Genomic DNA, 142,702 nt, shown 5'->3' on the forward strand with positions numbered 1-142,702 from the left:
AATTCCTCTTGTAACTTGACAATATAATTGACCTTTGATGTACGATAGGTAAATAATGACATTTATAACTGAATTACTGTTGAAATATTGCAAGAAATACCATACAATGTAAGTAGTTCCAGTTCAACCAGTGCCTACAGAAATCATTCAAAAATTATTCTGCCTTCTGCAAAAGTCACCACTTGCCAATAAAAAACATCAGTGACACATTGGCCCGACTTTACAAAGGTGGTTTAAACCTAGACTATGGTATAAAATAAGCATGAAATACATCGTAGGCGTACCTTTGACAGTGGCGGATCCAGGAATTCCGGAAAAGAAGGAGGGTGCAAAATAAAAAGAATAAAGGGGGCGCACGCACCCCTTTCATTTTTAAAAATCTCCTTTAGTTTATCAAAAAAACTAAGGGGGCGGGGAGGAGAGGGTGGCACATGCCCGGTGAGCCCCCTCTTGGATCTGCCACTGTTTGACATGCCCGTACCAATGCGCATTTGTTACTGGACGTCTGTTGGTGTACGCAATCTGTCAATTGTATTTACGCAGAAGAAATCTGCGTAAACCATGATCTAGATTTGTACCACCTTTGTGAATTCGGGCCTTTCTGTCGTACCGACAGGAGAATGACAAAGAGATGAGTACTGAGTATCGCCACCTGTTGTGCTTTAGATCCTGCCCCCTTTCAGACTAGAAAGTTCTCGTATGGACATACAATGTTTGGATGTAAGATGTATGGAACTAGTATTAAATCCTCTGATATTTATATGGCATACTTGTATATCTATATGATGTTTATATGTGTCTGAACACTCCCATAACCATGCATTGAATGAGCAGGCTGGGCTTATTCATGGAAAAATTGTAGGCTTAGCACCAACTCTACCGATGCATGCACTGCGAGGTACAAACACAATGTCCAAAGTCTCTGCGAAGTGTTTACTGCACAAGGGAGAGATTTTTACGCATCTATGAGCTTCCCATGAAACATGACGGTGCACACGGTCTGAAGCTGCCGTACGATTAACGTCTATCTGGACATCGTGTCTGTACTCATATCAGTACGTTGTATATCCGTACGATGAGTGGGTATACGATAACTCGGTGTGTCTTAAAGCAGCCTAAATTGTGGGAAGGATGCCTTGTCTTTTTTCTCTGAATCCCTCGTACCACTCTTGTATCTCTCTCCTGTCAAAAAGAAAAAAAGGAAAGAAAGATGAAACATTCCTGGTGTCTTGACAAGACACAATTCATAGCTGCCTCAAGAATTCAAATTTGTGTCTGACACTCGCGTATTCCAGCACCCGTCTTTCCAGAGCATGAATTGCCTCTTGATTATGTACAGATCGAACTGAATTGACTTGTACCATAAGATATTTAAAAATAGTATAATGTTTGGAAGGTATTATGCATAGGGATGGCTTAATGTTGGCCATCTGTACTGCTAAAGAATATATGCACGCAGTCACTTAAATGGTGGATAAATTTTTCTGCAGTGGGAGAAGTGTGTCTCATATTTGCCTACATATTTAGTAAGATTAGAGTCATTGTGTTTTACAGTTGTGATACATGTACATGTATTATGCAGATGCTGGTGTGCTCTGTAATATCACTGCATAGTGATTATTTTTGAATATATGCATGTTAAGGAGCTTATCATCCAAATTTTATTAGCTGAGCACCTCAAGAAGATTGTTGGGGTATATCAGTATGGAAGATTATCTCTTGGAAGGAGAATCATGTAATAACCTATTTGAAAACCTTATTAAGTTTAAAAAAAGATGAATTGTAGAAATGTGTGGTGCATGCCAGTAAAATTGTGAGAATTGTCTAGATGTATACTCGTACAGATATTTCCTTTTTAGAGGTATGTTATAAGACTTGACATCTTCATGAGAGTGATATTTGCCAAATTGATGATGTTTTATAAAAATGTTGTCTCAAAACTGCAGAAACTAGAAAAGCACTTGGAGAGCGCAGACCTCCGCCAAGCCAGCAACTCATTTCCACCCATACACGCGTGCAATTTCCCAATATAGAAGCCTTTTGTTTACGTCATCAGCTTCCACCTGCGCGGCACCTTGCCTGAGCAGAGCATGAAGAAGAATAAAAAAAGTGGTCACAAAAGCTGTGTTGTATAGCAAGTATTATGATGAAGCACAACAGATTAAAGTTGATATAATTTTGATGGTTCCTGGCCCTGTGACCTTGCCTGCTTCTCTTCATTGTGGCATCTGTATTCATTTATGCATTGTTCAATGCTGCTAGGTCCGGCAAGCCAAAGACCGCTCTGGTACAAGTAACAGGGTTGCTGAATATATCAAACACTTCCAAAGATATCCAAAGCTGGCATGTGTTTAACTTGGATGCATGATTAATATGAATTACAAATGTATGTGTGATCATACATGTATGACAGTGGCAATTTTATGAATTCTCCCGTTTACTATTAAAGGTATAAAAATCTGTAGACATCTGTCCCTCTGCCAAACGAACTTTGAAGGGGGTTTATGTAGCAATCAGTGTGTGGACTGTTGGCTGGTTTGGTGGGCATAAGCACTCAGTCAAGTCTGTTGCAAATGTTGCGAATCAAACTACTACTCCAGTTAGCAAGTGATTCTAGTGTAAAAGTTGTGAAAGACTCATTCTTATTGAGCAGAGGGGTGAAGATGCAGGGTATAATTTTTTTTTTTTTTTTTTTTTTTTTAAATCAATTTGTCTCCCTGTTTACAAATGATATTTGTAAGATCACAACTGCTGAGCTACATTTTTAACAAACATGTTGGACAAAAGGAACCAGTGTACAAAATAATGTCAGAATTTCAGAGCTTGGGTATTTGTTCCAAGTTCAATGTGTCACTGCCAGAAACCAGGGACAGCCTGGTGGTAGTGTCTCTGCCCGGAAAGCAGTGGATGACGGGTTCGAATCCCACAGTTCCTTTTTTCCCGACATGTTTGTTAAAAATGTGGATCAGCAGCTGTGATCTTACAAATTTCATTTGTTCAGAAGGAGACAAATTGAAGAAAAAAAAAATCACACCCCAGAATTAACATTTGTTTATGTCCATCCGGGGTAGAATTTTTTTTTTCTTTGATCTAGACGATTTTTAAACTCTTGCCAGGTAGGCTCAGGCAAGGTTGAAAGTACATGTATTAATAGTAAACTGGTCTGATGTTGATGATATGTCTTTGATGTGTCTTTTCTTGAAAAATGTGCAAACTTTTAATGTCTTTGTGTCTTGTAGATCATGAGAAAAACATAAAAACACTTCATATGTGATTGTCACATATTCTTTATAGTCCAAGATAGAGGAATATTCTATTTTCATATGTTCTAGCCAATCCTGTACCACACTGATATTTACACTAAGATTCTAGAATATCAGATGATTGTTTATAGCATTCACTTATTCCACAGTTTAGAGGTATTTTTGTATGATTGTATGTAGATCTGTGTTGTAGAGGCAGTATTTGTATAGATGCAATGTGTAATCAGAGACTTGGGATATATGCAAATATATATTAAAAAAAATGACAAGAGGCTAGTCTAACAATGCTGGTCTGTTTGGGATTGTTAGATCTTTAGAGGTTGCATCTGTAGCAGCATTATGAGTTGTCTTTTTAGAAGAATATTGCTTGTAATTAGACATAAAGATGGAATCAGGTAATTGTCCTTTGTAATGATCCAAATCTGTATACTGTGGATCCAGCAGAGGTGCATGTGATGTGTTACAAACTTCCTCATTTGTAAGAGAGCTTTCTTCTAGTGGTCTAATATTGTGCAATCACACTTTTTGCTTTCATTTTCTTTGCGAAGCAAGCATTATACACATGTGCTGCTTTTAAAGTCGTTCATGTCGTGAGTCACTTTGACATATGCAATGTCACTAGCATCTGTAGAGGCTTGAGTGCATTTCTTTTCTATTTATCAGCAGCAGTCACACTGACGAAATTTCTGGAAGTTCTCAAATTTTGTCAGCATGACCGTACACTTCCTCAAAACTTCTCACCAAACTTCGTGAAACTTTCCACTTTGAACTAGGGAAATTTCCCGACCGATCTCCCCCCCCCCCCCCACAAGTCTTCTCCAAGTTTGTGCAGTCTGACCGCATGCAGCTAAAACATCTCAAAGTTTGTCACATTCTCAAAGTTTGTCACACGACCAGTCCTCTTCCTGTTTACGATGCCTCCAAAGCTGTCAGACCGTGCATGCTTATGTCTTTGTTGTGCATGCACATCAGTGATCCAAACTGAGAATGGGAGTACTGAAATCTGAGAAGTTTGCCTGCCAGTGTGAACGGACGAGCAAACTCTGCGAAGTGTTCTCGAAGTTATGCCAGTGTGACCTCGGCTATTGTTATGCAAACGCTGCCTTGTTGTGATAGAAATTGCAAAGTTTACTCAAGTTCCAGACTCAGTAAGCCATTGTGCTAAATGACTGCCACTTTCCGCCGTGAGTTTCTATTTGTGGCTTGAATGTAGAATGTGGAATATTGATGTACATCAAAATATGTTTGCACAACACGTCAATGATGTCACAAAAGTGGAATATGTCCCTTTCAGAAATTATTGGACTGGCCCTTTTGTATCTCATGAACTTGTGAGAGAACCCGTAATTTGGTCACAATTTTGCACATGTGTCACATGTTCAACGTTTTTGATGTTTGTATACCAAAGATACACAGGGTAAATTTGACAGGAGAAAATGACTATTGCTTGAGTGTTATCTATGCTTGCTATTTGTTCACTGTTTATCACAGCTGTGTGGCTGTAGTAATTGTAAGCAAAGAGGGGGTAGGAAGAAGCAGAGCCATTACCAACTCGCCGAGTATGATGAGAATCATAATAGATGGTGACTAGTAGTAGTTATAGTAACAATGAATAATGATAACGAAAGCGATAATAGTAATGATGTATCAATTTATAGAGCTCTGCAAGAACTCCCGATAAGCATAAAGGATAGATCAGTTGCAATATAAACAACTTGATGCAAAATTAATTAATTTGGGTAAAAGCTGTAACATGTTCAGTGGTTGGACCTTTAAACTGCCAGATTTTTGGTCTCGAATTCCATTAATTGTGCACATCACCAATAATTTGCTATGCATATCTGTTTCGGGTTATTTTATGTTAAAAAGAGCCCACAAAATATACCAGCTATATTACCATCATTATCTAGATTAAATGTGAATTTTCATGTAGAATATTTTTATATTACTTTTGCAATATCAATGAAAATGCCATTGTGGACTTAACTGTCACTTTGGGTGACTCTTTTTTTGTTGCTCTGAATACATTTACTCATGTAAATCAAAAGTGATGTCATGAGCTTCCATATACAGTGTAAAATTAGACTTATTAACCTTTTATATCAGGAAATGAAAACTCTTGTACAGTTCTTCTAAACACACAACCATTGTTACACTTCATTTGATTTCCAAAAAGAAAGGTGGTAGTTGTTTTATGCCTTGAATACATAAATGAATAAGAACAAATCGTCGGTTGAGAATGATAAGGGCGTTAAGTTGCCACTAAACCCATAGTGTTCAAGACCACTTAACACCCTTCTCATTCTCAACAGACGAAATATTAAAATGAAATGAAAATACCTGTAAATTAAAAAAAAAAGTGATGAATCTCAGGTTTATATTGGCTTACGCAAAATTACTGTTCATTCCACACAAAAAAGATAATGAATTTTTATTTTGAAACTTTTACTTGAAGTGATCGTTCTGTTATAAAGGTGCTGATGGAATATAACTAGGTTCTAATTTGAATAAAACTTCGTTGGCAAGTTTACATTATTTCCAAACTAACTTCCTTTTTTTTTGTGTGATAAACACACATTTAAACCAATGCACAAATAGAGAGGAATTTTAAGTGTTTCCTTTTGTTTGAATGTTTTAATTTATGCTCAATTATTGTGGGTTTTTTTTCTTACTTGTTTAATGTATTAGCTCAGTGTTTCATATTTAGGTAATATAATTTGTTTTTCTTCCAATATAGCCTGTATTTTAAGATACTTTTTTCATCTGGACTCCATGTAAGAACAGGTGTGCTACTGAGCCACTGCTGATTATGTGATGTTCAGCAGTTGTATTTGTTTTGTTGTGTTTGTCTTATAGAAAATAGATATTCAAGCACAAGTACATGCCAGATCGTGATTGGTTGAAAATAGATGTTACATGATAAATTTTGCAATTCATTCCAAGCATAACTGTTTGCCCAGATAGGAGTTTTGTGTTTTTGACTTCTATGGAAAAACGTTGCACACGTTCAAAATCCCTTGTGGACCAATCTTGAATACTTGAAATGTTATCAAGTATAGGTGTGCACAGTTACAAAAACAGATTCAGTTGCCTCAGTAATGTTGGGTACCCAAGTTTACATGTGTGAAGAGCGTAATAACGTGAATAATCTGTTTTATGAAAGATCGTAAAATGTGTTATTGGTTCTCATTGAATGCATTATTGATTCTTTTGGGACGATCTGTATTTATGTGTAACCCAGTACTTGTATTAGCATATACATTTGCTTACTCAGAAATATTTATTTAGGTTTATGTGTACATAGTATGTGGTAGATATATTACTATGTATCATCTAAAATGTGAATTCAGTGTGAAATGTGTCGTTGAATGACGAGAAAGATGACTCCTTTCAAGGTTTTAGAAATAAAGTATATATTGCTTTCATCATAAACCGACATATCAACTTAGTCTTCACCTAATCATGATAACTTTGATAAAATGGAGAAGTACAAGTGCATGAAACAGAGATGAGTGTAAACACACCCAAACCAGGTACGTTCACACTGCTAATCATTCTTATTCTCTCGAAGCTGCATCAGCTGTGGATCGGTATGGCAGTATAGCATCCAGTACGAGCAGTTTTTTCCTACCTAAATCTAACTCAGTGCTTACAGCAACATATTATAACTATTCTTCAGAATGGTACCTAGGCACTACATGGGCTTTTGTAATGTATATATAAATAAATAAATAAATAAATAAATAAATAAATAAATGAATATATATATATATATATATATATATATATATATATATATATATATATATATATTAATGATGATAATAAAAGCATTTATATAGGGATTTTACGTTTCAAAGTGCATTAAGAAACAAGTTATATATATACTGTACATGTATATAACGTAGGCCTATTGACATAAAAGTGCTGATCACCACTCGTTATTCACTTTCATCTCACTCTTTTCATTCCTTATCCTGTTCTAATCATAATAATGATAACAATAACAATAAAATGATGATATTATCATTGTTATTGTTGTAATAATTGTTCATCAAGTTTTCTCTCAACCTTCCTCTTCTCCTCATCCTCTTCCTCCTGCTAAGGCAGGGCCTATTATCTAAAAAGTCATACAAAGTCTCGCAATTAGTATAAATATCAGTTTATTTGCCATTATAACGTAGAATTTATGAATCTGCCACAGGAATCACTTCACTGTATTATTACGTGATTACAACTCATTATTAGTATTACGAAATTTCGTTAATCCAAAGGTTCGTTCAAACCCGATCATCAAAGGCACAAAAGCGCCTGTGGAGTAATTTTCTCCATCCACAGAAAACTGATAGCTGCTTCGAATACAGCCATTTGGAATTCGCAGCTCTTGAAGGTTGTTAGTGAAATAAACCACGAGGGATTCCTCTTAAAGGCATAATTTACCATTTGCAGATGAAACAAAAACCTGGCATTAGTGTTTTAAAATATTTATAAAATGTGAGCTAGGGACAGAAACAACCACCGTACAAATCAGAGTCCGTATAATTGATGTTAAATATTGTTAAGTACACAAAATGTGAACAATAGTTATAATATAAATACTTCCAGACTAAACCGTCTACAGTTATGGTTAATTGAGAAAAATACTGATATCTCCTTATATTTTAGGCTTTGTTGTGAAAATTGTATATGGTAGGATGTTTTGTGATACAACAGACCTACACATATGGATCAAATGAGATATCTTGAACATTTTTAAAATCACTGCTCCCAAAGGTAAACTGGACCTTTAATAGCTAGCTCACAGACTGTCGTCGTGAGCACTGACTCTCGGGGGCAGTTTTTTTTTTTTTTCCAGTATAAATATGCCCATTCATTCATAAGAAATGTTTTCAGGTGACAGAAGTTTTTGAAGTCGGACAACATTTTTTTTTTCAAATAATGATAACAAACCATGGGGACCGCCGAACTGAGGGACTGCGGTGGAGCTGTACTTTCGGGTCTTAAAACAAGGACCCGAAATAAACAAAATCATCGTCAACAACAACAACAACAACAACAAACGCAAGAAAACACAATGATTCCGCGGGAGGTGCTCTCCCTTCCCTGTCGGAAGCCCACAAACGTTCCGAGGCCCCTGAGCTGTTGGAACAATTTGGAACAATTTCACTGTTTACCTATAGAAACCCTTGAACAACGGTGAGCCCTAAAAGGAACAGGCATGCGAAACCAACCAAACAAACATAACAAGAGCAAGTCACTTAGAAGAATCTTTCTGAACAAGAAAACTACCAAACCGACCACCCTTCTACCAACGGCCTCCCTCATTAGCAGTTCAAAACGATATCAAAGAGCTATAAAATCTTCCGAATAACTAATATCCCCCTCCCGGAAAAAAAAAAAAGTTTTGTGAAATATGCGATAGAAGGGAAATGGTGCAATCAACTTTGTCTTTTTATTTCTTAAATACAGAATAAACAACCTGTCAAACTGAACTCAAGAAATAGAGCTCACAGGGCAGAACAAGTCAAGGTTAAACTTATCGTTAGCCTGGTAAAGAGAGTGTCGATGTAATTGGTCCATCAAATCAAATCACAGAAAAATAATTACAAGTTGTAAAATGTTCTAGCAGTGCTTTGGTCTCTGCATCAAGGCCCCTGGGGAATATCGTTATGTGTCTCGTCTTTTCCACCCACGAATCCTTCGATCATTTTTTTCTAAAACAACCTTATTTTTCTTGAATTACATAGTATGTGTGTAAGATGAACTCTTCATAATCACATGATTTCAGCATCTCAAAGGATAAAGTTAGTGCATAACACTCTCTCTCTCTCTCATTTAATACATTGTTATTCATAATTGATAATCGGATGACCTTCGTTAAATATTCCGAAAGGTTCTCTTATCAACAACAACAAAAAAAGATAGAGAAACTATATAATAAGATTCTTTATTGTAAATGTTTGTTATTCCGAAACACATAAATTTCCTCCACCCAGATATTCGTTAATCCGAGTATGAAATAGGGTTCATTAATTGGAACATTTGTGGCGTTATTCCGAATGTTCGACAATCCTAAAATTAAATAAGGTTCGTTAATCAGAAAATGTAAAAAAACAGAAACAAAACAAAACAAAGATGCGAGGTTTTTTTTTTTCAGTTTTGGTGGGCCAACGGACCTTCGGAATAGTAAACCTGATTGAATTTTCGTATAAACGAACCATCGGAATAGCGAACATTATTTCATTGTCGGATTTATGAACCTAGTTTGGAATAACGAACCTTGTATTGCATTTTCGAATCAACGAACCTTCGAAATAACGAACCTTACGTTTACTCACTGATTGTTAGTCAATGGTTATAGCGGATAATCATGATGTTTACATAAAGCTAGATAAAGTTCAATTGAAAATGAATTTTGTCTGTGCTGTCTCCGTGCATTCATAATAGGAGAAAGATTGGTGAATTCAACTATTTCATCACATTGAAACACACACACGCACACACACACACACACATAAATATGTGAAAATATCATTTTCATGTTGATTTGGTCAAAGGTAGGGGTGCTGTTCGTTATTCCGAAGGTTCGCTATTCCGAAGGTTCGTTATTCCGAAGGGTCGTTAATCCGAAACACACAAATTCCCTATACCTAGATGTTCGTTAATCCGAAAATGAAAAAGGGTTCGTTAATCCGAACATTTGTGGCGTTATTCCGAAGGTTTGTTATTCCGAAGATTCGTTAATCTGAAAATGAAATTCGGAACAATGAACCTTCGGAATAACCCTAACCCTAAACTCCTATTAGCTCAAAAATCAATTCGGCATAACGGGCCTGATATTTGGAATTCACTCCCTCTCCACATAAAACAGTGCACATCTCTCTATTCCTTTAAGGCAAATACAAAGAAATATTTCTTGGCACAATATCATACGGTACAGTAATCATTAAACATGTACCTCTTATACTCAACAACAAGGCAATATTTGGTCCACCCCCTTTTCCTTTTCTTTTACTTTGCTGCTTGACCCTTCGCCCACATTATAACATATCCAATCATTTTCTTAGAAGTGCTGACCATCAACACTTTCGCGCTTCATCACCTGCACACGCACTCACAGGCACCACTCCTGTTTACCAAGTAATTGTATAAAACTGGATTTACACGCACTTTAACATGGCCTATCTGTATCAGTGTTCAAGTACTACGATAAAAAATGGTAATTTAACTCTGGCTGTCCGTCTGTTCAAGCACGGCTTATAACGGCGGCCCTCTGCATCATATGTATATATTATATATTGTACTGTGAATTAAGTCATTATTGGCCATATAAACATTTTGTATGTTATTTAACGTTTCATTTGTCTTTACATACAAAATATGACTTACTATGTAATATGTCAATAATTTTCAGAATTGTATTTGTGTAATTGAACCTGCCTTTGTTATTTTTGTTATTCTGAAAGAAAATATGAAATGCAGAAAATAAAATCTTTTCAAAAAAAAAAAAATAACGAATCTTCGGACTAAAGAGCCTTCGGAATACGAACCTTCGGAATAACGAGTTGTAACCAAAGGTAGGGGGTAACGTGGTAAAGCTTTGTTAACTTGACACTTGAACGAACAACTGAGGACGTTTAGTCAGACGGGACAAAAAATAAATTTTTACACTCTATTGTGAAACCGAAGGCTTTTAAAATATGAAAATGATGACCCACAGACGGCAACATCGGATCTGCTCTCTGTCCTACATAGACAATGCATCTCATGCATTGATGCTGTCTATTCTAAATACCAAAGATTAATCGTTTTGAGAACATCCGTTTTTGCACTGCTACCCGTGACACCGTTGACATGCACGACGTAAATGTCCTCCCTCTCAGTACCTGCACTATTGTTCTGGTATCCCTTGACATTCGTAAATGCGCTTTGGTCTAGGATACCCACCTTCAGAGAGGGGAAATATTTGCTTGTGAGAATTCGATTTAGAATCACTTGAGTCTGCATCGTCGGGTTCGAGCGCATGCGTATGATCCATTCTTCCAGGAGTTTTATCGTCTGCTCCGTAGCCACGTAGTACGCGAATCCGACACAAGCGAGCATCTGATTTGCCTTCGAATAATAAACGTCGTATTCGGGCGGTGTGAACACCGGTAAAGGGTCCTTCAACCATACGACATCCGCGTCGGAGAACAAAACGTCGACCCCGCGGCGTAATAAGCGCAGGATATAGATAGCTCTCTTGCTGACGAAGTCGCGATAGCTCTGTTCGCCCCACGTCATAGCCTTACGCTGCGATCGTCCAAGTTCCGTGTACTCAACGGTCAAGTTCGGCCTGCGGATGGCCCGGAGTTCGCTGTGCGAGGCCTTGTCCTCTGCGATTATGACCACACGTTCTTGGACTCCGCTGTTTCGCAGGCTCTTTAGCCAGTTCTTGGTCATGTTGACGAAGCCGTAATTGGACGTCGTCAGTATCACGCGTCTGCCCTGTGGGGTCTCCGCCGACGAGGTCTCCGACTGGGTCTCTCGGCAGGCAGTCGGCGGGGTGTGTTGGTCCAGGACCAGTTGAAGGGTCTGAAGAATGGACTTGGGCTCGTCTGGTTGAGAGGACTGGGGCACGGACCGCCAAGACCTGCCTTCAGTGTCTTAGGCAATGATATGGGCAATGGATAAGGAGAAGGAAAAAAGAAAGAAGACGAAGAAGTCAATAAATGCGCGATCGGAATGGGTGGTATTCTAAACTTACCACTTTCTACGTCAATCATAGGCACAGTCAATCTTTATTCCAAGAAGTCCGTCATAACAATTTCTTTCCCCCTAAATAACGAAAATGGGCGTTTGTCCGTTTATATGATCATAGGTTAAGGGTTGTTTCTTGATATTGCTTGAAGTCTTTGGTTTTGTCATTTAAACCTATTAGATTTTGTTCTTATGAAAATTAATTTGTATATGTGCTGAGTCCCGAGACTGGCAACTGAATGTTCCCATCTCTGATATTAGCTTTAGATTTGCGACGCGAACGCTAAGACGACGCTCATGTTAGGCCCCAAATAGTGTTTTTTCTGCACGTGCGAGTGGCAGCTGTTTCCATTGTCCAACCCGGGAGGCTGCGTCGTGCAGATCTAAACCCCACTAATATCACAACGCCACTTCACTACTGCTTCTGCTACCATCACTACACTGTAGATAGTAGAAGTAGTAGTAGTAGTAGTGGTAGTAGTAGTAGTAGTAGTAGTAGTAGTAGGTCTAGAAATAGTAGCTGTAGTAGTAGTAGCACTACTACCACTACTAGGCTACTACTGGTATTATTATTACTACTATACTGCTACTATTGCTACTACTTGATACTACTATACCTGTATACATGTATGTATAGTATGTGTACGTATATAGGCCTATTGTTTGTTGGTTTATTGTCTTATTATTTTTGTGATACTGTTGTAACGTGACACAATATGTACTCTGTTCTATAGCGCCTTGAGTATCCTTTTTTAGGTAGAAATGTGCGCTTTATAAGAGTCTCACTATTATCATTATTATTATTATCACAACTTTTACATCTACTATTACTAGACTATACGCCTACTGCTGCCACTACTGCTGCTGCTTCTACCTCTACTACTACTTCTATAGTTAGGCCTACCCTACTACTTTTATATTACGAACATCCGTGTCTCTTATATGCTATACGCATGACTTATCGCATTCTATTGGGCAGCGAAAATGCGTGTTTTGCTACCAAACCGAGAAGCCTGTAAGAAGCATCCCAGGAACATACTCGTATACGACCAAGTTTCATTTCCATGGACAAAGTTTCATGAGACATTTTATTCTTTGCTACCAAATTTCCCTGCAATTTGATTTCCATATTTCAAATTCTTTAGAGCTACTATTCAGTGTTCTGCTGTTGTAAGTCGAATGAGGTACTTACTGCCGTATTGAAAATCCCATGCCAGCAAAAATCCGCCTATGAATCCGAGGCAGAAAACAGGGGCAAGATAGAAGAGCTGTACGGAGAGAAGGAGAATGTGGATAGGAGAAAGCAAATTCATTAAAACTTCTGATTATAGAACATCAGTATATTCAAAACAACTTCATGTTCGGCCGTATAATGAAAATTGATGAGTTGACTGATTGAGGCAACTTTATGACATTTATTCGGAAAAGAGAACACGAAAGTGAAAGTACTAAATCACATGGCCTTCCGTTTACAAAAACAGCCGGGCAATATTGAACGCATCTTGTGCTAGTATTAGATTGCCCATAAAAGAAAAAGAAAAGTATACATGATATTATATTATATAAATATATATATATATATATATATATATATATATATATATATATATATATATGTATATATATATATACATACAATGTATATATATGTATATATATATATACATACAATGTATATATATATATATATATATATATATATATATATATATATTATGCCGTAGTTTACAATATAATCTTGAAATATGGTACAATGGTTTTATGTGAAGTCAAATTACATAAACTAAACATGAGCACGCATACACTATCAGATATACACAGAGCAGACTTACAACTCACACACACAGACACACACACACACACATGCAGCATTACTAGAGAAAGGGATAGAGAAAGAGAGTATGTATAACGAGAGAAAGTAATAACTGGCGAAACTGGCTACCAATGACTTCCATGAAGCCGGAGTTATCGACGGAGAAAAAATGGGAAAAAAAAAACAAAAACAGGACCTATTCGTATATAGGTCTTGCATGCAGTCGCTAATGTAAAACAACACGCAAATGTATTATATGCATATATCTATATATATATATATATATATATATATATATATATATATATATATATATATAATACAGAAAGAAACAAACTGCAATGCATTTTCTTCCACAACGAAGTAAAGAACATTTGCTAGCAATTAAATCATAGGATGACTGTCTCATCCATATGCGTATAGCCATGCCATGTTAATTGTTCATTTTGTGACAGCAGCAAAACTAGAGTTATAGCTAATTGCGTTGTCAAACTATTCACCTGTACTAAAACGGATATATTGAACGGTGCAGCTAGAACTTGTTGATTAGGAATAAATTGACAATGAATGTATGGGTGCAACTTTAGTCTCGTTACGTAACTAAACTCTGATTCACTCCTCCTTCCCTATTTGAACCCAACATGAGTGTGAAGGCAAACATCAAAAGAACTACAGCGATGAGGAAGAAATAGCGAAGAAAAGAGAGGGAGAGAGAGAGACATCTAGAAAGGCAAACCTAGACTTAGCCGATGGCTTTGTTTGCTTTGTTTCTTTGGTTGTGGGGATGGGGGTGACACGCATTCAAATCTTTTCTCTCCTTTGCCTCATTAACCCTTTCTATGTCAAAGACTTTAGAAGATGTGTACAATACTATGGGGTCTTCTGAGCCAATCGGCGCACAAACGTTTAAAGGGAAGATAAACCCCAAGAGCAATGTGGATTGAGTGAAAGCAGCAACATTAGTAGACCACATCAGTGAAAGTTTGAGGAAAATCGGACAATCGATGCAAAAGTTATGAATTTTTAAAGTTTTGGTGTTGGAACCGCTGGATGAGGAGACTACTAGAGGATATGACGTATGAGTGGACAACAATACAAAGAAAATATAAAGGAAATTCAACAAAAATTCACTTTTCTAGAATCATGAAAGAGCAATGGACCAACCTCTTTCAGAAAGCAGGGGGAATAATACATTGCTACCCTTAACATATGTCAATATCAAGTTGATGGAATTTGTAATTTTCATGAAAAATGGATTTTTGTAGAATTTTCTTTATATTTTCTTGGTTTTGTCGTCCACTCATACGTCATAACCTCTAGTAGTCTCCTCATCCAGCGGTTCCAACACCAAAACTTTAAAAATTCATAACTTTTGCATCGATTGTCCGATTTTCTTCAAACTTTCACTGATGTGTTCTACTACTGTTGCTGCTTTCACTCAATCCACATTGCTCTTGGGGTTTATCTTCCCTTTAAGGGGACAAAAGCAAAAGATGATCTAACAATTGACATGGATCACTGTCACTAATCTAACTCTCTCACTTTGATAGCAGACAGTTTTAAATTCGATATGTAAAGAGTTGTCCTCTCTCCCGCTCCTAGTCGCTCTCCTTGCGAATTCCTACTACACTCCAATTCCTTTGCCATCGAAGCTCAAATACTCCGCCTGATAGCAATATTGGTGGAAGGGAGAGAAGAAACCCTAAGCCGTTGATGATTTTTTTATTTGATTGGATTGGATTTTTGCATTCCTTTTTCATACAAGAATAATGTCAATTGAACATTTATCGAGTGATATTTGAACAGTAAATTATATAGAAACAGTTTAATGGTTGGCTTAAATGTACAGCACTGTTGTTTTTTTTTTCTTGATAACGAGCAGGTGTCTTTTACGCATGGTGGGTCCAACATTTTATCAGAGCCACTTTTTTGACATTTTAGTCATTTCAAACCGATTTTCATATCAAATGAATTTTGAATTCCTCTTAGAATTGTACATTTTTTCATATTTTGTAAGTAGTTTATTACAGACACCAGTTTTGAAATGGTTGAGATATCCCTAATCAAAGTAGTCCTTATGAAAAGGTGGGTTCCATCTTCTATTAGGACCACTTTATTTTTGGATATCTCAGCCATTTCAAAACCGATTTTATTCAAGTAAACTTTGAATTCGGCCATTATTGCGCACTTTATCATATTTGTAAGTAGCTTCTCATTGTCTCATCAAAGAAATGAATAGATCGATAAGTAAATAAATGAATGAATAAATGAATAGATGTGTAAATAAATGAATAAATAAACAAATAAATGAAATTATAAATGGATAAATTAATAAACAAATAAACATATACATAGATAAATGAATAAATATCTGATGCCCGATCTCGATCAAAACGATAACATCCTCTTAGAGAGCAACCTAACAAACCACTAAATAGCTTCCTTGAATACCGATATTCGTAAATTCAACTAAATTAAAGGTGAAAGAGTGCAGATCGAATAATCTTCAATCCCTCCTCCAGTCATTCAGTTTTAACGAGATCGAAATGTCGAATGAACTGACGCATCAGAAGCATGTGTTAAAATCATTAAATCTGAGAAGATAATCTTTCAACTACGAGCTCAAATGTACTTACAAAGAAGATTGATTTATGATAATGGTAGGGGAAGATATATTATAAAGATAGAAATAGATACAAAGATAGAGGTATAGATATAATTGAGAGACATAAGGTGGATATATCATATCATATGCTTTATGAGAGTTTTACAAATCAGTGCTTATCATAAAACTAACTGCCCTCAAAAAAAGAATGGAATATAATGGTGATTTACGTCCAAATTCGTATTCATCTATCACAAATCGCGGTTCCTCTATCAGGAAGATGTTTTCAAAAACAAAGCAAAACAAAACAACTCTATCAATCATTCCACTGCTGGTATGGCGACTTTTCAACGGCACAAGTACGATTCAGAATTGTCAAGTAATTCTCACAAGTTTACCTGCATATGCCTTGTTGCTATCCTCATAGTTGATTCTTCATCATTCTTCATATTTCGGATGAAGCAGACATCCTCAGCTCCAAGCAAATCTATTTCACATTTTACGCACGATATAACTTTCTCTCATTTATTTTCTTCCGTAGAGGGATGCAGATTCCATGGGAAGTTTGAATGACTTTTTTATGCTTGCCGAGGCTACTTGGCAAAGTTACATGCAAGTGCGGGCCATATAGCTGTTTATACCGTGGCTTTTCACTCTCGGCGTGTGAAGAAAAAAAACAAAAACGCACTAACTATGAAAATCTGGCTTCCATTTTTCTACGACTGTCCGTGTTTCGGTGTCATCATTGCCGGAGGCACCTGGAACGAATTCTGTTGAAGATTCAGTTTGAAAAGACAGCGGAATGTTTTTAAGGTTCTCCGTGGTTGTTGAAATGCTAATTCGTACATCACATCTCTATGCGAGTACACGGATATAAGTAAGGCCGTCTCTCTGGTGGCGACATCTCGTGAACTTTCGCTAATCTTTCATCCCGCTGTATGCAGAGTCAGTCAGCAATGTTTACCGTCGTGTTTGAATTGTTGGTTCTGATTCAAGCCAAGCCTCGTCGTGGTGGCGTTTATTTTGTGGGGCGTCTACGATTTGCATCGAGCAAACATCATCAGTTCACAGTTTTTACTGTATAGGCTACTTCTCTTTCAAATTCCTTTGATATTGTGTGTGTGTGTGTGTGTGTGTGTGTGTATATATATATATATATATATATGTGTGTGTGTGTGTGTGTGTGTGTGTGTGTGCGTGTGTGAGTTAACACCATGCGCACGCATGTATCGGTACAAGGTGGGCGGGCAGGTGTATCGTTAGCACACATGCATGACATGTAAAACAAGAACAAAAAGACTGATGCACAGTCATTTGAAAAGGGTCCAAAGCAATTTTCGTTTGGTCGAGGATATACTGGACGAGTACCTTATTGATTTGGTGGTGCCTGTTTAGATTTACCGCCGAACCAGAAAGTGCCAAAGAAAATATCCTGAAATCGAATGTTTTCGGAAGCCGCTAAAACAGACCTCGCAATGCTCGAACGATAATGTCTTATGTTTTTTTCACAATAGGCAGGTAACAGAGCAAAAAGGAGCAAAAGTACATGAGTACTATTTGCAATTTAGAAATAGGGCACGTAGGGATAGCTAGCCTATAAACAGGTTGATACAGATTCAGGAACATAGACGAGAAGAAGGTAATAGAAGGAGGAGAGGGGGAGAGAGAAGAGGAATGTGAGACTGTGCTGTAGACTGATAAAACGTCATCGGGAAATGCGGAAGGAGAGGAAACTGAAGAAGAGCAATGCAAATATAGACAGAAACAGGGGCGGATCCAGGAATTCCGTAAAGGGGAGGTGCCTTTACAAAAGTAAAGGGGGTGCACGCCCCCATTTTTTACTTTTTATTTCTTTTGTTTTAACAAAGAAAAAAGTTAAAGAGGGGCGCGCGCCCGGTGCGCCCCTCCCCCCCCCCCCCCCGTATCCACGCCCGGTGCACCCCCCCCCCCCCCCCGGATCTGCCACTGCAGAAAGGAATGGAGTTTCAGTTAATGGAGGAATTAATGCAAAAGGGAAAAACTGGGATTAAAAAATGTCAGAATATACTGTATATGTGGCGTTTGTTGTTGAGCAGACTCAATCATGACATCAATGGTATAATTAACCTGATACTTAACTGGATTGAATGTTTTCGCTACTTTTAACTCATGGCTGATAAATATAAAAGGATAATTTTGTTTCTTATTTAAATGTACTTCTATCCTTTGGCTCTCTCAAACACGTGCGCGCTCTCGCACACACACACACACATACACGCACAGCACACACACACACACATACACACATAGGACACCCAATCGCATTCGACGGCAAGGCGAACTGGAAGGATCTGCAAGAGCGTGGGATGAGGATTAATGATGAAATGTATTCTACATTATGTGGTATAATATCAGTTGTATATATATCATAATGCTATATCTTAATGAGATACATGCACATTACAATTTAACAACATTAGCAAGTCATACTAAGTATGTATTTGTCTCTATATTAAAATCATAATATACGAGTAAACTTTCATTTACTCAAAGAGATTTTGTAGATTTAAAAGACTTTACCCGAACTTTCCGAAATTTGCAGTGAATTAAAACAAAAAAGAAATCCTCAGATGAAGAACTATCGTGCGAGAACAGACTATGACAATAAATTCAAATTAGACAAAATCAATCATTTCTACTGATTGAATGTATCACAGAAGAAGAATTGAAAGTAAGTAGTGTGTTTGTTGTTTGTTTGTTTGTTTTTCATTGAGCAATAAAACAAAAATCACTTGCGTTCGACATTTTAACACATCACATTATCATGAAAGCAAGGGATCATTAAGGGGAAGGGTGAAGATATGAGGCAGTGAGGTATGAGGTTTTTCGTCAAATTGTCTGTCCTCTGTACAAATAAATATTTGTGGGATCTCAGCTGTTGATCTCAATTTTTAACAAATATGTCGGAAAAAAGAATGAACCAGGAGGAATAGAAGCAGTAGTGGCAGGTTTGATTCCCGATGTGTGTGTGTTTTTTCCCCTGACGTATTTGTAAAAAAAAAATGTAGATCAGCAGTTGCGATCTTACAAATGTTAATTTGTAGGACAGATATATTGAAGAAAGCTCATACATCACATTATAACTGGGTTTTTTTTTCTTCTTCAAATGTTCAGGAAAAGCATGAACAATCTTTTGAAAGCTTTTAGCAATTTAGCCCACCTGATATATTAGTCTTTGGGATGATGAAGAATGTCGATAGCAATTCGCAGACAGAGGATTTCAGACACAGGTTTTCTGGCCTGTTGTTTGTATATTTTCTCAGATTGATGTAGTGTTTCTCAGATTAGTCGTACCTAAAAGTACGACTAATAAAATGTAAAAAAAAAAAGTTTTAGATGAATTTAGTAATTTGTAGTTAATAAATGTATAGTTAATGAACCTAAAATGGATGAATATGAGGTTTCTTAAGATGGTAGGCTTGCCCATACTCATGGCCCGTACGTGAGTACATACCTTACGACGAAAACTGGGGGTGTTCTTGCCTGTACCCTGCATGTTGCGTCAGTTGTTGTGCGGCTTGTTAGTCAGAGATCTCCTGCAACTATACCCACAGTGGCCGACAGTGTTTTTCTTTCTTTGTTTCAAACTATGTTTGTCGAGGCGCTTGAGGATTGATTGTGGAGATTCCCTTTGAGTTTCCGTCCCGCTGACATAGTTACACCGTCTTTTATCAGGTGTGTTGGAATGGAAGTCGCATATGAATAGAGTAAATGGGACATAGGGCCTAGAATACGCTTAGTTTGAGGATGGAGCTACTTGCATAACTCCATGGTTTGAAAGCAGCGCACCAGAAATCGGTTCAGCGGCTCTTCACTGACAGTAGTGTCAAACGACACTCCATAGATCATAGTATGGTAAATGACATGACATGAGTGAAGACAAGAGGATGAAACTAGGCCATAAAAGCCATAAAGGCGTAACAAACATACTTTGAAATATGATTATGTTGACACTTCTTTTTCGTCAACAATTATATATGTTTCATTTTGTGACTTACTGGGGTTTTGCGCCCTTCCTCAGCCTAACCATGTACATCATATCCAGGGGTCGCGGCCCGCGGGGGGGGGGGGGGGGGGTGGGGGAGGGGGGTGCAGCCCCTGGCTCACTTTTTTTTTCTTTTATCTGTAAAGAAGGAAAAATCAAAAAGAAAAAATCGAAAAGAAAAAAGCATCATCCATGAGTGCCCCACCCTTTTCCCCGCCCTTAATTATGATTTGGGGACATTTAATGAAGCGTTTGGTCTGACAAATTTGTCGGACAAATTGGGGGGTGCAGCCCCTGGCACACTTTATATATAATATATATATTGTATTTGCTCCGCGTATTGGCAGTACTAAAAATAGCAATAATAATGTCACAATAGAGGAATGCATTAAAGGCCAATTGCCTTGATTATAATTAAAAATCCGAATTTTCGGGGGCCTCCAACTTCGTCAGGGATGAAAGTGCTAATTATAATGGGGAGTTTTCGATTTATGGACGCGGACGACACGCTCAATTTACGTCCGCATCCATAAATCGGAAGGGCTTATTTTTGTATTACCAACACGCGAAAATATCGTCACATGCTGGCGTATGGAGTATACTTGTGCACTGATACAAGAACCTCAGTGTCAAACGCGAATATAACATCTCGCGAAAATGTATGTGATCTCCTCATTTGCAGAAATAGCAGCTCGTGCAGGAAATGTTGCGACATTACCCCTCTCCGTATAGTATTCAGTGTCTGAAATATGTAAACGTATCACGGTCCTGGGGCAATTACCCCCTGGGTTATTACCCCAGACCCTTCCCCTGACCCTTCCCTTAAGCCTGAAGCTAAGCCTAACCAAAATTATAACCCTAAACCTAAACCTAATCCTAATCTTTACTCTTACATTACCACTAACCAGTATTTAGCCGGGGGGGGGGGGGGGGAGGGGGGAGGGGTAATCCCCCCTAATACGTTCACGGCCGGTAATGCTGCCCCCAACGCAGTTGTAGGAGGTAGCTTTCCGACTTCATCACAATTCAAACGAGATAAAATGGACAAGAGTATTTTCTTCCCTTCTATCTTGTCTGCTCCTTTCGTCTCTTCTATTATCATCGTTCTCATTCCCTCTCCTCTGGATTTTTCCATCTCCTCATCATCTCTCCTACATAGTCTCTCCTTCTTCTTTTTTTTCTATACTTTGTATCACAGCCATGTCTTAACACGTTTTTCTTCTTGTGCAAATATTGAAGCCATTTCTTTCTCTCTTGATTCATATTTGGTAAACATTACACTAGAGGTCCAAACTACAGTTTATGCTTACTGGGAATTCTCCTGCATTGTACGCAACTTACCATTTATATTTTTTTTTTCTTTATGTAACAATGACAGTTCATTTGTGTGTGTGTGTGTGTGTGTTCAATTTGATGTGCAACTATATGTATCAATAATTATTGTACAAATTTTACCCCCCCCCCCCCCCCGGGTGGTGTCATCTGTACTGCATGTGCATCCCCGATTTTTATTTATTTATTTATTTTTTTATTTTTTATTTTTTTTTTTGGGGGGGGGGGACGGGGAATATACATTGTGTTTTGGGATCTCAATTCAAGAAAAAAAATCTGGAAAATAATCAAAATAGGGAATCTTTTAGTATTTTATCCTAAAATATTGCTAAATTAGGGTGTTTTCCAAATCTTTCAAAAACAATCATGAAATAGGGTCCCCATTACGGTTAATTTCAACCCCCCTTAAAAATTCCCAAATATGCCTTGTATATACGTGATGCTGCTTGTTTAGCTTCCCTTCCTAAAATTTGTACTCGGGGATAATTTTACTGCCTTCCCTTCCAACAGTCTGTGATGGGGGGGGGGGGATTTTGATTGTCTCCCTTCCAAAATCTTTAATAGGGGGTCCAATTCCTAACCCATTTTTATCTCTAGGAATCTGGAACACACATATGTGTATGATTGACTTCTTGATAAGGGGGGGGGGGATTTCAACATGCAGAAAAAATATGTTCATAAACAGAAAGAATCTAAATTAAGGGTATGCAAAGAAGGTCCATGTGAACAAAAAGAAAAGTGTAAGATTCCTAGAGTACATGTGTACATTTGATTTGTACAGCATGGCAATCACTGAAAACAAAATTTCAATCTTAACTTAAAAAAGAAAAAAAAAATATTGCCAATCTCACACACTACCCCTTGCATATTAGGGGTACTCACATCAGCTACTGTATGATAAACACAAGGCAATCAGAAAGAGTGACTCGGAAGTGAATTTGTTACAAAAACACACTAGATTTCCAGATTTTTAATCTGTTCTCTCTACTTTATTATAATAACCTTTCAAAAGATAAAGAACCTACATGCATACATCTCGTTCATCATCATTACGCCATACAAAACCTGTATTACAAAACTCCGTAAGTTCTTCACTCTGAACAAGCAAACCTCTAACTAGGTACCAAAACAAAACAAAAAACAAGCTATTACATCTCTCGAACCTTAACTGCACTTTTAAGAGCATTGCTTTAGTTTTCTACAGCAGAAGAAACAAAGTGAGCGCCAACTAATTCAGAAAGAGAAGAGGAGGAAGAGGATCAAGATTGCAAGACATGTGGTATAATGTCGACGGATTGGCAAGCATTCGCCATCACTTACTCATCTTACAAATTATTACATGTATGTAACAAAGTAACCTAATGGAACATTGTTATAACAAAGTAATCTAATGGAACATTGTTATAACATACGTTACACGTAGCTACCAACATTTGTGCATCAAAATTAGAGAGTTCTAATGAGAAAACAGAGGCTTTAAATTGCCTATCAAGACATGAAGATAAAGTGTAAATCTAATTTTCATAGAACCTCAAGACATGAGGATACAGTGTATATTCAATTCTTCATAGAACCTCCTGCAAAATAAGAGATGTTTGACAGCTATGAGTCCATCTAAGATGAACAAGGTGGACCATAATCTCATTGATCTAGGATGATTCAACATACAAAACTTCTTGAAAAAAAAAAGAAATGTAAAGGAAAATTTGAAGATCTTGCCTCATACTTTACTGGATATGTATGAGCTAGAAATGAGCTAAAAGCCCAATGCTTACACTATTGCAGCATTATCCGTATTTACATTGTGCCTGAAGTCTGCATACAACTTTTCGACTTGCCCGTCAACCTTGCATGCATCAAATCAACATGGACTGAGTATATCAAATCTTTAAAAAAAAAAATAATCACATCAGCTTCTTGTATGTTTTCTACACAAAACGGTGAAGTCAGATTCTTCTACAAGCATCAATTTATACAGGCTTGGCACATGAACAATAATGGCTATGTTTGCACTGCAGGATAACATTGACTTAACATTTTGGTTAATCTTACATCCAAATGACTCCATTTGCACAATCATTGTAACAATAGGAGTATAACAAGATGAAAATACATGAACATTTTTTTTTTCTACTAGGACACAGTACACAAAGAGAACATATCACAATCTAATAAAGGAACATACACTACACAGCTAACTATCCCAACTAGCACAAGAAAGACAAATTTATGAGTGAAGGAACTACATGCAATGAACTATGCAAAATAAAGACAGAGGTTATGTGGATATTTACATGATACAACATGGAAGGTGTACAAAGTGTATCATGAATACTGTAGTTTAAAGGTAAAACATAGTTCACATATACATATTGTAAGAGTGCCGAAACTGTCAATTTTTGCTTTAAAATAGACATACGGATGCAAAACATGCAAAATAATATTGTGCTAATGTAATTTCAGTTGGGTTATGACAAAAATGTGAAAAATTAGCCAAAAAGGTTTGCGGACAGCATTGTACTCTGAGATTATCCAATTGTGGTTGCTACATCACATTTCATAAACGATTATTGATAATCGGCAAATCAGGCCATGGTGGCATTCATTGATCTTTCGCGCAAGAGTGAACTGCATGCAGCTTGTTAGGAAATACCACTGGTAGGGCATGGGTGATCATTAAGTAACGTCTATCTACCCACTATTGAACGAGTAGGGCCCTTTGTTTAGGAATTAAGTCAAGTACATACTCTTAAAATCATTTTTACTCTTTTGATCTCACACAACTCCAAAACAACTCATTATCATTGCAAATTGCATCAGTCAGACAAGTTTCTTGGTAGACTTTTTTGACACATTATTGGAAGCATATTCCAAATGGTGGAAGATGACTTTTGAGCCCTTGTGTTTTAGCTTTAAAGGGAAGATAAACCCCAAGAGCAATGTGGATTGAGTGAAAGCAGCAACATTAGTAGAACACATCAGTGAAAGTTTGAAGAAAATCGGACAATCGATGCAAAAGTTATGAATTTTTAAAGTTTTGGTGATGGAACCGCTGGATGAGGAGACTACTAGAGGTTATGACGTATGAGTGGACAACAATACCAAGAAAACATTTAAGAAAATTCTACAAAAATCCATTTTTCATGAAAATTACAAATTCCATCAACTTGATATTGACATATGTTAAGGGTAGCACTTATTCCCCCTGCTTTCTGAAAGAGGTAGGTCCATTGCTCTTTCATAATTCTAGAAAAGTGAATTTTTGTTGAATTTCCTTTATATTTTCTTTGTATTGTTGTCCACTCATACGTCATATCCTCTAGTAGTCTCCTCATCCAGCGGTTCCAACACCAAAACTTTAAAAATTCATAACTTTTGCATCGATTGTTCGATTTTCCTCAAACTTTCACTGATGTTTTCTACCAATGTTGCTGCTTTCGCTCAATCCACATTGCTCTTTGGGTTTACCTTCCCTTTAATACTCAGTCAAGTTCTCATGAGGCCAACTATCATGACAATCTTGCAAGCCGGCAAGTTTCACATGCTTAATGTCATTTGTTATGGTCTGCACCCTACGTGATACAGAAGAACCTGTGAAGAGGTCAGATACTACAAAAATCTCTTACACAAAGTGATTTTGTAGGTCCAAACTCTCTAGGTTTTTTATGCTTCCATATCCTGATATAGTGAAAAACCTGATATTAACAAGGTAATACACCATTTTTGTAATGTATTGCAATTCATGTATGTTTCTTTTCCTACAGTCTAGTAACAAACCATCTTATTCTCTTGCTCCCTTCAATGAAGTTCCTTAGGCAGGAATTTACTTCTATGTTGCCATTGGTGGGCAAGCTTCCAGGAAGCTTTGTGGTTGTTAACCCATTGAAGGACGAGTCCCGAGTATACTCGGGCCAGTGTCTATGGAAAATGGGTGTTGTAGCAAAATCAGCCCGTCCTCAATGGGATAAGGGCAACTTTTGTGAACAAAGCATGCACAGAACTTGAATACATTACCAAAATGGTCTATCGTCATGGATCATATGGGTCCCTGTTTTTAGCAAATTTTCCCTGCACACACAAACCTCTATTGGCAATCGTATGAAACGACACACACACAAAAAAAGTGCCTTTAATTTTTAATTTTGCACAAGAATGACATGCTTTGTTTATAACATAAATCACTTCCATCAAGCTACTACACAGATCATAATTTTAATAAGCCTACTATACTAGTATATGCATCGACTCTACAATGATACTATTCATAAGAGTCTACTAATGAGATTACAAGGTAATTAAAGGAAAACTTTGGCACTATTTTGATAGTCATATTGCTCTCTCCTTAGCCAGAAGCTAAACACAATTAGGAAAGACAGACAAATGAAGGTATGCACGATCAGACACAATGGAATGAATACAAGAATGTAAAACTCTTCTACTGCTACAAAGACATGAGAGACCTGGGCCCCGTTTCATAAAAGATGCTAGAATGGCAACTCTTGCTGGAATGACAACTTCCCATAGCAACAGCCAATCTGGGGGGCGTTTCATCAACGAGTTCGTCGGAGATTTCACCGACAAATTTGCTATCAGCCAATCAGACCAAGGATTTCATTAGCTTTTAACAGTTGTCAGTGTAAATCCTTGCGTCTGATTGGCTGATAGCAAATTCGTCGGTGAAAACCTCCGACGAACTCGTTGATGAAACGCCCCCCTGGAAGCTGCATTCTTGTTGTTACCACGACAATTGCCATTCCAGCAAAAGTTGTTTTCCCATCAACTTTTAATGAAATGGAGCCCTGATGAATGGCGATGGTCTCAGAGTATCACATGCGACACATTTTGTGCAAAAAATGATAGAAGCTCTTGTAGCACATTCTTCGGCAGGAAGAGCAGCAGAGCTACGGCAAAGTAGGGAGAAGGATAAATAAAATGTAGCTCTGCAAGAAGAACAGAAAACACATTTTTAATTAACCTACAAATATTTACATGGTAGGTCAAACGCAGCAGCTGCTCTGGGACTAAAGGAAAAAAGTATCTTCAAACAATCACTATCATAACATGAGCCGAACTGCTGATACATGCTTAGCATACAACGTTGAATGAATGAATAAACGATACAGATTAACAATGAATCCAGCTGCATGTTCATCAGGAGTACTTATCTCTTCAAAATCTTCTGTCTCTAGAAAAACAAAATATCATATCAAGATCTCATTAAGAAGTTGTGTGGGCTAGAGTCCAAAATATCCCACTTTGTCAAGAACAAGTTTAGGCACTTTCTCGGCACCGCAATGCCACCACCACCATCTAAAGTTACAGGCAGAGTGAAATACAGTGTATCATATCTGAGATATTGTTTGAACGAGTCATGAGTTCTAGAACAAAAAAAAAAAGGTATATCAAGATGCTATTGGGAACACATTATGGTGAATAGGGAAACTGTCACTGCTTAAAATGGTATTCATTTACAGCAAGCCCCCTATTTTAGAAAGATACCATGGCACTGCGCGACATGGGCATAAGACTTTTGACTGCAATCGTTAACCAGAGGTATCCTTCATTTTTTAACCAAAAATGTGACGGGAGTGTTCTGGTCGCCAAAGTGGGTTAATGCTGGCTTGGTGTGACATCCATGTGTTTGACAGAGCATGGCACTTTGTTTTACGACTACAATTATTCCCTGATCAATTCTTCAGAGCTAAAGAGAGATGTTATAAACCTTGCAAAAAAAAAAAAAAACCAAAGGCTGATTTCATCAATCACACTTTCATTTGCAAGACAGAATTTGCCGAGCCACTTGGATCAAAACCTTAGAGATTTGATGTTCTGATGTCAGTCACTGTCTATGAACTGTTTGAAAAAAAAAAACAAAACAAAACAAAACAAACAAACAAATGAGGGGGTGAATGAAGAAGAATGGAATGGAGATCTACAAGGGCAAGAATGAAAAAAAAAAAAGTAATTTGTGAAACTATTGTAACTTTTCATTCAACAAAAGGTCCACAACGTTCACTGAACTCAGTGGTTCTACATACATGTAACTGAACAAGGATGAAAATGAGCAAGGAATATCAATCGGTGAGTCTCATACATACAATGTAACAGCTTTGAACTACCAATTTCGTTCCTTTCATTTCTCTTTCATTTATGCCCACACTTGGGATTCTACGAGGTCTCGTTAAATTCAAACGTTTGACCGTGTACTAACGATGTCTAATGCAGATTAAACAATCCGACGATAACACTACGGCTGGTTACCAATTGTAAAATGGTGACAGGTCCGAAAAAATTACTCCTTATTCACACATCTCTATGTCTATCTACAGTTCATAAATGTGTGTATATGTACGTAAGGGGACACATGCAAAGATCAATCTGAGCAAAAAAAAAAAAAAGATGTGCAAATAACAATAACTACAGAAATAACTTTTCATCTCCTTTGTTGAGAAGACAAATACACAGACACACAAACACACACTGACACAAAATCTAATGAAGAACAATAAAAGTGTATCTCAATCTAACTACATGTACATGCTAAAGCATGCTGTTTTCCTTGGTATATAAATAATTACTGCGATATTCACAGCTGGAATGCACAAAAACTTAACAATTTACACAAAGTTGAGCAAGAATTTATATGGCAAACATTTCGTTGTTTTTTCTTTCTTCTTCTTCTTACATCTGTAGATGTACAAAAAGCAGAATATTGCTAGCATGCACTGCCAGCATTATCTTACAAAATTATGATCAGTACCTATACCATAAAAGATCTTAGTATCAAATCCTTAGTATTAAATCCTTGCAAGAATCCACATTTGCCCCTGCCCAGCAAACACACACACCCAATTCATTCAACTATAAAAATAAAATAAAGAAAGATGATCTGATAGCCTGTGCACAAACAACCACATAAATATGAATATACAGAAAACCGATCTTTACCTGCCTCTTGTGTAGTGGAATGCATTTGAAAGACGAAACTGTTTGTTTTTCGTTTATGTAGTGTAACTCCTTGCTCGAATATGCAAAATGTCAAATTCTACCCCCATCATTCTGAAGATTACTTTGTCTCAAATTCTGACAAAAATAAAAATCATAGCCCCATATGATGTCAAATGATGTTTGTTTGTTTTGAAGGGGGAGGTTACCACGACAAAAGACATTTTTATATTGCGACTAAAACAACTGAATTTACAACATACAGACGTGAATCTGGTACCCAAGTTAAGTGACCCTTCTGAGAATTAATCACTTCTGGAATAGTTTCGTTATTCATCAAAAAAAAGTACAGCTACGATGAGGTTTTTAATCTGGAATATATACTTTGAAGTGGAGAGAAGAGAATTACGCAATGAAGATGTTGATTCATTGTGATTGTCTAAAAAAAAAATATATAAGATGCAGAAGCCAGCAGATATCAAAACTATAATTCATGTACAAAAATATAAATGCATGAGAAACAATGAAAATAAACAAAACTTTATGTAGCATGAGACCCTACATGAAACATCTGTCCACATTTGGTATTAATTTGGTGTATCTGCTTGTTGTTTTAGACATTGCCAGATGTACGGTAATTACATGTATCATATGATACCACAGTAAACACATAAAGTCACTAACATGTGAAATGTTACAAGGGTCCTACGGACAACTACACACACACAAAAAAAAAAAAATAACACAACAATATATGTAAATCTTTCACACATGATATATAAATGCAAAGTGTGCTACATTGTGGTCAAAATAAAAATAAGTACATAAATAACTGACGTATTACACAATTTCCTAACAATTTCCCAACAAGATTATGCTTGTGGCAAACGCCCAGCAGAATCTGCACAGAATAGTGAATTCAATGCTACAAACAACAACACACCCAAGGGAACTATGCAAGTGATGCACACATAATAACAATATACCTACACTCTCAATAAACATACACTTACATATGATTTTACCTACGAATTACTTATTATCATGGCAGCAGTAATACCACTATGTTAAAACCTGACAGACATAATTGCTGTAGTAACCCATGTCACTTCTTTAACTAAACAACACTTACAATCTCAGAAACAAACAAAAATGAATGAAGTACTCTCCTTCACTCAAGAGCCAATATAGCCACAACAGCACAGAGCACAAGATGTGAAATCAGTTTTGTGCTCATATTAGCTCTGTATCTCAGCACACTGCTTTGCGCGGAAATGGGGGTCTGCTCCTAAAGTGGTCCCATAGTCTCCCTTCTGTCAAACCCCCCTCCTTAGCTCCGAAATGGGGGGAAATTTCGGGCCTCCATCACGCAGTCCTGGTCTTGGTACTTCTTGAGGAGTTCCCTCCACTTGTGGTGGGTCTCCAAGAGGTGCTGGTTACCTGCAGGGCGGAGTCAAAGATGGTGGAGGGGGAAGCTGTTAGGTGGGACCAAGAGTGGTAGAAATGGTAACAAGGAGTATAAAAATGAGGCAGACTTGTGTGTTTGTGTGTGTGTGTGTTTTGTACAGTTATACCAAACTGAATTGCTGCATATGTGTATGTACGCGCTTTGTACAATAATACTTAAATTGAATTGCTGTTTTAGGTAAAATTTGAAAGGAAGTGAAAATTAAAATACTGGGGGATAAAAGTATGCCTCTGTGTATGCAAGGAAGAGGGCTTAAAGAGGGTAAAAGCCGAGGTGGGAATAATTTCCTGGGGAAAGGTATTGGCAGTAGGCAGTGCACCAGTATGGAGGCTGGGGTCAAGGTTACGGGTGGGGGTTAATAGGGTGATGATGTTAGTAGCGTATAGGAATGAGAGAGAGGTAAAGCAGAGTGCTGGTAGAAGGCTATAGAGTGGGGAAGCAGATGGGGAGGAACATGTTTGGGTAAGTTGGAGTGGAAGTGGTAGGAGTAGAGGACTGGTGGAATTGTCAGAGAATGGTTGGAGCTGAGGTGGGGCATGTGGTTAAGAGGGGAAGTGGGTGGTTGTTGTGACTGCAGGGTAAGCAAGGTGCTGGCAGTATGCCCCATCTGCTCGCATGCAAAGAGGGGAAGCTGATGAACTAGAACATTGGGGGGGGGGGGGGGGCAAAGGGGGCAATGGTTGTGGAGGAAAGCATGGTAAGCAGTAGGAAAGGCAGACCAGTATGCCTGCCAACTAGGAAATGGAGAACAGCATAGGTTCACAAAGGAAAATCATTCATACAGCACCAAAATGGATGTGCATGTCCAATATGCCTTCCTCCCCCCCCCCCCCCCCCCCCCCCACCGCTTCACCGACGGACACAAATACGGCTCCAGTACAGGCTGGTCACTCACCGATGATGATGAGCCCTCGCTTGGCGCGGGTCAGCGCGACGTTCATCTGGTTCTCGTCGATGATGAAGCCAAGGTGTTTGCGTTGCCACCCCTTGCCCGGCTTGTCGTCGATCTCAATGCGGGGCTTGGAGCGGACAGTGGACAGGACGACGTAGTCCCACTCACTCCCTGGTGTGTGGTGGAGGAGAAGAAGACAGTTAATACAGGAGAAGAAAAAAAAAATAGAGGACAGCATATAGACAGAGGGATATATTAGAGGCTGGGATCAAAGATCGCAACAGATTTCAAGAAATATACCAGTATTACATTAGCAAACAAAAACACATAGAGCTGTTTTTGCCTGCTTTAACATTTTTCCTTTTGTTTCCAACATGCTTATGAAGGAAATCATTTTTCAGGTCGCAGAGCTGTATGCTGTGTGAAAAGATGTGATTTTGCTCTTTGACAACTAAAAGGTTGATAATGATTTAAGAAAAGTCCTGGTCAACAACATCAACCAAAAAATAGAACAGTACTTAATTTGGTGACAAGGTTGAGAGGAGAAAATGAAACACATGAGGTTTTGGGAAGTAAAACTGTCATTCCACGACAGAAGGAAGCAACTCCGTGGAATGAGCTTTTTAGTAAAGGAAGAAAAATGTCATTGTTATATAAGGAAAACTAAAGAGTTCATTCCTTATGACATGTCTGTATTTTGGAAATTCGGGGTCTTTTGTCCTCAATTTTTTCACTATCATGTAGAGCATATACCCCCCCCCCCCCCCAAATCAAGAAAAAAAAATGATTTGATATAATTCAGAGTTGCTTCCTTTTGTCATGGGACGGCAGAAATGCCTACAAGATATGATGGACAAACAAAGAGGAAAAGGTGACTGGTAGGACAACCAGGGGGGCTTGCTTGGAGATGTGATATATATGGGTGTAGGGCACAGACAGTTGACCAGTGATTTGTAACGATGATTTGGCCTTAACATGAAAGTTGCCCAGGGCTGACCACCCACACAGCCAGTCAGTGTCCCTCACCTTGACTGGTGACCACCGTGCTGACTTTGACGCCGGGGATCCCCCTCTCCTTGAGACGTTGCTCTATCTGGGTGCACTGCAGCTTGTACTGCGACAGGACCACAATGTCCCGAGGCATCGCCCCCTTCTTCAGCAACTGAGCGACTATCCTGGTCTGTGGAGGCAAGAAAGAAAGAAATGTTGCGATGATGTATGGTTCTAAAGCATGTGGCCATCAAAATTCTCAAACCTTAAAGGACAAGTTCACCTTCATTAACATAAGGATTGAGAGAATGTAGCAATATTAGTAGAACACATCATTGAAAGTTTGAGGAAAATCGGACAATCCGTTCAAAAGTTATGAATTTTTGAAGTTTTTGTGCCGTCACCGCTGGATGAGAAGACTACTGCAGTGTATGATGTCACATGAGTACAACAATATAAGGAAAATATAAAGAGAATTTCACAAAATTTCATCTTTTGAAAAAAGTGCACATTCCCTTGACTTGTTACTGACATATGTTATGGGTAATATTATTCCCATTGCCTTTAGAAAGAGGCATGTCAAGTGCTCTTTTATTATGCGAAAAAAGTGAAAATATGTTGAATTTTCTTTATATTTTCTTTATACTGTTGTACTCAAATGACATTATGAGCCTTAGTAGTCTCCTCATCCAGCGGTTCCAACACAAAAATTTTAAAAATTCATAACTTTTGCATCGATTGTCTAATTTTCCTCAAACTTTCACTGATGTGTTCTACTAATATTGCTGCATTCTCTCAATCCTTATGTTAATGAAGGTGAACTTGTCCTTTAAGCTTCCATTATGAGGTCTTGGAAGGGAATGGGGAAGGTGTTCATCACACCTGCTAGAGGAGCACACTGCAGACACCTCTGACAGTTCCCTTATGTTTCTTTAAAAGAAAATCTTCCGGCTAGACTTTTAATCTAACATCTGACGGCACAACAGCAAACACATTACCAGTTGGCATTCATCCAGCACCTAGCACAAGCATCCTGGAGCTAACTGACAGTAAGTAGGCATGACATTATCATTTTAATCTTCATCACTGAATCACACTGGCCTTTCTGTATAACTGTTGAAGAATCACTCTTTCTGGGTTGCCAATATGGGATTAATGTAAAGTGGGGGGGGGGGGGGGGTGGAGGGCAGTGATTAATCAAACACTAGTAAGGTGTCTCAGCAAAATTGCAGCTCAGTGCAGAGGCACATTTTGCGATAACCAAGCAACACTCATCATGCAAGAGCTGGAAAATTATTGCTGGTTGAAAGAAAAACAAAAGGAAAACACACGCACACACAAACACCAAACCTGTCCTTCACAAGATGTAGTCATCTCTCAAAAGGAACACTCGCTACTCACCGCGTGCATGACCTCCGCCATGTTGCTCTTCGACATCTCGTTCCCTTCCTCCGACTTGACTGTCAGGGTCTCCTCCTTGCCATACACGTGGCAGAAGACCGTCGGGGTGCGGCCCTTGTTGGGCCAGATGGCCCGCAGTGGGTCCGGGCTGCGACTCTTCACCGTCTGGTCCGTCTCCAGCTTGTCGTCGTAAAAATTCTGCGAGGGGAAGGCACAGATTGCCTCGTGCTGTGGATGGAAAGCAAGAAGAAAAACATTCAAAACGTTTAACCATCAATGTGCCCACTGAGTTGTTTGCTAGTGGCAAGGTGGTAATGCCTTCCAACACCAGATTTACTTTAGGACCCAGGAAAGTAGATGACAAGAGAATAATGTAGAAATGCACAAACACATAAAACTCTTGGGGCTTTAACTGAATTGCAGTATCAGTCATGCACACAAAACAATTTGCCAGGATCACATGGGCCTTGGAAATGACTATATATGCTATTTTCATCATACAGCATTTATAACAATTGACCTAAAATTATTTGAATATTTCTTTTCATAATATCATGTTGTGTTTATGACTGTATAAAATTTTGTTGGAAAAGAAAAATAGATGAAATGAAACAAAAGGCCAATTGCATGAAGACATATAAGGGGCAGTCTGCTGATTAATAGGAGAGAAGACTCCGACATGTAAAGGCTTCCTGGCAACCCCATTCCTTTGACAGAACTAGCTACCCATGATGAGGACATCGACTTGGGAGATTGAAGACCTGCTCAAACAGGGTAGCAGTGTTCTCAGCAAATTTTCAGACATGACTGAACATCAAACAGAGCCTGTGGGTGGAGCAGTGTGTGACAACCTTGCTAATATTGTCCACAAACTCCTTTGGGCAAAGCTTAAAGAGAAAACACTGAAATCCAAGCAGGTGGCATACCTGAGACCAGGAAATTGCGACAATCTGTCAATCTGCAGAGTCAACCCAAAGGTGCGGCATGTGCTAAAGACAGAAGCATGCATCCTAGGCTAAAACTGCAGAAGGTACAATCCCTCTTCTTAATGGCCATCATGCCTCTTGCTAGAGCATCTGCCGAGCTGCTCTCAAAAAGGACAACCAACTTTCCTCAGACATCAAAACTCATTCTCTATGCAATTGCTGTAATCGGAGCCGCTAACATCAAGCTAAGCAGGCAGGGGAGACATGACTTCTAAAAATTAGGCTAATCACTTCATAGGATTGTGATTAAACTTTAACATCATATTGAATTCAAATCTTGTTTAATCTTGTTGTAATGTGAACCTATTATTGCCTTGGTGTGCATGGTTGCCCTCTACACGTATGTATTACAGTTACTGTATAAGCTGCTTTTTTTCGCAAATATCGAGAATCACAGTTGGACCGCGAATTTAACAACAGGCGAAAATGTCACTATACGCTATATTAAGGCAGTAGTGTGCTTACGAAGGCCTCTGTGTCAATTTGCGAACACAACATCTCGCGTAAATGTCCATGACCTCCTCATTTGCGAACATATCTGTACGCAAAAATAACAGCGCATACAGTAACTTGAATATGGAGTGAGGTTCCTCCTAAAAGCCAAGATCTACCATCCTCCACCTACCATCCGGTACTGAATTGTCAGCATCTTTGCCTTCTTCTGGTACTTCTCTAGGAGCGACTCCTCCATGCCGAGGTCTCTGGCATTGTTCTCCGTGATGATCGGTCTGTATATAGACAAGGAAACGGTGTGAGAGGATGTTCAGCAAACAGCAGTCATCGTTACATCAACATTGACCTAATCTTAGCATCATGATGCTGAAGATAAGCACATTAAATAATCGATCACATTTGCTATTATTTCAGTATCATCATCATCATCATCATCACTTTCACTATCACTTTCATCATCACCATCATAATCATCATCACCAAAATCATCATCCTCTTTACCATCATCGCCATCATCACTATTATCATCACCGTTTCTATTTCTGGCATCTTCATCATAAGCCATCATCAAGCATGCACCAAAACAACCAAGTAGACAGTAGTTTCATCACAGCAATCAGAAACTGGCATACAAAACCAGTCTGGGAAGGCATCAAAATTCCCAAACACACCACAGTACCACAAGATAACGGACTAGTGATGAGCAGTATCTTGCAGCCCGTACTCCATAGCGGCATGCCAAACACGACCACACCCACCCAGCCAGCGCTAACCATAACCATGCTCAGGTCAGCCACTCACCCAGCCGGTGCCAACCATGACCACATCCAGGTCAACCACTCCCAACCAGCCAGCATCAACCATAATCGCGCCAATGCCCGCCACCCACCCAGTGTCAAACACGACCACACCTATGTCATTTACACCCACCCAGTGTCAAACACGACCACACCCATGTCATTTACACCCATCCAGCCAGTGCCAACTATGACCACACCCAGATCCAACCACCCACCCAGGTCAACCACTCCCAACCAGCCAGCATCAACCACAATCACACCCAGGTCCGCAATCCACCCAGCTAGTGCCAACCATGGCCAAACCCAAGTCAACCACTCCCAACCAGCCAGCATCAACCACAACCACGCCCAGGTCCGCCACCCACCCAGCCAGTGCCAACCATGGCCAAACCCAGATCAACCACTCCCAACCAGCCAGCATCAACCACAACCACGCCCAGGTCCGCCATCCACCCAGCCAGTGTCAAACATGACCACACCCATGTCATTCACGCCCATCCAGCCAGTGCCAACAACGACCACACTCACTTCCAACCACCTACCAAGCCCACACCAACCACCACCACACCCGGGTCAACAACAACCACACCCATGTCAACCACTCCAAACCATTCAGCATCAACCGTAACCACGCCCACATCAACCAACCAACTGGCCAGTGTCACCATTCAACGAACATACTGTGATAAAGAATAAATGGAAGTTATGGTGATGCAAGCACCCATCAACCAAAACGAGGCGACATACCTCAGCTGCTTGTGATCTCCAATCAGTACGATCTGGTGCGGGAGAGTGTTGGTGAGAGGAATGAGCGTCTCAGGTTCATTGCACATGCCAGCCTCGTCTACAATGCACTGGATGATATTCGTGTATTTCCTGATGCGCTTTGCACCTGCTGCATTGCACGTGCAGAGAACAACTGAATGCTTCTTCAGCTCATCTTCCTGTGAACAAAAAATAAACATCAAAAAAGTATTGAGTGACATCTAAAGTGACATTAAATTTGATAAATAATCATGTTTATTTCTATAAGATTTCATTGCTAGGAACAAAGAAATCTGGTATACAATAATATTTTTAAATCTTGAATGACCTTCAGATATCATGTGCAACTTGTAGACAAATTGTTTTCATATATATCATGCTGAAGTTAAAGGGTAACTGCAAGGAAATGATTTTGTTTTTGCTTTATGACAGATACATTGTACACCAGTCATACAAACACATTACAGCTGCTATCATAAAAAATATCTACTCACTTTGTAAAAAAAACATCTATGAAACGTTTTTGTTGGATTGATGTTCCGAACCGAAACATCACTTGATGCAATTGATGTAACATAGAGGGATATACCATTGGCTCCTGCACATTTAAAATGTCAAAGTGACATGCTTAATAAAATACAATGTATGAGTTGGTGTCAAATTCCAGTTTCTATCAATTCTTACACATTAACTTACTGAGAGACAAGAGTTAAGATAACAAACTTGAGATCACAGTACAACTATCAAATGTGTTATATTTTCTTTTGCCAGTACAAGGCATTCTTTTCGGCATTTTTCTCTATTTCGAAGTAGGCAACTGTTGCAAGCCAAATCTGGTGACGGGCAGGATGACGTATTCTGAGGCAGTGAGTTAAAGTTCCTTTAACTTGTATCTCTGAGGCATTAAGATACCCATACAAATAGGAGAATGTACTTGGGGACGATCATGCCCGGTCTTCATGACATGTTAAACTAGAAATGTCGCTTTGGCGACTGGTATGCCTTCGCCATAATGCATGATTTTCCCAATAGGTCTAGATAGTACATGAGGACACTGTGTGATTACATTTTCACAAAATTGGCAAAATATTGGAATGACAAGTTTGTCACAAATGTATTGAATGTTCACCTTCCTTGACGTAGGTTTAATTGGATGAATAGGAGAGCATGTATCTAGGGATTTAAGGACTTTAACTTGACTTTGACCCATTCATACATTTAGGCATTGAGTAATTTTCAAGGTACAGGTGTGGAGAATAAGTGCAATTTCTGAATTGAATAGTAAATTGTTACCATTTTCATCTGGCCCTTGACCCTAAAATTCATAAGATAATTACTTTCAGGTAGAACATGCATAATATGTACTAAGTTTCAAGGTAACTTGAGCCACTTCAGAGATATGGAGGAAAAAGTTAGTTCAGCACTATCACTTGATCTTTGACCTTTTGACCTTTGAGGCAAAAAGAGAAAAAAAAAACTTTCCAGAGAATTTCTATTAGGTTACACACGCATACACCAAGTGTAAAAAAAATAACCCTGCTGGCATTGCATAAATATGAGGGTAATAGTAAAATTTTGAAGTCTTGCACTTGACCTTTGACCCCTGACCTTTGACCCCATGAACCCTACATTCTCTAGATAATCACTTCCAGTCAGTACATGTATGTGTATACTATGTTCCATGAAGATACCTTAAACAATTTTCCAAGGTACGGAGAAAAAAAAAAAGAAGTTTTAATATTTTTACTTGACCTTTTGACCTTTGACCTTTGACCTCATGACCCAAACTTTCACCAGAGAATCTTAATTGGGTAATACATGTATACACTAAGTTTCAAGAAAATCTCTTCAGGCATTCAATAGATATGGTGGAAATAGTGAAATTTTATGTATTTGACCCTGACCTTTTGACCTTTGACCTCATGACCCAAACTTTCACCAGAGAATCTTAATTGGGTAAAACATGTATACACTAAGTTTCAAGAAAATATCTTCAGGCATTCAATAGATATGGTGGAAATAGTGAAATTTTATGTATTTGACCTTGACCTTTTGACCTTTGACCTTGAGCATGTGCACCCAAAAGTTGATAGGCACAACTTCACCCCCTAATACACATACATGCCAAGTTTCATTAGGATACCTCAACAGGTTTCGATAGTTACCTTGTCCACAAAATTCATTATGGACGGACGGACGGAAGGACGGACGGACAGACGGACGGACAACCCGAAAACATAATGCCTCCGGCACCACTTCGTGGCGGAGGCATAAAAACAAGGAAAAGTAGAAATTACGCGGTGCCTAATATATGTCCCCGCCGGAAGTAGCATTTTGTAACAAAATGTACAATATAGGTCAAAAATCAAGGTCAAAGGTCAAAGAAGTCAAAGGTTAAAATTCTGTGTAGAAGTTTTGAAGCCCTCACCTAGTGCCATCACATAAAGCAAACGGAATCGAAATCGGGTTAGAAATGGCGAAGGAGTAGCATTTTGTAACCAATGTACAATATAGGTCAAAAATCAAGGTCAAAGGTCAAAAAAGTCAAAGGTCAAAATTCTGTGTAGAAGTTTTGAAGCCCTCACCTAGTGCCATCACATAAAGCAAACGGAATCGAAATCGGGTTAGAAATGACGAAGGAGTAGCATTTTGTAGCCAATGTACAATATAGGTCAAAAATCAAGGTCAAAGGTCAAAATTCTGTGTATAAGTTTTGAAGCCCTCACCTAGTGCCATCACATAAAGCAGACGGAATCGAAATCGGGTTAGAAATGGCGAAGGAGTAGCATTTTGTAGCAAAATGTACAATATTTTGTAGATCAAAAATCAAGGTCAAAGGTCAAAGAAATCAAAGGTCAAAATTCTGTGTAGAAGTTTTAAAGCCCTCACCTAGTGCCATCACATAAAGCAAACGGAATCGAAATCGGGTTAGAAATGGCGAAGGAGTAGCATTTTGTAGCAAAATGTACAATATAGGTCAAAGGTCAAGGTCAAAGGTCACAACTGAAATACTGTGTAGAAGTTTTAAAGCTCCCATGTAGTGCTATCATATAAAGCAAACAGAATCAAAACTGGCTCATAAATGACAAAGAAGTAGCAAATTGAAGATTTTGATCACACACGGACGGACGCACGGACACACGGACACACACACGTACGGAGCCCGTTTCATAGTCCCCTGCTCGAACTCGTTCGGCGGGAACAAAAAGAGAAAATTTTGATCTGTGTGTCTGAAACATCGGTCACATAAAATGAGGGCATCAACACTAACCATTGCCAAGAGGAGTAGCTTCTTGTATTTTTTCTTTTCGCTGTACGACACGCTGGTCATCTTTGAGAATTTGAGCTCCATTGCACGGATGTCCTCTGCGTAGGGTGCCCCACGTCTGCGAATGAGTCGGTGGAGAGTAATGTCTTTCAGGTCCTCGTCCGCTCCAGCTTCGTTGGCCCGGCGCCACTTGGACGAAACACTCGGCATGCCTGGCAGAGGAAACTCCTTGTTCTCGATCATCTCGCTGTACACGCGCACCACCGAAATGTCAAACTTTAGCAGGTAACCTGCGATCCAAGAGAGACAACATGTTGACAATTGGCGAAATGTCGCAACAAGTGAGTTTAATTCCAGTTTCTTGATTCAAGTAATTAGTGATCTTGTAAAGCCTACTACACGCAACACTTGATTTCCAAGGCAATGAATTAGAATGGAAAACTAAGTAGCGAGTGAAATAGGGCTGCAAACTCAGTATCCTTGTTTCTGATAACAGGATTTGAGAGCAGGGGCCAAAGATTAGCTCAGTCAAATAAATCATGGGGTCTAAGAAGTTTAACCCAAACAACTCCTACCACACACACTCATACTCAAGCTGTTTCAAACAGTTATCACTTCAATCTGCTTTTTAAAAAGAAAATAATTTTGCCCAACAAAATCTGACAGAAATTTTGGAATACAAAATTGTATCTATGTTTCTCGAAAAATAAAAGGCTCATCCTAACTTGAAACAGTGTACCCAGTAATACTGTATACGCTATATATTTCGCGGGGGTTTTATTTTCGCGAATTTCGCGAGTCAGGAGCTATTCGCGAAATTAACAACACGCGAAAATATTATTACCTTCCAAAATGAATCCCTTGCCTTGATGATACCAACATTTCAGTACTAGTGTACCATGTCACGGCTTACCGAACAGACCATACTGGCTAAGCTTGTTTACGTACATATAGCACATCCACGTCTACTTACGAATACTAGTACTGTAGAGAGCCAATCCATTGCGCCACAACGTTACAAAAGCGCGGCGTGTCACCCTTGATTACATGTACTAGTACTAGCTCTTGCGTTTGCATGCCGCTACGTCTTTATAACTTTAGGGGCCGGGGCTTCGTTTGCTCCAGCAGCTGGTTGCCGCTGAATTTACTCGTACCCCTCGTACCACTCGTCAGAAATCTAGCGCGATGGACTCAACCACTTCAAAAATCATAAATGTTGAATTCTAACTTACTAGTTCGCAGAGTTGGTAAGTTTTATTTCATGCAGTGTATAACTAGTATCATTCTTATTTGCTAGTGGCCTAGTAACAAGTTGAAAATTCACACTTTCTTTGCCACTTCATATTTTCTCTGGTCCCCCAATTGCGAATTTAACCACTCGCGAAAATGTGTGACAGTGGTAATTCGCGAAAATTTATGTACGCGAAAATTATAGCGTATACAGCAACACACTTGGGGTACACACCTACATGGGTCACGTGGCCCATAATGTTCTACGATCTTGTAATTATGTTTCTCTTTGCATATAAATCAAGGCATCTTCTCTTGCATCACAAATAGTTATGATGTCTATGGCATGAGAATGCTAGAATTGGAAATTGAACTCAGAGGATGAGGGTGGGGATGCCAATAAACTTTGGGGAGCTGGACTACAAAGACAGAATGATACACCTGGGTATTACAAAGTATATCTCTTGTGTCCTCTTACTAGCTATGACATCCACTGCCTTGTTGGAGGGTCCGCAGTACAAGACCTGGGGACTCCCTTTCCCCGTCGGTGGGACGTGCTTGTTCACCAGAGTGAAGAAGTATGCTAGATACGCACCGGTCACTGTCTTTCCAGTTCCTGCACACATAGAAACAAGAGAGTCATTTGTTTTTAATCGAAAATATACTTTTCTGCCAAGTTTTCAAAATTAATACCCTCGTCACGCTGATTCGGAATCAGCACGAATCAAGCAGAACCAGCCGGAATTAAAGGTTTTTCAAATTCGTGCCACATTCTGGAAAAAAGTCAAATTCTAGCAGTTTGGTAGGGAATGTTGTTCGAATACTTGGAATGGAATTTTTAGAATGCACTTCGAATATGCGGGAAGGCAGGAAGAATTTTCATTCCAATGGCATTCCGGATTATTCTGCCTCTAGTGTGACGGGGGTATAAAACTTTAATTAATTTCCATGCTTTCAGGCATATCAAATCACTTCATGATCACAAATGTGAACAAATGAGATAATTACACACATTCAAACACTAACAATACGTAGCTACAATATGTTGCTGATAAAAACAAATATCAAGGCAATTACTACCGATTATGCTCCTCTGAAAACTGATATTTCAAATTGAATCACGTCCGTCCCAAGTAAGTTTCTCATGCCAAATTTGGACAACTGAGGTATGGAGGCACTTTTCATCTGATACTTCCTCATTCGGGGTGCACCTCTATATCTTGAATGCATAGACTTTCAAAACGTTAAGTGATTGGACATTTCATAGCTCTACATATGTCGAGAAGCATGTTTCAGAAATGTGCTAAGAAATAAGTTATTTTGTGAATGTGAAATCCCTAAAACCCTGATCAAAGTGAAATGCAGTTCTCATGCGCCTGCAAAACTTTTGATTTTTCCTCTAAAATGTACTCATATGCATTAGAAATGTGTGAAATAATGCTATAATAACAAAATTTCAGTTAAGTAGATACAAACATATCAAAGCTTAGCCAAAAAGGTGTGCAGAAAATACAATAGACTGAAAGCATACATTATCATGGTTGATACATAATCTTTAATAGTGGATAATCGGTTACAGTGTGTATCAACAAATAGGGCAACAGCAGTACTCGCTTATCTTCAACATAAGAGTGAATCTGATGCACCTTGTTGGAAGGTACGATAACTACAGCATGATCAATTGTCACATATTGTTCTACCTTCCCATAATGTTTTAATCTCAACATACTCCAAACAACTCATCATCCTGCAAATCATATTTGCCAGTTATCTTTTTTCAAAGACCCTTTCCAAATTGTGGAAATTGAGAACTGCATGTATGTTTTGAATATCTAGTGTATTGATGACTTGCAGCACAGAGTATTTTTTCCTACTTGAAGCTTGGATGAAAAAAACCTCAGGGTCTGCAAGTTTTGTTTACCTGGCGGTCCCTGGATGACTGAGAAGCTGCTCTTGAGAGCCATCTGGACAGCGTCCTGCTGGGATCGATTGAGGGGATGCAGAGTGGTCCCCTCCACTCTGAAGTTCTTGAACTTTGCTCCCTCGGCCAGGGCAATTTTGGAGATTTGGTCTACGAGGAAGGCAAGTGATGAATAGAAACTATTAGATAGATCAATAGATAGACAGAAATTTTGTAAATGCACACATACATGCATAGATAGACAAATACAGTCAAACCTGCCTTAGCGACCACCTGTCTATAGCGACCACCTGTCTATAGCGGCCACCTGTCTACAGCGACCACCTGTCTATAGCGACCACCTGTCTATAGCGGCCACCTGTCTATAGCGGCCACTGAAAAATCATGCAAAGAGAAAAGTCCTGTTAAAGACCCTGTGTATAGCGGCCACCTGTCTAACACAGCCAGCACCACAAAGTATGTTTCCCGCGGTAGATTTTAACCTGTCTAAAGCGGCCAAAACCCCAGTGGAGCCGTAGCCGAGCCGATGATTCAGCGTGTTTTTCTGCTTTGTAGCCGTGCGGGCAACGTTCAGTGATTGCCACCGCTGCATTCATCACTCATTCAGTCATGATAATGCACTAGTGTCATGACAATACACATACTGCTGTGCAACAATTTCATATACACCGCCATATTAATGCATGAAACACACGGTGTGTGCATACGTACACACATACATGTCATGTACATGTAAGGATATGACAATGATGCATGTACATGTAAGCAATGCACACAAAGTTGTATTACCTGTCTATAGCGTGCACCTGTCTATAACGGCCACTTTTTCCGTCTCTCTTGGGTGGCCGCTTTAGACAGGTTTGACTGTAGATAGATAGATAGATTTATTGGTTGTCGATGGTAATAAATGACTTCATACGGTAACTGGTAAAATTTCCTGAAAGCTACTGAATGAGTAAACAACCGAAGCGTAGAGAGGCAACGTTTTCATTCAAACAAATCACAATAATGAGGGTCTTACCCTATAGCACTTCCATCACTTAATTTCTATCACCATACATTTATTTATTTATTTATTTTTTGTCTCCAATGCCAAATTTAGGTAAAGCAGGACAAGGATTGTATTACACTGTACTTAAAAAAAAAAAAAAAAAAGGTAATGAAAACCCAATATCTGGCTTTGATGTCAAATATGTGAACTAAGCCATATAAAGGACAGGATAAAGTCAACTATAAACCAACCATCACTTGGCTTGCATGTCTTGTGTAGACAGATGTTACGAATCAGGGCAGTAGAGTCCGGCAATGAGCGAATGGCACTGTCCAAGCGTCTGTAGAAAAAAAAAACACACACATGAGCACATATACACAAATTGAAGCAAACAAAACTAACTTGTGAATTATCTAGACTGCATACATAGATGTCTAACAAAAAAAGAAGTAACAATGCAAAAATTGCTAGGCATATTAAAACATATTCTCAAACATACACAGTTGTAACTCAAAATGAACATATGTGATTTGACAAAAGTGGAAAGGAGGAGGAAAAGAATGTTTCTGACATCTCTGTCTCATTAGGGTCAGACGGGTGTACAACTTTGTATAATATAAATGTAGTTAACCTTCATGAAAACACAATACCGTATGTCCCTCCCTACCCCCCCCCCAAAAAAAAAAAAGAAAGAAAGAAAGAAGAAGATACAACTGGACCCTCCACAATGGTAACTTTAAAGCCAAAACATAGTTCTGGTACGCCTGCAAAAGTTGTCAAATTTTGCTCCCAAATGTGAACGTATGCCTAGGAAATGTGCGAAATAATGCTGTAATAACAAGATATTCGATGGGTAATGACGAAAATGCGAAATATTAACCAAAAAGGTTCAGTCTCAGAACTTACCCGAACGGGGTCAGGCTAAACTTGGACTCGGGAATAACTCGGCCTTGCTTTGACGGCGGGCTGAGTTGTATTGGTTGTCCCTCTGGATTGTACAGTGTTGTACTATGGGAGCAGCCTGTATAAACTAGCACTTCGCGTTCTGGCTACTCGCAGTAATGGTCCGAGTTGTTAAAACGCGCGCATCAAAAAACCTCTTTGCCGCACATGCAAAATTAGTGTGCGCCTATCAAGCACCTCTAAAAACAATCAAAGACGCTTGATAAACAACAACAACTAGAAATGTCACTATGGCGACTGGTATGCCTCCGCCATAATGCATGGTTCTCCTAATAGGTCTAGATAGGTCACAAAATTGGCAAAATATTAAAATGACAAGTTTGTCACAAATGCGTTGAATGCTCACCTTCCCTGACCTAGGTTTAATTGGATGAATAGGAGGGCATGTATTTGGGGATTTAAGGACTTTAACTTGACTTTGACCAATTCATATGTTTATGCATTGAGCAATTTTCAAGGTATGGAGAAAAAGTGTATTTTCTGTATTGAATAGTAAATTGTTATCATTTTCATCTGGCCTTTGACCCAAAAATTCAGAAGATATCACTGTCAGGCAGAACATGCATAAATATGTAGTAAGTTTCAAGATAACTTGAGCCACTTCTGAGATACGGAGGAAAAAGTTAGTTCAGCACTTTCACTTGATCTTTGACCTTTTGACCTTTGAGGCAAAAAAAAACAACAACAACAACAACTTTCCAGAGAATCTCTATCAGGTTATACATGCATACACCAAGTGTTAAAAAAAATAATCTTGCTGGCATTGCATAAATATGAGTGTTGCCCTTGACCTTTGACCCCTGACCCCATGAACCCTAAATTATCTAGATAATCACTGCCAGTCAGTACATGTTTATATACTATGTTCCATGAAGATACCTTGAGCAATTTCCAAGGTACGGAGAAAAAAGTGAAGTTTTAATATTTTTACTTGACCTTTTGACCTTTGACCTCATGACCCCAAACTTTCACTACAGAATTATAATTGGGTAATACATGTATACACTAAGTTTCAAGAAAATATCTTCAGGCATTACATAGATATGGTGGAAATAGTGAAATTTTATGGATTTGACTTTGACCTTTGACCTTGACCATGTGCACCCAAAAGTTGATAGGCACAACTTCACCCCCTTATACACATACATGCCAAGTTTCATTAGGATACCTCAAAAGGCTTTTTAGTTACGCTGTCCACAAAATTCATTACGGACGGAAGGACGGACGGACGGACAACTCGAAAACATTATGCCTCCGGCACCACTTCGTGGCGGAGGCATAAAAACTTCAAAGACAGCGCGTCTCAGCAACTGAGGTGAAGTGCGTATAGGCTTGAGGACCGCGCGCTGTCCATTTGTTTGGTACAGGTTTAGCATGCACTTTCCTGTCTGTTCATTTAGGCCTCGTTTGGTATTATACAGTAGAATATGGCGATCAAGAACTGCGTGTAAATTGTCTGAAACAGGGTCGAGTTTTCCCAGAGACCGAGTTAGTCTGGATCCTTCTGGAATAAAAGTTGGTTTTCCGACTTTTATTATTTTTCTCAAAATACTCCGAAACGACTCATCATCCCGGCAAATCGCGTCAGCCAGGTAAGTTTCTTTGTAGACTCTTTCGATATACTGCAAGCAAATATGAAATGGTGCCAGACGGGTTCTCAAACCCTTACCAAAACTATGTTTTCACTTTAAACCCCATCCAATTTGCTTCAGTGGTCAAAGAGAAATTAGAAGTTTTGTAGAGCATGTCAGGAATCGCTTCCCTCCAAGTTCTGTCCATTGTGTTTACACATTATGCAATTCCAAGAGCATCCATGCACTCAATTTGGAAGAATAAGACTCATGACATGCTTTACAAAGATCCTCATTTCTCTGTGACCACTAAACAAAATTGAATGGGGTTTTCTGTAAAATAAAAGTAAGATGTTAGTTGTATATTTTTAACCCTAAAAGAGCGCGGGTGGCGGAATCTGCCCCCCTTGACGTTTCACGCTATAATTCTGTAATGCGAGAAGGCCTCGTCGCGAGGCTTCTTGACTTTGTCTGTTCAAGTCTCGCGCAACTTCTGAGACCAAATTTGCAACGTCCACGCATACTTTTGCGAAGCCATGCCCATTTTTGTAATGGAATGTCACCCCCGAAAATGGGCACAATTTTGTGATTTTGGGTACAATTCCTATGGAAAACAGTGCTTTGTCATGAAAGTCATAAAAACCTGATTATTTTTACAATTAATCACTTTCATTGATTAGTGTTGTGCTAATTATGGTAGAAAAGTGGTGACAATTTCCAATGAAAAAACAAAGAAAGAACAAAAGTTGAAAAACAAAGAAATAAATAAGAAATTCTGAAATTAATAAAATACATAACAGTTGAAATGAATTTTTGAAGTTTTTGTGATGTAAAATTGTTGAATATGCTAAAACAGATTTACAGATCAAAAATTAGACTTTCAATGCTTTTAATTATGCTAAAATATGATCTTGAGCTTAATTTGCATAATCAATTAATTAAAATTAGAACTGATTGTTTAAAAAAATCTTATGACACAATCTTGTAGATTATGACGTGGGTCTCACGCTTGCAAAATTTTATTGCAATCGCACCACTGCTGGCCGAGATCTCAGGGGAGGGGGGGGGGGGGGGGAAATCCCCCCCAGTCTGAGCATAGCCAAAAAGCCCAGCCCTTTTAGGGTTAAGACCCTGAGGTAGCTTTCAGACAGTTAATAATCATATTGGCTTTGGGACTGTAATACTCTTGAGAGACCCTAACTCACCTTCCTGGCTCTGGTACGGGAATGAGTTCCACGGTGCATGTTCTCTGCTTGCCCTCCGCCTGATACAGCAGCACATCCTTTGGGAATGGTACTGAGGTTGTGTGCAGCTGAAAGGTGATTGTCGTAAGCTGCGCCTTTGAGTCTTGCTGGACGTTCGTTGTGTGGCCATGTGCAACGAAGGTCTGCTCTGACCAGGCGTGCCGGTTGTAAGGTCCGATGGCCTCCTGCTTCTTGGAGCGGCTGTCCAACTCCCGCATCCTCAGGTGCTTGCGGCTGCTGACCTGCAGGTGAGGGTAGCGGATGCAGAGGAAGTCAAACTGGACATCTTCCTCTTCCTCCTGCTGCTTCTTGTCATCTTTTGCAGGCTGAAAGAAGTGGATGTCACGCTGCTCAAGGAATTCAAAGGGCAGATTGAAGTATCCTTGGTAATTGTGGCCTTCCAGTTCTTGCCAAGTAATGGTGACATTGTGGATAACGATTGTGTCGTCATTAGCTACTGCATCGTGGGCATTGACCATGGAGATGATGGGGAGCCAGGCCTTCTTGTAGGCTACTATTGACTTCTCCCTTCCTGGAATGGTGGTGGCGACATCTGAAAAGCATGAAACTGGGTTATCGCGGTGCTCAGAGCAGATGTCCAGCATTGGAGTGAGGTTGAACAGCTGTATGTGAGGAGTGATCACTCCCTTGAACAGCCGAGCGTACATCTGAACCTGATTGACATCTCCCCGTCGGAATGGCCTGTGGAAGTCAATGAACATTTGCTGCGTTCCCGATTCGTTCACATACTCGCAAGTGACTTCCACAGATGACGATTTGTCAGAGAACTGGCTCATCATGTCAGCAAACTGGTTCAATTCAGGGTTTCCACTGTCCACAGCTGACCTCACAGCCCTCTTGACTTGTGCAAAGTCTCCAGACTTCACACTGTTTTGGATGTCTTCCCAGTTGTCTTCTGGCACATGAACAATCCATCTTCTGGCATCCAGTTCCATTGCATCTCTCCTGAGACCCTGTCTCTGCTGTCCATGGTAGTCATAAATTCTGTTCTTCCACAGAAGGTCGGCACAGTCTGATTCTGGACCTGTCTCCGGCCTCTTCGATGGCTTCAAGGTGTTGAAATTCATCTTGCTCTGCATGGGGAGGATGTACGGTCGGTGTGGAAACTGGAGCTTCAGACCCCTGTCAGAGAAGGCTTCAACAAAGGACAAGAGTTGCAGAGGAGCCTCTTGCAGCTTGAGTGCCAACTGAAGCGACTGGGACTCCTTGGAGAACCTTTGAGCATGGAAAGCCCGACTTGTACAGTGGTGTGTGATGTTTGCCAGTTCTCTCGCTTCATAGGGGCACTCAAATCCTTGAGCAAGGCTTTTGATGAGCAGCCGATGGACTACCAGGTCAATGAACCTTCGAATAGGACTGGTGAAGTGTACATATGTCTGCAGCTGAAGGGAATAGTGGGATCTCTGGTCAGGATCCAGATGGTCGGCCGAGTTGATGTACTCAGATCTTTCCATGATGTGATGGAATTCAGAGAGAGCAACTGCCTGAAGTGGATGGTTGGCATCAATGCACACAAGGTTGCGTACTTTATCCAGCCCTTTCTGGGCAATGTCATCATCCGATGCCTTCACCAATTCCTTCCAAACCTCTTTTGTAATGGGAACTGTGGGCTCATCATCCTCACTTTCATCATCATCATCTTCAGCAACACCTTGTTCTATCCTTGTAGCAGCAGTGAGCCAGATGCTGTTACGAACACCATCTTTGTGAGTCATCTTCCACTCCTCTAGTCTTTCTGGATCTGGTGCCAGTTGCCTTCGCAGAGGCGTGCAATCTCCATATCTTGTGAGGAGATGTTCTCCAATGATTTGGTTGGCCATGATCATGAATTCCTCAATCAGGCTGTGAGATAAGGGATTCTTCACGTCTCCATCATCATCTTCTGCATTGAAGATGTGCCTCTTTTCCCCAAGACGTGCTGCCCGTTTCTTGCTGGCCAAATCATGCAAGATTCGAATGGGTTGAACCAGGTCCTCAAGGCCCTCAGGGCAATCTCCATGAATAATGTCTTCTGCTTGACCATAGGATAGCTTCTGACACGACCGAATGATTGAACGATAGACGTTTGGTGCGGCAACAGGTCTACCAATCGAGTCAAGCACAACTATCAGTGACAGAGCCAGCTTGTCCTTTCCTGGTTGCAAGCTACACAGCTCAGTGCTAAGTCTCCTTGGCAACATGTGTATCGGTTTCTCATGAAACGAAGGGTAAAAGGAAGTTGCTCGTAATCGAGCTTCTTCATCCAGTTCTGAACCCTTCGGAATGAAGTAAGAAACATCAGCAATGTGAACCCCAACCTCAAACCTGCCTTGTCCGAGAACTTTCACACTGACAGCATCATCAAGGTCCTCTGAATCTTGGGGATCAATGGTGAATATCCTCTTGTCCGTCAGATTAGGTCTCTGCTCGTACTCTGCCTCTGGAATGGTCCATTCAGGTGGAAAATTAGCTTGAAGGTAATTATCCACAGCTACTTTGAATTTGTCTTTCACACCGTGCACCAACTTTAGAATGTGGAGGCCTTGCTTAGCAGTTGTTCCTGGATCCAGCTCTTCTACAACAACTCCCATGGGATAAGGAGTTTTTGGATACCACTTCCAAAAGCGAACAACAAAGAGCTTGTGTGGACGCTCCTTATTGGTGACATAGACATTTCTCTCTAGCTGATACTTGCCTCTAGTCTTGGCAGCTTCTCGCGAGATGGTGTGAATAGACACTGTGACAACATTCTTCCCCTTTGTTTCATTTGCACCATCTTCGTTCTTGACAATGTAGAGTTTGGGGAATGTTCTGTCAACTGGCACCATCAAGTTGTTACTGAAGGGATCTAGAGTACACACTATCTTGCGGAGATATGGGTCAGTGTCTCTCTTCAGTATGTGCACAACTTTGCCATAGATCTTATTATCTTCTTCTTCCTGCACAGACTCCTCCACCCCCTCCAGAATCTCTGGTACTTCTGTGTCTTCAATGATTTCAATGATGACCTCATCATTGTCCAGGGCTTGACCTCTGCGCTTCTTGCTGGTGATGGAAATGACCTCCAATGCCTTGCGCTCCACTGGAATGGCATACGTCATTCCCTTAAAATCATATCTGAAAGTGCAGATCTTGAATTTCTCAGGTTCAGTCACTGTCTTTTCCAGATAGGTATCCTCTGTCTCTCCACCTGGTTCTCCGCATGGCTCATCTTCATCCGAGTCGTAATCTTCTACCTGGCTAAGTGCCCTCCTGGGCAGATGTCTGGGGAGGAGAGCAATGCGGCCTGCTCTCTCAACCATGCGGAAATTGGTACCAACTTTGTCCTGAAGATCTACGTTTGCTACAGGAGGAGCTGCAGGCTGGGCTGCAGGAGACGGCTTGGTGGTATGCTGTGCATGTGTATGTGCCTGTGGCTGTACTTTGGACTGTGCATTTGTCTGTGGTTGTGGCTGTGGTTGTGCTTGGGGCTGTCCATGTGCCTGTGGTTGCACTTGGTGGTGTGTATGTGTCTGTGGCTGTGCACGAGGCTGTGCACGGGGCTGCTGCTGCTGCTGCAATGGTGGCGGTGGCTGCGACTGTTGGTGATGCTGCCAGAAGTATTGTTGCTGATCTGGTAGCGGTGCCGGTCTCTTCAGAAAATCTCTCTGGGGCTCAGTCACTTCAAAGGTATCTTGAAATTGAGGCTCTGGGATATCTTCACCTCTTCTCACAATCCGAGGAGGTGAGGGTTCTGGGGAAGAGTCAATTTCTGAATCTGCAGCATCTTCCTCAGTGGACTCACTAGTTTCACTTCTTTCGCGGAGCTCTTCTTTTGTATCCACTTGGACCTGCCTACGTAGCTCTTCCAGGAGGTCATCATCTTGGATGTCCTGTTCAAAATCCTCAAACTCATCATCATCACCAGAGTCATCAATGTTCTCTGGGGCAAGGCTGCCTCTTGCATTTGCTTCTGGAAGTGTCGGAAATTCATCACTGTTAAGGCGCATGTACGCGGCGTGATGTCCACTGGCTCCTGGCTGAACGAACGTTGCAGATTTACTCCAAATGTTTTGTCCTTGATTCCACGAGGACACGATGTCCTGCGTCTTGCCATTGACGGAGGGAGCGCTCGCTCCTTTCTGCCGGGTTGGAGTGGATGCTGCTTTGCGTGGGTGGAAAGTAGCGGCACTGGGATTGAGCCGTTGCTTGGCAGCTGCGATCTCTTCCTGGATCATCTCCATTGTGGTTTCTGGGGGGACGATGCTGTTGTTCCTTTGGCACTCCTGGAGGTACCGTACCCAGGTCATGTGACAGCTTCCCACAGAGCACAGTGCTACTGGATCACCAACGACAATGATGAGTGATTTGGCCCTGGTGAAGGCTGTGTTCAGCAGATGCTCATCTGACAGGAATGCGTAGTAGAATTCGCTCTCATGCTGAGTTCCTGTGCCTTGTGGAATGGCTGTGATGTGGGCTTTATTGAGCGTTTCCCGAGTCCGAACAGTGCTAATCACAATGGCGCGGAACTGCTTGCCTGTACACAAATACATAGTCAACGAAGAGTTACCAAGTTTTGTCTGTGCAAGACATTATATATATTTTATGTATACACATATATTGTATATAACTTTGTTTTAGTTGACAAAAAGAAGCATTCTCAAGGCAACGACACATTGAATTAATTTGACTTGGAAACCACATTAGGAACTGCTCACAGTTTGACATCTAGCTTTAAGTGGGACCCTGCAGTATACTTGTGAGGGATCAATTGCAATCAAAAAGTGGCATAGCCCTCTGTCATAAGTATAAGTACAGAGCATTTTGAGGAGTGAACTGACTGCGGTCTCAGACTTTGCCATCTCTCTCAAAAGTAGTCCATGAGTCTGTCCCTCACATCTGACATGTCCAAATATCATGACTTGCAGTTTTAGCAAATGGGTTCTCTGAAGGTGGAGTTAACAATATGGGGTATGGGGGGGGGGGGGGAGGGGGGAGGTCACTCCCAGTATGAACATGCAAACTCTCTCATATTTTGACAATGTTTATGATCTTCTATCTCTTGTACCTTGTACATTCTGCACAGTGTCCACTGTGACAGATCCGAGGCCTCGTCGACGAAGTTCCTTTCGGATGAGGTGGACCTAGGACAGGGTGAAACATCAAGATAATAATTAACATTCTCAGAGTCTGCAGATTTCAAATTTTCCAGCTGTACTTCATGGAATTTCTTCCAATAGAGGTATATAATCAAGTCTTTTTTTTTTTGCCAGAAACTTTGAACAGTGCATAAAATGCTATTTGGTTTTCTGTGCTAGATGCCACACTTAAGCAAATAAAGGGTTAATCAATTCAAACACTCTGCTTTCTAAATAAGCAAATAGATGATCTTTTCATTGCTAAGTTTCTCACACTGCAGAGTTAGTCTTTACTGAAATTGCTAAAGAGGCATGATCAAATCTAGTTCCAGACACATTTCCTTTCATATTCCTCTCTGAAAAGGGAATTGTGATGAGATACATTGCATGGATACTGCTATCAAAAAATCATTTGAAATCTAGCAAAATATATCACAACATATTACAGTCTCTGCTACCTCTGAACGAGACCCAGGACCCTACCTGAAGGGTGTAGGCAGTGAGGACAGCCACTTTCTCTCCGTCTAGCTCACCCCACGATGGGGGCCAATTCTGGATGAGGTCCTCCACTATGAATGCCACTTGCAGCATCTCCTGGTTGTTGACGTACGACGTTCCCACCAACCTGTCCTCGCCCTTCACCAGGTAGAAGTTGAGGGGGTAGTAGAGCGGGTGCTTGGGGTGCGAGCCTCGTGCCTCCAAACGGGTGCGGTAGTAGGACACTGCAAGAAAGTCCAGGATCTCTGCACAGGTGCGGTAGTTGTAGGTCAGCAGGAGGTCGTAGAAGCAGTGCTTCTGACGACTGAAGGTGAAGAGGCGCTGGAGGAGAGAGATGTCAAACCTAGCCTGCCTGGCTCGGGCTGAATAGACCTGCAAACACACAAAGATATGCAGACAAACAGGTGATATACATGTTGTAGATACGGTAAATTTTCTTTTTATGCTACAAACCCACATGGGTGCCTTGAGCATTTCTTGCTCAACAGTTAGAACCATGAAGGCATGAATGTTGACATGTAAACAAAACATGGGTTTCTGGATTGGAAAAGCACTGTATCTGCTCATTAAAAATGATGTGTTCATTTTTTCAAATAAAATTGTGACAAACGTAACATTACCTCTTTATGTGCCAAGATGTTAACCCTGTGTGGCACATTATTCTGCTATTGCAATGCAGGCATGCTTTAGAAAAACATGTTTTTAATCTCAACATAACTTTCAATAGATTTTTTTTTTATGCTTAACATGCAGTGAGCACAGTTGGAAGGAAAATTCCAAGTTCTATTGTAAATTTTTACGACAAATCCATGATTAATTTTCTTTCAAATGACCAGCACCGTTATTATTGTCCAGGCATGAGTTTTGTACACAAAACAATGATATAAATTCAGCATTTACTTGAAAATTTACTTGAACAGGGAACACCGCTTGCTACAATCACCAAACAATGGAAGATCCATGTGAGAGAAATGCATCGCAAGTGAAGCTTTCCTTGTACTGTGGCATTTGGCGATTTATTGATTGGCTTGGATTTTCACCTGCCCCCTGATCCTTGACCCGAAAATTCTCAATAAAATTCATTATTACGCAGTACATGCATATGTACCAAGTTTTATGAAGAGAACGTGAGCCATAATATTTGGTTATTTCAAAACTAGAAATGTCGCTATGGCGACTGATGCCTCCGCCATAATGTATGATTCTCCCAATAGGTGTATAGTACAATGTCTTCACAATATGTGATGACAGTTCACATAACTGGCAAAATATTGAAATGACAGGTTTGTCAGAAATATCTTGAATGTTCACTTTCCTTGAACTGTGTTTGCTATAACTGTCTAAGAACTGACCTTTGACCTTTGGCCTTTTGCTGATTTCACCAAAAATCTAATCAAGTAATTGCCCCATCATGCTTTATACTTGGACTAAGTTTGGTAAAATTTCAGTCAATATTACTCAAGTTATCGCGTAAACGAAAGCGGACGGACGGACAACCCGAAAACATAATGCCTCCGGCACCACTTCGTGGCGGAGGCATAAAAAATTAGTTTTACTTGACCTTTCACCTTCAAATTTTGACCCCATGGCCCAAGACTTTCCCTAGTGAATATTTATCTTGTAATACATTTGTATGTCAGGTTTCATGAAAATACCTTCAGGCATTGCAGAGAGATGAGGAAAAAAGTGACATTTTAGGAATTTGTTCTTGACCTTTGATCTTGAGCTTGTACACCCAAAAATTGACTTCATCCATACATACAGCAAGCTGCATTGGATACCTTGAACAGATCTTATGTTATGTGATTCACAATATTGATTACGGATGGAAAGACGGAAGGACAGATGGACAGACGGATGACCTGACAACATAATGCCTCCAGCGACACTTTTGTGATATTAAATGAAAGATAGATCCTACATCAGTAGAAAAATTGTGAGCTAAGAGAATTAAGTATTCTAAAACCAGAATTCAGCAACATTTCAGGTCTTAGATGTGTTGGGTCACAGGCCTTCTCCTCTTATTCCTCCTTGGCTTTCATGGAAAGGAACTAATCTGCACAACTGCTATCATTCCATAAGTGCAGCTTGCATCTGCAATGAATCAAAGGGTGGGGTGGGGGGTTGTGTGAAGAAACAGAATTCTGTGACCTCTGACCTTTGGGCTGATCTGCTTGTGATCTCCTGCCAGCACCACACAGGTGTCATTAGTGGCCAGCTGTAGGGGGATGATAGCCTCTGTCTCTAGGGCTTGCCCTGCCTCGTCTATGATGATGTGGGTGAAGTACTCCCGCAGGCTGTCGTCACGGGTAAGGTGCACAGCTGTTCGTAGTGTTGCTATGACGATATTCGGTGTCCTCCGCCGCTCCTCTTGTTGCGTCTTGGCGTACGCGGCCCAATCTGCAGAGGTGGTGTCACAACATATCGTGCAATAAAATATTCATGTTAATAGCTTTGTTGAACTTAGTTTGCCAGTCTAAAGGTATGCTAGATTACACTTTTTACTAAAGCAAGTTTGTTGCAATCATACAGATATGACAGTTTTGACTATTGTGGTCTTTCTATAAGAAGCAAATTGGTTGAAGATGAGCATGAGTCAAATTTGAACAAGTTGCGCAGCAAGGAAACCGAGCATTCTTCTTTATGTACACATATGCATCTACAAGCATTCCCTGCCTGTGATCTGTATGATCATTAATGAAAACCAACTCACCGTGAAGTTCGACGTCGTACGGATGCCTCAGGTTGCCTGCCTCGTCCAACAAAACGTACTTCATGACGGTCTCGCTGATCGTCGACTTCTGCCGCTCGACGGCATACATGCGGACCATCCTCACCAGATCGCAGGTCTCCTGGCAGAATTGATGCAGGTGCTCAGTGATGTACAGGTCAGCAGCACTGGCAATAATGAGTCCAAGAACAAGACCAATTTATCAAGGAGGATGGTAGTAAAAGGAAGGATTACAAGATTGACGTGAAAGGCGAGAGGGTTTTAATGTATACAACAGCAACATCAGTAGAACACATCAGTGAAAGTTTGAGGAAAATAGAACAATCGATTAAGTTTTGGTGTTGGAACTGCTGGATGAGGAGACTACTAGAGGTTACGACATGTGAGTGGACAACAGAATTAAGAAAATATAAAGGGAATTCCACAAAAATTACTTTTTCATGAAAATTACACATTCCATCAACGTGATACTGACATATGTTAAGGGTAGCGATTATTCCCCCTGCTTTTTGAAAGTGGTTAGTCATATGCTCTTTTACTATGCTAGAAAAGTGAATTTTTGTGGAATTCCCTTTATATTTTCTTATTATTGTTGTCCATTCATATGTCAAAACCCTAGTAGTCTCCTCATCCACTGGTTCCAACACCAAAACTTTAACAAGAGACCCGCGGGTCTAGCGCTCACCTGAGTATCGCAAGTTCACCTTTCACGCAGTCACTAATCTAAATTATTCACAGCTCTACTAAAATTTGACCAGGCATTCTCAAGTAGAAGATGAAAATGTACAATAAGGGCCCAAATTTTTTAAGATTCCTTAATTTGGGGGGATTGGGGCCCCCTGGGGCCCTCTGGGTGGGGCATGGTGCCCATTTTGATAAATTGAGATCCTGACCCCCTAGGGATGCTACCTGCCAAGTTTGACGAAAATCCATCATGAGGTTTTCAGGAAGAAGATGAAAATGTACAATTCAGGCCCCCATTTGGACCTTCCCACCGCCCCCCCCCCCCCTGCCCCCAAGAGGGGCACCCCTGGATTTGCTATGAACAAACTTGAAACTACAGTCATTAATGTACTCACTCATAGTATTATCTTAGCTCTATAACTTCTGATTCTAGAGAAGATTTTTAAAGATTCCTTCATTTTGGGGGGTTTGGGCCCCACTGGGGCCCCTGGGTGGGGCATGGTGCCCACTTTAACAAATTGAGATCCTAACCCCCTAGGGATGCTACCTGCCAAGTTTGGTGAAATTTGGTCATGGGGTTCTCAAGAAGAAGATGAAAATGTATAATTTAGGCCCCATTAGGACCCCTCCCCACCCCCCTCCCCTGGGTCCCAAGGGGGGCACCCCTGATTCTGCCATGAACAAACTTGAAACTACAGTCATCAATGTACTAACTCATAGTATTAACTCAGCTCTATCACTTCTGGTTCTAGAGAAGAAGATTTTTACAGATTCCTTAATTTTGGGGGGTTTGGGCCCCCCTGGGGGCCCCCTGGGTGGGGCATGGTGCCCATTTTAACAAATTGAGTTCCTAACCCCCTAGGGATGCTACCTGCCAAGTTTGATGAAAATCGGTCTTGGGGTTTTCAAGAAGAAGATGAAAATGTAAAAAGTTTCCGCACGACGGACGACGGACGACGCACGCCGGACGCCGGACGAAGGGCGATCGCAATAGCTCACTGGAGCCTTTGGCTCAGGTGAGCTAAAAATTCATAACTTTTGCATCAATTGTCAGATTTTCCTCAAACTTTCACTGATGTGTTCTACTAATGTTGCTGCTTTCACTCAACTCACATTTCTCTTTGGGTTTGGGTTTGGGTTCCCTTAAACTCTGATCTCAGTATTGATCAGTGTTTTAGTAGAAGCCATGATAAAAATCATGGGCGTACATACTCGAGCAGGATTCGAACCTACTACCTCCTGATCACTGGACAGGCGTCATCTCCACTAGACCACCGAGCTTTCATCCTACAGCAAGTGTTGGTTCTAATCCTTATAGCATGCAGCGGGTACTGCATAATTATTGAAATTCATGAAATTTTTCCTCCGAAAACTATGAATCAACAAACTATGAATTTCCCCAACTATTAAAACCCCAAGGCTCCACCCGACGTTACAGTGCAACCAACCTGTTGGACTGCGTGCAGATGAGGATGCGGGAGTCATTGCGGAGGATCAAGGTGCGCATGATGGATTTGGCCATCGTGTACGTCTTCCCAGTGCCAAATGGACCAAAGATGATGACTGGTCCCTTGCCACGGAAGGAAGGGTTACCACGGAGACCGCCGGCACTGCAGATGTAGCGGGCCGCTTTCTCTTGACGGGGATTCATCTTTTCCACCCGACCCTCCACCTCATGCCACTTCACGACCTCAAATCTGGCAGGACATACAGAAAAATAAACCGCAGTGCATATCAAAAAAAAAAAAAAGAAGCTAATCCAACTCTGGAGGGCTACTATTTCTTTTAAGTTCATGTGCTCAGTCATGTATGACATTTATCAACATAATTAGGAACCAACTGAAAGATAAAGAGTTTGTCTTTCAAAACAATCAATATTGTGCTCTCCATAGCTGACAGTTATGAAATAGTAGCCCTCCAAAGTTGGATTACCTTTTTTTTTATACCCACTGTAAAATGAACAATACTTGTGTGCTTGCTTTAGTATTTCTTTGTTTGTTTGTTTGTTTTTTATTATCTCATCCCATCCATTTTGGTCTTCACTTGAATGCATTACACAGCAAGGCTGCCAACTTCCATGCCACATCACGAATATTCTAGAAGGCTTTCAAGGGGATATATTATGTATTACATGCATTTCAACCAGTAAAATGTTTGATGGAAGCGCTATTGCTAGCCGCAAGTCGCAAATATTATACACTCTCATACTCGCAAGTTCTGACAGGCAAATGGCTGCCAGCCTATGTGATAATCTCTGTCACCCATGATGGACAGTGACTCTTTTACTTTTTTTTTTAAACAGAACAGATCTCTCCATTGACTCACTTGTCTTTCTGGGGATAGGGCGGGAAGAGGACGGTCATACAAGACAGATGGTCAACGGCATGGTGCATGTAGACAAAGGGGAGACGGTCAAGCTGAAACTGGACGATGACTGGCACAGATTTGTTCCCCACGTCGTTTCCGAAGCTGATGTGGGACACGAGATTCTGCTCGTCCACGCACTGCTTGCTCAGCTGTACACAGACAATGTCGTCAGAGTTGCTCTGCGCTATAGTGTTCTGTGCATCCAGAGAAAGAGAGAAAAAAATAATTTTGCTATTACCTATTCTACGGCAAATAGTCACTGACTAGCAGTCATCATATGGACTGCATTGTATGAGATCTCATAAAAATGCCCTCTGTGGACTAAGTGATAGCTCGGCTAGCCAAAAAGTACTGTATACACCAAATATTTTGTGAGGTTTTCATTTTCGTGAATTTCGCGAAACAGGTGCTATTTGCGAAATTAAAGACATGCGAAAACATTGACACAGATCCTGGGGTAATGTTATGTATGTTTGTACATTTCTCCATTCAGTACAAGACTCCATGATCGCGAATTTAAACACTTTTGAAATCATCAAGAATTCCAGATTCACAAAAACTTAAGACTCACGTAATATATGGTGTATACAGTAAAATACACACATATGAAAGGTATAGACTGACTTTATCATCACAACTGCATGTGTAGTAGTTGCAACTGTGTGCATGCAGGGGTCAGCAATACATAGCTCAACTCTGATTCAAGAGATGTATTTCTATAGAGTGTCAACCAAGCATAACATTGCTCTAGTTTGTCTACTTCTGAAGTTGGTAAGGAAGACTTGACATAAAAATTGTTCTTGAAGAGAAAAAAAGTATATATCCCTCAATGCAATCAATGTGATGCTGCAGAGCTTCGAGCTGTACAAATGTTGTCCTTTCGTGGAGTCAGTAGGAATTTTTGAGACGAAAATTATTGTGATATGTGTTTAATAGTAATGCATTTCATCACATAGAAAAAGCAAAGCCCTTGGTGGACTTTAGGGATTCAGGTGCCACAGTTGGGTGTGACCCCAGCATCTTCTCTTTCAAAACCAAGCGCACAATCTACTCAACCGCAAGACTTCTAGAAATCACCCTCGTCCTTCAAACACAGAAGCTCCCTACCTTCATAATGAGAGCCTCGTACACTACGTCAGTTTCCTGGTTGAACTTGATCAAGACTCTGGAGACCTTCTGCTGGACGATCTGCGACGCTTCCGAGTCGTCAAAGAGGGAGTGCTCCAGCTTGATGGTGCCGTACAGCTCACCGTGCTGAGCGTAGTTTGTCCCGTACGGGTAAGAAAACTCCGCTTGAGGAGACACCGTCATTTCTGTGGCTGTACAGTATCTAGTCAAGAGATAATACACATAAGAAAAAGAAAAAGATATGCATAGTGTAGATTGTTTGAAATTAATTTTTTGCACTGACTGGACAGATGTCTGAAATCTAATTGCCGATGAATAGAGTTATGGAATCCCCTTAATCCTTATTGTGTCCCTAAGGACGTCCTGTTAGACTGAGGCACATTGCTACACCTAAGTGGTTATGGTAACATGGAGTTTTATTTATTTCTGAATGTTTTAATACAATTTGTTTTTGTTTTCTTCATTCTACGATGCATGACATCTCTCTGTGAAATTTTGTAAAGCACTGATTAACAGGTATCACACCTTGTTATAGAATGAACCATTGCGAGCCTTATCAAGTTGTTGTACCAAATAAGTGAAAATAAATCAGGGGAATATGTAATAAATCAATAAGCCGTACAAGCTTGGTAAGAACTAATCAGGTATGGCTTAAGAATGAATTTCTACACAAAATGCATCATATTTGGAGATTGGAAACATTTCCATTTTAATTCAGAGGGACTTCATATGCTGTGGCACAAACACAACAACACAAAAACAACAACACAACACAAACAATGTTTACAGAGGCTAAAGCTGTGTCTCCTCTTTAACCCTGAAAGGGGCGGGGGGGAGGGGGGCAGAATCCTTCCAGACGTTTTGCGCTATAATTCTGAAATGCGAGAAGGCCTCGTTGCCAGGCTTCTTGACTTTCTTTGTTCAAGTCTCGCGCAACGTTTGAGATCAAATTTGCAACGTCCGCATGTCCGCCCCCTCCAGTTTTAGCATAGCCACAAAAGCCCGGCCTGATTAGGGTTAAGGACCTCTGAGCAGAGTTTGAGAAGGCCCATCCCCTTTTCAAATTTCAGTAATGAAGTAAAACAAATCAGCTTACCTAGATACGAAAACCGAAAGACACTGAATCTTTTTCAGATTTTATACACTGTAGATGTCTTTTCTTTCATATTTTATTGGTAACATGTTTACGTCATTGGGGACTTATTCACAGGTGCGAGACCTACAAAGTTGAAGTCTACAGCATCCCCCAATAGCAGGATGGCCAACAGAATCAGTCTTACTTTGTGAGCCGATCCATGCACTCCAGCTCCTCAAGGTTCAGCATCCTGTGCATGTGGATTCGGTAGTTCTCCGAGTTCATCCTCCGATCCTCCTCAACGTCCTCCAGACCGGACAGTATGCTGGGTTGCTTGTACTCGGCCACCAGCCTGCCAAATGGAAGCAGATGTGAGAATGTAAGAAACAGGGGGAAAATGAGCAAAGAAAAATGGGATTCCACTGGGACTCAAACCCGAAAATTTGCAAATTTGTAAGCAACTAGAAGCAAGTGCAGAGCACAAACTTCCGCCAAGGCCGCATTGACTGAGTCACAAGACATAGAACTGTGCTCAATTCCTTTCAAAATATAATCTTTGATCCCAATTATGATCCAGATTGACACCACAGAGTAATTACCTCAGTCTTTTTTTTTTCCACAATAGACTATCTGGATAATCTCATCAATATCTATACATGTACGTCCATAAGTTTTTTTAAAGAAATAATGTGGGAAGAAAAACAAATATTGTGTTAATTTTCATCTTTGGAGATTGATTTCGACTTCTTATCTGTTTCAGTGTGATTATTGCATAGTGGTGAATATGTTCGTCAAACTGTTAAACGTCATGTGGGTTTGTTTGGTGCTTCTTTTGGTTGTTTTATCTCCGGCTCAATCCTACAACCCAATTACATATGACCAACGTGTACTACATGAACTTGCTGGAGCCGTGGCGTCGCGAGTCACGCCCATGGATTTGCCTTCATGGGTACCAACGAGAAACGACTCGTGGACGCCGCCACCGGATCAGCGTCGACACAGACGCCGTGGTAGGAAGGGTGGTGTGAGACAACGTGTCAAAAGGAGAGGACAACGCCCACCCTTACCAATACTAACGCTGTCTAATCTAAGGTCGGTAAGAAACAAAATTGATGAAATCCGAACTGGTTGCAAATATTTTTCCGAGTTCAGAGACTCCAGCATACTCTGTTTCACCGAGACCTGGCTATCAAATGACATACCCAACGACATTATTGACATTGATGGATTTGATATCTTACGTCTGGACAGGTCCCAAACTGCAACTAATAAATCAAAAGGAGGTGGAATTTGTATGTATGTGAACAAACGCTGGTGTCAGAATTTTCAGATAAAGAAAAGTATATGCAGCGCCAACATTGAACTAATGTGCGTGGCTTTACGTCCCTTCTACCTTCCCCGAGAATTTAACCAAATTCATGTTATTTTGGCATACATCCCTCCCGACGCAAATGCTGAGGTGGCGTCAAACTTGGTTTATGACACTGTACAGTCTATGTGTATTTCTTCCCCCGACTCGCCAAAGATTGTTCTGGGAGATGTTAATCATTGTGAGCAGCCTCTCAGTGAAGCCCTGTCTACATTTGTTCGATGTGTCAGTGAACCTACACGGGGAAATAAGATTTTGGACCAATGTTACTGTTCCATTGCCAATTCTTACAAGTCTTTTATTCGTCCCCCGATTGGAAGCTCTGACCATAATGTCGTTCATCTTTTACCAAGGTACCGTCAAAAACTTAAAACAACAAAACCTACCAACAAAGTTGTGAAAGTGTGGGACAAACCTGCCATTGATAGACTACAATCTTGCTTTGAAACTACGGATTGGGATGTTTTTCGCGATGATAACGTTGATGTGGAAACGGAAAGGATAAATGATTATGTACGTTTCTGCATAGACAGCTGTGTTCAAACAAAGCCAGTGAAAATATATCCCAACCAAAAGCCCTGGATAACTAAAAAGGTGAAAGATGCAATGAAGCAAAAAATTGCTGCTTTCTCTGCAAATGATCGTGCTGCAGTATCTGAGAGCGCAAAGAAAGTAAAGAAAGAAATTAAGAATGCAAAGCTTGCATACCGAGACAAATTACATAACAAGTTCAAAACAAACAATCCCCGTGACGCCTGGACGTGCATGAAAGAGATGACGGGTTTCTCCTCGAGGAAAAGCTACCCTTTCCTATTTGCATCTAACCCCCTTGACAAGGCGAATGACCTGAATGAATTTTTCTGCCGATTTGATAGGGAAGGATGTGTGAATCCAATTGCTCCACCTGAACAGCTTTTGTGTGACGACCCATCACAATGCAGTATCACCATCGAAACTTGGGAAGTCGCGAAACAGTTCAAGCGCGTGAATCCACGGAAAGCTTGCGGGCCAGATCATATCACCGGGAAAATTCTCAAAGAATGTGCTCATCAGTTGGCAATTCCTTATGCTGCACTCTTCCGCAAGTCACTGAAGGCACACATAATTCCTAAGTGTTGGAAATCTGCTGTTATTGTTCCCGTTGCTAAGAAACCGCGTCCAAGTGAGCCGGATGACTACCGTCCGATTGCTCTTACGTCACAAGTCATGAAGTGTTTTGAGCGAATTGTGTCCAAGCGCCTCATTGATCCGTTAAAGCAGCAGGTGGATACATTTCAGTTTGCATATCAGAAGAATAAATCCGTAGATGACGCGGTGTTATCATTGGTTCACTCCATTCAAAGTCACACAGACAACCGCGACACATACGCTCGTGCTACATTTGTGGATTTCTCATCAGCATTCAATACCATGGTAGCAGGGAAGCTGATCGAAAAACTTCGGAATCTGCGAGTTGACCCCACCCTCATTCACTGGATTCGCGATTTCCTTGTTAACAGAACCCAACAAGTATCGGTTAGCGGTGTTCTTTCACGCCCGATGTCAATTAGTACCGGTTCTCCCCAGGGTTGTGTCCTGTCCCCCATTCTTTTCATACTTTATACTAATGACTGTCAAAGTGATTTTGAGGACACAAGCATACTGAAATACGCTGATGACACGGTCATAATTGGACTGATTACGAAGAATGACGAAACAACATATCGAAGAACACTGGACTCTTTCGTAGAGTGGTGTGACTGTAATTATCTCAAACTTAATGAAAAGAAAACAAAGGAAATTGTGTTTGATCACAGAAAAAGACAGAATGATGTTCCAAGACCAGTTGTCATCCACGACTCGGTTATTGAAATTGTTCCAAAATATCAATATCTTGGTGTAATGATTGATCAGTCGTTAAACTGGGAAGAGCAGAGCAAACAAGCACTGGCAAAAGGCCATGCAAGGCTTCACTTTTTGAGGAAACTAAAATCCTTTCATGTTGACAAACCCATTCTCAAACTCTTCTACACCGCTGTTGTCGAGAGCACCATTCTATATGGTTGCCTCTCCTGGTATTGCAGTCTTAGGAAAAGAGACCAAATGAAAATTCAAAAGTTATTGAATCAGGCAGGTAAAATAGTCGGAGAAAATTTCAGCCTAGATGACATGTGCACTGTTCGTATTCTTAGGAAGGTAGAGAATATCATGAAGGACCCCCATCACCCTCTTCATCAATGTTTCTGTTGGTTAAGATCTGGTAAGAGACTGCAATCTGCAAAATGTAAGACAAACCGATATCTGAATTCTTTCATTCCATTTGCAATTAGACTTTTGAATAGTACTCGTTAACCCATTAGTAGTTGAATTATCTGAGGTCGCCCGTGAGGTTGCTCACTGGGCCACCCGAGGCCGACCGCCCAAGTTCTGATAATTTTGTGTTTAATTGTTTTCATTGGTTTTCACACAGATTCTCAACAGTATCTGTGAACTCATTAGTAGTTGAATTATTAGAGGAAGCCGTGGGGTTGCTCCCTGGGCCATCTGAGGCCGCCCGCTTTTTGATGATTTTGTGTTTAACTGTTTCCATTGTTTCTACGTGGAATATGTGATTGAGTTATTTTAGGAAGGTTATGGGTCAGCAGGGATGTGTCGAAATTGTTTTTGTGATGAGTAAGTTGTTTGGTAGAATTATGGGCTTTCAAATGGATGTAATGTGATAGGGGTAAATGTATGGTGATTTTTGTATGTATGGGTTGGAAAGTTGTTGGGAGGAGGGGGGCATTGTAAAACAATAAAGCAGTTCTGAAGATGTTATGTTATTCCCATTATTATTATCATCATCACCCTCAACTTTTTTTTCCTTTGCTTATTCAGTCATTGACACAGACTGGTCATTATCGTCATCACTTCATCTTGGGATTTTACAGTTTTGGATTTATGATGCCATAGCTAATGATATTTGATATATGTTATTTATGAACTGTTATATATGCTTCCTTTTCTTTCTTATTCTTTTTCTTTCTTTCTTTTCTCTACCGCTGATCCTCCCTCTCTTTATATTTTTTTTCCCGGCAAGTTGATGTACAACTACAATGATTATATTTTTTAAGATTATTATATTTCAGAATTTGGGAAATGACTTTGTGCAATATTGGTGGACTTAGAAAGAAATTTATATGATATGATGATATAATCACTGATATTGTTTCTGTATGTTTTGATTTGTTTGCTGTGTTGTATTTTAGGGCGAGTTGGTTTGGGTTCCAGTCTATTATGGGCTGATGGGGGGGGGGGGGCGATATTGGGACGTAACAACAGGGAAGGCTTTTGAAGTTTTTAGCATCATACCAATGGAGTCCGTTTTTATGCAACGTTTTTATACGATTGTTCTTCTCAGTTTGATTTTGCATACATGTCCGGTTATGTATTTATTTGTCAAGTGCTATTCCGTGTTGTTCTTTTTTTTTAATGTATATATTGTATTTGTTATGCTTTCTCATTTATATGTGAAAATCCCGCGATGAGTTTCCTGTAATACTTTTTATTGGACGAATAAAGATGAATTGAATTGAATTGAATTGAAACAAAAAGCCAGCAAAAACACAGTTACTTTGACGAAGGTAATAATAGCCACTTCTACCAGCAGATCGATGTACAGCACTATGCTTTAATTCAAATTGATTTGTAGATGTGTACAAACATAATATGACAGTTATTCACACATTGTATAACATGCAACCACTTACAGAGTCAACATATATGTATGTTGTGTGGTTCCCCCCAGGTCCAAGCCTCAGAAATAGCTTTTTGTTAATATCATTTTATTCTTGTCGTGTCTCCTACTGGTCATGCTGCATGATTTTTTTTCTTTTTTTATTTGAACGAAAAAAACAGTTTATTTGAACGAAAAAAACAGAACCAAGACGAATCAATAGACCCAAAGGCCCGAAACCATGGTTTAAACCATGCACAAAAACCAAGGAGCACCAAGTGTCGCATGGAATATTTCGTTATGAAATCAGTCATTTCGTTGATGAAATGATTATTTTGAAACAACATCAAAATATTTTGTAACTAAATGAACATTTTGTTAGCGAAACAGTCATTTTGTCGATGAAATGACTAATTTCGTAACAAAATATTCCGTGTGACACTTGGCGCTGCATGGTTTTGGTCCATGGTTTAAACGATGGTTTCATTTGTACCACTTTCATGAATTCGGGCCTAAGAGAGAGAATCAGGATAGGAAAGATGAATTCCTCAGAAGAGGAGAATGAGGAGAGGATGAACAAAAGAAAGGAAAATATACAAGAGGAAGGAAAAAGGAATATGATTATAAAGGGAAATGAAAAGACCCTCCCTCCAGCCAAAAAGGAGAAAATAATTGCTGAGTTGACAAAAAAACACTCACTTTTACTTCTGTGCATGCATCTCCAGCTCACAAGTAGAGGGAGTATATAGCACTTCATACTTGCCAACATTTCAAGATGAAATATCTTACTCGTGGATTGCAAAAATCTTATTTTATATGCAAACTGAAGTTAAAAATCTTACTTTCGGTCAAATCTTCAGAAAATACACATGAAAGATATATCTAAATATTTTTTTAAAATCTGATTTCTCTGACAGAAAATCTGATTTTGCTATTTTTAATGTAAAAAATCTTACTGAATCTGATAAAATCTTACTAGTTGGCAAGTATGGCACTTCCCTTCCCCTACTCCCCCAAAAAGGAGAGAAAAAAAAAATGCCAAAAAGATGAACGAAGACTTACGTCTTCTCCCAAGAGTGCATCTCCGTCTCGCAGCTCGGAGAGACAAACTTGATGATCTGACTGTTTCCGCTGTCCCAGAGTTTGATCTTCTTTTGAGTCTCCCGCTGCTTGGCGTATCGCTCCAGCTCCAAGGAGGAACCGATGTGGATAGAAAGCTTTCTTACCAGCACTGGCTTCTCTCCTGAATTGCCAGATCAAAAAGAAAAGGAAAAAATAATTCATAGAATGGTGACTGTTGACTATTTCATACAAACCCAAAGCCCTTGCCAGTATAATATATGAAATGTGACTTTGAAAGATGAAAAATAACAAACTGAATGATGGATATTCCTTTGAACTTACAAACACAATGTACAACATAAAATTATGAATTGTTAGATATTCATTGATATTGATCACAATGGATAAACAAATTAGACTGGGTAATAAATTCACAGGCAAACTACAATGCTATTGGTTTCTCCACAAGTGTTTACAGCAATCATGTTGGTCTTTTAATATGGCAGATACAAGCCCCTCCCCTTAAGGACCTGTAGCATGGAGGTTCATGGAATGGGAAGGTGGGCCCGGTTCTAATATACCCAATAATCACTGTACTGAATCGTATACAGCATTATCACCAATTTCCATGTACGTGTAAGTGCACATACTGCGAAAGCAATTTGACCGGAGTTAACTGTTACTGACGAGCATGCACGTCATCGATGCACATATTTGCCGACACATGGCTGATGCTATTCATGGTTTCTTTTAACCCACTGGGGATGAGTCCTGAGTAGTACACTCAGGCAGGTGTCTATAGGAAATGCATGTTGTAGCAAAATCAGTCTGTCCTCAGCGGGTTAAAATGTACCTCAGTGTGCAGTAAATGCAGACTACTTCCATCAGGCCTCCCATGTTTCCCCACACAACCGCGTTTTTAAAACTCATCGTGCAAAGTTGTTACAATTTTGCAATAACTTGATATCAATAATACAAATTGTTGACTTAGCAAACTGGCCGGGGAAGAAGTTCTTGTTCTCTAGTCTAATAGAGCCAGGAGGATGACTTCAGCGTTCCCACAAAAACGCTGAACGCAGCGACCCTATCCAAGCAGCATACTGTAGAATACGATATTTTCACAGCATGAAATTTTCACAAATTGGACCCAACGGCTGTTTTTGAGGCATGAAATTTTCACAAGTTGCCACTGGCATTCAATGTATATAATGATGTCAAAACTTTCATGTGCATTTTGATTGCACAAATCTTGGCTCTCGCGAAATTCGGAAAATTAAAATGCACGTGAACATTCCTCGTTTTACAGTATTCTCTGTCAATCAGGGATTAGTGTGAGCGCCCTCACAGGAGGGCATGACAGTGGGAGAAACTCACCAAAGTCAAAGACGACCCACTGATGGAAGAGGCCAAGGATGTGGGTGTGGAAGTGGACTGTGATCTTGAACGACATCCCGTCCTCCTGCGAGAGGATACCACCTGGACACACCTGGGGGCGGTCTTCATCTTTGGGGTTCGACAGGTGGAAGTGAAGCCTGTGCTCATCGTACAGGAGACCGACACGCCGAAGATTTTTCTGTTTGGATAAAATTCATGACATGAAAATATGCAGAAAGCACTGCAAACAAATTTATTTTTGTCACAATCTTCTTTATGGAACCCAACACCACCTACCAAAAACAAGAAATAAAATGGTAAGAATTCCTAAGAATAGATTGCTCGTTTGAAATAAATTTTGGGAAAAAATATCTCTCACTGAATTGTTCTAAACGATTGTACTGCACAGTGCACAGTGGAAACAAAATCACCTCACATCACTGAAAAGTTCCTTTTACTTTGGAAACACCCATGTGCCAATTCAATGATGAGATAATCACTTCTACAGTATAATTCTCACAGAACATGAAGGGTTGAATGAGGAAGATACTCACCCTTGCTGAGTGAACTTCAAAGTCCCACTTGTGTGTGATTTCCTCTCCGTGTTTCTTCTCTTTGATAGGAAGAACGGCTTTCAAACCTTCTTTGCACTCTGCTGATAATCCCGGTATTTGTTCCGTCATCTAAATTAAGAATAAATGGTTAGAAGGCAATACACATCTGAAAAATCCATTTTTACGACCTGTGTTGCCTTCTCTAATCTGCTTTTTTTTCCCTTCTTCTCTCTTTTGCTTTATTAGTTTAATTCACCTAATTTCTGAATGGCTATAGATTGCCTGATTAGCTTAGAAATGTGACTGCATCAAAATCTCACACATGTCTGGCACTAGCTGTATCTGCATACATTTCGAACGGAGTATCAATTGCTCTTATTACTCTGGTCGAAGTATGTGCATGATATGGCATTCTCTCATGTGAACTTCTGGTACGCTTTTTGTAACCTTTTGGAGCATATCGGGAAGTGGTCCACTTCCGGCTCGATTCAGTACGGTTAAGTACAAATTAGGAGCGTTTGAGCGCGCCTCTGGCGGGGCAATGGTACAGCACAGTTCGCTTTAGGCGAGCACCCGAACATACCCTAGGAGTACAATGTGACAGTAATCAATTTGGAATAACATGCTACATCTTTCTCACTACCACATCCCCATCAGAATATATCAAGGAAATAGTAGGTAACATTGGTAATGACAAAGTCGATCAGAGCATGATTTTGTTATTATGACTATCACATCTTACGGGGCTCTGTGGTAGAGTGGCTAAGGCTCTTGACTTTCACCATCATCACTACCACCACCACCTGACTAAGACTCTTGACTTTCCTAACCCTCACCCTAACCATCATCCTCGCCACCACCACCATCATCACCACCACCATCACCACCACCATCACCACCACCATCACCACCACCACCACCATCACCACCACCATCATCACCACCACCACCAATGCCATCACCACCACCACCATCACCACCACCATCATCACCATCATCACCACCACCACCACCACCACCACCACCACCATCACCATTCAAATTCAAATTCAAATTCAAATTCAAATTCAAATTCAAATTTATTTCACATGCTAAAAAGAAAACATCACGTTCACAATCAAACAGAAGAGAAAAATATACAATCAACATAGCACGTGAGGGATCAGTAAAGGCCGTATGAAGCCTATCGAGGCCGATTCCCTTACAAACAATAAATAGTACGTCAAGGAACAAAAACAACAAAGAAACATCACAGAAAAAAAAAAAGTGGCAAAATTATTACAATAATTACTCAATTGCACTTTGTATTAATAACATTTTATATTTACGTTTAAAAGATGACAGTGTTGGACTCTCTTTAATAAAAGTTGGCAACTCATTCCAGCATTTTGCTCCAGTGTATCTAATTGTAGTCTTAGAGAACTTATATCTGTAAAAAGGTAAACATATCTCGTTGGCACATCTAGTGTTGTAGGCATGGATTGCACTATTTGGGGTAAACGAATTATGGAACGTGACAGGTAAGACACCTTTAAAGTATGAAAACATAAATGTAGCCACTTGTAATTGCACAATTTGATCAATTTTCAAAATTTTCAATTTCTTAAACAGTACTGCAGTGTGTGCAAACTGATCTACATTACAGAGTATTCTTATTGCACGCTTTTGTAACATCAAAACATGATTCAATAAATATAAAGAACTATGACCCCATATTATTGCACAATACGTTAAATGTGGGGAAATCATTGTATGATACATGGTTAATAGAATTTTTAAAGGAAATATATGTTTCAGATAATTTATGACACCAACAATTCTACTTATTTTGATACAAATATCATCAAAATGACCTTTCCATGTTAATCCATCATCAACTGTAACACCAAGAAATTTTACTCTGTTGACCTGCTTGATTTTGACATTACCTATATATATTTGTAAAACATCTTCATCTATTACCTTATTTTTTGTCTTAAATACCATGTAACATGTTTTATCAATATTTATAACCAAACGATTTGCAGTAAACCAAGAATACACTTTCTGCATTTCTGAATTTATCATATTATTAACTTCATGCACATCCCGGCCTGAAAAAAATAGGTTTGTATCATCTGCAAATAATATAGAATATAGATTAGGGCTTACAAACTGCAAGTCATTAACAAAAAGCAAAAACAGAAGAGGACCCAGTACAGAACCTTGAGGAACGCCTGTATTCACATAACACAATTCTGATTTTGTATTATTCACAACTGTATATTGTATACGATTTGATAAATAACTTTTAAACCAGTTCAAAACATTTCCTCTTATTCCATAATATTCTAATTTCATAACAAGTATTCTATGATCTATACAATCAAAAGCTTTTGTTAAATCTAAAAATATTCCGACCAAAAATTCATAATTTTCAAATGCATTTGATATTCTTTCCATCAATTTAAGTAGCGCCATATATGTAGAATAACCATGTCTAAACCCAAACTGCTGATGATACAAAATGTTATTGCTGTCAATAAATCATATCAATCGAGCATAAACTAATTTTTCAAACAATTTAGTAAAAACCGACAACAATGATATTGGCCTATAATTTTGTAGCTGGTGTTTGTCCCCCTTCTTATAAACTGGAATTACTTTTGCTACTTTAAGTTGTCGTGGGAATATCCCACTTTCCAAAGATGAATTTAATATTGCACACAGGGGTTCCATTATAAAACATATTGATTTCTTGAATACATTGACGTGAATATCGTCATCACCAGGACTCTTATTTACTTTCAAATCATTGACAATAGTTAACATTTCCGATATAGTAATAGGCTTAAAAAACATAGATTGGCTATGAGAATTGCGCAGGTAAGTATAAACAAAAGCAGATGCATTGGACACTTCTGATACAATATTTCTACCTATTGCACAAAAATACTCATTAAAATGTGTTGCTACAGACACTGCAGAATCGATACACTGATCATTGACTTGCAATGATTCAATATGGTTATTCTGCCTTTGTTTATTCATTACATCATTAATAAGAGACCATGTTTTCTTTAAATTCCCACGCACACAACTAAATTTCCTGTAATAATACTCACGCTTCCTTTTACGTATTTCCTTATTAACTAAATTCCTATACTGTTTAAATTTCTGTTCATTGGTGGCAGTACGATTCCTGAGATACTTACGATATGATAAATACTTCTTTTTACACATTTTTCTAAGCGTGCTATTAAACCATGGTTTGTCATTCCTTCTCACTCTGTGCACACATCTTTGTAGCGGAAAACACTTATCATAGAACAGGAGATATTTGGCAAGAAAGGCATCGAATTTATCATCTACATTGTGCATATTGAGAATGTACTCCCAGTTACACGTATAAAGCATATTACAGAAATACTGTATAGATGGGTCATCAAAGACACGTCTAGATCTGTTGCCTTCAATGTTGCTGTAAAAGTTGCATCTTATAATAGTAAATATCGGTAAATGATCACTAACATCACATGTAAATATCCCGGATATGACAATACTCTCTAGATTATTCACAAAAATATTATCTAGAAGTGTTGATGACTGTGTTGTTATTCTAGTGGGTTTTGAAATTACCGGAGAAAATGAATATGATGAAAACATGTCGATGAAAGCATCAACAGTCGACACAGATGACAATAAATTTACATTAAAATCCCCGACCACATAACAGCTTTTCTTTTCCCTCATAATCTTGTGAAATGGCAATTCTATGGCATGCAGAAACTGGGAAATACACACCTGTAGATGCAGCAGGTGGCCTATATACAACTGTTACTATAATGTTTTCACTTTGACAATATATCTCAATACATACCATTTCAATGTTATCATCAAATAATTCCAAATCTGTCCTTCTCTTGAACTTCAAATCTTGACGTATATAAAAACCAACTCCTCCACCACGTTTATCACAGCGTCTGTTATCTACAAATGTGTAACTGGGTAAAACACACAATGAACTTTCTTGTGTCTTTAGCCAGGTTTCTGTTACAGCAATGAGTGAAAATTGGTGCCTAAAATTTTGTAAGAATGTGTCCATATTATCAAAATTCTTCTTTATACTTCTGCAGTTAAAATGACAGATCGATAAGTGGTTGTCCATATCTAAATCTTTCAAAGAATTATCAAATTGCACTGGAAGATAGTAATTAGAATTATGTTCAAAGTATCCATTTCGAGTATGCAGGCTTAAGTTGCCGTAACAAGTTGAGCACTGCCCATTAGGCCTACTGTCATTCAGGTTAAAATCAATTTGCCGGTCACAAGTAACACAAACATGTACAGAGTTAAAAGACATTACGAGAATAACAAAGCATAGCATAAATATAAAAGAACTATAAAATGTAAAAAAGCACAAAATTTATTGCACAGGTGATGCCTGGAGAATTTAAAACATATCGTATTACAACAGTATACTAAAATCATAATGTGGTGACGGAACTATATGTTATATACAAATTAAAAGAATTTACAAGTGTACCTGTGTACAGTATACTTCCGACTTAATGTAGTTACAATCTATCCAGATCATTCCTGTTGTGGATCTGCTTTCGCATAGTCTTTCCTCCAGTTGTTTTGACAGAGACCAGGATTCTTCCATCTACAGACCAGGCAGCGAGAATGTTGCTGTCTCTTTTTTTGCTGGCAAGAAAGGCATCTTGAAGGAGCTTCCGATTGAGGTCTGTGAGGTCTTCACAAATGCTCATACCCGAACCCTTGAGCTTCCTCCGATTTCTCAGCAGCTGCTGGCGATGCTTGTAGGACGTCAGTTTCACTATGATAGCTCTTGGTCTTGCTTTTCCTGGCGTTGGTTGGGCATCACGATCGCGATAGACGCGATGACTGCGATCGATATCCTCTGATTTCAGGTCCACGCCGAGCTGTTGTTTGGCGATGCGACATACGACTGCATCTGTGTTTTCCTCGCTGGTTTCCTGGACTCCAAAAAACCTCACGCAATTCCTGCGGGAGTACTGCTCCTGTTGATTGAGCTGGGATTGGAGACTCCTGATCAGCTGATGATCTTTTTCTGCATTGGACTTCAGTGTGGCAGCTTCCTCTTGAACAGCTTTGACCTTTTGCTCAAGATCAAAGATCATTCCCTCTTGTTTTTCCACGCTTTCAATGAGGTGCTGGAATTTGGATTCCATCACCTGTGCTACTGCCTCTTTGATCGCTGTCAGCACCTCTTCATCCCTGAGCGCATCCTTGATGAGATTCTTCGTTGATCTAGTTGTTGTCATGCTGTTCACAGGTTGGGCTATTCCAGAGAACAAAGGCAGTGAGACTTGCACAGCACAGGTGGAGAGTCTGTTCAGGAATGCGTGGAATGTCACCTTGGGTAGCTGTAGCCTGTAGTACTATAGTACGTGGCAAGTTTAGCTCGTGACGCTCAGTTGCAGCATGATATTGGGTGAATGGGACTAAGCAGAGTTGCTGAGGAAACTGGCAATAACGGCGGACAGATTTTGGCAAGAATTTAGCAACAACAGGATAAAATATAATTGCTAAAAATCACCACAGCAGATTCTCCAGGCACCAACAGGTCATGTGTCACCAAGTCATGGTACTTTCACTCTTCCGAATGAGGAGAAATAAGTCCAAAATACGAGCTCCTGTTTGGCAGCTCCTGTTTGGCAGCTTGCTTTACTATCACCATCACCATCACCATCACATATCACCATCACCATCACCATCACCATCACCATCACCATCACCATCACCATCACATATCACCATCACCATCACCATCACCATCACCATCACCATCACCATCACCATCACCATCACCATCACCATCACCATCACCATCACCATCACCATCACCATCACCATCACCATCACCATCACCATCACCATCACCATCACCATCACCATCACCATCACCATCACCATCACCATCACCATCACCATCACCATCACCATCACCATCACCATCACCACCACCACCACCACCACCACCACCACCACCAATCTTCCATCTCCGGTCATTACCACATCATGTTCCGCAGTGGAGGACTGGTTGTACTCTGCCAGGAGTTCGTCCACGAAGGAGTAGAGCTTCTGCTCCTTGGCCTTGGCGATCTTCATCATGCGGTACTCATGCCGCTCCTTCCACTCTTCCAGCTCCTCAACGCTGTGCGCCAGGGGGCAGTCATTCCGCTCCTGGACCACGCCCGAATAGTTGCAGCTGTTTTTGAGGTTCCTAAGATGAGGAGAGAGAGAGAGAGAGAGGACAGACATGGACGCTGAATTGATAGGATGCAATTTACATGAGTAAAGGTAATGTGACACCAAAGCCATGCACAGAATGTTCCACTCACATATCTCTCTTCCTCTTTTTTTTTCTGTAATTGCACACTAACTTTAGGCTACTTTTTAACCCGTTGAGGACGAGTCCCGAGTATACTCGGGCAGGTGTCTATGGGAAATGCGTGTTGTAGCAAAATCAAACAGTCAACAAGTTTAGTTGTTACACTGAAGCCATGCTTAATCACAAAAAATATAACACACACAAAAGGTTATCCTATAACAACAATAAACAAGAGACCCGCGGGTCTAGCGCTCACCTGAGTATCGCAAGTTCACTTTTCATGCAGTCACTAATCTAAATTATTCACAACTCTATCAAAAATTGACCAGGCATTCTCAAGTAGAAGATGAAAATGTACAATAAAAGGCCCAAATTTTTTAAGATTCCTTAATTTGTGGGGAGTGGGGCCCCCTGGGGCCCTCTGGGTGGGGCATGGTGCTCATTTTGATAAATTGAGATCCTGACCCCCTAGGGATGCTACTTGCCAAGTTTGACGAAAATCCATCATGAGGTTTAAGGAAGAAGATGAAAATATACATTTCAGGCCCCCATTTGGACCTTCCCAACCTCCCCCCCCCCCCCACCCCTGCCCCCAAGAGGGGCACCCCTGGATCTCCTATGAACAAAATTCAGTCATTAATGTACTCACTCATAGTATTATTTTAGCTCTATAACTTCTGATTCTAGAGAAGATTTTTAAAGAGTCCTTCATTTTGGGGGTGTGGGCCCCCTGGGGGCCCCCTGGGTGGGGCATGGTGCCCATTTTAACAAATTGAGATCCTAACCCCTTAGGGATGCTACCTGCCAAGTTTGGTGAAAATGGGTCATGGGGTTCTCAAGAAGAAGATAAAAATGTACAATTTAGGCCCCATTAGGACCCCTCCTCACCCCCTCCCCTGGGTCCCAAGGCACCCCTGATTCTGCCATGAACAAACTTGAAACTACAGTCATTAATGTACTAACTCATAGTATTAACTTAGCTCTATCACTTCTGGTTCTAGAGAAGAAGATTTTCACAGATTCCTTAATTTTGGGGGGTTTGGGCCCCCTGGGGGCCCCCTGGGTGGGGCATGGTGCCCATTTTAACAAATTGAGTTCCTAACCCCCTAGGGATGCTATCTGCCAAGTTTGGTGAAAATGGGTCATGGGGTTCTTAAGAAGAAGATTAAAATGTACAATTTAGGCCCCATTAGAACCCCTCCCCACCCCCTCCCCTGGGTCCCAAGGGGGGCACCCCTGATTCTGCCATGAACAAACTTGAAACTACAGTCATCAATGTACTAACTCATAGTATTAACTTAGCTCTATCACTTCTGGTTCTAGAGAAGATTTTTACAGATTCCTTAATTTTGGGGGGTTTGGGCCCCCCTGGGGGCCCCCTGGGTGGGGCATGGTGCCCATTTTAACAAATTGAGTTCCTAACCCCCTAGGGATGCTACCTGCCAAGTTTGATGAAAATCGGTCTTGGGGTTTTCAAGAAGAAGATGAAAATTTAAAAAGTTTACGCACGACGCACGACGGACGCCGGATGAAGGGCGATCGCAATAGCTCACTTGAGCCTTTGGCTCAGGTGAGCTAAAAACTTCTGGCTGGCAGACAAGTGGTTTTAGAGTGCTCTGAACATGCAATGCCAATTATAGTGCTGCAGGAATACTTCTGAACTTGCTCTGAATCATCTACACAAATATCGTAAAATTAGAGTATCCCAAATTTGATAAGGAAATAATTAACCATTCACACTGGGAGTGTTTGTGAACAGTATAATTGACCCCATAAATCTAATGCTAGATATTGTTGGGGCACAGTTAACAATTATTTCACGGTCAAATTAAAACTAAAACGTGACCCATTTACATATTAAAGAATCAAAGCACTTTGGCAAGCCATCCAAAGTGGATGTTTGCAAACACAGCTACTGACTCTATCAATATAATGGCAGATACAAATCGTGTCTTGCGAGCAAGAATATCAAATTGTTCAACAGCCAAAGCACAAAAAAAAAAAAAATGTGAAAAACCTGACTGAGCAACATTTCCTGACCTTGTACAAATTTGATATTTGCCATCGGTGACATTCAGTGGTGGACTGCGGTACTTCCATGAACGCTCTGAGTCCGACTTGATGCGCATCTTATGTTCCATCGAGTTGGTGTGGCTGTCATACTCATGTTTGGTGCGGAACGGCCGATTACAGTAGGAGCAAAGAAACTGACTGGTGAACATCTTGTTGGGGGCCCCACGGGGAGCTGCCCTCGCCCCTCCTACCGCATCACCTGCCACACTTCTCTGTGCGGGCGGGGCTGACGCCTGCCTCTGGATCTCCACAACTTCTTCAATGGTCTTGACTGATAAGATGCAGGAAATAAGAAAGAAAAAACACATTCTTGTAAGCAAGACACCTTCTTTCCTTTTGCAAGTTTTGCCAAAATCTCCACTAAAACAATCGCTTGACTTTTAGAGATCTTGCAAATACTTGAAAACCCCGCGAGGTTGATATTCAAGTTTAGATGTTGATGTACCTTTAGCCTTGGCTTGGTAGATCCAGAGTAACCGCTCCTCTTCTGAATGGGGAAACATGCACTGGTTGCTGAACATTTCCCGGAACTGGCAGCGACTTCCCCTCCAGCAGAGGACCGGCTCGATTTCTGGGCGGAGACGCGGGTGTCGACCAAGGATGCGAACCCAGCGCTTCTCACTGGGAGACTGTATTGCGTAGACCAGGTTCTTGCCCCACTCATGACCCATTGGTGCGGCGCAGTGGGTAGGCCTGCGTGGGTTTCTCTCCACAAGCTGCTTGCTCTTGGTGAAGCAGAGACCACAGACAATCTGAAGGGGGGGAGACAAAGTTACATACCATCGTTGTTGAAGTCTGCTGATTACAGAAGCCTACTAAACTCTCAGTCTGCTTCAAGACTTGGGAAATATGATTTAACTCTTTATGTGCCATGGTAGAAACCCCCTGTGTGCCACATTATTCTGAGACGCCAACATAGTCATGCTTTGGGAAAACATTATGTTTTTCAAATTTACGTAACATCGATAGATTTGTGTTAAGCTAAACATGTAGTTAGCAAAGTTGTAGAGAAAATGTCAAGCTTTGCTTTAATGTAAAAGTGTATGACAAATCTATGATTGTTTTTCTTCCACATGACTAATAGATACATTATTGCAAAGGCATAACTTTTGCACACAACCCAGTAACAGAAACAAAGCTATGAGCCACACAAGAGAATTGTGTGAAATGCTTTCATTGTACTGTGGCATTTGGCAATTTATCAATCGCTTTGGGCAGGTTTGTGCGTTTGAGCAGAATATGCAAACTTGGCACGCCGTCGACAGAGTCGGGCGTGCAAACGTGGCAAATGAAAAGTTAACTGCAGGGGACATTAACTCTTTGGCTCGAATTCACGAGGGTGGAACAATTCAAACCATGGTTTAAACCATGGGCAATTTGTATGGAGCCCCAAATGTCGCATGGCCTATTTCGTAATGAAATCAGTTATTTCGCTGACGAAATATTCATTGACTTTCGGATCCTTTTGTTGTAACGGGTCGCAAATAAATAAAACATCTGGTCTCATCTAGATGGATGTCACAGACTAGCAGCCTAATAAAAGGCCACAAATATTTTTTTTTTGAAAATCCACAACCCAATAAAGTGAAAGAGATCGACAACAAATAATCATCACAATGATAGAGTCATTCATGCATAGAAGTCATGCTTGATGTAAACTTTTCACTTTTGTATCAATGTGCTAAGAGAGGCCAATATTAAGTGCTATATAAAAGTTATTCAATATCACTGCCATTATTATTATTGCTTACAAACATAGTTTGGATTGACATTATTTTCATGACAACACATAGAACAATTTACCCAAAGCACTGTTGATGGATAGTAACCCAAACACATGAAAGGGAGCCTAAAATTGTAAGAAAATTAATTTAGTCAATACACACTACTCTCATGCATACCTTAATTTTGTGCGGGAATACAGGCCTGGGTGGTGGAGTAGGCTGAGCTATCGGTTGGGATGGAGCTTGCATCAATGGAGCAGCAGCTGGCCCTGGTCCTGTTCCTGGTCTAGGTTGGGCAGCGGTTGGTTTCGGCACCACAGGACCATATGTCAGCTCATCGCTAATGGCAACCAACAGTTTGCGGTCCAGCGGATGGTACACCTCGAACTCCCACACCTCAACCTCGATCTGTGGTTGCAAATTGGCGAGCAAAAGGAAAGTCACTCGTGAGGCATATGATACCATCATTGGTGCGATCGATTGAGCTGCCCTTTTCTAACTCTTTGTTTGTTACATACTGAGTCACCACATTTACACATAACACATTTACACATTTTACACTGATTACACATAAGGAACAGAAGAACACCTAAGGACCTATTTTTCCTGTGCTTGCAGTTATTAAGTCATTTAAGAACTCACAGTATGGAGTGATATATTTTATTTCACTCTAGTGTAAATCCGTTCACATGTGTGTACATTCTTAAATGAGATTAGCTTTTGTAAGTCGCAGCAAATATTTTCAGAGCATGAATAACTTTTCTTTCAACACCTTCATACTAACTTCGCTTGGTACTCTCCTAGCAGAGACTCCAGAAATCGATCCAGCACTGCAAAACTATGTTCCAACTCCTGCCAAATTTGAGATGTTTCAGAACTCCAAATGGACAACTGTGTGGAGTTGCTAACAATTGTGTTCACTCTAAGTTTGTTAAAGGTATTGTTTACCATTGGGAGCAGTGATTTAAAAAAAAAAAGTTATCAAATTTGATGCATATGTGTAGGTCAGTTGTATCACGAAACATCCTTCTATACAAAACAAACATTTTGCAATATAGCCTAAAATAAATGCCTTTAACTCCTGAAAAATAAAATCACTTGAAATAAGTGTTAAGACAAAAAAATTTCCACACATCTACCTCATTGTGAGCAAAGTGGCACTTGGATCCGGTAGGGCATCCATATGTCTTGTTGCGATGCCAACAGAGAAAAGCCTTGGGTGGGATCCCACTGGGGCGCTTTCGCACCTTCCAGAACCGCTCTTGTCCATTCTTGCACAACAGGCGGTGCACCAGGCAGCGCGACGGGGCATCCCACGGGTGGCTCTTCTCCCCGGCACCGGTGCACCTGGCCGGGTTTTGGGGATTCTGAACACTCAAGATCTGTGGAGCACCGTCAAAGCAGTGTCGACACAAGAAGATGAACTGGCCGCCTAGCTTCCTGATCAGGTTGACTATCTTTGTGTGTGCTATCCTCTCCACGGGCAGTGGCCCTGGGCCTACTCCAGGAGGCATGGCTCTCCCCATATCTCCACCTGGACCAGGCCCCACAGTTTGTGGAACCTTGGTGGGAGGAAGAGTGCGGACCACTGCAGGTGGCTCCGGGAATATGCTGCTGGGAGCTTGAGGTCCTTGGTGCGGGTACGCGCCCGGAGGCTGCTGGGTACCGATCGGCTTCTTGGGTGGATGTTGAGGGTAAGCTCCAGGGGGCTGCACTGATGGCTGAGAGGCCTGGACTACACTTGTCTTAGTGTTTTGGGCGGGAGCTACTCGATTAGCCTGGGACGCAGCCTGTTTACTTTGCATGGCCACGATCTCCTGGTTGAGCTTATACCGGAGTGAGGCAACAACTTCTCGTCCCTTGAAGAGACCCTTTCTATCTGCCTCCCACACATCCATCTCCTCAACGCTGTGAGGAAACCAGCAACTTTCAGTGCTAATCTGTGACGCAAAACAACAACAACAACAAAGAAGATCAATGAAGTATCTGAGAAGACCGATGCTGCCAATCACATTAGCCCACGTGCCCAAGTAAACTAAAACATGATGAACTAGAAATGTCGCTTTGGCGACTGGTATGCCTCCGCCATAATGCATGATTTTCCCAATAGGTCTAGTTAGTACATGTGGACAATGTGTGATTACATTTTCACAAAATTGGCAAAATATTGAAATGACAAGTTTGTCACAAATGTGTTGAATGTTCACCTTCCTTGACCTAGGTTTAATTGGATGAATAGGAGAGCATGTATCTAGGGATTTAAGGACTTTAACTCGACTTTGACCCATTCATACATTTAGGCATTGAGTAATTTTCAAGATACAGGTGTGGAGAAAAAGTGCAATTTCTGAATTGAATAGTAACTTGTTACCATTTTCATCTGGCCCTTGACCCTAAAATTCATAAGATGATCACTTTCAGCAGGGAGGTGAGACAAAAAGGAGTGGGCACTCTGCCCTCAGGGTTTTCCCTATCACTCAACACAGGATTACAAGGGATCAGTGCCCCAACGAACAAGTAAACGACCTCTTACGTAACGAGGTCAGTCTGATCGTTATCACTGCTCTTTGATGTTCGATCCTCGGGGCCGCGGTGATTTGGCCCTCTATCGTTAGGAGTATGGACAGGCCAGTTGACTTGTGTGTGTTCACAAGGACTTGTATGAGGGTTTTACATTCTTTATGCAGGCTCACACAGCATATACTCTTGGGACCTGCTAGTCTAAGAATTCAGCTCTCGATAGATACAAAAATTTTGAAAATCGGCCAAGAAGAAGTTGAGTTTTGACAATGTAACTGTTTAACAATAGCCATTGTTTTGTTCTTGTCTTAATCAAATTACGACGCAATGTCAAGTGTAAATCCTGACTAGCGCTGACGAAATTCACCTGTAGATCAGCAGATGTTGGGGTTTTTCTTTAGTCTGATGTATCACTTCATTGTTCGCTCGTGTTGGTTCTCTTGTCATATTTTTTGGGAAACTTGCGTACATCCGCCAAGACATGTTTTTTCTGGTCCCACTAACATATTTTTGTGAGCAATTTTAGTTCTCCAGGGGATGAAAACACTATTTGAATGTTTGTTTGTTGTATGCTGGGGATATATTGAGGCAGGAGGGCTCGAATCTACAACAGAGTGGTCATGATGGAGACTACTACAGGACCTAATCTTGGTGAAATAACTTGCCTCCTTGCCTGGTGTATGGTGAAAACATGTGAGAGTTCAGTGAGAGCTGAACTATCTCACATGTCCTGTATCACTGTATGCCTGATAAGATATTCACCATTGCGCTTTTTTGTCTGTCTCTCTGTTTTTGTTTTATTCTTATTTGAAAGCTGAATGGGTATCTTTATGATGGTTGTTGCTGTTGTGGTTGGTATTTTCTGTGCTAGCTTGGTATTAAAATTATTATCATCATCAGACATCATTATAGGGCCTGTGTTCCACTACTCAGCTGTTCATGTTTCCTTCATATTCTTACAATCAGTATATTATTATTGGTGCTGCTAATCATAATTTTGTTTCCATTTCATGTAAAAGTTATTTCACCATATAACATGCAAAGTACATTGTTCCCAAGAAATCTTATAGTACCTGGACATGTAAATGCATATAAGTTATAATACTTTAAATACTAGCTGCAAAATTCAAAATGTGACCATGCAACCAGTTCACTGCACATCACAATGCACCAGTGTTGTTTGCAGGCACAGCAATGGGTAATGCACCAGTATACACCACCCACCAGTACCACGTGGAGTAATCTAGGTTCTGGCCAGGGAGGGGTGAGACCCACCAGCCTGTTGACAAGGATTGCGCATGTGCACTGTGCGGCCAAGCGGCAGTAATCTAGTTAGTGGAGTGGTCTCTTGGGGAGTGCGGCTCCGAGGATGGTTCAAAAGACACTAATCCAGTGCCCACTCCTTTTCCTCTCACCTCCCTGCTTTCAGGTAAAACATGCATAATATGTACTAAGTTTCAAGATAACTTGAGCCACTTCCGCAATATGGAGGAAAAAGTTAGTTCAGCACTTTCACTTGATCTTTGACCTTTTGACCTTTGAGGCAAAAAAAGAAGAAAACTAGAAATGTCGCTACGGCGACTGGTGTATGCCTCCGCCATAATACATGGTTCTCCTAATAGGTCTATAGTACAATGTCTTGACAATGTGTGATGACAGTTTCACACAATTGGCAAAATATTAAAATGACAGGTTTGCCACAAATGTGCTGAATGTTCACTTTCCTAGAACTAGGTTCAATTGGATGAATGATTAAAGCGTCAGAGTGCAGGTATTTGGGGGAACTGATGATTTTCACTTGACTTTTGACCCTTTTACAAGTTTATGCATTGAGTAATTTTCAAGGTATTGAGAAAAAGTATAAATTCAGTATCAAATGGTAAAATAGTATTATCGAAACCTGGCCTTTGACCTTTGACCCCACAGTTCCAAAGAGAATCACTGTTAGGTACAACATGCATAAATATGTCAGTTTCATGACAATACCTTGAGTTATTTTTGAAATATGGAGGAACTAGAAATGTCGCTTTGGCGACTGGTATGCCTCCGCCATAATGCATGATTTTCCCAATAGGTCTAGATAGTACATGTGGACAATGTGTGATTACATTTTCACAAAATTGGCAAAATATTAAAATGACAGGTTTGCCACAAATGTGCTGAATGTTCACTTTCCTAGAACTAGGTTCAATTGGATGAATTATTAAAGCGTCAGAGTGCAGGTATTTGGGGGAACTGATGATTTTCACTTGACTTTTGACCCTTTTACAAGTTTATGCATTGAGTAATTTTCAAGGTATTGAGAATAAGTATAATTTCAGTATCAAATGGTAAAATAGTATTATCGAAACCTGGCCTTTGACCTTTGACCCCACAGTTCCAAAGAGAATCACTGTTGGGTACAACATGCATAAATATGTCAGTTTCATGACAATACCTTGAGTTATTTTTGAAATATGGAGGAACTAGAAATGTCGCTTTGGCGACTGGTATGCCTCCGCCATAATGCATGATTTTCCCAATAGGTCTAGATAGTACATGTGGACAATGTGTGATTACATTTTCACAAAATTGGCAAAATATTGAAATGACAAGTTTGTCACAAATGTGTTGAATGTTCACCTTCCTTGACCTAGGTTTAATTGGATGAATAGGAGAGCATGTATCTAGGGATTTAAGGACTTTAACTTGACTTTGACCCATTCATACATTTAGGCATTGAGTAATTTTCAAGGTACAGGTGTGGAGAAAAAGTGCAATTTCTGAATTGAATAGTAAATTGTTACCATTTTCATCTGGCCTTTGACCCTAAAATTCATAAGATAATCACTTTCAGGTAGAACATGCATAATATGTACTAAGTTTCAAGATAACTTGAGCCACTTCGAGATATGGAGGAAAAAGTTAGTTCAGCACTTTCACTTTATTTTTGACCTTTTGACCTTTGAGGCAAAAAAAGAAGAAAAAAAAACTTTCCAGAGAATTTCTATTAGGTTACACATGCATACACCAAGTGTAAAAAAATAATAACCCTGCTGGCATTGCATAAATATGAGGGAAATAGTAAAATTTTGAAGTGTTGCACTTGACCTTTGACCCCTGACCTTTGACCCCATGAACCGTACATTCTCTAGATAATCACTTCCAGTCAGTACATGTATATACTATGTTCCATGAAGATACCTTGAACAATTTTCCAAGGCACGGAGAAAAAAAAAAGAAGTTTTGATATTTTTACTTGACCTTTTGACCTTTGACCTCATGACCAAAACTTTCACCAGAGAATCTTAATTGGGTAATACATGTATACACTAAGTTTCAAGAAAATATCTTCAGGCATTCAATAGATATGGCGAAAATAGTGAAATTTCATGTATTTGACCCTGACCTTTAGACCTTTGACCTCATGACGCAAACTTTCACCAGAGAATCTTAATTGGGTAATACATGTATACACTAAGTTTCAAGAAAATATCTTCAGGCATTCAATAGATATGGTGGAAAAAGTGAAATTTTATGTATTTGACCTTGACCTTTTGACCTTTGACCTTGATCATGTGCACCCAAAAGTTGATAGGCACAACTTCACCCCCTAATACACATACATGCCAAGTTTCATTAGGATACCTCAACAGGTTTTGATAGTTACCTTGTCCACAAAATTCATTACGGACGGACGGAAGGACGGACGGACGGAAGGACGGACGGACGGACGGACGGACAACCCGAAAACATAATGCCTCCGGCACCACTTCGTGGCGGAGGCATAAAAAGTGCAATTTAGCACTTTCACTTGACCTTTGACCTTTTGGCAAGAAACTTCCCACAGAATATATATTGGGTTATACATGCATACATCAAGTTTAAAAATCCTTCAGGCATTGCATAAATATAAGGAAAGTAGTTATATTTTGAGGAGTTGACCTTGACCTTTGACCCATGACCTTTGACCCATGACCCCCAACTTCCCTAGATAATCACTGCCCATCGGTACAAGCATATATACTAAGTTCCATGAAGATACCTTGAACCATTTGCGAGATATGGAGAAAAACATGAAATTTCCATTTTTTTTTTCACAAAATAACCTGTGACCTTTGAACTTTGACCCTGTGACCCTAAAATCCACACAAAGTATCATCCCCCAAGGATATACCCTCATACCAAGTTTGATGCAAAACCACCACACGGTTCTGGAGATATCGACAAAAACAAAACGGGACGTACGGACAGACGGACGACCCGAAAACATAATGCCTCCGGCCACTTCGTTGGCGGAGGCATAAAAAAAAACTTTCCAGAGAATTTCCATTAGGTTACACATGTATACATACACCAAGTGTAAAAAAAAAATAACCCTGCTGGCATTGCATGATAGGAGGGAAATAGTAAAATTTTGAAGTGTTGCACTTGACCTTTGACCCCATGAACCGTACATTCTCTAGATAATCACTTCCAGTCAGTATATGTATATACTATGTTCCATGAAGATACCTTGAACAATTTTCCAAGGTATGGAGAAAAAAAAAAGAAGTTTTTATATTTTTACTTGACCTTTTGACCTTTGACCTTTGACCTCATGACCCAAACTTTCACCAGAGAATCTTAATTGGGTAATACATGTATACACTAAGTTTCAAGGAAATATCTTCAGGCATTCAATAGATATGGTGGAAATAGTGAAATTTTATGTATTTGACCCTGACCTTTTGACCTTTGACCTCATGACCCAAACTTTCACCAGAGAATTTTAATTAGGTAATACATGTATACACTAAGTTTCAAGAAAATATCTTCAGGAATTCAATAGATATGGTGGAAATACTGAAATTTTATGTATTTGACCTTGACCTTTTGACCTTTGACCTTGAGCATGTGCACCCAAAAGTTGATAGGCACAACTTCTCCCCCTAATACACATACATGCCAAGTTTCATTAGGATACCTCAACAGGTTTTGATAGTTACCTTGTCCACAAAATTCATTACGGACGGACGGAAGGACGGAAGGACAGACGGACGGATGGACGGAAGGACGGACGGACGGACAGACGGAAGGACGGACGGACAGACGGAAGTACGGACGGACAACCCGAAAACATAATGCCTCCGGCACCACTTCGTGGCGGAGGCATAAAAACAGGTAAAATGAATGGGTGCTTGCCTGCTGATAGTATGGGTCTCCATCCCAAATGTTCAGGTAAAAGGAAAAAAAACAATATTGCAATGCCCTGTCCGTGATTCAACATTGTTGGCATCTATGGTAAGTAATTCACATTCAAGCATTACAATTTTTTCTTTCAGTATCACTTTGTTGTTTTGATTTTTCGTTTCTAAAATTCTTTCTACTGCAAATCATTTTCTGAACATCTTTTAGTCAAGGTTTCGAGCAAAGCACTACTAATGAATCAAAATTGATTTATGAATCTTTTTTTTTCTGCATTCTCCACGCCCATAGGTGGAGAATTCGTATCTGGACAAACAATACTGCGTGTACTACACTGTATGCTGATCATAGATATTCTTGCTTCAAGTTCATGCTGTACATCAATCAAATTTCACAAAACCATGCCTATTGCACCACAAATGCCTGCTGGAGATTTGGATCACAAACCCACCTTGCAGGGTATCCCAGCTTGGAACTGCTGGCACAGCTTGTAGGTGCCTGTGAAATCTTGCTTGGTGCGGGGGCGGATGCGTCCGAAGACTTCCCGCAGTCCGTTCCGCGGCGGCACATGGAGGCGGCATACCAGCATCCCTCCCTGGCAGTGAGGCTTGTGGGTTGGGTTCTGCAGAAATCTGAGTTTTGACAACACGAAAGATGGCCCCAACAAGTTACAGTCTACGGGAATGGATGCTTAGCTTCTCAAAAAGGGGAAAGCCCATTACTTGCTATGTTGACTTGAATTTAGAGTTATCTTGAGCATCCAGGAAAGTAAGAGTTCCATGAAATCAGAGAAAATGTGAAGAGGGATTTAGAAGCTGGTATTCTACACTTTGTACCTCATGTCCTACTAGTAGTAATGATTGATACCAATTCTAACAACAAAAAAAAAAAACTTCAAAAAGAGTTCAAAATCAGAGATATGGTTTGATGCTACATTTCTTCTCTCATTATGACAATACTGTAATGATGTATGTGTGTGTGTGTGTATGTTGGGGGGGTACCACATTCAGCCAGGGGAAATGTTACATAATACAATCAGTGCTTTGGATCTTTTGGAGTATTGTGTTGCAGCTACAACTTGTTACCCCATTGGTTCCTAAGCTGGGCAATTATCATCGCTGCCTTAAACTCATACATGTATTACCAGTATTCACCTTCGAGTATCTACAGGCATGAGACTTACCTTGTACTTCCTGAATCTTGTGGAACAGATCTTTGACATACACATTGCTTTTGACCATTGGGAACAGGTATCCCCCCCCCCCCCCTTCTGAAGCATGTACGCTGAACAACCCCGTATCTCCTACCCAACAGAATAATTGTTGCCTAGCTTAGTGAAAGTAAAAATTTGAAGAAGCAAAAAATGCCAATTTTAACCCTTGGGCATAATCCCCAACTTGTTTAATACTGATGCTATGTCATGACCCATGCAGCACACTAGACCTACCACAATTACTAAAGTGTAAATTTTTGTAAGCAATCTAGCAAAGACATGGCTTTGTCTTTTCTTTTTTTTTTGCAAAGAAATATTATCTTTGCACATTATTGTTTGCATATATTTTCATATTCATTCTATTAGTTATTGCTTGCACATATTTCTATATTTGTTTTATTAGTTCCTGTATTAATTATTTTCCCACTTCAAAGGAGATTCCTGATGGGCAGGAAATAAAACCGTAACCTAAATTTAAGTTCATACAGTACTAACAGAGTGAGAGAGGAAAGATTACCTGAAGGAGTAGAGCCCATACTCATTCGGCACTTGATAGAAGCACTTTTGGCAGGCCAGTTTGAAGTCGTAGCCAGCCAGCCACGCTCTTGTTTCGTCTGAAATGACGGGAGGGTTCATATTTCTGACGACGGGCGGTGGGGCAGTCTGGACTCTTGGTGGCGACGTCTTTGGAAAAGCACCATTGACCACTGCTGGCCTGGGACCGTTGTAAGGCCCTGGTGGCAACTTTGGGCTTCTGGTGGCAGCGGGTGCTGGTTGCCTGGTAGGTGCTGGGGATGCAGGTCTCATGGGTGCTGATCTTGGGCTGTGACCTTTGACCTTGGCAGGCTGTACCGATTCTTGCTGCTTGGACTTCTTCCTGCCTGTAGGAGAAGCAGCACAATCACAATCAGAGTCCAGTTCTTGAAAAGTATCAGTGACCCTGGTGAACTGAAACATCATCTTTTATGGATTTTTATGCTGTTTTTTTTTTTATTCTTTTTTACTATTCCTGACTCCCTCACTTACCTGGCATATATTTCATCAAATTGAATCTGCATGTATTCTTCAACAAATATTTTGTGACAAAAATAACAGTTGTCAAAATATCATTTAGTAAGCAATTTCTTTGATGTCATTTAACCCGTTGAGGACGAGTCCCAAGTATACTTGGGCAGGTGTCTATGGGAAATGTGTGTTGTAGCAAATTAAACCGTCCTCAACAGGTTAACATGAAAATATGATGCGACAAGGGATTCTGATAAACCAATGAACCAAGCAGGAAGGAGTCTTGAACAGGATTAAAGCCACTTTGCTAACTATCTATCACCAGATATCCAGAACTGAAATTGGCTCTTCAAACACAAAACACATATCTTAGGGGCTACCGTAAAATCAACCCATACAATGTTCATTATTGGGTTTGGCAACAAACAGTGATGATGAAGATGCGGAGGATGATGGTGATGATGGTTATGACGGTGATGATGGTTATGACGGTGATGATGGTGGTGGTTATGATGATGATCATTTCTGTTCAACATCTACTGTTCTGTTTGTCGCCTGAAATGTCCAGTGGTTTTCACTTCCACACAGCTTGACAGTTCCTAAAGGATTTGGCATACAGGTTGAAACTTGCCAATCCAACAGAATGCGGTTCACAGGTCTGCCAACATTCCCACATCCAAACCAGGGAGATTCCACAAAGCAATCTCGGAGATGTCTGTGTGTTACATGCATTTCAATGGGAGAAAATGATTCCCAGATCAGGGAGATTTTAATATTCTCTTATTCAGACATGAACAGATTTCGACATTTTCAGGGAGACTCCTGCAGAATCAGGGAGACTTTGCAGCTCTGGGTTCAACCAAGAGGGCTAATCTCGAATGTGTCTTACCAGGAGTTTGGTATCCGAGGTCCAGGTCATCGTATAAGCTTAGATGGGGAGGCTGATCGATACCAGTGTGAACAAAGCGAAACAAAAGAAAGAGACTTACTAGATGCAAGTGCTAAAGACAGAAAATACTTGTAATGGTACATCGGCTGGATATGTGATCTACACCAAAGAGTACTGCCTAGGCCAAAACAGTATTTCTTGAGTCATAGACTTGACTTGTGAAAAATATATAATTACAGAATAATAAGATGTGGGGTGGCGTGCACATAATCAATCCCCTTGGAGAAAGGGCTTCCTGGTCATATACATGATTTCTGTTGGGGTTTTTCACAGTTCAGATCCCTTACATACAAGAACTATATAAATACCAGAGTGTAGAAATCATGCTATGAAGTCATAAACTTTCCCCAACAGGGTGGAATTTGAAAAGCGCTGTCACATACTATCTCACCCGTCAAAGATATCAAGCCTGCCCTCAACAGTCCACTTATTGCACTCATTGAGGTGCGAATCCAAACAAGCTTCTGTATGGAAGCCCACATATTGAACACGATATCCAAACAAATACTCAGCTTTCTGCCCAACACCAACTAATACAAGCTGGGATCTAATCTATAACAAGCTTTGATACTGAATTGGGTTCCATTATATTTTCTTTTCATTACTCGAATATGGTTATAATTGTACAAAATACAGAGAATTTGCTCCTGAAACTTACAGACTGTTATTTCATCACATTGACATTCAAAGCTTTGCATTTCATTTGTATCCCTGACATTAGTTTCATTGATAGTGCAATTCATTTGGGACAAAAAAACAAAACAAAACTGGACATAAACTTTACTCTACTCAACTCAAATCAACTCAACTCTATTCACCTCTACCCAACCCTACTCAACTAATTCCACTCTACTCATCTAAACTTACCTCAACTCCACTTAACTCAATTGTACTCGACTCAATCTGCAGTACTCAACTCAACTTGACCCTACTCAACTCACCTGGAAAAAAAAAGGCATCATGGATAAAGCGTTTCTGGATAACACAAGTTTCTGTCTTTGTACATTGTACATACATGTACATGTGCATACACAGAACTCATTCACACTTTCATCATCAAGCTAAAGTGTCGATTCACATTCAAATCTTAGTTGGCGTCTTTAACTTGAATAAATACTGAACCAGATATTGTTCTTTACCTGTGCCTCACCCTTGGGCAATGTCACACCAAAGTCGTCCAATCCAGCGATGTCTGAAGATGGCAAAATTTAACAGAGAAATAGGATATTTCTTTTATTGTGTAGATTAACTTATGTACAAAACATGTAAGCATACTTTATATAAAGATGTTATCCACAGTACTGTAGTCCATAACTTTGTCTCAGTGTCCCCTAGGAGGTTGCCTCTCCCAGCAACAGCAAGAATACACAAGACTGATTTGAGCAAAGGTGACTTTAATGCAAAGAAGCAGGTAACGAAGGGAGCTTGGGACAAGGTTTTCTGAGCTAGAACTAGAGAGCTAGATTTAAGCATGCCAGTGTAAGGGTCTTCCAGATTTGTGACTTTTGATTATCTTAGCCCGGTAAACTCAGGACAAGGTCTTATGAGCTAATCAAGAGCTAGACAGACAAAGTTAAGCATGCCTTTGTAAGGGTCTTCCAGATTTGTGACTTTCATCTTTAAAGGACAAGTTCACCTTCATAAACATAAGGATTGAGAGAATGTAGCAATATTAGTAGAACACATCATTGAAAGTTTGAGGAAAATCGGACAATCGGTTCAAAAGTTATGAATTTTTGAAGTTTTTGTGCCGTAACCGCTGGATGAGAAGACTAGTGCAAACTTAGATGTCACATGCGTACAACAATATAAGGAAAATATAAAGAAAATTTCACAAATTTTAATCTTTTGAAAAAAGTACACATTCCCCGGACTCGTTACCAACAAATGTTATGGGTAATATTATTCCCCCTGCCTTTAGAAAGAGGCAGGTCAAGTGCTCTTTTATTATAAGAAAAAAATGAAAATATGTTGAATTTTCTTTACATTTTCTTTATACAGTTGTACGCATATGACTCACAAGCTGTAGTAGTCTCCTCATCCAGCGGTTCCAACACAAAAATTTTAAAAATTCATAACTTTTGCATCGATTGTCCAATTTTCCTCAAACTTTCACTGATATGTTCTACTAATATTGTTGCATTCTTTCAATCCTTATGTTTATGAAGGTGAACTTGTCCTTTAATAGCCAAGAGAACTTGGGACAAGGTAATGGAGGGAGCTTTGGATAAGGTTTTATAAGCTACAGGTAGAGTTAGAGAGCCAAAGTTAAGCATGCCAGTGTAAGGGTCTTCCAAATCTGTGACTTTTCAGTATTTTTAATGGCCAGGAGAAAGCTTAAGAGCATCATTCTTATAGAATAAAATTAGTCACTTCGACCTATGACATCACTAAGTTTCCCATCAGCCATCAGAACAAAACAAGGTTGCCTGAGGTAATTGGTTGTGATATTTTTTCTACTAATATCTGGGTGCAAAGTTCGGGAATTCAATGGCCGAAGTTGAGAAATTTGGATGGAATTGGTTTGTGTGCCTGTGTGTCCTTCTGTTATTTTACCCTTTTTTCCTTGTAAATCCAATATATCGAGTGGTTCATATCTCCCCTAACTTGTCTTTTCTGTAGGCCTCTCTTTCCAATAATGCAATGATTTTGAACGAATAGTTTGATAAAGGTCATGCAATTGCTCATTTTCTCTTTTCCATCAAATTTATGTCTACATGTTTTGTGGTACATTTATTTGATTGATTAGTTGTCATTGTTGCAGTTGAAAGACTTTGTGATATTGGAAATAAAAATCTATTTGAACTGAATTGAATATGGAATTGAACTGAATTATCTCCTCTTGCTGGGTTTTGGCTCTGGCTGGGGGTTTGACTAATCTAACATAAAGACACTGCTGTGCTTGTTCCTGTAACACTGTAATAAGCTACAGAGCCTTTGGTAAAGGCTAGGTGCAGGGGGAGGGGGTAGTACAGTGCTTTGGACACATCAAGTGATACCATATCAGACTTCTTACTTTGGTTTGGCCTGTCTGAAGAAACAGACTCCAACTCTGAATCCTCGTCGTCATCATCATCGTCGTCGTCATCATCGTCGTCGTCTGAATCCTCATCAATCTGGACTTCCACTTCCCTGCGGGGGCGATTCTGACGCCTCGATCGGGACTTCTTCTTCTTGGTCTTCTGCAATACGATAAGCAGAAATGGTGCTGACAATGTGACGGATATACTGTCAATTCCTACTTTTGAAAACTTAACTTTCTAAAAGCTACTGCATTATTGACTTTCAAAAACTTTGTTCTCGAATGAACTCTTAGGGAAGTGAAAACATGCAAGCCTTTTTTTTTTTTTGCTTTAGGAATATTACAACTTGTTCAAATACATGTGCATAATATAATCTCATCTGTTCACCACAATTGGCAAGGTGCAATAAGAATGTAATTGTGGATATGGTTCAACGTGTACAGTACTGGCAAAATTGAGGGGAAATTATGAGATACGGGCGACATAAATACCCCCCCCCCCTTCCCAAATTTATTCCATCATCGCCCAATGGCAATCAAAATCAGCGTCATCAGACAAACTGTCATCATCATCATCATTACTACGACCATAATCACAAATTGAACAGCCAGCACAGCCACTGCCATTGACATAATCATCCACAATGAGAAAATGATCGTGAGCATTATCGTACCGCCTGTTTGACTGGTTGCTGTTTGGGCTGCTTTGGCAAGCCCTGCTTCGGGAGCCACTTTTCATCGGCCCCTGTCTGGGTCTTGGAAGCTGTCGAGGCGGGGCCCCAAGCCGTCCTCGCTGCTTGTGGTTCCTTGCATATGTTGGCCCAGGAGGGTGGTTTGGCCGGCCCGGTGCTCTGCCGCTGCTGCTGGTTCTGCGGCAGAATCTCATCGATTTGCGCGGTGACTCTTTCAAAGTGTGCCTTGTCCCACTGGAACTGTGTTGGGGGAAGAGGAAAGTGGAGGGTGGGAGGGAGAGTGGGGGGGGGGGAACAAATACATGGTTGCAATAGCAAATTAACCTGATAACAGTAGCATATAACACTGCAGAAACAAACTAGAAATGTCACTATGGCGACTGATGCCTCCGCCATAATGCATGATTCTCCCAATAGGTGTATAGTATAATGTCTTCACAATGTGAGATAACAGTTTCACATAACTGGCAAAATATTGAAATGACAGGTTTGTCAGAAATATCTTGAATGTTCACTTTCCTTGAACTACATTTGCTATAATTGTCTATTAAAGAGTGCAGGTACATGTATTTGGGGAATTGAGGATTTTTACTGGACTTCTGACTGACCCTTTCATAAGTTTATGCATTGAGTAATTTTCAAGGTATAAAGAAAGAGTGTAATTACAGTATAGAATAGATTTTTTTTTTTGCATTTAAACCTGGCCTTGACCCTTAACCTTTGACCTTTGACCTTCTGGCAGGAAATTTCCAAGAGAATCTCCATTAGGTAATACATGTATATTAAGTTTTAAAAATAATAATGCAAGCATTGCATATACTAGTATATGAGGGAAATAGTAAAATTTTGAGTTGACCTTGACCTTTGACCCCTGGCTATTGACCCATGACCCCTAAATTTCCTAGATAATCCCTGCCAGTCAGTACATGTGTATGTACCAAGTTCCATGAAGATACATTGAACCATTTGTGAGAAAAGTGAAATTGTAACATTTTCACCTAATCTTTGACCTTTTGACCTTTGACCTTATGAGATGAAACTCTCTCTGGAGAATCTTTATGCAGTAGTACATGTCTACACTAAGTTTCAAGAAAATACCTTTGGGCATTGCATGGATATGGGGAAATAGCAACATTTTTAGCATTTGACCTTGACCTTTTGACCTTTGACCTCTTGCCAATGTCACTAAAATCTATTCAACTAATTGCCATATCATACATCATCCTTGGACCAAGTTTGGTGAAAGCTGCTTCATCCAGTTTTGAGCCATCACGTAAAAAGATAAATTTTAGGATTTGACCTTGATCTTTGACCTTTGACCTCTGTCCGATTTCACTCAAAAATTAATCAAGTAATTGTCCTACCATACATCATCCTTCGACAAAGTTTGGTGAAATTTGCTTGATCCAATCTTGAGTTATCGCGTAAACAGATACAATTTCATGATTTGACCTTGACCTTTGACCTTTAGCCGATTTCACCCAAAATCTAATCAAATAATTGCCCCATCATACTTTATACTTGGACCAAGCTTGGTAAAATTCCAGTCAATATTACTCAAGTTATCGCGTAAACGAATGCAGACGGACGTACGTACGGACGGACAACCCGAAAACATACACATGCCTCCAGCACCACTTCGTGGCGGAGGCATAAAAACGCTCTGATACTTTCCAGCAGGCTCCTTTCTGTACATCGTATGTGTGCTTTAATACTGACAATGATGATGGGGTTTACGGCTTCTTCTCTTTCTTTTTTTCTTCTTCTGATGAGCAAGTTCAGGTACTTTTAAGTAGGCATGACAGTGAACTATTTTATATCAATTTTATATTTTATATCAATGAAATTCTACCTGATGTCTGTTCCAGAAAATAAAAATTCGAAAAATTAAGCTGGCAGGCTGGTAAAAAGTATTAAGGGAAGAAAGTTTCTGATGCGAATTTAAACAAAACAATAACTATTGTTCTGCACTTCTTGTTTGTCTTTAGAGAATTAAAACCTCAAGGAACTGCTCCTCTTACAAGATGTTTTTTGATCAAAATCATTTTTCCTTCCATTGATTTGGTAGGAAGTTAGATCACAATTTGTGAAACATTCAGAGTTAACAACTTACAAGAAAACAACATACATGCATCAGCTGGAAATGGCGTCCTCACAAATTCATCACCACTCTATCCCAACATGACAAAAAGTAAATCAAAGTCACAAAGACCAAGTGAAGTCAAAACTCACTGGCTTGTTTGAGAGGCGAGTGATTTTCTTGCGGCAGCCTTCCAGTCTGGCCCGGAGATGAGGCTCTCCATTCCTGTGTTGAGTTAGAACCCCTTCACACTCTGCCAGGACTTGGATCTCTTCCGCGTACCGGTTGTCAGGGTCTCCATTGAGCACTTTTTACCAGGAAATGTGAGATTAAAACATTTCATTTAATCATTTAGTAAATGTACATTTTATCTTTAACAGTATCAACAAAGTACAGCACTACATTACTGGCTGCTACTCAGGGGTGAAGTAACTATCTACATTGTAATACATATTTACCTAAACTATTTATTAACTGCACAAAGTCCCACTTAATCACCAGCTGACAACTCCTCTGGTACAGCTGTAAACATTCACAGCAAACCAATCCGCACTATGACAGCAGCATTTATTTGATGAACCTAACCATTTCATCTTGAATTATACATATAAATGCAACATGAACAAAAACCAAAAACTTACACGTATGCACAGAAATACACATGTTTTTTTCACACAATTTGAGGCAATGCTCTTGTTACCACTAAACAGCATGCAAGTCCTTAAAATTTCACACCACCTGATAATAATTCTCATTCAGTGATGGCAGTCAGAGTGCTACTATCTGAAGGGCTAATGGAATTCATAACAGCCCATCATGGAGGCTTAGTACATTTTCCATGAGACTGACTAGCAAAATTATCTTTTGTGCCAGCAAACACAACACTTACAATTTTGTGCGATTAAAAAATCATCCCTCACTGAAACATATGTTGGGTGGCCCACCAGTTTCACTGTATACAAGATCAACATATCCTCGATAATGAAACATGGAGGAAACCGGCATAAGTTTCAAAACATTACTGTTTCACGCACAAAGATATACTGACTGTCCTAATTTCTGAGCTGTGGGCTGATTTCTACAGTTGTAGAGTACCAAGGCTTTGCTACTGTTCTCGGTGCATGCACCCACGATCTAATAAGTTTTGTCAGGAGATTCCCTAAGGTCGATAACATCCGCCATAGTTGGCACTGGAGACGCCAAGGTTCAAACAACGTGTCAAGCACAGCACAGGATAGAATGTGACACTGATAGAGTCACTCACCGTGTTTTGAATCTTTGAGGGCGATGTCGAAATGTCTCTGTCAATGAAATAAAGGGCAGTTGTTTAATCTCGGAAACTTTTCTGGTTTGAAACAATGACATATAGACGATTATGAAGTGAAAATATATGCATCAAACTGAGGCACTGTTGCCGGGTTTGTGACAAGGAATACTAACTTTGCATTGTCATCTTGTGAGGCAAATATTAAAGCAAACCAAAACCCAAAGAGCAATGTGGATTGAGTGAAAGCAGCAACATTAGTAGAACACATCAGTGAAAGCTTGAGGAAAATTGGACAATCAATGCAAAAGTTCTAAATTTTCAAAGTTTTATAAAATAGTCCTAAAACGTGAGTTAGGGATAGAAACAACCAATGTAACAATGTCAATCAGTATAATCAAAGCTAACTGGATGTTTTATGATACAACGTAACTATGCATCAAATGTGATAACTCGAACAGTTTTTTAATCACTGCTCCCAATATGAACAGTGGCTTTAATTTCCATAATTCTAAAAAGCTTCATTGGGATCACCCACCAGTTTCATTCCACAAGCCGCTCGTAGTAGGAGAACGTTTTCCTCTTTCTTGCTGTCGTCCCTCTTCCGAAAGCCGAACTGCGAGAGGATGTCGTACATGACAAGGGCCTGAGTGAGGAAACCACCAGCTTCCATCCACAGCTTGTCATCCAGGAATGCATAGCTCAGCTTCTGGAGGTCATCGACGATGCCGCGGAAGAATTGCTGTTCCACGGGAGACGGGAGGAAGATAGAATTTCAATCAACAAAATATGTAAGCAACAGGTCTTTGTGCAAGAGTCAATTGGAGGCTATGTCCCCTCACAATTCAATATTTTCACCAAGCATGATGAAAAGGTGGTAACAGACACACATCAGTATTCCATAACCAAAACCTGAGAAATACATCCCAACATTTGACCTCCAATCTTGCCTTTAGAGACAAGAAACTTAATTGGCCCATCATAACCGAGCCAGCTGTAGGTCTTTTGATATATCATGAAAACGGTCTGAATTTTAAATGTAGCTAATTATACCATTGAAGACTAGTCCTGAGTGTACTCGGGCAGGTGTCTATGGGAAATGTGTGTTATAGCAAAATCAGCTCATCCTTAACAGGTTAACCTTCTAATATATACTGTAATCATGTAATCTATACAACTGCCAGTTCTTATGTCTTTATGACTATTGGGCCTCAGTGAAATTTCAGAATTTTATCCTTGACCTTGACCACAAATCTTTGATTATGTTCACAATCAGCTATTGTTTGTCTCACTACAATATTGATTAATTCCTATAGATGTTGTAGAAAAGTCAACACAAATCCATCAATATATGCTGCACCATGCAAAAGCATACTCTCAAACAGTAATTCACATCTATCCACACATAAACAATCACAGCAAAGCTTGGAATTTTCTTCAACTTTGCTGTACTTCATTTCTAGCATACAAGCTGAACTATATACAAAAAAAAAAAAAATACATGGCTTTGAAATAGACCAGTTTTTCAGAAAGTGCTCATGCATTGCAGTCGAAAAATAATGTGGCACACAGGGTGGTTACACTGCAGCACATGAAGAGTGAAGTACACATATAAGCTAACAAAATGTGTATGTGCAGGGATTGACATCAGCAGTGGCCCAAGGCCACTAAAAATTGATGTCGGGCCACCAAATTTGCAAAAGAGCTATCTTCTTGTGGTCTGATCATGCACTTATGATTCAAAATACACCTTTTATTTTGGCCACTGCATTTTTTTTTTTTTTTTTTTTGGGGGGGGGGGGGGGGGGCACCAAAATATCAGATTCAAAGAGTATAAATAGGGGCCACAACAGGCCTACATTGTAGTTTGTGTTGAGCGCAGGTATTTTACTACAGTACATTATTTCATCTTTACCTCAGGCATGGTGGCCAAAACGAAGGGTGGTGACGACCTGAAAGAGAGAACAAAGCAGAAGTAAATATTGCATTGCATGGGATAACATCGTATCGTATCACTCATTAATATCATACAATACTACATGCACAACAAATTGAGATACCTTGTGTGCATTATCTCACAGGAAATAAAATTGCACAGCTCATTGAGGTAAGACCTGTTGTCTTTCTGTCTGTCTGTTCTTTTGATCATCAATAACACTGAAGTACATAGTCACATCCATAATATTACAAGCCATGTAAACAAAGAAACAGGATCTAATATTGAAATTGGAAAATAATAAAAGCTAAGTTATGGAACTTTACAATAACGTATTGCAGGAGCTGTCAAGGCTCACTGGATGAGACCATGGACCGTCAATGAAGAGGCCCCTGATTCATGTCCCCCTGACAGGTGCAGTTATACCCCCTAGGCAAGGTACTTTATCCTCATTGCTCATGACAAAAAAGAAACATGCCATAAAAACTTAACATTGGGCCCTTAAAGTTCGTTGACCCCTGCCTGTGACCTTTGACCTTGTGGTGACCATCCACTCCCCAAGGGACATCTACCATCCAAGTTTGGTCACAAACAGACGTATGGATCAAAAGTTATGATCCATAATAGAAATGCGCCATAAAAACTTTACATTGGGCTCTAAAAGTTCGTTGACCCATGCTTGTGACCACTGACCTTGTGGTGACAATCCATTCCCCAAGGGACATCTACCATCCAAGTTTAGTCACAAATGGAGTTATGGATCAAAAGTTAACACCCATAATAGAAACGCACCATAAAAACTTATCATTGGGCTCTAAAAGTTCGTTGCCAAAAGCTTGTGACCTTTGACCTTGTGGTGATCATCCACTCCCCAAGGGACATCTACCATCCAAGTTTAGTCACAAAAGGACCTATGTATCAAAAGTTATGGCCCATAATAGAAAACGCGCCATAAAAACTTAACATTGGGCCCTAAAGTTCATTGACCCCTGCCTGTGAGCTTTGACCTTGAGGTGACCTTGATATATGGTAAAATGTGAAACTTTGTATGACCCCTCTTCCCTCAAAGTTTGATTGCAATTGAAGCCCAGAGTAAAGAGTTATTGAAGTTTTTGTAGCGTTACGGACAGACGACGGACGGACGGACGGACGCCGGACGCCGCAGGCGATCCCTTTAATAGTCTCCCCTCACCTCCGGTGGGCTCGACAAAAACAAAATGTACACCGGCCTAATACGTACACATACATGCCAATGACTGGTTGAATTTCGCAAGTAACGTTTACCAACGGAACTGAATTCGTACTCGTAAGGAAGCATGAAAACTGTCATTGAATTTTTGCGCTCATAGGAAGGACAGCAGGCTGATGGGGGGGGGGGGGGGCGATACATGTAGGTCTGGTCTTGCACGTAACCTTGGGTGGTCAAGAATGGCAGTATAAAACGACTTGGCCCAAGCCCAGAAGCGAGCTAAAAATCGTGCCCAGTATAAAAGGGGTATTAGAAGGGGACTAGAAGCCATTGGTCCTGTGGTTACTTGCTTACAAGCATTTATTGCTCCCTTTAGTTGACACTCACACGTTAAACATAAATCAAAATCAATCATTCAAATACAAAGTTTCGTGACACAGAAAATCATAAATTACGATGTACTTTCTCTTAATTGTGGGTAAAAAAAAGAGAAAATGTTACAAATATTTTTTGAGGGGGAAGGGTAACTTAAATACCCTATCTGAAAATATCTCTTTTGAATGTAGGGCTCTGGTACTCTCAAAATTTGTTCATGAAAAGTAATATAAAAGTTCATCATGCTCAGTCTGGGTATGAATAGACAAAGGGCAGGCAATTTACTGTGTGATGCAAAGACATCTAGGTATTGGCTTTGTATGTTATAGTATTTTTGCATGGTACAGATTCAACTTAATTTCCAACCTCCTACTAGTCATGACAAAGTCCTAATACTCTCTTGACCTTCTAATAAAGCTGTGTCGACTGCATTAATGTGGAAGAAAATTATGGTGCACACATCATTGGTTTGCAATATCCTGCAAGCAAGTCCAAACATGTTTACATCACATACGTTGTAGTAAATTTCTGTTTTTATGCCAACACAAAGAAGAGATCAAACACTGTAAAGCAACTACATGAATGAATCATCCAATCACACCGAAACTTGGCAAGCACATTAAGCATGTTCTTGTTATCAGTACAATTTAAGAAAGTTCTTGCAGGATTTTAGTTCATCCTTCCACAAGCCTCATTTCAATTGGACATAAAATGAAAGGAAAGACAAATTTGACCGAAGATCAATGGGTCTACAAAAGTTGCAAAACGCTACTTTGACTTCCCTATGTCCAAACTTCAGGCTTTAATCTGATATTCAAAAAGAGAAAGAGAGATCATACATAGCATTACCCCTCTGGAAAACACAGGAGGTTCTTGGCTAAACCAAAACAGCCCATAAGAAATTTTAAGGAAATGAAGTACATATATGTTTAGGTCCCAGAATCATCATAACAGAGTACTTTGGACTTCAGATAGACAGAATAAGAGAAAATCATACAAAAATCAGAGAGATAGACACAAGAAGAACAGCTTCAATGCAGAAAGAATTACAGAGAAAGATATAAGAAGGGGGAGGGATAGACAAATAGACAGAATCAGAAACAACTAGAAATGTCGCTACAGCGACTGGTTATACCCCCGCCAAACAACATTTCATAAGCTTTGGTCAAAAAACTGAGGAAGTAGTTTTCAATCCGCAAGATCTTTCCTTGATCTTCTGCCATTAATATGCCGTTACCATGGCAACGTACTTTCGGGTACTGTCGAAAAATGCGTCTTGCACATCTACAACCAAAGACACACATCTGTACCAAGTTTCATGGAAATTGGGCAAAAACTGAGGAAGTAGTTTGCAACACAAAATTTTCCATCATTTTGGCTCATAATATGTGAGCTGTTACCATGGCAACATACTTTTTGTCACTGTCAAGAAATGTGTCATGCTGACCTACATCCTAAGACAAACATTCAATATGAATTCCATGAGAATTGGAAGAACACTGATGAAGCAGTTTTGCCATGAAGCATTTTACCCTATATTTTACCAATAACATGCCGTTACCATGGCAACACACTTTTTGCCACTGCGGAAATATGTGTCTTGCACATTAACATATTCAGATGAACATCTGTACCTAATTTCATAAAAATTGATCAAAAACTGTGGGAGGAGTTCGCGACGCAAGATTTGTACCCATTTTTGCCCATAATATGCCGTTACCATGGCAACGTACTTTTGGGTACTGTCAAAAAATATGTCTTGCACATCTACCACCCAAGGCACACATCTGTGCCAAGTTTTATGGGAATCGGTTGAAAACTGAGGAAGTAGTTCGCGACGCAAGATTTGCAACGGACCAACCGCTGACCGACCGCCCGACCGACCGACCGACCGCCCGACCGCCCGACCGTCCGCTGATTCCTATATACCCCCTTCAAACTTCGTTTGGCGGGGGTATAAAAAAAGAAAAGGGATAAACAGACAGACAGACAAATCAGAAAGACACACACAGATGGACAGAAAAGGAGGAAGACAGAGAAAGGGTCAGATGAATGGAGAGACACAGACAGAGAAACAGACAGACAGCATTACACAGACACAGCCAAACAGATCAATAGAGAGAGAGAGAGAGAGAGAGAGGGAGAGAGGGAAGGAGAAAGGGAGAGAAGGAGGGGAAATGAAAGAAACATACTGTAGAGAAACAGCAGTTCCGCGTTAAAGTATGGGTAATGTTACAGCTTACCAGGTACAACATAGATGGCAATACATATTATGTACATGTACATGCACCGAGCATAACGGGCGGGAGGACAGTGTACTCTGTACTTTGGCGCCAATGCACACATACACGGAAGAACACAGAATGTATTCCCGAACATTGTATCAGGCAAAACACATCATGTCTATGAACCTGACCTACATTACATACATGTGATGTGTACAATGTAGCAACACTTGTAGCGTGACTTGAATACTGCATGCTGTCTTCATTATTATTATGCCTACTACAAAGGCAAGTTGTTTTTGTGCAACATGCTCTACTCACTATCGTGTGGGACAATGGATAAAAATTATGAGTCTGTAAGGTAAATATTAATGTCTAGACACAGTGGAGTGACAAAGAAGACCCAAGAAGAAAGAACTGTATTTAATTCTATATGGCAATATCCTACCCAGGCACCATATTTTTCTCTTATAAAACATACTTTAGGGACTACCTATACTGTACGTACAAATTTACCCATAATACCTTGTATGTTATACTGTTTATTATGTAATTTTCTTCACATTTTCTAGTCCTGTAATAGCGAGAAAAAATTTGCTAACTGTAATAATGACCAGTAACCTTTTTACACAGTAAATGCTACCACAATCCTTAACCTCCATAATAGCAGCAAGCTCTTTGAAGTGCCCATGAAGATTTTATGATAGTCCCCCCCCCCAAAAAAAAAAAAAGAAGAAAAAAAAAAGAAAAAAGAATGCAAAATTTATCTTCAGGTGGGCCGTGCAAAAGATTACTCACAAGAAAATTCCACTTTTAAAGTACACACACACACACATTCAGTGTGGCCTGACACTCTGCACATTGCATCAAGCCGTACATTATAGACGCTAGCTTGTTGGTAGCACAATTCCGTTCAATATACTGTAAAACATGAAATATTCGCGGCACGAAATTTTCGCGAATTGGAGCCGACGGCCTTTTTCGCGGCAAGAAATTTTCGCGAATTGCCTCTTGCGTTCAATGCATATAATGTAGATAAGAAATTTCGCGTGCATTTTAATTTCGCGAATCTTGGCGCTCGCGAAATTCGCGAAATTAAAATGCACGCGAACATTTCTCGTTTTACAGTACCCTACTGTACTGATGTCTAGTCGGTGCATGTTCAACACACCAAATGGGCAAACACGGCAGCCACAAGAGTACAACACATTTGGTGCAAAAATAACATTCTGTATTGATACACTATTTTAGATTACTACAGCATCAACCATGCTCTTGGGTTAATTCAAGTACAACCCACATCATGTTTATAAGGGCATTGTACATGGATCCTAACTTGAAATCTGGTTGAAACCAATGTTCTGAGAGAACTGTTCTACTGTACCATTAAAAGAAAGTCATGTGATTGTAATGTGTTTCAAACATCACACGACTCATGCTATAATTACAAAGTTCTTTGGTGAGCACTCTCAACATCAATGGAGCAGTGTAACAAAGACCTGAAATCATCTACAGTGTACAACTGGACGCAAGTCTGCAGTCAGAAACTAAAGAATGGACGCTGGAAGGAAATGCCACGTTTTCACCTCCCCATTCCCCCCACCAAAAAAAAAAAAAAAAGTAAATCAAACAAAATAAAATATAAAAGTGCAAATTATGCTTACTTGCAAATTTTCATTCTAAATTGCCGGGAGGATATTTAATAGAGCTGAAATTAATTTGTGAGTCCCTAAATAACTTACTGTATGTATTTGAATTAAAAACAAAATGATAGGCATCTGGTAATAATTTAAATTAACCTTTAATTTACCAACCACAAGCTACCAATAAGGGGGTGGGGGAGGAACTACCTGATGATTATTCTGGCATGACATTAACACATCTCATGGGCTTGATGCATTAAGTGCTGCAGAATTGGGATTCCCACATCGTGACCTTTGACCTTTATATTATACAGTATACAATACATGCATCTGCTTTGAAATCTGGCTCGATCGGAAGAATACAATGAGCTGCACAAGCACAGCCATGACTGATGGTAATGTTCCTTAAAGGACAAGTTCACCTTCATACACATTTAAGGATTGAGAGAATGCAGCAATATTAGTAGAATACATGAGTGAAAGTTTGAGGAAAATTGGACAATCGATGCAAAAGTTATGAATTAAAAAAAATTTTGTGTTGGAACCGCTGGATGAGGAGACTGCTAAGGCTCGTGATGTCATATGAGTACAACAGTATAAAGAAAATGTAAAGAAAATTCAACATATTTTCACTTTTTTCGCATAATAAAAGAGCACTTGACTTGCCTCTTTCTAAAGGCAATGGGAATAATATTACCCATAACATGTATGTCAGTAACGAGTCAAGGGAATGTGTACTTTTTTCAAAAGATGACATTTTGTGAAAATCTCTTTATACATGTACATGTATTTTCCTTATATTGTTGTACGCATGTGACATCATACACTGCAGTAGTCTTCTCATCCAGCTGTGACTGCACAAAAACATAAAAAATTCATCACTTTTGAACAGATTGTCCGATTTTCCTCAAACTTTCAATGATCAATGTGTTCTACAGGTTGCTACATTCTCTCAATCCTTATGTTAATGAAGGTGAACTTGTCCTTTAAGGATGTGTCCTACCAACATCTCAACATTCATGGATTGTAACTGTGATTGAATATCATTATTGCTGAATCCCATGGTACCCCTAACACAAGACATTTACCTCTTTTTTCTTTTTAATCTTCTACTCCAATTATGAATTTGTTAGAAGTATAGTACAGCCAACCTTGCTTAAGTTGACCTCAGATAAGTCGAATAATAGTCAAAATCAAAGGTCTTTTAAGGTCCTCTTCTCTTCATGCTCTATTGATTTTAATCCCTCATAAGTCAAATTTGCTAATTTAAGTCGGAGCTATTTCTTCAGTCCAAATAGATTCGACTTAGGAAAGATTGACTGTATGTCTAACACAAGACATTCACCTCTTTAAATAATATTTTTCTCTTTAATCTTCTAGTCCAATTATGGTATTCTAATTCTTCAAAAGTATAGTACTTTCTCCACCACAGCAATTCAAAACATGCATGCTGGTGCATGAATGCTGGTATGAATTCTACAAAAAATGTGGTGAAAGCCAGAACTGACGCTATCAGGCACGCACACAATTATACACTGTACAAACTCATGACACACTTACACTCAATTTCATATCATTTCATATAAAAGCGTACTGTAAAAGTGGATATTTTCGTACACGTAATTTTTCTTTGCTTGGCAGGATTTTGTTTTATATTGGGATAAATCTCTTCACAACTGTGTTTTGATTCCACAAAACAAGACTTTAACCAGTGGATCATACAGTACAACAAGCAGAAATATTTGCATGCTGTTAATTTCGCATTTGTTTCTGGTCGGATAAATTCCTTGAAAATTTCCTCTTTTACAGTTACTCAACTATCATTTGCACCAGTTTTTATCAAAATGATGAATAGTTTAATAGTGTACCACCAAACCATGGTTGTAATAAACATTACAATACCAGTACCTGCTGCAAACTACAAGGGGCAATACCTACTGCAAACTAGAATTATCATTGAAGGTGATTAATACAATACCCCCGCCCCTAGTGTTGCTTTAAATGTAGTATGTGATGTCATGAGGGCAATGACGTTCGAATTGGAAACAGAATAATTTTAATTTACTGTACAATTACAGAGTTGACACTGAGTATAAAACTTACAGCAAATGGAAACATGCTTTCCCCCAGCATCACTACACTTAAAGACCATCATACACAAAAACTTGACCTTCATAGCTTGAATGGTTTATTTTGATACAAAAATGAGTGGTTACCATGGCAACACATTTTCCTTAAACTAACACATTGGTGTCTTGCAAAACTACACTTCTAGATCATGATACATACTAAATTTGACTTTAATTGCTTGAATGATGGAAAAGTTATTCGATTTGCAAGGTTTTGGTAAAATTGTGGTTACCATGGCAACGGTTTGTGTGACAAACACAAAAATTATGTGTTCCACATCTATACCTCAGGGCCATAATGCCTACCAAATTTGGTTTCAATTGCTTGAAAAATGTGGAAGAAGTTCACTCCACAGGATTAAAAAAAAAAAAAAAATGCGGTTACCATGGCAACGCATTGTCCGATACAAATACAAAGGACATATTGCAAAACTACACTTGAAGAGCATCATACACACCAAATTTCACCTTCATAGATTAAATGGTTCAATTTGATACAAAAATGAGTGGTTACCATGGCAACACATTTTTCTTATACTAACACATTGGTGTCTTGCATAACTACACCTCCCAATCATCATACATACAAAATTTGACCTTAATTGCTTGAATGATGTGGAAGTTATTCAATCCACAAAGTTTTGGTAAAATTATGGTTACCATGGCAATGCTTTGTCCGACAAACACAAAAATTATGTGTTCCACATCTATGCCTCAAGGCCATGCCTACCAAATTTGATTTAAATTGCTTCAAAACTGTGGAAGTTGTTCACTCCACAAGATTTCGAAGAAAACATGCATTTACCATGGCAACGCTTTGTCAAGTACAAACACAAAGAGTGTCTTGCATTATAACTACACCTATAGATCATCATAGATACCAATTTTGAAATTGATTGCTTAAATACTATGGAAGTTATTCAATTCACAAGGTTTTGGTAAAATTATGGTTTCATGGCAACGCACTGTCCGACAAACACAAAAATCACGTCTTGCACATCTATACCTCAATATCATCATTTACCCTGTTTCATTTAAATTGCTTCAAAACTGTACGAGGAGTTCGCGATGCAAGATTTTGCAACAGACCGACCAACCGACCGCCCGACTGCCCAACCAACGTCACGGTGATTCCTACCCCCTTCACACTACGTGTGGCGGGGGTAAAGGATTAGAACTAGCAGCACTGGCTGTCGGGTGGAAGGTAAGTGGCCTAGTGGAGAAGACGCCTGTCCGGAGATCAGGAGGTTGTAGGTTCAAGTCGTGCTCGAGTATGTACAGCCATAATTTCTATTATCATGGCTTCTACTAAATCACTGATCAATTCAGTTCTTATGAATTGAAGTTGATGTATAGAGCAATTTGTTAATCTATTGCAATAAAAACAACTCGCCAGGAGAATTTCATGAATTTGAATTCCCCAATTAAGTGTCTTTCTGGTCCTTCCTTCCTTCCTGGAAATGTTTAGCCACTGCCAGCCTGACACTGGCTGGATCCAATTCCTGACATTCAACCCACACAAAATGACAGTTACAGCGTGCTGTCACACTGCCCTTGACTTAACGAATAACAATTACAAACACACGGGTCATCTCTCTGTATTTCACAATCAGGGATGTTCAAGGCTGATCTGAACATCGTCATCACAAACTTTTGTCAAAGTCATCTGCTTTGGGGTACCATCCAAGCAAACTCCTAAACTCTGCCCCCCCCCCCCCCCCCAATCTGGTGGGGAAAGTGATAACACTGGTGGGGATACGTCAAGACATGAAAATGTCTGCACATGGGTGTACACAGAGTAGCATCTGAGATGCCATTAAAGGGAAGATAAACCCCAAGAACAATGTGGATTGAGTGAAAGCAGCAACATTAGTAGAACACATAAGTGAAAGTTTGAAGAAAATCGGACAATCGATGCAAAAGTTATGAATTTTTAAAGTGTTGGTGTTGGAACCGCTGGACGAGGAGACTACTAGAGGTTATGACGTATGAGTGGACTACAATATCAAGAAAATATAAAGAAAATACTACAAAAATCCATTTTTCATGAAAATTACAAATTCCATCAACTTGATATTGACATATGTTAAGGGTAGCAATTATTCCCCCTGCTTTCTGAAAGCGGTTGGTCCACTGCTCTTTCATAATTCTAGAAAAGTGAATTTTTGTTGAATATCCTTTATATTTTCTTTGTATTGTTGTCCACTCATACGTCATATCCTCTAGTAGTCTCCTCATCCAGCGGTTCCAACACCAAAACTTTGAAAATTCATAACTTTTGCATCGATTGTCCGATTTTTCTCAAACTTTCACTGATGTGTTCTACTAATGTTGCTGCTTTCACTCAATCCACATTGCTCTTTGGGTTTACCTTCCCTTTAAATGCACACTGTATCACCTTGAACTGAACTGGACAAGCCTCACTTCAGGCTTTCGGTAAACATGCCTACCCAAAACAAAGCAAACATGTACACAAAAATCTGCAGGAATGGGAATTTTCTACACTTTGAGTTTCAAGAAAATTAGTCTCGGGCATCACTATTAGCCCGTTGAGGAAGAGTCCCGAGTATACTCGGGCAGGTGTCTATGGGAAATGCGTGTTGTAGCAAAATCAAACCGTCCTCAACAGGTTAATCCTTTATCTACACTGTGTATTAGCAAGCACAACAAATCCTCTTCTAAACCCAGTAACACTGAGCCAACAAATGCAAACTCTCTTGAATGTTTATTGACAACCTTTGCTTTGGGACTCCACTGTGCTTTGTTCATTGATTCTCACGCTTTCTGAAGCAATTTCTTTGCCTACTGACACAGGTGTCTGAAAACTAATTGTCAATTAACAGAGATTACCTAATCCCATTAATCCCCAATGTGTCCCAGTGGCCCTCCTTTCAGACAGAGGCACATTGCTACACCTGAGTGGGTTTGCTAACTTTACAAATACCACAAGGTCAAGTTTGGAGGGATTAATGAATTCATGCTGATGGAAAAAAAACCTGGCAAATAAGGTTAAGCCTCTGAGCACATACAGGGTTGGTAATCCCTACACCACCTTTTCCTGGAATTTGATTTTCATTACTAGCATGGAATTAACTGCTTCCCTCAGTTTGAGTAAAAATGTGACATAGGTACTTAAAAAGTTTGATGTATGAAGGTCAGATAAGTCACTGAACATGGAAACAATCCTAGACTGTAGTGGTGAAAAACAATCACTGTGAGCCATGACATCACCAAGACAGGATATATATCATTTATTGAATCCAAACTTAGAACCCCAAATAGGTTTTGTTTGGCTTTTTCTCTACTTTTGTTGACACAATGTAGTCTGCATCCTTCCTCTAACAGGATGAAAAGTGGCATACTATTTCTGGCTTTGCAGCCCAGACCTTTAGAATGTGGTGACATTTTAGTTAATTACACTCACAAAAATAAAAGACAAAAAGCAACAAATAAAATGTTAGCAACATAATGGCCATGTGACCAAAATTGTTTGAACAATATGCTTGCAATGTATCATGTTTGATTTCTTACCAGCATTAAAATGGTGAAAACTTTCCAAACTTTGTCAATTATCTTACCGTTATCATTTCACAGGGTTGAATCCCTCCTCCGGCGAATGTGTGGTATCTCACATGCACCCGCATACAATGCTCCATTTTAGGCAAGACCAGTTTGCTTCTTTGTTTGATTATTACTGTAAAATACCAGTTTGACAAATGAATTTCACGTCGTGAAAAATACTTACGCAATAAATTCCATCTTCTGCGCCACCCTGACCTGACGTTGAAATCTGTCCGTCATCTTGAATGCAGGATGGGGAGGGGGAGGGAACCTTCCCCCCTCACGACTAGTTGCAAACTAAATTGTGAATACTCTCTATCTCTTGTCTTCACATCAGCTGTCTTCTTTAAAATCTGAAACAGAACATCAGAGACAACAAGAAAGGAAGAGCAAGATTACAAATGAATATCTTACTTCCAAATTTCAGTGCTGGCATAATGCTATGGATGTGGAAATATAATTTCCCCTTTGAACTATGACTGAAGTCAAATTTACCTCCCCGGGGAATTTTTGTCGTAATTACTCTCCTGTTCTATTTGTTAAATTCGTTCAGTATGAAATAAAATGCCTAAAGAGGAACTGCTCGACAGCAAACAAAAACTATCATTATCTCATTTCATTCAGGCTGTGCTGGCATAGCCTGCTCAGTTTGGAAAAAAGAGATTAAAGAAAATAAAATTAAAAGTGTAAAAAGTCATCAAACACCACAAATAGTTGGTCCATGAAACATGAACGTGAATGGAAGCATGCATATTGTGCTACACTTCTACACTGGTACTTGACAGAATCCATCATTCTGGCTCGTAGTGGAACACCTGCGAGTGTCCTGCAGAGTGCAGACAGAATACAAAGTACAAGTAAAAAAGGCTACACTTACTGTATGCTGTGTATGAATACCTCTATACTAGCCAAGGCTTGTAAGAAATTATGACCTGCTTGAGTCAAATATTCGTTTTGGTGATCACAGTACTCCTTACTCCTTGGTAGTTTTGAAGAATATTCTCATTAATGACAGTAGTTTCCTGTCTGGAATTACGATCCTTGTCAAGCCTTGATGAAATCAAAAGTGCATGTCTTCTCAAGAAGAGAATGCATTAAAACACTCAGTAAAATGAACAACAACAACAACAACAACAACAACAACAACAACAACAACAACAACAACAACAACAAAAAGCTCAACAACTCAACTGCTCAAGGATGACCTCACCAAGTTGGGGGAATGGGCTCCAACATGGATGATGGAACTGAACTCCCCCAAAATGTCATGTGATAACAATCTCCAGGAAAAGGAACAAGATACAGTACCAGTACATCCTGAAATGCGGTTTCCTCAGTGCTGTAAACTCAAAATATTTTGGGATCACAATTTAACACCTGACCTGAAATGGTACCAGCACATCAACAGCATAAGTTGCCAAAATGCCAACAATACTCTTACCTTCCTCCGACACAACCTGTGCATCAACTCCCCAGAACTGAATCCAATGACATACAAAACTCTTGTCCATCATCTTGTGGAATATGGAGCTGCAGTGTGGGGCCCTTCCACGTACAAGAGCATCCACCAACTAGAATAGAACTGTTCCAAAAATGAGCAGCCAGATTCACATGGAACAGGTACAAAAACACGTCCAGGGTGCAATCCATGCTGTAAGAGCTTTAATGGTCTTCCCTCCAACAATGTAGAAGAATATGGAGTTCAGACTCACAATGATTCAAACTCCACCATCACTGTATAAATTTCCTAACCCAGGCCCTGTTTTTACTCACACCATGTAGAGTAATCATGTGACGTTTGATCTTTGTCTATAAGAAATCGTGACCTACTCTGCACCATTTCTTTTTCACACACACACACCCACACACACACACACACACACATCCAACAAAGTTTGCAAGTGCCAAGAATCTTCATTCAAACCATTCAAGATTGAAGCCAAAATGAAGGAGGCAGGCTGAACCAGAACTAGACTTAACAAGAGGAAGAAACCATAATTTCATCTAAAACAGAAAATGTAGAAAAACTTAATTCAGGTTGTAAACCTATTTGTAATATCTTGAGGTGATTGCAAGCTGGCTGCCCATCTTATAAAGGGTGTCGCTATACCGTATACGGCATGCGACCAGCCCGAAGTAGGAAGGAGCGCCCCAGGCCAGGCTAACAAAGTCGCGTGGTGCTTTAAACTTACGTCTCCGTCTGCTGCACACGCATGCAGTTGCTGGCAATCAATGGTATTTGTCCTCTATCTACAAAGAGTCAAACATCCTGTGACTAAATTATCAGCATAATAGCATTAGCACCTACCTAAATATTCACTGAAACATATACACCAAATGCTGCTAACAAACAAGGAGAAGTATCCGAAATGAAGCATTGAGATTGAGGAGATGTCACTGCTGTAAACTTGACTGACTTCCCCGTCACAGATCAGCGACTACGACGTAGCTGTATGCTGGCTGGAAACCCTCATCGGAGTAGATCGGGGCCGGGACAGCTTGTTGGGCAGTTTGTTGTCAACACTCCTCAACTTCCAACCTAAAAAAAACTTGGGGCGTTCCTAATATGAAGAAATCAAGGCAGATGTGAAGTCCTCGCAGTGCTGGCTAACAAGTTAGCTGTTCAAGACGTCTTTTGATGTTTAATAATTTTTTAACACACTGACACATGTTGCGCGCCGATATGATCGGATGAACTAGATAGCATGGGGTCCGGGTTAAAATCGAGCACACAGAATCTGAGCTATGCGCTATCACATCACATACACGCGCACGCGCGCACACGTACACGATCGTAAGAGGAACTGAAGGCAAAGCATTGTCGCTCTTTCCAGGGGCCCGTTGCAAAAAACTTACCGTTAAATTTCAATGGTAACTACCGTCAAAATTAGGCGTCACAGCCAATCAGCATCAAGGATTATAAAATTTACCGCTAATTTCAAGACTTACCGCTAGAAAGGAGCGGTAAGTCCAGCGGTAAGGGTTTTATGCAACAGGGCCCTGATATTCTATACAATTTCAGCGGGGGTTTCTTCTTCTTCTGAAGATTCTTACACTACAGACTGTGTATTCCAACGTTTATCAACATATATTTTTTTAGCACGTAACAGCCCAAGGTTTTACTCAAGCGCTGCCATTTTCAGTCCAGTAGTCCGAACCACAATTGGAAAATAGCGTGTGCTTCAGCAGCTCACATGGGAGAGTTTGCATTCTTTGGCCATCTTTTTTTTTTTTCATATCAAATTATTGCCTGGCTTATCTCAGTATTCGCCTTGCTTTGCGACCACCGTTGTTCATGAGACGGTTTTCTAGTACAGTACCGGTACGTATACAGAACGTAAGCGACGCATGCACGTACTGTACCACGCACAATGACATGACTGCATGCTGTCTGCGCGGACCGTCATTTACGGCACGTACCGTACTGTTTTCCATGCTAGCTAGCTTCAGCAATCGAAAACGGTAGGCACTTTTGAGGCGAGAATGCTCTGCGGGAAGTAGTTTCACCAAAGGTCACAGATATTAATTATTCATGAGCTGGCGCGCTGACTGCCGAAGCCTTATTGAATATGTATGAGGTGGGAAATTCCCTGTTCCCCTGCGTTATAAACGTACACCACCGAGTGTACGTCATGTAAACACATTTTGCTTGCACAGTTGCAACAGTATGTGTATGTGTGTGTGTTTGTGTGTGTGTGTGTGTGTGTGTGTGTGTGTGTATTTGTCCGTCTGTCTGTCACTCACTCGAGGGATGTCCATCAACGACTCACCCTTGCTGACATCCCGAAGATTCTGTACAAACATGGTTTGACGATGAGTTTGATCGTCATTGTGGTAAGTGCGTTTGAAGGGGGGTGAGAAGATTCTTCAAATAAATACTTTTAGTAATGCCTAGTTGTTATTTTTTATTTTTGTTTTGTTTGGGGGGTGGGTGGGTAAAATGGGCTGGGTCAGAAAACACAGAAAAGTACACTTAATAAAATCAGTCATTCTCTTAAGTTCTAATTGAATCGAAGTTCATCTCAATCAACCGTTAAAAATGACAACGTCTATAGTAATACATGCTCTTCTAATGCCTATGCGTTATACACATGAAACGAGGCGACAGTAGAGTGTGGTGAGGCGACAGTAGAGTGCGGTTTGGTCATATTGGTGAATTTACCGATGAACTTCAATTTTTAACATTAATTATTTTTAGTAGAGTGACAAATAAAGCCCCTGGAGCCGAAACTCATGTCTTTTGGAGCGATCCGACCGTTAAAAGTGAGAACATCTTAGTATTAATGCTCTTCTAATGCCTATACGTTATACACATAAAACGAGGCGACAGTAGAGTGTGGTGAGGCGACAGTAGAGTGCGGTTTGGTCATATTGGTGAATTTACCGATGAACTTCAATTTTTAACATTAATTATTTTTAGTAGAGTGACAAATAAAGCCCCTGGAGCCGAAACTCATGTCTTTTGGAGCGATTCGACCGTTAAAAGTGAGAACATCTTAGTATTACGTGCTCTTCTAATGCCTATGCCTTATACACATAAAACGAGGCGACAGTAGAGTGTGGTGAGGCGACAGTAGAGTGCGGTTTGGTCATATTGGTGAATTTACCGATGAACTTGCATTTTTAACATTGATTATTTTTAGTAGAGTGACATATAAAGCCCCTGGAGCCGAATCTCATGTCTTTTGAAGCGAATCGACTGTTAAAAGTGACAACATCTTAGCCAAATGCTCTTCTAATGCCTATGCGTTATACACATAAAACGAGTCGACAGTAGAGTGTGGTGAGGAGACAGTAGAGTGCGGTTTGGTCATATTGGTGAATTTACCGATGAACTTCAATTTTTAACATTAATTATTTTTAGTAGAGTGACAAATAGAGCCCCTGGAGCCGAAACTCATGTCTTTTGGAGCGATTAGACAGTTAAAAGTGACAACATCTTAGTATTAAATGCTCTTCTAATGCCTATGCGTTATACACATAAAACGAGGCGACAGTAGAGTGTGGTGAGGCGACAGTAGAGTGCGGTTTGGTCATATTGGTGAATTTACCGATGAACTTCAATTTTTAACATTAATTATTTTTAGTAGAGTGACAAATAGAGCCCCTGGAGCCGAAACTCATGTCTTTTGGAGCGATTAGACAGTTAAAAGTGACAACATCTTAGTATTAAATGCTCTTCTAATGCCTATGCGTTATACACATAAAACGAGGCGACAGTAGAGTGTGGTGAGGCGACAGTAGAGTGCGGTTTGGTCATATTGGTGAATTTACCGATGAACTTGCATTTTTAACTTAAATTATTTTTAGTAGAGTGACATATAAAGCCCCTGGAGCCGAAACTCATGTCTTCTGAAGCGAATCGACCGTTAAAAGTGACAACATCTTAGTATCAAATGCTCTTCTAATGCCTATGCGTTATACACATAAAACGAGGCGACAGTAGAGTGTGGTGAGGCGACAGTAGAGTGCGGTTTGGTCATAATTGGTGAATTTACCGATGAGCTTAAATTTTTAACTTAAATTATTTTTAGTAGAGTGACAAACAGAGCCCCTGGAGCCGAAACTCATGTCTTTTGATGCGATTCGACGCTTGAAAATGACAACATCTATAGTATTACGTGCTCTTCTAATGCCTATGCGTTATACGCATAAAACGAGGCGACAGTAGAGTGTGGTGAGGCGACAGTAGAGTGCGGTTTGGTCATATTGGTGAATTTACCGATGAACTTGCATTTTTAACATTGATTATTTTTAGTAGAGTGACAAATAAAGCCCCTGGAGCCGAAACTCATGTCTTCTGAAGCGAATCGACCGTTAAAAGTGACAACATCTTAGTATCAAATGCTCTTCTAATGCCTATGCGTTATACACATAAAACGAGGCGACAGTAGAGTGTGGTGAGGCGACAGTAGAGTGCGGTTTGGTCATATTGGTGAATTTACCGATGAACTTGAATTTTTAACTTAAATTATTTTAAGTAGAGTAACAAACAGAGCCCCTGGAGCCGAAACTCATGTCTTTTGATGCGATTCGACGCTTGAAAATGACAACATCTATAGTATTACGTGCTCTTCTAATGCCTATGCGTTATACACATAAAACGAGGCGACAGTAGAGTGTGGTGAGGCGACAGTAGAGTGCGGTTTGGTCATATTGGTGAATAATTACCGATGAACTTCAATTTTTAACATTAGTTATTTTTAGTAGAGTGACAAATAGAGCCCCTGGAGCCGAGTCTCATGTCTTTTGAAGCGAATCGACTGTTAAAAGTGACAACATCTTAGCCAAATGCTCTTCTAATGCCTATGCGTTATACACATAAAACGAGGCGACAGTAGAGTGTGGTGAGGCGACAGTAGAGTGCGGTTTGGTCATATTGGTGAATTTACCGATGAACTTCAATTTTTAACATTAATTATTTTTAGTAGAGTGACAAATAGAGCCCCTGGAGCCGAAACTCATGTCTTTTGGAGCGATTAGACAGTTAAAAGTGACAACATCTTAGTATTAAATGCTCTTCTAATGCCTATGCGTTATACACATAAAACGAGGCGACAGTAGAGTGTGGTGAGGCGACAGTAGAGTGCGGTTTGGTCATATTGGTGAATTTACCGATGAACTTCATTTTTTAACATTAATTATTTTTAGTAGAGTGACAAATAGAGCCCCTGGAGCCGAAACTCATGTCTTTTGGAGCGATTAGACAGTTAAAAGTGACAACATCTTAGTATTAAATGCTCTTCTAATGCCTATGCGTTATACACATAAAACGAGGCGACAGTAGAGTGTGGTGAGGCGACAGTAGAGTGCGGTTTGGTCATATTGGTGAATTTACCGATGAACTTGCATTTTTAACTTAAATTATTTTTAGTAGAGTGACATATAAAGCCCCTGGAGCCGAAACTCATGTCTTCTGAAGCGAATCGACCGTTAAAAGTGACAACATCTTAGTATCAAATGCTCTTCTAATGCCTATGCGTTATACACATAAAACGAGGCGACAGTAGAGTGTGGTGAGGCGACAGTAGAGTGCGGTTTGGTCATAATTGGTGAATTTACCGATGAGCTTAAATTTTTAACTTAAATTATTTTTAGTAGAGTGACAAACAGAGCCCCTGGAGCCGAAACTCATGTCTTTTGATGCGATTCGACGCTTGAAAATGACAACATCTATAGTATTACGTGCTCTTCTAATGCCTATGCGTTATACGCATAAAACGAGGCGACAGTAGAGTGTGGTGAGGCGACAGTAGAGTGCGGTTTGGTCATATTGGTGAATTTACCGATGAACTTGCATTTTTAACATTGATTATTTTTAGTAGAGTGACAAATAAAGCCCCTGGAGCCGAAACTCATGTCTTCTGAAGCGAATCGACCGTTAAAAGTGACAACATCTTAGTATCAAATGCTCTTCTAATGCCTATGCGTTATACACATAAAACGAGGCGACAGTAGAGTGTGGTGAGGCGACAGTAGAGTGCGGTTTGGTCATATTGGTGAATTTACCGATGAACTTGAATTTTTAACTTAAATTATTTTAAGTAGAGTAACAAACAGAGCCCCTGGAGCCGAAACTCATGTCTTTTGATGCGATTCGACGCTTGAAAATGACAACATCTATAGTATTACGTGCTCTTCTAATGCCTATGCGTTATACACATAAAACGAGGCGACAGTAGAGTGTGGTGAGGCGACAGTAGAGTGCGGTTTGGTCATATTGGTGAATAATTACCGATGAACTTCAATTTTTAACATTAGTTATTTTTAGTAGAGTGACAAATAGAGCCCCTGGAGCCGAGTCTCATGTCTTTTGAAGCGAATCGACTGTTAAAAGTGACAACATCTTAGCCAAATGCTCTTCTAATGCCTATGCGTTATACACATAAAACGAGGCGACAGTAGAGTGTGGTGAGGCGACAGTAGAGTGCGGTTTGGTCATATTGGTGAATTTACCGATGAACTTCAATTTTTAACATTAATTATTTTTAGTAGAGTGACAAATAGAGCCCCTGGAGCCGAAACTCATGTCTTTTGGAGCGATTAGACAGTTAAAAGTGACAACATCTTAGTATTAAATGCTCTTCTAATGCCTATGCGTTATACACATAAAACGAGGCGACAGTAGAGTGTGGTGAGGCGACAGTAGAGTGCGGTTTGGTCATATTGGTGAATTTACCGATGAACTTCATTTTTTAACATTAATTATTTTTAGTAGAGTGACAAATAGAGCCCCTGGAGCCGAAACTCATGTCTTTTGGAGCGATTAGACAGTTAAAAGTGACAACATCTTAGTATTAAATGCTCTTCTAATGCCTATGCGTTATACACATAAAACGAGGCGACAGTAGAGTGTGGTGAGGCGACAGTAGAGTGCGGTTTGGTCATATTGGTGAATTTACCGATGAACTTGCATTTTTAACTTAAATTATTTTTAGTAGAGTGACATATAAAGCCCCTGGAGCCGAAACTCATGTCTTCTGAAGCGAATCGACCGTTAAAAGTGACAACATCTTAGTATCAAATGCTCTTCTAATGCCTATGCGTTAACGAGGCGACAGTAGAGTGTGGTGAGGCGACAGTAGAGTGCGGTTTGGTCATAATTGGTGAATTTACCGATGAGCTTAAATTTTTAACTTAAATTATTTTTAGTAGAGTGACAAACAGAGCCCCTGGAGCCGAAACTCATGTCTTTTGATGCGATTCGACGCTTGAAAATGACAACATCTATAGTATTACGTGCTCTTCTAATGCCTATGCGTTATACACATAAAACGAGGTGACAGTAGAGTGTGGTGAGGCGACAGTAGAGTGCGGTTTGGTCATATTGGTGAATTTACCGATGAACTTGCATTTTTAACATTGATTATTTTAGTAGAGTGACAAATAAAGCCCCTGGAGCCGAAACTCATGTCTTCTGAAGCGAATCGACCGTTAAAAGTGACAACATCTTAGTATCAAATGCTCTTCTAATGTCTATGCGTTATACACATAAAACGAGGCGACAGTAGAGTGCGGTTTGGTCATATTGGTGAATTTACCGATGAACTTCAATTTTTAACTTAAATTATTTTAAGTAGAGTAACAAACAGAGCCCCTGGAGCCGAAACTCATGTCTTTTGGAGCGATTCGACCGTTAAAAGTGAGAACATCTTAGTATTAAATGCTCTTCTAATGCCTATGCGTTATACACATAAAACGAGGCGACAGTAGAGTGTGGTGAGGCGACAGTAGAGTGCGGTTTGGTCATATTGGTGAATTTACCGATGAACTTCATTTTTTAACATTAATTATTTTTAGTAGAGTGACAAATAGAGCCCCTGGAGCCGAAACTCATGTCTTTTGGAGCGATTAGACAGTTAAAAGTAACAACATCTTAGTATTAAATGCTCTTCTAATGCCTATGCGTTATACACATAAAACGAGGCGACAGTAGAGTGTGGTGAGGCGACAGTAGAGTGCGGTTTGGTCATATTGGTGAATTTACCGATGAACTTGCATTTTTAACTTAAATTATTTTTAGTAGAGTGACATATAAAGCCCCTGGAGCCGAAACTCATGTCTTCTGAAGCGAATCGACCGTTAAAAGTGACAACATCTTAGTATCAAATGCTCTTCTAATGCCTATGCGTTATACACATAAAACGAGGCGACAGTAGAGTGTGGTGAGGCGACAGTAGAGTGCGGTTTGGTCATAATTGGTGAATTTACCGATGAGCTTAAATTTTTAACTTAAATTATTTTTAGTAGAGTGACAAACAGAGCCCCTGGAGCCGAAACTCATGTCTTTTGATGCGATTCGACGCTTGAAAATGACAACATCTATAGTATTACGTGCTCTTCTAATGCCTATGCGTTATACACATAAAACGAGGTGACAGTAGAGTGTGGTGAGGCGACAGTAGAGTGCGGTTTGGTCATATTGGTGAATTTACCGATGAACTTGCATTTTTAACATTGATTATTTTTAGTAGAGTGACAAATAAAGCCCCTGGAGCCGAAACTCATGTCTTCTGAAGCGAATCGACCGTTAAAAGTGACAACATCTTAGTATCAAATGCTCTTCTAATGTCTATGCGTTATACACATAAAACGAGGCGACAGTAGAGTGTGGTGAGGCGACAGTAGAGTGCGGTTTGGTCATATTGGTGAATTTACCGATGAACTTCAATTTTTAACTTAAATTATTTTAAGTAGAGTAACAAACAGAGCCCCTGGAGCCGAAACTCATGTCTTTGGATGCGATTCGACGCTTGAAAATGACAACATCTATAGTATTACGTGCTCTTCTAATGCCTATGCGTTATACACATAAAACGAGGCGACAGTAGAGTGTGGTGAGGCGACAGTAGAGTGCGGTTTGGTCATATTGGTGAATTTACCGATGAACTTCAATTTTTAACATTAATTATTTTTAGTAGAGTGACAAATAAAGCCCCTGGAGCCGAAACTCATGTCTTTTGGAGCGATTCGACCGTTAAAAGTGACAACATCTTAGTATTAAATGCTCTTCTAATGCCTATGCGTTATACACATAAAACGAGGCGACAGTAGAGTGTGGCGAGGCGACAGTAGAGTGCGGTTTGGTCATATTGGTGAATTTACCGATGAACTTGAATTTTTAACTTAAATTATTTTTAGTAGAGTAACAGACAGAGCCCCTGGAGCCGAAACTCATGTCTTTTGATGCGATTCGACCCTTGAAAATAACAATATCTTAGTATTAAGTGCTCTTCTAATGCCTATGTGTTATAAAAAGGCGACAGTAGAGCGAGGTTTGGTCATTACTTGGCGACCACTAAAATTTGATTTACAACAAAATATTTTGATAATAAAGTGACGAACTAAATACACTTACGTGTCTTCTAAACTCTGGTGTTTTGATGTGATTTTAGCATTAAAAATGACTATCATGTTAGTATAATTGTTCTTCCAATGTCAATGTTTTGTACATAATGCACAAACACACACACACACACACATTATATATATATATATATATATATATATATATATATATATATATATAACATATGTATACATAAGAATCATATAACAAATATGATTCAGAGTTTCTTCAAAACTACAAATAAATTGAGAAAAATTTGAAGATGCACTGCCTTAGAAGTGGATTCTGCTCTATGCACACTCATCGATGATTTGCAGTCAACCCTTCACACTACTTATGTTACTGATTTCTTTCCTTGCAAACAATGGCTGAAGGGAAAATTTAGTCGAAATATACATTAGTCTCAGAATAAAGAGTACAATATTATGTGTATAACAGTAAAATTCTGATCAAAACGGAAGAAAAACAATGAAGTTGTGACATTTTTAAATTTCGCTAATTTCTCACGAAAGAGTTCTTGAACAGTCTTTATGAATATACAAATGGCAAAATGAGCATGCCTTCCCCTCACAACTTTCCATATTATTTGTAAATATGGACAAACTTCCCGTTTAAAACGCATTTATGCCCAAAGCTGAAATCCTGATATATCTATCTGATAACTACTCTGAAGTTATTCAACACGGAATAACATCATGTCTGAGATTTCACTGACGGAAGCATTGAATTTTCATTTTTTTAACACAATCAGTAGAAAACTGTGAGGTTGTAACATGGTTATATAACTCATTTACATAATATCCACTGTACAAGAACTGTTTTGCAGAAATTAGCAAAACTTCAACATTTCATAACTTCTTAATTTTTCATCAGTTTTTCAGTCAAATTTCTACTGTTGAACTTGTAAGACTTTACTTTTTTTTTTATTAAACTACTTACTTTTGGAATGGATCCTGAAATCCCTAGGAACTCTCATACTATAGAATGCAAACACAAGAGCAAGGTTTCAACTGTTTCTTATACCAGGCCTCAGACTTCTGTATTTGTTAAAAAAAAAAAGTAGCTAAAATGTTACCAGGACACAAGTTTTTGCTTGTCATAGAGAAGTCTTACACAACTTAACTTCACAATAATAACATGAAACATATTTCCCCTGAATTGTCGACTAGCTGGAGAAAAACATGAAGTTGCAAGACCTTGTTGATTTGCACCATAATGTACTCGTACCATGGTAGCATACTGTCTGCTACTCATGATAATCTGACCTGCACAACTTTGCAGAATGGAAGCATGTTATATACAAACTTGTGATGCACTTGTGCCACTCTTAATGCTTTGTGGCCCACGTTGACACACCATTCTTGCTCTCATACTTTTGCATCAGAAAACAAAATAACTGAAATTATTTTACTCGGTACATGTCTTTGGCTTGTCTAAAAAAAAGTCTTACATAACTTTACTTCACAATAATCACTTGAAACATACTTCCTCTTAATTGTCTACTAAATACTTTGTGGGCCACATTGACAGAACAGGCTTATTTTAGATGTTGTGAGCAAAATGTCGTAATTACAAAAAGAATAACATACATCGTAGTCATAATTGTACAAAAGAAGGTTGAAAAAGAAGAAAGAGATAGATAGAGATGTACACCCAATGACCAATTCGTTGAAAATTCAATCAAAACAAGATGCGAACATAATATGTGATTTCAGAAGCTTTTTGAATGTTTCAATGGTCTCTGCTGATCGGATCCTCAGTGGAAGAGCGTTCCAGAGAGATGGGGCTGCAGCAACAAAGGCTTTTTCTCCGAGAGTGGAGATTGTTCTTTTAACCGTTAATTGTTTATTATTACATGAACGGAGATTTCTGCCAGGGACGTATTCTGAAACAAGGTTTTGCAAATATTTTGGAGCTGAAGAATGTAATACTTTCCATGTATGAAGAAAAATTCTAAACTCTATCTTCTTGGATACTTATAGCCATTGAAGATTTTTTAGAACTGGGGTAATGCTGGAGAAGCAAGATGTTCCACTGAGGACCCGAGCAGCAGAGTTCTGAGCACGCTGTAGTTTGGCCAGTTGGTAAGATGAAGCCTTGAACAATAATGCATTTCCATAATCAATACGAGACAAAACATACGAATGAATAACAGAGGCTGCAACTTTGTTTTATAAGGATTTCCTGATACTTATGTGAATATTGCGTGTAGTTGCAAATATACAGATCGACATGTGTTTGTAATGTGCGTCGCCATTGACATTTCATGGTCAAAATAAACTCCCAGATTCCTACAATTTGATACAGATTGTACATTGACACGTCCAATTCGTAATGATTGACTACGGACCTTTGCTGGCAGATGTTCTGATGCAATTATCATGAATTCACTTTTGCCATCATTCAGTTTGAGTTTGTTCCGTATCATCCAAGCTGTCATATCATTAATACATGCTTCAAGTCTATGTCTGGTAGAGGCCTCACTTAAAGGATCAGATGGATCGAATAATCACATGAAACATACTTCGTATGAATTTTCTGGTAACTGGAGACAACTACCAAGCTGGAAGACCTTGTTGATTTCGCAGCATAATACACTCTTACCATGGGAGCATACTGTCTGCTACTCATTAGAATCTGACCTATAGGGCCTACTGCACAACTTTGCAGAATATAAGCATGTTATAAACAAAACTAATGGTGATGCACTTGTGCCACTCTTAATGCTTTGTGGCCTATGTTGACACACCATTCCTGCTCTCAAACTTTTGCAGTGGAAGAAAAAAAAAACAATAACTGAAATCATGTTCTGGGTACCTGTCCTTGGCTTGTCATAAAGAGGTCTTGCACAACCTAATTTCAAAATAATCACATGAAACATATTTCCTCTGAATTGTCTACTACCTGGATACAAATATCAAATTGCAAGACCTTGTTGAATTTGCACCATAATAAACTCTTACCATAGTAGCATACTGTCTGTTACTCATAAGAATCTGACCTATACTGCACAACTTTGCGGAATGCAAGCATGTTGAATACAAACAGTGGTGATGCACTTGTGCCACTCTTAATGCTTTGTGGTCAAAGCTTGCAAACCATTCTTGCTTTTATCCTTTTGCACTGGAGAAAACAATAACTGAAATCATGTTACTGTTAACATGCTTTTGGCTTGTCATAAATAAGTCTTACACATCTTATTTTCAAAATGATCACATGAAACATATTTCGTCGGAATTGTCTACTAGCTGGAGACAAATATCAAGTTGTTGATTTTGCACCATTATATACTCTTACCATGGTAGCATACTGTCTGCTACTCACAAGAATCTGACCTATACTGCACAACTTTGCATACAGAATGTACGGTAAGCATGTTATAAACAAACTGGTGATGCACTTGTGCCACTCTTAATGCTTTGTGGCCCATGGTGACGCATCATTCCTACTCTCATACTTTTGCATTGGAAAAAAAAAATCTGACATAAAATTTACATAACAGCAAAGCTAGCACTCTTCTATGACTTTGAGCTGCAACAGTTTTAGGATAAATCAATTGGTGCTATAGTTGAAGAGTGCATAGTTGTATTTCTTTCAAGTGGGATTTCTGAAAAATGTGATAGCGTGCAAGCACATGTGGCAGTAAAAACTAGGGGAATCAGACTTTTAAACATAATTCAAGCACATTGACACAGACATTTTGTGGTGCCAGTTTTGGGGGTCATATGGCTCAAATCTGCGGAAAGATAATACGAGTACACCACAGCACTTTGCGTCTGTGCTTCTTAGGGAAAGCTGATTTACATTTACAAGCCATATGGAAATTTTGACAGAGTACGCGAAAGACACCGATCAGGACAATGGCAGCTATGATGGAAAAATGATTACTATGTATCGTTTGTGCTACATGGGCAAGAGAAATACCCAGTTCTTAAAAAGAATCTTAGTAATGCCCAGAAAGCCATTTCTTACACTTATAAACAATATGGCCACCAAATAATACTTCTTTTTAATCTTCATGAATCGTTACCAACAATTCTTTTAAAGAACTGAAAATTGCAAGGCAAAAGAGATTTTATCCCATGCATTATGAGAAGGCCTGTACATTCAGTGTAGACAAACTGTTCATTGAGTGTTGATGAAAGTTTAAAGAATATAAGGTACAAGGTCAATGAATGAATAAGTGAATAAAATATATGAAATAATTTGTTTGTAAATAAGGGTAATTGAGAGGGTAAACTACTGATTTGATTGAAGATTTTATAAGGTCTTAACTACGTGCATGAACTGGACGAATGAATCTACAACTTCTACAAGATATCACGAAAACAGATAACAGCATGATTAATACTTATCTTATCTCATTTGTATACTGGATCTCCATCCTTTTTTACTTATTTTGTTTTCATTATTTTGTCTAATACTATATACTTGACTTAAATACTGTTCAGGTGCTCCTTACTAACCATGAAGGGTTACAAGAAAATATCTTATTACATGTTTCTCACAAGCATGTTGTAGCCAAATATGCAAATTAGCAACTTCAGAAAGGAATGTCCTAAATGGTATATGTGCACATTTTCAGAACAGGCATTAGTGATAGTTTGATGAAAATCATCTATGCTTTTATAACAAATGCATTTGCATTTACTGTTTTGTGTAATGGGGACTTGGGCGATCGAGGGGTTAAGCTTGGGCACATGTGTAAAATTTTCACTTAGACTTTAGGGCCATGTCTCCTTTATCAATTCCATTGCATTTCATGGAAGTATGAGTATGAACAACTGTATAAAGGCATGTACAAATGCATTCATATCAGGATAAAGTCTCTATCAATTACATTAAACATTCACTGAAAATAAAAGGATCTTGATATACAGCCAGGAAAACATTTACTGGCATGTGCCTATGGTATTTTGTCATGATATACTACATATTTCCTATAATAAGATGGTTGGAGAAGATTTATTTCTGAAATTGCAATCTATGCTGATTCAGCCGCCATTTTGCATACACAATTATGATTTTATGATTTGGTATACTAATTTTGGGCAGAAGAGACTGTTTCCCCAAGTTATCTTTACAAGATTGAAATGTCATTATGACCTTAATGCAAGCCTTTTTCAAGAAATCCCACTTGGTAGAATAATGCATTATAATATATATACTTGGAGAACTGATGTCTCCATCCAGAATGATTATGTGACATAATGTGACCGTGCATCACAAAACCAACAAAACGTTGCCAGACATTGATTTTTAGTTAAGGGCAGATTCTTAAAGAGCGGACTCTAAGCTTTAAAATGATGTATCACACAATTCAAATGGACTCCCCTACCCTATCTAAATACTAGAACGAAAGCACACACTCTGGAAAAGTGTGAATTGAGAAAAGAGGGTCTATTCAAGCATTTAATCTTTACCAAGCCGTGCTAGCTGTGCAATGAATGTAAACCACTGGAGCTACCACAATGAAGGGATTATCAGATTAAGCTGAAATTGAGCATGCTCCTTTAACATATTCTATGCATGTTTAATGTCAACTTTCAAATCAGTAGACTTATCGTTTTAAAGTTATTAGACTTAAAAGTAAATAGTGTGTAAATAATTTCAAGAAATGAAAAGGGGACATACCTGATCGTTCTACTCTTCCTCCAAAAAGGTTGAAGAAAAACTGCTGAAAACACAATTTCACATTCATGTTATGATCCCAAACTAAAGAATTATGTAGAAGGATAGCTCTTTCAGCAAATATGAAACACACAAGATTGACTCAGTTGACCCATTTCCCCTTTCAAGAGTCCTCACGTAAAATCAAGTGTATGACTTTTTGTTTTGTTTTGTGATGCACGGTCACATATGGAAGATGGTCCTCTATATTCACCTACTCATACTGTGCCTTACACACAGGGCATACAAAGTCACCCTTTGGAGGTCTGCAGATGTCAACAAATATGAGGTGACACAACCTCCCACACACCTCACAACAAACCCAGTCTGCTGGCAGAGGGGGCTTGCTGCACCCCACAGCATCACAGATTCGTCTTTGCTTGGGTGGTTTCACTGCTGCTGCCAGTAATGCCCTTAGTACATATCCCTCATATTTCTTGCATGTACCTGACCAAGGCTAGCTGGATTCAGACCTCTTGTGATCGCTAATGCGTTCTAAAGACAAAGACAAATAATAATAATAATAATAATAATAATAATAATAATAATAATAATAATAATAATAATATTAATAATAATAATAATAATAATAATAATAATAATAATAATAATGATTAATGAACATAACTACGTATGTATGTATGTATGTTTGTTTGTGTGTGTATATATATATATATATATATATATATAGATATATACACACACATATACACATATATACGTACATTCATTAACATTTATGTGAGTAAAGAAATACGTAACCAATCACGTGTACTATTACATCTAATTAGGAAATACAATCATAAACATATTCCTAAAAAAGAGTCAGGAGACTGGCTCAACAAATGTGATAATATCAATAAGCAAACTTGGAACATCAACATGCTGAAACATGTAAAATTCAGATTCTAGTGTATGAAATCTATATGTGAATGTCTTATTATAGTCAACTAGTATTGATAAGATATTAACATGAAATCATCAAGCTCGTCTACCTGGTTTTAAAGGACCATTAACAAAGCTGTTGTAAGTAAAAGATGAAGTGGATCTGTAATTGACGTTGTCAAAGTAATAAATGTCATTACTGCAGACACATAACACTAAGATTTCATGTTCTAGACTGACCTTGTAAGAAAATAGCAACACAGCATTCAGAGGAAATATTCATTTCAACTCCCAAAAGACAGGTCAGTTCAACTGTCACACAGACAGAAAGACAGACGAAAGGACAGACAGAAGGACAACCTGAAAATATATAATGCCTCAGGTGACACTTTATGGCGTATCTGAGGCATAAGAACTTCCTGAGAAAATTATTGTCAGTCAGTACAACCATATGAGTAGGCCTACAGTTTCATGAAGATAAACCTTTAGCCATTTCTGAAATATGGTGAGAATTCAGTTCTACTCTTTTCTATGATTAACCCCATGATTTTAAATGCGTGTAGGCCATATTCTTTTTGTTAACTGTAGTACTAGCATACCTATCTATGCAATTCACATCAAACCTTTGATCTTGAGAGATTTAGCCCTAGACTAGTTGTTAGTCTCTGTAGCAGATACCATGGTCAGCCAACATAAAAGCCTGTTTGTTGTTGTTGTTGTTTTTGTTTTCTCTAAACTTGCAATTAAGTGTTATGGGATGGACAAATAAACAACCTGAAAGCATGCAGTACCTCTTCACTTTTACATGATGGGCACAAGAAAAGAATATATTAGTACATGTTCTTGTTCACAGAATATTTGAAATAAAGAAGAATGCTAGTCCTGTTTAATTACCAGCATTACAAAGGCACCACACGAACTTCCATCCTTCTGCAGTGCAGACGTCAGGGACTCATCATGGCTCTACTCACCTTGGAGCTCCCCTGTTTCTTGGGCCCTCTGTGCCATGGAGTGCCTTTACCAACATACAGAAACAGATAAAGGTAAAGGTAAAGGTTTACTGAAGAGCTACAGCCAAAATGCAAAAAAGGAGATAAGATTGAGGTGGTGGGGATGAGGGATTGACTCTCATTAGCTTCAAAATGAAGTCAACTTGTTGGCATTACTTAAGTAATTGGATCTATTAATAGATGACAACACTCTATTTGTAATTCATAAAAAAATATCAGCGTTGATCTAGACACACACATAGAACATCTTTCTTATGGACGAAAAAATGTATTTGATTTTTTTTTTTCCTGGCTTATGTTGAGGTTAACCAAATACCCTATTGGAGATCACAAGTATAATATGTGACCCGCTACAACAAAAGGATCCGAAGGTCGGGGGAGGACAATCTTCTGAAAATGGCATGACATCATTCCCTTACTCTTCTACTCTAATGTCATATTTAGTACAACTCGTAAAAGTACTCAATTGCGGAGATGTCAGTGATTATATTAGCGCATGTCAAGTGGTTGAGGAAATCAGAGTTTCGAGAAAAACACCTTCAAAGTTTTCCTTCCGACGATAACATGATCAAGGGGTGGCGAGACAGTTTTCATTGCTTGACAATAGAAGGCACGCTCCCAGCATTAACAAACTCATGAACCTTAATTGAGAAAGTATCAAGTGACAATGCAATAAGAAATTTAAAACAAAGCCTTTTTTTGATATATTTTCTAGTGCATTTCAGGATTCGGTGTCATTTGCCACTCCTTCGCCATTCATTCCATTTTGTCCAAATTTGGTGACTTTTCCTCAAATCTTATTACAGACATTTTGATATATGATTTAGCTATCTTTGCTATTGCTGGTTGCAATGGCAACTATAAACTGACAACCGTGTCAGTCAGACTTTGCATCTTTTTTTATGTTCCAGTTTCAATTAACAATATTACACTGTATGAAATTAGTGTTTCTTCGCTGAAACTTTCTGAAGAAGCCAAATGTGAAGTAATAATCTTTTTTAATGAAAATGTAATGCTGCCATGGTTATGCGTTATGATATCCTGACTACAAAACACTCTTGTGGTCTGTACTTCTACCTATGAAAGCAATTGAAATTCGGGTCAATTGTAAAAAAAAAAAAAAAAAAAAAAAAAAAAAAAAAAAAAAAAAAAAAAAACATGAGGGAGTTAGGTCAATAAACATATTGTCCTTTGATTTGTAGAACTGTGAAAAAGAAATGTATGTACGTACATGACAATGTACTCACTATAACATATTCATTTAATGGTTCATTAAACACCACTGAAATGGAGGGAATAAAAGTGTGATATCAAAACATAACATATATGTCCATTGGCATTCTGTACATTATCTTTGAAGAGACAAGGGGGGTTTGTTCTTCTCCTATGATAGTAGTTGCACATGTCAAGTCTGGGGTCAATTGTTAAAAACCTGAGGGAATATAGGTCAATACACATAATAAATGTTCCTTTGATTTGCAGAACTGTGAGTGAAAAATTGAATGTACATGTTTATATACTCACTGTAATAAATTCATTGAATGGCGTACTAAACACCATTGAAATTAATATTCTAAGAATAAAAGATCGATATCAAAACATAACATATGTCTATTGGCATTCTGCACATTATCTTTGAAAAGCTGACCTGAACTTGTCCACGTATAGATGGTGTGATCAGATCCCGAAGGGAGTCAGGAACAGACATTTTCATTTCTGGAACATTTGCCACAAGAAGGATCTAGTGGCTCTGTCTAATGTTGATTGGCATAAATGCCCACTTGAACTTTGAAAGGGTCACCTACAGGTAAATAAACCAATACTCTCATTTTAAAGTGAATGACAACTTTTCGTCATTCCTTACAATGTCTAGTATTTCAAGGAGGTATATGTGGTTTTTTTTCATACATCATTTCAACGATTTGAGGATCGATGTATGCGGGCATTTTATATTTTATGATTTTTTTTTTTCAAAGCGTGGAATTGGTTCTTTTGACAGATTTCGATCTGCTCAAGCAGTTGATAAGCTTTATCTTCTCATACTTTTTTAATTGCCAACAATTCTTTGTTACTAGACTACACAAACCCACTCTTGCTACTTTAACTTGCTTCATTAGAAAAGTTGCATTCACTTGCTGTTCCTAAACTTTACATAAGTTTACGTTCAAAATTAAACTCTTGATGATTAGCTTCTAGTTAAGTGCCGTGTGAGGTGCACTCAAAAGCTAGCAATCTTAAAGATTAGTTGATGATTAGAAACACATCATCAGTGAGTACACAGAATAATGTTAGTATTTTTTTATTATTACTATTAAGCACCTTTATCTAACAAATCATTGAACACAGCCAGAGGCTGAATTAAAATTGATTTTACAAAAATGAAGAAACAATATTTATATGCAATATAACATGAATATAAAAATGTGAAATTACTACAGGCTCATACAAAACAAGAAAAAAAAACCAAACGCATACATAGTAGGGAAATAATGAAAGCTTGAGTTGACCTTTTGATTGGCCATTGACCCTTGACCTTTGACCATAACATTTTCGCAACAATCACTGCCAATCAGTATTTGCATATTCACTAAGTTCCATGAATGATGTATAGGCCTACCTTGAACCATTTTCGAGATATGAGGAAATATAAAATTTTCACGTTGTCACTCAACGCTTTACATTTGATTTTTGACCTTATTGCCCAAAATATTCTTTCTCTTTCTCTCGCTCTAAAAAAAAAAACCCCACAATATTATGAGTGCTGATACTCACTCATCTGAGTACAAACCCAAAGATTGTTACACAATATACACACCAGTGCCCAACATCACCTCACAACAATAATCAACGAACTTGTGAGTTTGCGTCTGGGTCAACCTCCAGCTGCGCTATTTTGCATGGGTATATTAAAGGTTATGTGACAAGATTCTGCAAGTCCTGTACAAAAATTGAGCAGGATTCACTCTTAAAGGACAAGTACACCTTCATATACATAAGGATTGAGAGAGTGCAGCAATATTAGTAGAACACATCAGTGAAAGTTTGGGGAAAATTGGACAATCCCTTCAAAAGTTACGAATATTTTAAGTATCTGCGCAGTCACTGCTGGAAGAGAAGACTACTACAGTGTATGATGTCACATGCGTACAACTACATAAGGAAAATAAAAAGAGAATTTCACAAAACTTTACTTTTTGAATAAAGTGCACATTTCTTCGACTTGCTACTGACGTATGTTAAGGGTAATATTATTCCCCCTGCCTTCTGAAAGAGAGAAGTCCAGTGTTCTTTTGTTATGCGAGAAAAATGGAAATATGTTGAATTTTCTTTATTCTTTCTCTATATAGTTGTATTCATGTGACATCACAAGCTATAGTAGTCTTTTCATCCAGCCGTGACTGAGCAGAAACTTAAAAAATTCATAACTTTTGAACAGATTGTCCGATTTTCCTCAAACTCTCACTGATGTGTTCTACTAATATTGCTGCATTCACTCAACCCACATGTCTATGAAGGTGAACTTGTCCTTTAAGTTTCATCTTAAAGTTTTGTGCACATGTGAACATGCGTTGTGAGGTCAAGACTGGAGCTAATCATCAACTGCTATACGTAAGTTTCATATTTAGCAACTGCGTATGAAAGTAACTAAAGTCTTTTGTGTTCGTAATAACACAACTGCTTTACAGTAGAAAAACATTGCCTGCAAAACTCGTGACCATACCTTCTTGAACTGCCATTCCACGGACATTCCACTGTACAGCAACATACGAGGGTATGATGAACACATGTCCATAGTCCTGTACATTGATTTCATTTCGAAGAAGATGGAGGTACTCATTTATGACCTAACAAAATATAATCCAAGAAAGAAACAAAACCTTCCGGTTATCACTTTTAAACAAAATCTTGTATTCACAAAATCAAGAAATTATTAAAAATGTATTACAAATTAAGGAGGAACTACAATCATCAGCACTCTGCCCCAGGGTACATAAAGAACAAAGTAAAAAAGTCACCTATTGAAAGTAAAATGGATGGCACTGGTTCATATACCACTTTCCTATCTGCTTCTGAGGCTTTGGTTGTCAACATTCCCATGTACTTATCTACTTTTTGTTTTGCAGTAAAATAATGCACAAAAAATGGAGAATTCCTTAATTAAACTGTCCAGCAAATAGCTCAATATTTCCTTCATTTTTAAGACCTTGAGATCTAATCTGGTGGGAACATTCATTTGTATACTTTGTTTTGTAATGTCATCTTCTCAAGGGAATGTGTAATGCTATGGCATGGCACACACAGAAGCAAAAAAGAAATACATTGTATGTATATATCAATATACATAATTATACGCCCACATATATATCTACATATATATATATATAGAGAGAGAGAGATACGCGGGGAAGGCATCACCAAATTGCACTCCTGTGGGCTTGTTCTCACAGTCCCATTTTTGTGACTGTCATCACCATCATTCCAACATAGGGAGATTTCAACAATTGGTGTGTAATTCGGATCTGACCTCGGCAGCTTTTTTTCTGTAACCAAAGTTACATATTCACCAGATCTATCAAAGTGTCACAAGATATTTCAGACTTCGAAGACTATTCTCTCGGACTGACTGATGATGAGCAGCAGACTATAATCATCATTTTCAGAAAATGTTCTTCCCCTATATACATAGCTTTACGTTGGTCTGTATACTCGGCGAGATCTAAAATTCAGCTCCCCTTCTCACACTTAAAAAGCTAGCCTCCACAGCTAAGGACAAAGGACCCTCAAATACAATGTCTTCCACAATTTCCCAAGTTAAACGTAGACCTAATTAAAAGTTCATTCAAGGTGGCCAACTTAATTCCCTAATAAAACAGCTATTACGTTTCTTGGCTGTTATTTTATTGTATTTTGCACAACTGCAGGATATTATGCAGCTCGGGTTCATCATTTAGCTGTACTCTCAAGTCGGGTATCATTGTACTAAGACTGTTTAGGACGGCTATATATCCACTTAAATTTGTACTTGCCTATCGTACCCTTCCATATCAGATAAAACACGTGCCGCTGTCCATTCGTTTACTGCATAGCTGCTGTAAACATGATATTCATAAGATGAGCGGACGTGGGGAAAAACCTAGATTGGCGATCGCCTATTTTTGAAGTTACAAGTAGAAATGAAATGGGTGGTTCTTATTATGGTCCATCAAACCAAGTTTTGGTGATAAAAAAAAAAAAGTGGGAGCAAATAAAGACAAAAAAAAAAAAAATCTTCTTTCTCCCATAACGTGGGAAAAGAAATATTAAAGAAAAATTACGAGGCCCTGAGACCCATGGATTCCCACGGGTGATTACTTATTAAACCTAATGACTATGATCCCCCTCCCAAAATAACAATAATAATTATAATAACAATATAACAATAGGGGCCTAAAGAAGAATAATATGATAATAATAATGATGATGTAAAGTCTGAAGCAGATAAACGGATGATTCTATGATCTATCAAACCAAGTTTTGGTGATTGAAAACAAAAAGGAGGAAGCAATTGAAGACGAAAATATAATATTTTTCTCCCATAACGGCGGAAAACAAATAGGAATGAAGAAAAATGTTAGGCCTTGACACCAGCCGTGGATTCCCTCGGGTGCCTGCATGGATGCAAGAGCAGGGGGTATAGGAATATGTTATATTAATATCAAAGTCATAGTGTCAATATTATCTCCCCGTTTTGACGGGAAGAATCTGTGGGCAGAACTTTCGGAGAATCTAAGCGCTTTTGGTAATGTTTCTCTGAATGTTTGTTTTTGTTTGTTTGTTTGTTTGTTTGTTTGCTTGTTTTTTCTGCGGGGGAGAAAATGTGTGTGTGTGTTTGGGGGTCGGACGGTGGTCATGGGTAGAAGAGAGCACAAGTAACGAAAGAATGAGAAAACTTTTCTCTTTATTTCATGTTCTTTATCATCATTCTTTATCTATATAATTCTTTATTTTATGTGCAAAATCGTATATATGAGAAAAAATGAAACCCCTCAGACCCGTGGATTCCCACGGGTGCTGCTAGTATATATCTATCTATCTATCTATATATATATATATATATATATATATATATATATATATATATATATATATATGTAGATATATATATATATATATAGATAGATAGATAAAATACTCAGTACTACACTCACCTCACACATTCACATCAACACACATTGCATTCATACATATAACAATGCATGCTGGCACATACCTTACCGTTCAACCAATTGGGATGTATGAGGGTTTCAAAGTCCCGGTATTCCAATACATCACCACACGTGGTACCGAGCTTTCTTATGCATGGGCAAGGTGACATTCTCCACATTAATCTCTTGGAGAAGTTTTCTGATGGCACCTGCAACGATTGATCCAAGCAGGGTGAGTATAAAAACTATATTATGTGTTAAAGCTGTGAACCTGATATTTCATACTTGATGCTGTATAAATCTTACTTATACATCTTCACGAAGTAATACTGGAATAAACTACAAATGTATCATGAGGGGTGTCGACCATAGTGATGCACTCTTTTTTTTTTTTACAAAGGCAAATGCCAAAATGTGTCTCGCCCTTAAGCGTAGAAGAAACTAGAATTATCACTGAAGGTGATTAATACCCCGCCCCTAGTGTTGCTTTATAGTATGTGATGTCATGAGGGCATTGACGTTAATACCAAGTTTGTGCACTTGTCGAATTGGAAACAGAATAATTTTAGTTTACTGTACAATTACAGAGTTGACAATGAGTTCCACAAGGTTTGGGTAAAAAGTGAGGTACCATGGCAATGCATTGTCTGATACAAACACAAGGGACATTTTGCGTAACTACACTTAAAGACCATCATACACACCAAATTTCACCTTCATAGATTAAATGGTTCAATTTGATACAAAAATGAGTGGTTACCATGGCAACACATTTTTCTTATATTAACACATTGGTGTCTTGCATAACCTTTAACAAAAAAACCCAGGTTCCTGATTGGTTGTTGCTATGGGAAGTTGCCATTTCAGCAATAGTTGCCATCCTAACATCTTTTATTAAATGGGGCCCATACAGGTGTCACAAGTTGATTTTCATACAGTGGCAGACTTGCAATCCAAGTGTTGGCCTGAAATATCCTAAATATGTTCAGGTAGACAATTGCATCTTCTATTTCCCACACTGAAAGCCAAACAACAAGACTTTCAGCAGCAGCAACAACAACAACAACAAACAGCAACAACGCCACCACCACCAACAACAACAATAACAAACCTTGTGTAGGTCTCTGTCTTGGTATTTCCGGGGGTGCACTCTTGTCGATATTCGCAGAGGTTTCTTTTGGGTAAAAATGGAAGAAGAATTCATGATAAGCACAAACTAGAATTATCACTGAATGTGATTAATACCCCCGCCCCTAGTGTTGCTCTATAGTATGTGAAGTTATGAGGGCAATGACGATAATACCAAGTCTAACAACTAGAACAATCTGAGTATCTCTGTTAAAATCTAAATTAGATCTAAACTTGTCATTATAAAATACATTTTTTTTTTGTTACAAAATACAAGGCCACGAAAGTATTATCAAAGAAGTATTTATCACTTGCACCATTCAGATATTAATATTTGATTACCAAATCTGATGTTACAAAAGGAAAAACAAAGAATTTTTTTACGGGAGGGCCTATACATCTCCATAGTTTACAACACGCACGTTACTAACCACTGCAACAACCAACACATGCAATCTACAATATCAAGATTTGTTTTTCCTTTCGAGGACCATCAGACTAATGCCAAAACTTCCATTTCCTTATATTTATTCTTCTTCCTCGATTAGCACTTTCTTTGTCTGCACATGGTTACATCAACTGAGTAAAACAATAAAACAAACAAACAAGCATGTGGAGTTTTCCATGCTTGCGTCCACATAATATTAAAATGGCTGTGTAAGGAAAATGATAGCAAAAACGCACAAGGACCTGAATTTCTTAATATTTTTCAACTTTATCACTGCAATATTGTGACATATTTTTAGTTATCTGCTTAACAACGCATAGTCAATAGAAGAGCAGTTAATACTAAGATGTTGTCATTTTCAAGCGTCGAATCACATCAAAAGACATGAGTTTCGGCTCCAAGGGCTTTGTTTGTCACTCTACTAAAAATAACTAATGTTAAAAATACAAGTTCATCGGTAAATTCACAAATATGACCAAACCGCACTCTACTGTCGCCTCACCACACTCTACTGTCGCCTCGTTTTATGTGTATAACGCATAGGCATTAGAAGAGCACGTAATACTATAGATGTTGTCATTTTTAACGGTCGAATCGCATCAAAAGACATGGGTTTCGGCTCCAGGGGCTTTGTTTGTCACTCTACTAAAAATAATTTAAGTTAAAAATTGAAGTTCATTGGTAAATTCACCAATATGACCAAACCGCACTCTACTGTCGCCTCACCACACTCTACTGTCGCCTCGTTTTATGTGTATAACGCATAGGCATTAGAAGAGCATTTGATACTAAGATGTTGTCACTTTTAACGGTCGAATCGCTTCAAAAGACATGAGTTTCGGCTCCAGGGGCTTTATTTGTCACTCTACTAAAAATAATTTAAGTTAAAAATGCAAGTTCATCGGTAAATTCACCAATATGACCAAACCGCACTCTACTGTCGCCTCACCACACTCTACTGTCGCCTCGTTTTATGTGTATAACGCATAGGCATTAGAAGAGCATTTAATACTAAGATGTTGTCACTTTTAACGGTCGAATCGCTCCAAAAGACATGAGTTTCGGCTCCAGTGGCTTCATTTGTCACTCTGCTAAAAATAATTAATGTTAAAAATTGAGGTTCATCGGTAAATTCACCAATATGACCAAACCGCACTCTACTGTCGCCTCACCACACTCTACTGTCGCCTCGTTTTATGTGTATAACGCATAGGCATTAGAAGAGCATGTAATACTATAGATGTTGTCATTTTTAACTGTCGAATCGCATCAAAAGACATGAGTTTTGGCTCCAGGGGCTCTGTTTGTCACTCTACTAAAAATAATTTAAGTTGAAAATTCAATTTCATCGGTAAATTCACCAATATGACCAAACCGCACTCTACTGTCGCCTCGTTTTATGTGTATAACGCATAGGTATAGAAGAGCATTTGATACTAAGATGTTGTCACTTTTAACGGTCGAATCGCTTCAAAAGACATGAGTTTCGGCTCCAGGGGCTTTATTTGTCACTCTACTAAAAATAATTTAAGTTAAAAATGCAAGTTCATCGGTAAATTCACCAATTTGACCAAACCGCACTCTACTGTCGCCTCACCACACTCTACTGTCGCCTCGTTTTATGTGTATAACGCATAGGCATTAGAAGAGCATTTGATACTAAGATGTTGTCACTTTTAACAGTCGAATCGCTTCAAAAGACATGAGTTTCGGCTCCAGGGGCTTTATTTGTCACTCTACTAAAAATAATCAATGTTAAAAATGCAAGTTCATCGGTAAATTCACCAATATGACCAAACCGCACTCTACTGTCGCCTCACCACACTCTACTGTCGCCGCGTTTTATGTGTATAACGCATATAGGCATTAGAAGAGCACGTAATACTCAGATATTGTCGTTTTCAAGCGTCGAATCGCATCAAAAGACATGAGTTTCGGCTCCAGGGGCTCTGTTTGTCACTCTACTAAAAAATAATTTAAGTTAAAAATTCAAGTTCATCGGTAAATTCACCAATATGACCAAACCGCACTCTACTGTCGCCTCACCACACTCTACTGTCGCCTCGTTTTATGTGTATAACGCATAGGCATTAGAAGAGCATGTAATACTATATTATAGATGTTGTCATTTTTAACTGTCGAATCGCATCAAAAGACATGTGTTTTGGCTCCAGGGGCTCTGTTTGTCACTCTACTAAAAATAATTTAAGTTGAAAATTCAATTTCATCGGTAAATTCACCAATATGACCAAACCGCACTCTACTGTCGCCTCGTTTTATGTGTATAACGCATAGGTATAGAAGAGCATTTGATGCTAAGTTGTTGTCACTTTTAACGGTCGAATCGCTTCAAAAGACATGAGTTTCGGCTCCAGGGGCTTTATTTGTCACTCTACTAAAAATAATTTAAGTTAAAAATGCAAGTTCATCGGTAAATTCACCAATATGACCAAACCGCACTCTACTGTCGCCTCACCACACTCTATACTGTCGCCTCGTTTTATGTGTATAACGCATAGGCATTAGAAGAGCATTTAATACTAAGATGTTGTCACTTTTAACGGTCGAATCGCTCCAAAAGACATGAGTTTCGGCTCCAGTGGCTTTATTTGTCACTCTGCTAAAAATAATTAATGTTAGAAATTGAGGTTCATCGGTAAATTCACCAATATGACCAAACCGCACTCTACTGTCGCCTCACCACACTCTACTGTCGCCTCGTTTTATGTGTATAACGCATAGGTATTAGAAGAGCATTTGATACTAAGATGTTGTCGTTTTCAAGCGTCGAATCGCATCAAAAGACATGAATGTCGGCTCCAGGGGCTCTGTTTGTCACTCTACTAAAAATAATTTAAGTTAAAAATTGAAGTTCATCGGTAAATTCACCAATATGACCAAACCGCACTCTACTGTCGCCTCACCACACTCTACTGTCGCCTCGTTTCATGTGTATAACGCATAGGCATTAGAAGAGCATGTAATACTATAGATGTTGTCATTTTTAACGGTCGAATCGCATCAAAAGACATGAGTTTCGGCTCCAGGGGCTTTGTTTGTCACTCTACTAAAATAATTTAAGTTAAAAATTCAAGTTTATCGGTAAATTCACCAATATGACCAAACCGCACTCTACTGTCGCCTCACCACACTCTACTGTCGCCTCGTTTCATGTGTATAACGAATAGGCATTAGAAGAGCATGTAATACTATAGATGTTGTCATTTTAACGGTCGAATCGCATCAAAAGACATGAGTTTCGGCTCCAGGGGCTTTGTTTGTCACTCTACTAAAATAATTTAAGTTAAAAATTCAAGTTCATCGGTAAATTCACCAATATGACCAAACCGCACTCTACTGTCGCCTCACCACACTCTACTGTCGCCTCATATGTAGGCCTATAACGCATAGGCATTAGAAGAGCATCTGATACTAAGATGTTGTCGCTTTTAACGGTCGAATCGCTTCAAAAGACATGAGTTTCGGCTCCAGGGGCTTTATTTGTCACTCTACTAAAAATAATCAATGTCAAAAATGCAAGTTCATCGGTAAATTCACCAATATGACCAAACCGCACTCTACTGTCGCCTCACCACACTCTACTGTCGCCTCGTTTTATGTGTATAACGTATAGGCATTAGAAGAGCATTTAATACTAAGATGTTCTCACTTTTAACGGTCGAATCGCTCCAAAAGACATGAGTTTCGGCTCCAGGGGCTTTATTTGTCACTCTACTAAAAATAATTAATGTTAAAAATTGAAGTTCATCGGTAAATTCACCAATATGACCAAACCGCACTCTACTGTCGCCTCACCACACTCTACTGTCGCCTCGTTTCATGTGTATAACGCATAGGCATTAGAAGAGCATGTAATACTATAGATGTTGTCATTTTTAACGGTCGAATCGCATCAAAAGACATGAGTTTCGGCTCCAGGGGCTTTGTTTGTCACTCTACCAAAATAATTTAAGTTAAAAATTCAAGTTTATCGGTAAATTCACCAATATGACCAAACCGCACTCTACTGTCGCCTCACCACACTCTACTGTCGCCTCGTTTCATGTGTATAACGAATAGGCATTAGAAGAGCATGTAATACTATAGATGTTGTCATTTTAACGGTCGAATCGCATCAAAAGACATGAGTTTCGGCTCCAGGGGCTTTGTTTGTCACTCTACTAAAATAATTTAAGTTAAAAATTCAAGTTCATCGGTAAATTCACCAATATGACCAAACCGCACTCTACTGTCGCCTCACCACACTCTACTGTCGCCTCATATGTAGGCCTATAACGCATAGGCATTAGAAGAGCATCTGATACTAAGATGTTGTCGCTTTTAACGGTCGAATCGCTTCAAAAGACATGAGTTTCGGCTCCAGGGGCTTTATTTGTCACTCTACTAAAAATAATCAATGTCAAAAATGCAAGTTCATCGGTAAATTCACCAATATGACCAAACCGCACTCTACTGTCGCCTCACCACACTCTACTGTCGCCTCGTTTTATGTGTATAACGTATAGGCATTAGAAGAGCATTTAATACTAAGATGTTCTCACTTTTAACGGTCGAATCGCTCCAAAAGACATGAGTTTCGGCTCCAGGGGCTTTATTTGTCACTCTACTAAAAATAATTAATGTTAAAAATTGAAGTTCATCGGTAAATTCACCAATATGACCAAACCGCACTCTACTGTCGCCTCACCACACTCTACTGTCGCCTCGTTTCATGTGTATAACGCATAGGCATTAGAAGAGCATGTATTACTACAGACGTTGTCATTTTTAACGGTTGATTGAGATGAACTTCGATTCAATTAGAACTTAAGAGAATGACTGATTTCATTAAGTGTACTTTTCTGTGTTTTCTGACCCAGCCCATTTTACCCACCCCCCCCCCCAAACAAACAAAAAATTTTAATTAAAAACTAGAGATTGTAATTTGTCATCACTGACAAATTAAGGTGATCCGATCTTTTTTTTTAATCAATGATTCAAGTCCTGATCGCAATAGGCATGACCATGCAGGTTTCATCTGTGGTCAGAGACATTGGCCGTGTGATGTTTGGATTCTCATTTAGAAAAGGGAGTCATATCTGCTATCTTTGGTACCAAATCTGTATACACTATAACGAAGATACAACAACAAGTACATATGACCTTTGACCCCACTTTGCACAACCTAGATGGCATCTGAGCAAAAAGTGGTTATTTTGTGAAATTATCCTTGTAACATGATCTTTGCGTGTGCAAAATATGGGAAAGATAGGACATGTATTCACCAAGATACAGGATGAAACATTTATGACCTTTGACCCTAATTTACATACCCAAGATGGCGTCTGATCAAGTAGTTGTTATTTTATGAAATAATGTTCGTGACATGAACTAAACATGTGCAAAATATGGTGGTGATAGGGTATGTTTTTCTTGAGTTATTGCATACAAAGTTGCAAAAAGAAAGAAATATTTCAATACATCGAAGATAAACTTTAATTTCAACCAAGTTTTTTGACGTGATCCCGACATCGTATGAAAAAACGAAGGACACACTTACGATAGCCTAAAGTCTCAGCTACAACATATCAAAATCTTGTAGAAATTCACCGAAGCATAAGTGAGCTAGTGCTCGATAAAGATAGTAATGTCAATTTTCATTTCCAGAAAAACTGCACTGCCATAGAGATTACACGTAAACTGGTCAAATTTGACAAGGTTACTTTCAATCCATTTTTACGAGGTGATGCCGTCATTAAATCAAAATTGTGTTTTTACATTTATGAAAGAACATTTCATAAGCTACAACATATTGAAATTTGGGTGAAAAATGGCAAAGGATAAGTGAGATACGCTCGAGTAAACTTGGAATTTGATGACGTCATTTTGAAAATTTACTTTTTTGACTTTATTAAGAAATTTGATATCTTTTAATCATTTTGTAAGCATAGCCAACCCATGAAATAACATGTACAACTCATCAGCTTTCAGAATATGTCAAGAAAATGGGGGGTCACCGTCCATCCTGACGAGTAAAATCCGATTTAAAATTGGCGGTTGTTTGGCATAGTTGCACTGTGTATCCC

General features: G+C 39.4%; 2 protein-coding genes and 1 long non-coding RNA gene across 3 annotated transcripts; all 3 read right to left on the reverse strand.

The window, feature by feature from the left end:
* Positions 1-11,045: 11,045 nt before the first annotated feature.
* LOC140245213 (uncharacterized) lies at positions 11,046-19,955 on the reverse strand. Its single transcript, XM_072324800.1, has 3 exons — positions 19,914-19,955; positions 13,195-13,270; positions 11,046-11,908 (listed from the first exon to the last, which is right to left on the reverse strand). The coding sequence occupies exons 1-3, from the start codon at positions 19,953-19,955 to the stop codon at positions 11,046-11,048; spliced, it is 981 nt and encodes a 326-aa protein (XP_072180901.1).
* A 9,576-nt stretch (positions 19,956-29,531) lies between these two features.
* Positions 29,532-110,681, reverse strand: LOC140245214 (3'-5' exoribonuclease HELZ2-like). The gene is made up of 39 exons (XM_072324802.1): positions 110,626-110,681; positions 99,299-99,335; positions 97,922-98,125; positions 97,384-97,420; positions 96,272-96,426; positions 94,022-94,279; positions 93,342-93,507; positions 91,465-91,517; positions 90,266-90,317; positions 88,889-89,252; positions 87,610-87,790; positions 80,612-81,412; positions 79,650-79,880; positions 78,194-78,500; positions 77,716-78,019; positions 75,357-75,567; positions 69,318-69,446; positions 68,764-68,962; positions 67,390-67,570; positions 61,470-61,616; positions 60,169-60,391; positions 59,020-59,255; positions 58,143-58,391; positions 55,993-56,177; positions 55,438-55,679; positions 53,265-53,651; positions 52,712-52,787; positions 51,327-52,180; positions 47,626-51,104; positions 44,134-44,226; positions 42,896-43,074; positions 41,453-41,590; positions 39,748-40,034; positions 36,459-36,655; positions 35,084-35,186; positions 33,473-33,700; positions 32,108-32,261; positions 31,085-31,252; positions 29,532-30,161 (listed from the first exon to the last, which is right to left on the reverse strand). The coding sequence occupies exons 1-39, from the start codon at positions 110,679-110,681 to the stop codon at positions 30,052-30,054; spliced, it is 11,661 nt and encodes a 3,886-aa protein (XP_072180903.1). The 3' UTR covers positions 29,532-30,051.
* An 18,160-nt stretch (positions 110,682-128,841) lies between these two features.
* LOC140245100 (uncharacterized) lies at positions 128,842-135,217 on the reverse strand. Its single transcript, XR_011902321.1, has 4 exons — positions 135,111-135,217; positions 132,577-132,652; positions 130,504-130,656; positions 128,842-128,860 (listed from the first exon to the last, which is right to left on the reverse strand). It is a non-coding gene; the product is annotated as an uncharacterized lncRNA (long non-coding RNA).
* Positions 135,218-142,702: the final 7,485 nt, after the last annotated feature.

This window comes from Diadema setosum, chromosome 22 (assembly GCF_964275005.1).
Source record: "Diadema setosum chromosome 22, eeDiaSeto1, whole genome shotgun sequence".
Lineage (NCBI taxonomy): Eukaryota > Metazoa > Echinodermata > Echinoidea > Diadematoida > Diadematidae > Diadema > Diadema setosum.

Coding starts and splice junctions, on each gene's coding strand:
- LOC140245213 (XM_072324800.1), bottom strand. CDS start 19,955: ATGCAGGGTACAGGCAAGAACACCCCCAGTTTTCGTCGTAAG. Junction 13,271..19,913: donor CCCCCAGTTTTCGTCGTAAG/GTATGTACTCAC, acceptor CTCTCCGTACAG/CTCTTCTATCTTGCCCCTGT. Junction 11,909..13,194: donor ATGGGATTTTCAATACGGCA/GTAAGTACCTCA, acceptor TCATTGCCTAAG/ACACTGAAGGCAGGTCTTGG.
- LOC140245214 (XM_072324802.1), bottom strand. CDS start 110,681: ATGACGGACAGATTTCAACGTCAGGTCAGGGTGGCGCAGAAGATGGAA. Junction 97,421..97,921: donor CGGCTTGTGGAATGAAACTG/GTGGGTGATCCC, acceptor TTTCATTGACAG/AGACATTTCGACATCGCCCT. Junction 89,253..90,265: donor CCTCGGATACCAAACTCCTG/GTAAGACACATT, acceptor CTTCTCCTACAG/GCAGGAAGAAGTCCAAGCAG.